General features: G+C 42.3%; 1 protein-coding gene across 5 annotated transcripts; it reads left to right on the top strand.

Annotated features, from left to right (window-relative positions):
- The first annotated feature begins 73,015 nt into the window (after window positions 1-73,015).
- LOC142491497 (transient receptor potential cation channel subfamily V member 1-like) lies at window positions 73,016-121,570 on the top strand. Of its 5 annotated transcripts, XM_075594158.1 has the most exons (18): window positions 73,016-73,620; window positions 80,006-80,093; window positions 83,082-83,145; window positions 84,183-84,470; window positions 87,810-87,952; window positions 94,088-94,240; window positions 97,281-97,421; window positions 98,305-98,603; window positions 103,206-103,382; window positions 104,452-104,610; window positions 106,221-106,316; window positions 107,625-107,695; window positions 108,518-108,683; window positions 110,674-110,740; window positions 112,117-112,418; window positions 114,262-114,389; window positions 116,772-116,878; window positions 119,798-121,570. In XM_075594158.1, exons 4-18 carry the CDS (start codon window positions 84,241-84,243, stop codon window positions 119,917-119,919), a joined length of 2,361 nt encoding a protein of 786 aa, XP_075450273.1. In that variant the 5' UTR covers window positions 73,016-73,620; window positions 80,006-80,093; window positions 83,082-83,145; window positions 84,183-84,240; the 3' UTR covers window positions 119,920-121,570. The 5 variants fall into 5 exon arrangements, with proteins under 5 accessions (XP_075450273.1, XP_075450275.1, XP_075450274.1 ...); XM_075594160.1 differs by lacking the exon at window positions 80,006-80,093; XM_075594159.1 differs by lacking the exon at window positions 83,082-83,145.
- The last annotated feature ends 2,650 nt before the right edge of the window (window positions 121,571-124,220 follow it).

Raw genomic sequence — 124,220 nt, 5'->3', positions numbered from 1 at the left:
CAGTAAGTCCACAGGTGTGTGTGTGTGTGTCTCTCTCCTTTGGCCCGTCACTCCGCCCTCAGGCCAACGAGAGGTGTGCGGGCGCAGGGCGGGCCAAGGGACCAATGAGATTTCCCCTAGGGACACAGGACATCCACACAGGCATACAGTGCTTTCACTAATATAGTATAAGATGGCTACTATAGCCATGGGTTTGCCAATGAATGTGATACATTATTGTATATCCATTTGTTTCTTTTTTTGCTACATTAATTGATACTTGTTCAACACTCACTGTCTGTAAAACAGTTTATCTGATTCACTTAGCTATATGCATGAATTCTTACTGGTTGATTATATTTCAATATATGTTATCATAAAATCTATTTGGCATTTCATCTTTATATGTATGAATGATTTAATTCTGCCGCCTATATTAGTTGGTTATGGATTTATACCAGTATCTTTTCAACTAGTATCTAAAACTGGATAGGATTCTTTGCACTTATGCGATATGTATCTCAAATACTCCTGTTCTGTCATCTATCTATAGCAATGATTTTTCATGATTGATTTGAGCTATAATTCCGTATGCTGGGTTTAGTCTATTTCAAACATTGTAAGATACTTTCTATGTGTTATATCCTCATTATATTATGATAATGTTTTAGTCACTTTGAACCAATGTGTCATAATCTGACACATTAGTCACTAGCTATTAATATTTGAAATCAATACATTATATATCACATTGGATATACATATTTAATGACTATTGGCACACTTTGATGTTTGATTATATGACAAACCCAGCGTTTTCAGTCCAGAATTCACTAGTCTCTTTAATTGTCCTTTTTCTTGCTGTCTTCTGTTTATTAATTGTGTTTTCTCTGTAATTTATATATTTTTGTCACATTGCATACTTTTTGTTTGTTTTTTTTCCCTTTTGTCTTCTGTTTTTTTCTTATGTATTTGCAATCATTTATTTATCAGTTGTCTTATATCACTGAAGGAGGTATAAATATGTTTCTCCTCCCCCAGCTGTATACTCCTTGGCAAAGCGCCACAGGGGCATGAAATGCGTAGGAGGAGGGTCTTCTGTTTTTGTTTGTGGTTTTTATGTAGTTTCATTAAATGGATTTTAGTTTATTTTTGCTGGTGAGTTTCCTGATTTTTTAATCGGAGCGGCAATACTTTTGATCTATTCATTCTCCTCTACATTTCCCTCTAGTATAGCAGCCGTGGAGCACATAGCCCGAATTCCGGGGCCAGGGATATCTTCCCACTCTCAGTCAGGTACTGGACTCAATCCAGGTCTTCTGGACAGACCGTCAGCTCCCACGTTCAGGGGTCCCGGCTTGTACTTTAGGGTGAAATTGTAGTTGGATAGCGCGACCAACCACCTGTGGCTGGTGCCATCCAATTTGACAGAGGACAGGATGTAGGTAAGCGGATTGTTGTCCCGCTCTTACCTCGAAGGATACCCCATAGAGGTAGTCGTGCAGCTTGTCTACAATGACCCACTTTAAGGCTAGAAACAACAAAAGAACAAAGTTCTGTAAATCGGTGCTTCCAAATCTTGGCTACATAAAAGCAACAGTACAAGGACTGGTAAGAAAAATCTATGCTTGCTTGAAGAAAGAACTATCAAGGCACCATAGAGTATGATAAATGATGAATGGTACAGGTGTAATGCTCACAGTAAGGGGAGGTGTGTATATAACATCCTTGTTGATAGTGCAGATGACTGCTGTTGATAAACAGCACTCTCCGGTTCTCTCACTATTGGACTACCTCCCTAGAGCTTATAACATCTGCAGTGTCCAGCAGTAATCCTCTCATGATAGAAGACCATAATATGGTAAGGAAATGGTGGTACTCACACTCAGATGCCGTCCCTTCTGTATTGGCGTGCCTCACGCTGTGTAGCTATGCAGGAAATCCGGTTGAAGAAAAATGGAGCGCAGCAGCAAAAAATGAAGGGGCTACAATATCGGTCCTAAATAAAATCAATTTGTTTATTGAGAGAGTATACTCTCTGACGAAGCGCTGAAATGAGTGTGAAACATGTTAGAGTACACTCACCTAGCTTTGCCATGTTGTCACTTCCATTAAATTGATTTTATTTAGTACCGATATTGTAGACCATTCATTTTTTGCTGCTGTGCTCTGTTTTTCTTCAACCGGATTAAGGCTAGACACTCCAGTTTTTGGACCGGATAATTCTTCTCGCTCAGAGTTAGACTGCGACTAACGTAGGCGACAGGCCAAAGTCCCGTAGGATACTTCTGATGGAGTACCGCTCTCAGTCCATCGAAGCTGGCATCTACGTGCAACACGTATGGTTGGTCCGGGTCGGCATAGGCCAAAACAGAAGCTTCGGTAAACCTTTTCTTCAGGTTCAAAAAGGCCTCCTCACAGGCTGGAGTCCATTTCTCGTTGAACAGTGTTCTTGGATTCACGGCTTTCTGAACGGAGGAATGGAGAGGATGGGGGGTGACATCTCTGGTCTATTTTATTCTATGCCCACAGCAGCAGGCAAAAGCAAGACATGTGGAGGAACCCTCCCCACCCCCTGTGTCTCCATGCTATACCCTAATGTTACAGAACATCCCAGATGAGGAGGAAATGTTGGCTAAGAGCCCCCCGATGGAGGGAGAGACCTGCAGGAAAGTGTCATCCCAGAGCAGTTAGCTGTGCCTGCTTTCCAAAGCACACTTGCAGCACCACAGAGACAAAGACCACAGAGGATTCATGGGAATAGGAATGCAGTAGGTGACATCTCGCTTTACGTTATACAAATGGAAACTCTCTCAAGATTTGTAACAAACTGCGGAGGACAGTCACATCGATTTGACCTGCGAATTTTCAAACACCACGTCAAATTTGAGCCATATTCCCAGTGGTGCAAAGAAGTAAACTTTGACGGCTTGAGGGGGAAGAGAGCGATTCCCATCAATTTGAGGTGAGACATTGTAGACGAAATGAAGAAGCAGCTTAAAATCAGCACGGCACAATTCAAGACCATCAAAGACCCCATCAATGCACTTTTGTGGCATCAGAGGACTTTGGGCTGGAGTCTTCAGAGTGAAGAAGATGAATTCGTGAACTTAATAAATAAAGTTCCACAGAATTGTTTTTTAATCTAAAACAGTGTCTACAGTTTTACAGATTAAAAAAAAATTAAGTACTTTATTGTAGTCATTGTTTAATTCTTGTTTTCACTGTGTTTGTGCAGGAAACACATCCTACGATACTGTCAGGTAATATACTGTACTGTAATTCATGCATCTGCGGTACAGTATTTTCTTCTCTAAATAACATTGTCACAATTATTTAACATTTAAACATGTAAATGAGACAGCAAGAAGAATGTCAGTTGTCAGTTGAAGAAGTTAGTATTATTTAAAAAAAAAAATCATATTGTAGTCATTGTATAATTCTTGTTTTCATTCATGTTTTGCAGGTTTGGCAGGCTGATGAGCATCAACACTGTGTTCGTGCACGAAACACATCCAGCAATACTGTATGGTAATGTTGCATGAATTACGTATCTATTTGTTTTGTCAATAGCTGCACCGCACATGTATTCAATACAGTTCCTCCATACTGTACACCTCCAGGATGTTTGTGGGGAGCGCAGATATATCTGTGGAAAGAAAAACACAGGCAAAATAGTGCAAATATGCCTTTCAAAAAACTGGATATTCAGTGAGTTCTTGGTAGAATCCAGAGAAATTTGTACTTACAAATTTCCCAAAGTGGTATCTTTTATCCCGAAACAGCAGCTTTCACCGAGATGTATGTATATAATATATATATATATATATATATATATATATATATATATATATATATATATATATATATATATATATATATATATACATATATATATATATATATATATACAGTGTTCGACAAACCTATACATTTGCACGCCCCGGGCGAGTGTATTTAACATCGTGGCGAGCTCTTATTGGCCCAAGCAGCACACGTGTGGTACTAGGTGGCGAGTAGATTTTTTTGTTCGGCGAGTAGATTTTTTGGTGATTTGTCGACCACTGTGTGTGTGTGTATATATATATATATATATATATATATATATATATAAACTCACCATGACTTAGCTCAGTATTATGGTTTAGCCTATCCCATAGCCTCTCTTGCATTCCCAGTAAAATCAACCCCACACTGATGAGACCCATCAAGGTCGAAACAGCTGTCTGTGGGTGGTTTTCTGGGTATGCACCTTAACCCTGGCTGTGCTCAAGGCTGTGACCATGCAGCTAGCTTAAGCCTATAGGGAACCATGTTAAAAATGGTTATTGAGGCAAAAGGTGACACTGTGTGCTCATTTTCATGTCATTTCCCAGAGTCCCTTGCTGCAGTGGAAGTGCTGTATGCTGGGTGATAATGGCGAAAGGCGGGGTTGCAGACCTGCCTAGGACATGCAGATGAGCATACAGTTATATTTGCACATATATATATATATATATATATATATATATATATATATATATATATATATTTTATATATATATATATATTGGGACCTTATCGGAATAGAACAGAAATACAGGACATAGCTCAGACTGTTTATATTTGCTGTAACCTCACTTATTTTCAAATTATGCACTTCCTTCCACCAGCCTCATCATGTCTCTAACTCTATTCATATTTCACCATCTCTCCTTACTTCACCACTTCTCAGTTCACATGAACTCCTCTCTTACCTGCGCCCTCTGTCACCATACAGCTATACCTCCTGTACAAAAACACACCCCTACAAATCATCCTCACACATCCTCTTTCTATCCATGCTTCTCCTCCTTGCTTCTGGGGATATCTCTCCCAATCCTGGTCCCTGCCTTATTTCTACTTGCTCTTATCCTCGCCTTCCACATGCAACTTCTACTCCTTCTGGTGTCAACCCCTCTAACCTCATACCCATCCCCTGCCACCCTCCCTCCTCTCTCCCTTTCTCCTGTGCCCTTTGGAATGCTCGCTCCCTCTCTAACAAGTTCCTCTCTGTGCATGACTTCTTTCTCTCTCACTCCCTGCTTCTCTTTGCTATAACTGAGACCTGGCTCACTCAGTCTGACTCTGCTCTGGAAGCTGCCCTCTCCTATGGTGGCCTTTCCTTCTCCCACACTCCGCACCCTGGTAGCAGGGGTGGAGGCGTGGGGCTCCTGCTCTCCTCTCTCTGCCGTTACCGAACAGTTTCTATTCCTCCCTCTCTTGCTTTTCCCCCCTTTGAGGTTCACACAGTCCAGATCTTCTCTCCTCTCCCGGTCCATGTGGCGGTCATCTATCGCCCACCTACCTCTACTCATCCCCCTTCTGCCTTTCTCTCTCACTTTGAATCCTGGCTCTCTTTCTTTCTCTCCTCAGACTCCCCTGTTCTTCTCCTTGGGGACTTCAATTGCCACATTGATGACCCCTCTCTCCCTTGGGCTTCCCGCTTTCTTTCTCTAACTTCTTCTTTTGGCCTTCAACAGTGGACTGAAGCCAGCACCCACAAGGATGGACACTACCTAGACCTGGTTTTCACTAAAAACTTCTCTCTCTCCGACTTCTCCATTTCCCCTTTTCCTCTCTCTGACCATCACCTCATCTCATTTTCTCTCTCTCGCTTCTCTCCATCTCCATCTCCATCTCGCCCTCGTTTTTGCAGAAACCTGCGCTCTATTAACCTACCAGCTCTTGATTCCACTTTACGCTCCTCCCTCTCCTCTCTCAGTTCTGCTTCAGACCCTGACAACCTGGTCAGGAACTACAACTCTGCCTTATCTTCCTCTCTTGATCTTCATGCCCCGCTTTCTCTCTGCCATCCTCGCCCTTCTAACCCCAGACCCTGGCTAAACTCCCACACACGCATGCTGCGTTCCTCCACTCGTTCCTCTGAACGCCTCTGGAGGAAATCTCATACGCTCGCAGACTTCATTCACTACAAATTTATGCTATCCTGTTTCAACTCTGCCCTCTTTCAGGCTAAACAAACCTACTTTTCATCACTAATCAACACACACAAGTCTAACCCACGCCGTCTCTTTTCTGTCTTTGACTCTCTACTCAGACCACCCTCAGCTGCCTCCTCTTCTTCCTCCATCTCACCTCAGGACTTTGCTGATTTTTTTAAGGAAAAGGTGGAGTCCATACGGCAGAACATCCCATCTGTTGCCTCCTCCCATCCCACAATGCTTCCCAACTCTCCTCCTGCCTTTCTTGACTCTTTTTCTGCTATCTTGGAGGAGGATGTATCACTGCTGATCTCCTCTTCTCCCTCTACCACTTGCCCTCTTGATCCCATTCCCTCCCATCTCCTAAAACCTCTTGCTCCTTCTATAATCCCTATGCTCACACAGATCTTTAACTCTTCCCTCTACTCTGGTACCTTTCCTTCATCCTTCAAGCATGCAACCGTTATACCATTACTCAAAAACAGCAAGCTTGACCCTACCTGTCCTTCTAACTATCGACCTGTCTCCCTCCTGCCTTTTGCCTCCAAACTCCTTGAACGTCTTGTATTCTCTCGATTGCTACACTTTCTCAACACCTATTCTGTCCTAGACCCTCTACAATCTGGCTTCCGCACTGCTCACTCTACTGAAACAGCCCTCACTAAAATAACTGACGACCTCCATGCTGCCAAAGACAGAGGTCATTACACTCTGATCATATTACTCGACCTCTCTGCAGCATTCAACACCGTGGACCACCCTCTTCTCCTTCACATTCTCCATACTCTTGGTATTCGGAACAAAGCTTTATCCTGGATCTCCTCTTACCTCTCCAATCGTACCTTCAGTGTCTCTTTTGCTAACACCTCCTCCTCCTCTATTGATCTCTCTGTGGGGGTACCCCAGGGCTCTGTCCTGGGACCCCTTCTCTTTTCTCTCTACACACTCTCTCTAGGTGACCTAATCACATCTTTTGGGTTTAAATATCACCTCTATGCTGACAACACACAAATTTACCTTTCAACCCCTGACCTTAAACCTGCTATACAGACCAAAGTTTCTGAATGCCTCTCTGGAATATCATCCTGGATGGCCATCCGCCGACTGAAACTTAACATGGCAAAAACAGAGCTCCTTATACTTCCTCCCAAACCTGGCCCTACTACCTCCTTCCACATTGCTATTGGAAATACGATCATTCACCCAGTAGCCCAAGCACGCTGCCTAGGGGTCACACTTGATTCCTCTCTCTCATTCTCCTCTCATATTCAAAACGTTTCTAAAATGTGTCCGCAATATCACAAAGATACGCCCTTTCCTCTGTTACTCAACTGCTAAAACTCTGACTCAGGCCCTCATTCTCTCACGTCTCGATTACTGCAACTTCCTGCTGTCCGGCCTTTCTACCTCTCACCTGTCTCCCCTACAATCTATCCTAAACGCTGCTGCCAGAATCACTCTACTCTTTCCTAAATCTGTCTCCGCATCTCCCCTCCTGAAATCCCTCTCCTGGCTTCCGATTAAATCACGTATCTCACACTCAATTCTCCTGCTCACTATTAAAGCTTTACATTCTTCTGCCCCTCCTTACATCTCAGCCCTAATTTCTCGCTATGCACCATCACAACTCTTGCGTTCTTCTCAAGGATGTCTTCTTTCTACCCCCTTTGTATCTAAAGCTCTCTCCCGCCTTAAACCTTTCTCACTTTCTGCCCCACACCTCTGGAATGCCCTTCCCCTCAATACCCGACTAGCCCCCTCGCTATCCACCTTTAAGACCCACCTTAAGACACATCTGCTTAAAGAAGCATATGAGTAGCACTGGATAATCATGGACACATGACACATATAGCTTGGCCCCCTGCAGACGCACTTACTAGTATTCCCTCCTACTGTCTCTGTACGTTCTCCCTACCTACCAATTAGATTTTAAGCTCCTCGGAGCAGGGACTCCTTCCTTAATGTTACTTTTACAGTATGTCTGAAGCACTTATTCGCATGATCTGTTATTTATATTATTTGTTATTTATATGACATGTATTAATACTGTGAAGCGCTATGTACATTTATGGCGCTATATAAATAAAGACATACAATACAATACAATACAATACAATACTGTTCAAATTTAATCTTCTTAAAATACAAAGTATAAAAATGCACTCACATTTTACAAAATATAATCACGCATTTAGGATATAATATCCGCACCAATAAAACTCTGCTTCCACAATCTGTATGGCGTGTGACGCCTGCTCTCATGTGTCTGGAAAGGAATCCCTCAGTCTGACTGGAGATCCAGCTGCAAGCAGACAGATGTCCTTGGATATGCCCACCTCTGACGTCACTCTAATCGTCACGTCTCCAGGAGGCGCCTTCCAACAGCATGGAGTCAGGAAAGGTAGTGCAGACCGGTCTCAGCTCATGTGTCCCTCTGCTCAACAATGCTGGATTACACTTTACGCGTTTCACCTATGCAGGTTTCACCAGGAGACTCCTGATGAAACCTGCAGCTTGATCTCCAATCAGCCTGAGGGATTCCTTTCCAGACACGTGAGAGCAGGCATCACACGCCATACAGATTGGGGAAGCAGAGTTCTGTTGGTGCGGATATTATATCCTAAATGAGTGATTATATTTTGTAAAATGTGAGTGCATTTTTATACTTTGTATTTTAAGAAGATAAAATTTGAACAGTCTGCGCTATGTCCTGTATTTCTGTTCTATTCTGATAAGGTCCCAGTATATATATACATACATCTCGGTGAAAGCTGCTGTTTCGGGATAAAAGATACCTTTATGTACGTGTGTACTTTGGGAAATTTGTAAGTACAAATTTCTCTGGATTCTACCAAGAACTCACTGAATATCCAGTTTTTTGAAAGGCATATTTGCACTATTTTGCTTGTGTTTTTCTTTTGTGCTCCCCACAAACATCCTGGATACCTGACACTTTTGGATTGAGGAAAAGCAATCTACATGAAGGGTTGAAGCTGCACCTTATTTTATATATTTATTCACTGTATCACATATTCACCTTAAGAGTTTGAATTTTCACTATTATTTAACCACTTATTATAAGTCACTTATTTACCATTTAGTAATAGATTTAAGTGCCAATAGATAACTTTTTTGTTTGTATACTGTACACCTCGCATGAGCAGAAATTCAATGACACGCATATGGATTTCAACAGTTTCCATAGAAATGTGCATGTGCAGATATTCAATGACACGCATTTGCATCTCAGCCAGGTTCCATATAAACTCGCATGCGCAGAAATGTAATGGCGCATATACATTTCAACCAGGTCCCATAGAAACTCACACATACCACACAATGTAATTCATGCACTACACTACTGTATTTCTTCTCGATTATTAATATATAACATTCTCATTTTACAGGTGAAAGTGTCCAAGAGCCAGCCCAAAGAAGATACCCGTTGAAGAAGATCGAAGAAACTTGTCGTTTTACAAAGTCATTTACTGTAATCTAATTAAAAAATGTTCATATTTTAAATTATGTTTAGGGGAATAAGTGATGGGTTACATTTAAATACATGGGATATCATATTGTGTCATACAAAATGAATGGGAATAAGGAACGGCTTACTTTGCATTTAGATTTAAAGACACACTAGCTTACTAGCCCCACCTATCATTTCTGCAGAGTATTGCAACCAAAGCTAAGACTCCATTTTCCCGGCCGCAACGCACTCGCAAGTCAGCTGCAAGCCGCTGAAAAAACATTGGGAGATCAAATGCAATCCGTGAGATCCCAGCTAAAGTAAATGACACTATCTGTATATCAGAATATTAGAGGATACATATAGCAGATGATACACCGCATCAGAGATTAGTCACACCTGCTGCACAGGCTAGTCCCAGAATATGCAAGAGAATACAATAGTCTAAAGGAAATGACAGTCAGCATAACGATTGCACTCAGTAATAAAGGTTACCTATTTGTCAGGGACGCTCATCATCTATATAGACATAAGTCCAATGTGCATAAAAAAGTATGCACCCTGTCAGGTAACCTAGGAGTCGACTACTAATTTTAAAAAGAAGATAAGATATCAAGAGATTAAATGTTACATTATAGGTAAATAGTTCATTGGTATAACACAAAAGAACAAAGTCCTGAAACACAGTGCAAGCCAAATCGTACGTTGGTCTGCAATTAAACTGTCATTGCATTAAAAATGTCAATAAATGCACTTTTTTCTCTTCTCCCCCAACTTCTCATCTGGAATATCCACCATTCTGTAAAAGAAGAAGTGAAACATAGGACCTAGCGCTTCTCCATCAACAACACTTCCCACACTCTGTGTGTTACTTGCCAAATAGAAGGGGTTTCATAACATTTCCATGCCGCTGCCACTGAGTATCTAATGGACATGAAAAATTTCATGAGCCAGTGTTTTTTCAGATTATATTTTCCTTCTATGGGCCTCCGTAGGACCAATGCCCATGGATCAAGGGGTAAGTTTGTACATGTAATGTTAGTAATTAATGCTATTATATTTTTCCAGATGAGTTGAATCTTTGAACATGATACCTTATATGACCTATACGACCCACCTGACCACAACCTCACTGTAATAGGGTACCTTCCCTGATGAAGTAGTTTTGCAGTAAAACCTGTGTGGAGAGTTTGCGCCCAGTACTAAGCAGGTTAATTCAGAGGAGACTGTTCTAATTAACCTGCTCAGCTGGTTCGTTAGCTCCTTTAAAAACCTGCAGCATTGACTCAATAGAATCTCTAGCACAGAAGAGTCTGTGCTGCTAGAGAGATCCCAGGGGAAGAGAGACTCTGTCCCAGGCACTATCCTTCTCTTTTATCCTGTTGCAGGTTTGTATTTTCCCTTTGTAAAAACAATTCTTTAAATTGGTCAGATTCCTCAATGTCCTCCAGATCGACCATCCCAATTCCCGCCTACCCAGAGAAAAATGAGGGTTTTTAAATATAGGGGTCACTGGGGATGTAACTGTTGAGAAATCTGCTTTTACAACCCGTAAATCCCATATATTTAAAGACAGTTTCACCATGGGATTAAATCCCTATAACCACCTTTGTGATTCATGCAGCCACATACACCAATATAGTGGACATCAAAAAAAGGAGTTTCTATTTTCCATCAATGTCCACCCCCTAGGTAAATGCCAATCAGCCATCTATCCCAGACACAAAGTCACCTAGTAATTTTTCTAAGCTGGGACAGTTAACACCCCTTCCTCTGTCGATCTGTATAAAATATTTTTAAAGACCCTTGACTTTCTCCCAGCCCAAACAAAATCTAGAGTACGTTGACAGTACAGTAAGTCATTTTTGCCATCTCTTCAAATGACCGCTGTAAATCCCTATGTGGAGTGTTTAAAATAGATATAGAAGCCTGTGCAATATGTTCATCTTCACACACATAGTTGAACATAGCCAGGATAGAGTATACTTCCTCCAATTATTTAAGTCCAAATCAATACTTTTAATTATTTGAGGGAAATTAGTCTGAAAGAGTTGCTCATATGTTTTAGTGCTATATACAGTATCTCTAAATATTTTATACTTCTTAGTTTCTATTTTAGGGCGAAGTTTATTTTAATACATTTTTCTGTATGATGGGGTATATGCAGACCCGTAACCTCAGACTTAGAGGTGTTTCATTTAAACCCCGATAAGTTCTCACATTCCTCTTATTCTCAAAGTAGATTTGGCAACAAAATCATTGGTTCAGTGAGAGTTAAGAAAACATCATCTGCATATAAATATGTTTTATATCAGATTCCAGAGATCTAAGTTTTGAGGATAAAGAAATTATCTCCCTATTTGTCTTTGCCATGCTCAATATCTTTACAATAAACCTTCTTATAGCCATTTTATGTGCATCCCATAATAGAGAATCCGAAATGCTAAAGATTGCATTTCTCAAACAATACTCCCTGAAAGTCTTAGGATGATCCAATAAACTCTTGTTAAGGCACCGTAAGGGATTTGGAGGAACAGCTGAGGAACCCCTTTAGGGAAACCAAAATAGGAACATGGTCAGACCACACAATTGGTCCAATGTCTGCAGTAACTATATCAGGACGCAATCTCAGGTCTAAGAAGATACTGTATAGTAAATTCTACAGTAATGAGAGGAAGGTGTTCTGATGATTGATATGAGGTGATGGTCATAAAGCAGAAAGGGGATGTAGAGAAATCAGAAAGGGAACAGTTTTGAGTAAAAACAAGTCCTAAATAGAGGGAATCCTTGTGGGTGCTGGAATTGGTCCATTGGCATAGGCCAAAAGGTTGAGGTGTGAGAGAGAAGGCGTGATACCCAAGAGACTGAGGATCATCAATACTGTATGACAGTTGAAGTCCACCAGTAAATGAATGAGATGGTGAGAAGAGAGAAAAACGAAAGCCAGGATTGAAACTCAGAGGGGTACAAATGTAGTTTTCTGATTTTTTTTTTTTTTTTATAAATTCAAAATATGTAAAATGGGAATAGAGGGAAAACTGGGAAGGAGGAGAGAATAGAATAGCTTGATATACCCCGGTGTTATAGAAGAGACATAAATGCAATGTTTGTTTAATTTAATTTAATCTTTGTCTTTTTTTGTTTTCTCTTCAATGTTTGTTTTAAATCTTCACTTTTATATTATTTTTTTATTGGTAATTTTCAACTGTACTCATTCTTCTTCTAAAAAAATTTTGTTCTGTATACAAAATGTCTTGGAATATTTCATTAAAAATGTTATAAAATATTATTTTAAATATGTAAGCACAATGAGATTTTAAGTTTCAATGTGAACCAGAAAGGACAGGAAAACATACTGTAGGTTCCCAAGAACTGACCCTCCTTTACTGTCTGACAACTGTATAGTTACATCTCTTTTTCATATGAATCCACCTGTTTGTGATAAATCTCAGCAACTATAGTATTTATTGTCTGACTTTATTAATATATATATTTTACTCAGTATGCCTCTCACTTTAAATCTTTTTTTGCAGCACTGAGATTTAGTTGTAATTCCACTAATCATATGACATTAGTGATGTAATTGCTATTGAGTAATGGATGCTTCACTTTAATGCTTTTTGCAGCACTAAGAATTACTGACTAATCCCAAACCAGAAAGAACATCACACAAATGACATAGGAATAGTATGTTGAAGACAGATTCTTTTGCAGTCAATTTTCTTCAAGACCTCAATAGTAATCATCCTAATCATATGGCATTAGGGGTGTAATTGCTGTTGAGTAATGGATAATATTGTCGTTCTTCCATTCACCCCAACCATTCTTGTGTATTTACATAAAACACGACATTGTTGTGGTTGAGATATAATGAGTGGAATCAACTCTGATATTGGGTTATTCTATATAAATAGGTAGAACAGCAACATTATATACATTGCTAAATTATTGCAGGGCCTCCACTTCTCTTGATGAGTTCCGCTGTGACTAAATAGCGATGTTATAGATCCTTAATCTATTGTTAATGTGCCATGCGATGCTTTACTAAACCACAAAGGTAATTAAGGGATAAACTCCTACTTCCTACATTAGAAACATTAAAAATGTCTTTAAAAACATTTTATTTTTCAAATGCTACAAGTATTTTCTCATAGTACAGAACTGTTTTATTAAAAAAAACACACATGTAGGATATTGCTTGAACTGCTGCTTTAAGTAAAAAACACATTACAATAAATAATAACATAATTATTTAATAATAAGCCATTAAATCCATTGATTGTCACTGTGGCTACCTAGGCCCTCAACGGGGGCTTAGATAGCCACATTGGAAATCAATGTACACCTTAAATAATTAAAAGTATTACTTACCCTTGCAGGGATAAAAGTCATCCTCTTCATTCTCAGAGGAACCCGAAGATACATCCAATAAAGGACCAATGCCCAACCATAAAAATAAAACCAAACAATAATCCCTGCACGATGGCCAATAAAAATAAAAACCAAAAACCATTTCAAATAATCCCATGCCTGATGGCACAAAAAAAGAAGTGATAATCAGGTAAAATAGATCCAGGCCCAATGGCCTTCTTTCAAGCCACTGCCATCCTGGGTGAAGGTTGATGCGAAGCAATGGATCCTCTGTTGATTGAAGAGCAGTTTCCAGTGTGTAGTTCTTCTGTTGATTTCTTCTTTCGTGTCTTCTTTCTTCTTCGAGATATTGTCTTCTTCCTGTTAAAGGAGGTGTGCCAAGCCTTATATAAGCCATTGATCAGCCATCAATCTTAGTTGAGAATGACTTGTCAACCAAAATTGAGCAAATCACTTGGTACATCAAGCAACCTGGTTGGTTGATATACCACTTTTTTTGTTAGGTAAGGTCCCCTTAAAGGGTAGGAATCACATGGTAAAAAAACAACCAATCATGTACCATGTGATTCCTTCCCTTTTTTAGGTGACCTCACAGCATCCCCAAACAGGGAAGGAATCACATGGTACATCAACCAATTAGGTTGCTTGATGTACAGTACTACGTGATTTGCTCAATTTTGGTTTAGAGGTAATTCACCTTGATAAAGGACTAGCGATAGTCTGAAACGCGTTGGTGTGATTTTTTTGTTTCTGATTCATTAAAATAAGCTTTTATTTATGGGAATGCATCCTTGAACTTTTTTCTGGCATTGCCAGGTTTGGATTTCGGGCTCCGTTTTTTTCTCTTCTGCTTTATCAACCAAAATTAATGGCTGATCACATGGCACATTCACCAATAGTATTGGTGAATGTACCATGTGACATCACAGGCCTTATATAAGGTCTTCACACAAAAACATTCCTAATCGGCACACTATCGTCTCTTATCTCTGTTCCTTTGAGATTGCCGGCCACACAGATCATTGCTGCAGTTTTTGCCATAGATTGAGAGTTACGTTTTACAAAGTTGGGAATATGTGAGCAGCATTACCTACTGACCCCTAAATCCCTTATATTTTGTGGGAACATATTACACTATTGTGTGCCTAATCTCTTTTATACTCGATGATAATCTGCGCTGCCCTGTCTTGGAGAAGAATCGAGACTTATATAAGGTAGACAGAAGTAGAGAAAGCACCCTATTATGTCGCACTAGAAGAACACCCCTATTCGGGCTTAAAATTAAATTTTATTAACACATTGAATTAAAATATATATGTAGTGGACTAAACACGAAACATGAACCAAAGTAAATAATTTAAAATAAATTAAAACGAGGAGAGACGTCAGTGTGCTACATCAGAACGCTAATATTTTGGGTTGAAAAACAGCTATTAACTCTTTGGATTGGGCACAATTATACTATTGAATTAATTGTGATAATGGCTGATTTTCTAAATACCTCAATGTGTCTGAACAAGAAATAATCCTAGATGCAACAAAAAAGCCCTACCATTTGGTAAGGGTTAATGTGTGATAATGTGTGAGAATAGCTTATTCTGAGATAGATTCTCTGATTACCTATACCTTGAGAAAGGTGGTGTGCCAGAGTATTGTCTCACACTCTTATCACCAGAAATACCGGCCCAGTGAACATGAACCTGTAGATCTGTTGTATATACTAGAATTATATATAACGGTAGGTTGCTTAGTATACTGCAGGTTCTAGACTTCTGTGATTCCTTGCTGAGATATAGCTCTATCTGAGGGACACAAAGTACCCAGACCCCTGCTCCTAAAATATCACCTGAGGAACAGGTGCAAGGATTTAGAGCCTGTAGATCTATTACGTGTACTTGTATTGTGTGCAGGTTGCTTAGTGTGCTAAGGACGTTAGACCTCTATGATCCTTTACTGAATTGTAGCTCTGCTTAAAGAATACACCATGCCCACACCTCTGCTCACATAAATATCACCAGAGAAACAAGTGCAGGGAGTTTGAACCTGTAGGTCTGTTTGGTGAGCTGATAACAACCAGTATCAAAGCAATCCTGTGAGTGGAGTCTCTAGTTAGTAGCCCTTAAAACTCCATGCTGTATAATATTAGTAGCACAAAATAATGTATATAATAATATATAATTAAGTATAACTGCAAATTGGATCAAATAGATTCAGAGTCAGAGCGTTGTGCTCTCTTGTCAAAGACTCCTTTGAAAAAGCGCTGTTGCAGCGCGAAACGCGTTAGAGGGGTGTCTTTGTACCTGCTCTATACCATGTGTCTACCCATTCTAATAAATCATTTTTAACTTGATTTTTGATTGTTGCTCCCACTTCATTTTTGATTGGATCCTGGCTGTGCTCCGTTGTTCCCTCATACGAATTTCTACCTTCATTTCTACTTCACCACGTGAGGCACGCAAGACAAGTGGAACTACAAACAGCATCAATTATGTGAATCACTTCCATTCTCATTACTGCATCACAATTGTACCCTGGCTGGATTACTATGCTCTACGGTGTTTATCCAAGTGTTTGTGGTATAGACAGGGCTGTTATTATTATGACCCTGGTCTTTTCATTCACTAAATAGGATTCAGTGTATTATACATATCACCCATCGATGAGCTGCACTGTGACTCTCACAGATGTGCTGTTTTTTGATTCTTGATTTTTTTCCACACAGGAACTTGCTCACTTTCATTATAATACAAATCCTCCTTTATTTTTTGATGCACTGTTTTTCTGGAGACCTTTGAGCCCTCATCACACAATTAATCAGTGTGTATGGCAGTGTCATGGATACAGGGTTTGTTTACATTGTATGTCTGATCGCGAGTACAGAGATCTGCACCTTACATATGTATATAGACTTTCTACCTAGGAAGTAGCTGCTAAATGATCATTGTTCAATGGGCAGTGTGGGTGTCATCATGTTCCATCTTATATGATTTTGAGATTATATTCATAAGAAGCAGTTTGTTTACCCAAGTCATGGAAAATATGTCACTATCAGTAACTTGCATTCATTGTGGTATGTCGTTTAGTGGCATTATTGTATGTCTTAAAATGCCTTTGTTATTGTCCTTATAGTTGGCAGGTATGCTTCTGAACTGCACAATTTTCCCATGAAATATAATGGTATTTACTGTACTGATTAATTGAGAGGATGAAAACTTCTATTGCTTACATATTAAAGACACCAGAGACAAAATAGATGTTCACTGATATTCCAAAGTATATTATAAGAAGGGGGTAAAAAGGAATCCTTCGTTTTAAACCACATGGGGTCAATGTGGATAACTGATAAATCCATCGGGATTCTTGTTGTAAAAGTTTGTTATCCCAGTCCCCCCTCTCATATCACGTCAGACTTTCAATTCCTTGGAACATTAGGACATTAATATATCTGTTGTGTTTTCCCCGTACATAGCAGGATACCGGGGTGTTTAGTTCATTTCTGATTGACCCTACGTGTTCTAGTATGCATCTCCGGAATTGTTGGCCCGTCTTACTCACATACTGGATCCCGCACTTGCAGGTGTAGCGCACTTTACTCCACCCTCTTGGAGAATGTGTGGCTACGGTGTGTGTGGTGCAATATCTGTGGCTCACAGGAGGTCTGAGCCTCTGCTGCAGGGAGCCTGGGGTGTAACTGGTACTGGTTCAGCACCTCCACCTGTGTGGAATTACCCGTTACAGGACCTATATACATATAATTATACAATAACCACACACAATGGGTAAACTAAAAGAACAACTTTACTATAGAATGATAATATGGCTACTGGTTACAGCCTAACCACCAGGCATCGCACGGCTGTAACCACCCACCCAGTGTCCCACACACTTGTTCACAGTCCCCACAGTACCTGATGGGACCGTCGGGCACCCTACAACTCTAGTGTCCCCAGGGATATAACCCTTCACCCTTATATGTGGTCAGCGCTGCCACTATAGTGTATATTGATGCACTTGTGCGTGGGGTACCTGCCGGGTGTGTCCGCACCCGGGCACGCTGCATCCTGCGATGGGATACACGGACCCAACGATGATCCGAGTGGGATGTCCACCTCAAGGACAGTCTCTTCCGTGGGGGTGGTTTGGTCCCAGACCACCAAGAGCCAGGATGCCGCTGTGTGCTGTCTGTGTCCCTCACTACAAGCTACAGGGGCAATTTCCCTATCTTCTGGGCCTACCCTGTAGCAGCCACAAACTAAGGGCAGTTGGGCCTAGCTGGGGCCTATCAGGGGTCTCTGGCCTATTGCAAATGCCACAGGCCCCTATACACTCTCACCCTACCCCTTCAGTATCCATCTTGGCAACATGTGAACTGCAGCCCCTGAAACTGTTGAAACTTGTAGTTCCCCAGCTATGCTATACTCCTATGGAAAGGTAAGGGGACAAACAGGGGACCAGGGGGACCAAGGCTATACAGGTAATAAGGTAAATTACCCTTGTTGATTTACAATTTATGAAGCTTTTTATTTAAAATGTTTTCATTTTGTTTGTGCTTCTGAAGGTCTTGCTTGAGTTGATGTATCTACAGACCTTGCAGGTGCCGCATTTGTACGTCCCTGTTGTTTTTGGGGGGAGCCACCTTTGAACTGTTTGATTACTCTGAAAATGGCTGTGAACCAAGGTGTCTTTAAGGTTTTTTGATCTTTCCGGTACCATTGTTGGAAATGGTTTCAAAACTTCGCATAAATCATTGTCTTCCAAAAGGATGTGCCAATATTTTTTATAGATTTTTTACATTTGGTCCCATTGAGCATTGTAGTTTCCTATGTATCTCACTATTTGTTTGGCATCTACTTTTTTCCTTTTGGTATGCAGTAGTGTCTCTCTATTTGCTTTAACTGCATTGCTGAAAGCTTTGGTTTATGTTTTTTTGACTATAACCTCTACTTGAATTTTTTTTTCATGATTTCCGCCTGAAGTTTGAAATCTGCCATATCAGAACAGTTCCTCCGAATTCGGAGGAACTGTCCTGTTGGGATACCTTTGATGGATGGTGGCTATCCGCCCCCAAATAACTATTTGTTGCTGTTTCTTTAGCGTGTGATGTTGTGCTGATTGTGCCTTCCTGATTGATAGTTATTTTTAGATCCAGGAATCCTATAATATACTTTGGAATATCAGTGAACATCTATTGTGTCTCTGGTGTCTTTAATATGTAAGCAATAGAAGTCTTCATCCTCTCAATTAATCAGTAAAGTAAATACCATTGTATTTCATGGGAAAAAATTGTGCAGTTCAGAAGCATACCTGCCACCTATAAGGGCAATTACAAAGGCATTTTAGGACACACAATAATGCCACTAAACGACATACCACAATGAATGCAAGTTACTGATAGTGACATATTTTCTATGACTTGGGTAAACAAACTGCTTCTTATGAATATAATCTCAAAATCATGTAAGATGGAACATGATGACACCCACACTGCCCATTGAACAATGATCATTTAGCAGCTACTTCCTAGGTAGAAAATCTATATACATATGTAAGGTGCAGATCTCTGTACTCACGATCAGACATACAATGTAAACAAACCCTGTATCCATGACACTGCTATACACACTTATTATACTGGTCTACCTCCGTTCTTGACGAATCAAAACACTCGCTGGCAACCACATGACGGCAACTAGCCAATAAGAATACACAACACAGCTGCAAGTGATGGCGACGCATCATCATGACGCAACGGCCGAATGGAACAATCAGACACTAGCATCACTCTGTATCCTTAGTGACCACAACACATAAAAACCCTGCGGAATCACTCACAACTTGCCCCTGATGAAGCCAAACAGGTGAAACGTTCGTACGGTACGTCCAGCGTCAATCTCTGGCGCGCAGGCTAATCAGAGAGGTCGGGTGCGATGTCCAGTCAGAGCGTTTCGGACCCTTCACCAGTGGGAAGCACAACGCTTTGACTCTGATTCTATTTGATCCTATTTTCAGTTATACTTAATTATATATTATTATATACATTATTTTGTGCTACTAATACTATACTGCATGGAGTTTTAAGGGCTACTAACTAGAGACTCCACTCACAGGATTGCTTTGATACTGGTTGTTATCAGCTCACCAAACAGACCTACAGGTTCAAACTCCCTGCACCCGCTTCTCTGGTGATATTTATGTGAGCAGAGGTGTGGGCATGGTGTATTCTGTGGCAGAGCTACAATTCAGTAAAGGATCATAGAGGTCTAACATCTTTAGCACACCAAGCAACCTGCACACAATACAAGTACATGTAATAGATCTACAGGCTCTAAATCCTAGCACCTGTTCCTCTGGTGATATTTTGGGAGCAGGGGTCTGGGTACTTTGTGTCCCTCAGATAGAGCTATATCTCAGCAAGGAATCACAGAAGTCTAGAACCTGCAGTATACTAAGCAACTGTTATGCTGTGCTCACCACAAACAAGATGAGATCCTGGTACTGAGATGGGAATAGGTAAACACCAGCCACAGACACGGGGGTCACGTCCGGAGTGTATTGTAGTCTTGGTAGCCGGGTCTGGGGTGGAGAGGTCAGGGTTGTTGTTATACTGCAGAGGTCAGAGTAGGAGAGGTCCGGATCGTAGAAGGAGCAATAGCCGAGGTCAGGTTTGGAGAGAGCAGGATGGTCGAGGTACAAAGCCGTGGTCAGGGTAGGAGAGTAGCGGAAGGTCGAGGATAGTCGAAATCAGTAGTCCAGAGAAGCAGTAGTCCAAAGGCAAGCCGGGTCGGTACACAGGTAATCACAATGCAAGGCAAGGCAGGAGTTGTAGAATACAGGAGAAGTAAGCATAGGGAACAAGAATGTATGCTCAGCCAAAGTGCCAGTGCCACCACTGAGCATATAAGGCAGAGGGAGCCAATCCCCAAGGGGGGTGGAGCGGAGGTGCGGCCTCCACGGAAACAGCGATACGCTGGAGATATCAGGCAGGTGAGGATGATGCAAACTAATTAAGCTCTGTTGATACGGAGCTTGGGAGCGTCGCGCACCGCGCGCTGATGACGCACGACGCGATCCAGAGGTGGAGTCTATTCCCGCAACGTACGGGGTGTGCGCATGTGTGTTGCGTGAGCAGAGGACGCCGTCCCAGCGGGGGAAGCCCCGCACGTGCGTGAGGTGGTGTGCGTGAGAGCACGGGAGTTCAGGAAGCCGGCAACGGGTGCTGGAGTAGAAGGTGAGTGTGCGCATGCGCAAGGGCCGTGCGGGGGCGCGTGAGTCCGCATGGATCCCGAGTCCTCACAGCAACCTATATATAATTCAAGTATATACAACAGATCTACAGGTTCATGTTCACTGGACCGGTATTTCTGGTGATAAGAGTGTGAGACAATACTCTGGCACACCACCTTTCTCAAGGTATAGGTAATCAGAGAATCTATCTCAGAATAAACTATTCTCACACATTAACCCTTACCATATGGTAGGGCTTTTTTGTTGCATCTAGGATAATTTCTTATTCAGACGCATTTGGGTATTTAGAAAATCAGCCATTATCACAATTAATGCAATAGTATAATTGTGACCAATCCAAAGAGTTAATAGCTGTGTTTCAACCCAAAATATTAGCGTTCTGATGTAGCACACCGACGTCTCTCCTCGTTTTAATTTATTTTAAATTATTTTACTTTGATTCATGTTTCGTGTTTACTCAACTACATATATATATTTTAATTCAATGTGTTAATAAAATTAAATTTTAAGCCCGAATAGGGGTGTTCTTCTAGTGCGACATAATAGGGCGCTTTCTCTACTTCTGTCTACCATATTACCCACTCCCAATCAGCACCCCCCCCCTTCATTACCATTTATAGTGGAGTCCTTATTACATCTGATGAAGATTATCAACAAACTGTTACGCCGGTACTGCCCGCAGACCAGACCCGTCCCCTGTGCTGAAGGGGGAAGTAGGAATACACGCACCCGCAGCAAAGGGAGCGTGTCCGGAGTGTGGTGTTAAGCGTTGCCAGGCCAGATGTATGTAAGGTAGACAATACTTGCCGGTACCGGGTGTAGGAGTAGAATAGTGGTTGCCTTGCCGAGGTCAGGGAGTGGAGAGATGAGGAGGGTCAATGTCCAAGCCGTGATCGTGGGATGCCAGAGAATACGTAGTCCGAGGAGAGCCAAGGTCGGGAGCCAAAGGGGGTAGTCGTACGAGCCGTGTCAGAACCTGTAGAATCACCAAGAGAACACCAAACAACTTCCATACAGAAACTATGTCGAGCGATGAGTGAGGGCTCAGAGATGCCTGATAAGGCAGGTCAAACCAATCGGCGATGGGGGCGGATCAGGAGGACTGCAGGGAGCCTTTCCGGATTGGTGCGGCTGACACATCCCAGGTGAGTACTGGTAGTATTCTGAGTACGCCCGCGCGGCGTACGGGGGCGGAGTCTTACAACAGGAGTGGAAGCTGAAGAGCAGATGCTGGGTACGTGCTCTGTAAGCTGCGTGTGCACGCGACCAGCGTTGGAGGACGACGCACATGTGCGCGCGGGACGGAGGGACCGCGCCTCCCACTGAGGAGGGGGAGCGGCGGGACCGCCGAGGGGAGCGAACCTGCGGCGACGGAGGAGCTGACGACCCGTGGAGGCAGGTAGGCGGAGGTTGCGCTGCGCACCCTGAGTCTCCCCCTGAGGGTTGTCTGAGCGTTGTGCAGACGGCGCTGAGAAATCAGATTCATAACACAAACCCTCCTTAGTGTCTGTACGGGGTACACACCCACCCCCTTGGTTGTACCCCCCCCCTTTTTGCTATAGAGATTTATATAAGGCCTGGCACATCTCATTTGACAGGAAGAAGACGGCACGTCAACATCGGGAAGAAGAAAGAAGACAAGAAAGAAGAAATCAACTAAAGAAAAACTACTCACTGGAGACTGCTCTTAATTCAATGGAGGATCCATTACTTCGGGTAAAGTTGAGGATCCATCAACCATAACCCAGGATTGCAGTGGATTGGAAGAAGGCTTTTCATTGGGCTTAGATCTATTTCACCTGATTACCACTTTTTTTGTTTATTTTTGTGCCAACGGGCATGGATATATTGTTCCTATTTTTTATTTATTATTTTTTGGGGGGCCATCGGGTAGGGATTTGTTTCCTGATTAATTTTATTATTATTATTATTATTATTATTTTTGTGCCATCAGTAATGGGATTATTTTAAATGTTTTTTTTAATTTATTTATTTTTATTGGCCATTGGACAGGGATTGTTTTCTGTTTTTTTTTTTTTTTTTTTTTTTTTTTTAAGATTTGGCATTGGCCCTTTATTGGATGTAATTCTGAGTTCCCATGAGGATGAGGAGGATGGCCTTTATCCTGATATGAGTAAGTAATACTTTTATTTAGGGTATAAATTGATTGCCAATATGGCTATCTAGGCCCCCAATTGAGGGCCTACCTAGCCACAGTGATAATTAATGGATTTAATGGCTTAGTTCTTATTATGTTATTAGTTATTGTAATTTTTTTTTTATTTAATATATTTTGGAATGCTTATCAATGGGCAAAAGTCCTATGGCTAATAGGACTATTGCCCATTATAGTAGGGGGGACTCTTGTTGGGGGTAGGGTGGTGGGTAATGGGGGTAGTTTCCCCGGAGTGGGTTGTTAGACCTCCTGGGAGTTAGTGGGAGAGGTTAACCCCATAATTACCTTAGCAGTTAGTAAAGCATTGCATAGTGATGCTTTACTAGGCACTAAAGTAATGAATGGCGTAAATAATGTATTTTAATATTGTATCATTTATCATTTTCTTTTTTAATTGGCCACCAGGACAACTGCTGCTGCTCACAGATGTCGCCACGGCCCTCCTCACCCTCCGCAGTGGTCTTCCTCACCCTGCAAGTAAGTGCCTTCCGGGTAACTGGGTACCCGTCCGGGTAAAATGATTCATTTTGCTTGGGTACCCGTTACCCGTTACCGGGGTGCGTCCCTTTAAAAAAATGTTGTCCCGGTTTGTCCCTTTAAAATATGGTCACCTTAAGTAATTAGCCCCGGTGGTGCCTGTGGTATAGTAGATATTACAGAAGCCTATGATAGAAATATTATCGCGATTTTGGTCCAAATATCGCACCCAGTAAATTATTACCACAATATTGATGAATACCAATTTAACATTTTTTGACCGGGTGCGATAATACTGTAACTTCACTTTAACGGAGTTTGATGTATCCTGCCTGTGTAGTATATTTAGTTGTGATTTTCAAAGATTTTCTATCCTAAACTGAAAAAGCTTTAAAAAAAAATATATATATATGTATATTTTTTTTTTTAAGTGACAGGATAGAATAAAAATACAACTGTCTGAAACTTGTGATGTTTTATAAAAGAGTCAGTGATGACGTGTATCTTTCAGCGTGGGAAATTGCAATCATGAGACACGTGTGTCTTACATCAGTATTTATATTTCCCAGCATATAAAGTTTCAATTGCCCAAATACTGTATAATGTTGTTTATTTAGGAATTACCTGCGCGGTCACACCTGCACTGCTAACACAAATAAAGAATTCTGGCCATAGAACATTACCTGTAACAAGAGAGGAAAAGAAAATTACAGCTTAGAATGTCACATGTAAGTCTACTCCATGCGGGAATTACTATACTGCATAAAGCATTCTTTTCCATCTCAGTCTGATTTTGATACTTTGCTTTGTGAGGCAGTGGGGTGTGATTTTATGAGAAAATCACAGGTTCTTCGCGGCAGCATGATATCCCAATTTATGCTACAACTTCTTTGTTATTTTTAACATTTGGAAAATAGTTTCAGGCTTTGGAATATTTTCTAAAAGATTTTCCAGACGTCTTGGTGCCTTATGTTCATGAGAGGAAAAACATTATTTTATACGTTGGTTATGAAAAGAAGCCACATCTCTGCTTAGGGATGCAGATCTTTTTTTTTTTTTTTTAAATCGATTTACAACCCATTTGTACCATTTATAGTGGATTAAATAGAAATAGCCGTGTTCGTCCAGTTGTGATAGTGTACAGTATATACTGTATATATGTATGTATGTATAATTTTACTTACATAGTGTCAACCATGTACGCAGCGCTTTACAACACTACAATAGGAGGTAAATTATGACCATTACCAACAATGGGAAATAGGTGCAACAGGTAAATGACAATATAAGGTTAATGTACCTACAAGAAGCGGGCGAAGCCCCGCTGCTAGCCCTCGCTACGTGTCCGGCCCTACAAGAGGCTTGCGGTAAAATTGCAACCGAAGAGGAGCATGGGATGCTATACAGTCAAGAGTGGGGACTGACCCAGATCCCGCCCGGGGAAGGGAGAATGATGATCGTGGCCTGCCACTACCCGGACAGACGTCTGGAAAACCAGCTCTTCTCCTTGGAGAGCACGACACGGGATGATCAGCGGCTTGGCTATGAACTATTAGCTTCCGTGAGAGAGTGGCCGGGGAAGATTCCGGACAGAACCTGGGTGTATGTGCAGAATATCTCCCCGTACCCCATGTGTATCGATCGTCGGCAGCCGCTGGGCAGAATATACCCGGTGGTACCTGAAGAGAAGGCTGTGGAAGGACGGCCGGCGGCCACCACTCATGCAGTGGCCCCCCTATTGCCCTTTGACTTCGGAGACTCGCCGCTAACGGCAGACTGGAAAAAGAGATTGCAGACCCAGCTAGGAGAATGACGAGGGGTGTTCTCCACGAGTGATATGGACGTGGGGAGCAGTCGCAGCGCCCGACATACCATCCGGATGAACGACACTGCACCGTTCCGGGAGCGCTCCCGCCGTCTAGCCTCCCGATATGTGGAAGAGGTGCGGAGGTTGATAGCCGAAATGGAGAAAGCTGGTGTTGTTCAAGGATCACACAGTCCCTATGCTTCTCCCATTGTGGTGGTCCATAAGAAGAATGGGGCGGTGCGTCTATGCGTAGATTACAGAACATTGAATAACCGCACGATACCCGACCAGTATACCCTACCGCGCATTGAGGACCTACTGAACGCCTTGACGGGAAGCAAATAGTTCAGTGTACTAGACCTATGGTCCGGATACTATCAAGTACCAATGGGTCTGGAAGACCAGGAGAAGATGGCCTTCATCTGTCCACTAGGGTTCTATCAGTTCACGTGCATGCCGCAAGGAATCTGCGGGGGCCCCAGCCACCTTTCAGAGGTTGATGGAACAGACCCTGGGAGACATGAACCCACAAGAATGACTAGTGTACTTGGATGACATTATAGTGTTCGGGAAAACCCTGGAGGAACACGAGGAGCGGTTACTGAAGGTATTGGATCGACTTCAGAAGGAGGGGCTCAAGCTGTCCCTGGACAAATGCAAATTTTGTCGTACGTCCGTGACATACGTGGGCCACATTGTCTCAGCTGAGGGGATTTCCACTGACCCAGGGAAGATCGAGGCCGTAGTGAATTGGCCCCGGCCCAGTAATGTCCAGGAGCTGCGATCCTTTCTGGGGTTTTGTGGCTATTACCGACGTTTCGTGGAGAACTACTCAAGTAAAGCCAAACTTCTGAATAACCTGTTAAAGATCTACCCTGAGGATGCTGGTCGGAAAAATGCCACAGCGCAAACTCCTTTCGGAGAGAGGTGGACCCCGGCTTGTGAACAAGCGTTCCTAAAACTGAAAGCCAGTCTAACACAGGCCCCGGTACTGGCCTATGCCGACCCTGATCGCGAGTATGTGCTACACGTGGATGCCAGTTTTAGTGAATTAGGAGCAGTGTTGCACCAGAAACACGAGACCGGGCTCCGCCCCGTGGCGTACGCGAGTCGAAGCTTGACCCCCAGCGAACAGAACTACCCTGTCCACAAGCTGGAATTCCTAGCCCTCAAATGGGCATTAGTGGACTAGTTACATGACTATCTGTATGGGGTACAGTTTGAAGTGCGGACCGACAATAATCCCATGACGTACATTAATACGTCCGCCAAACTAGATGCGACCGGTCACCGGTGGTTGGCGGCACTGGCCAACTACCGTTTCAACCTCAAGTATAAACCAGGGCCCACCAACGTGGGGGCCGATGCCTTGTCAAGAAGACCGGGGCTTCCATCTGTCCGAGATGAGGAGGTGTGGGAAGAGATTCCAGGGCCTGGTATATACTGCGCTATGCTCTACAGCCGCAGTAGTCGACAATCAGATCGCCTTTTCGGAACTAAGAGTAGCCGACTCATTGGGGTGCCAACCCCGGGCTGTCCCGCGGGCTTACCGAAGCGGGGACGGACTGAATATTACAGAAGACAAGATTATTCCCTGGAACAAGCTAGTGCAGTATCAAATTCAAGACCCCGTTGTAGAATTAGCCCGACAAGCTTTGCAGCAAGGGAACCCCTCTATTCTTAAGCAAGCCCCCAGAGAATTGGTGAAACTCCTGTTAAATGAGTTCGGGAAATTCGAACTGGACAATTGCCTCCTGTATCGGGTCATACCCTACCATAATCCTCCCGACCGACGACAGCTATTCCTGCCCAAGATTCTGCGGAATATGGTCCTTTGGGCCCTACACGATGATCATGGCCATCTAGGTGTCGACAAAACATTCGGGTTAATTCGGGACCGGTTCTACTGGCCAAAGATGAGAGACTCCGTAGAGGTTCACTGCCGACAGTGTACCCGTTGCATACAAAGGAAAACCTTACCCACTCGAGCTGCCCCCATGGCGCATCTGAAAAGCTCTGGCCCCATGGATTTGGTGTGTATGGACTTTTTATGCATCGAGCCAGACTCCAGGGGCATCAGTAATGTACTAGTGATCACGGACCATTACATCCGATATGCCCAAGCATTCCCCACCAAAGATCAGCGACCAGTGACTGTGGCTAGAGTATTATGGGAGAAATACTTCATGCACTATGGGTTACCGAATCGACTACACTCGGATCAAGGCAGAGACTTCGAGAGCACTCTCATTAGGGAACTGTTGAAGTTGTTAAATATAGCCAAGTCACATACGACTCTGTACCACCCTGAGGGGGATGCTATGCCTGAACGGTTCAACCGCACGCTACTTTACATGCTGGGGACACTAACTGGCTCTAAAAAGACAGAGTGGAGCAAGCATGTGGAGACACTGGTGCACGCATACAACTGTACCCGCCACGAGTCTACCGGGTACACCCCCTACTTTTTGATGTTCGGAAGGGAAGCGCGACTACCTGTGGATGTGCGACTGCGGATATCTACCGATGGGGTATCCAACAGAACGCATTTCCGATATGTACAGAGACTGCAAGACAGTCTACAGCAGGCGTATAAGTTAGCGGAAAAGACGGCGGCACAATTAAATGCGGGCAACAAGAGGCGCTATGACCACAAAGTGAGACATAAAGAGATTCGTCCAGGGGATGCTGTTCTTCTACGTAATTTAGGCATTCCGGGGAAACACAAGTTGGCTGATAGGTGGAGAGATGGGGTGTATGAAGTAGAATCACAGATGCCTGGCCTCCCGGTGTACCGCATCAAGGACTCAGAAGGCCGAATAAAAGTATGGCATAGGAATCATCTGCTCCACATACCTCAAGTAGGGGACAACGAATTGGAAGTGCCCACCATTTCAATAGATGGAGAAGATGGGAATACAGAGGATGGCCTAGAGACTGTAATAAATGCCACCTCTGAGAATCCGATGGAGGGAACCTCTCAAAGGGGCCTTCCGGCTGCGGGGGCATCTCCCGAAGGAGCTACGGGTAAAGAGCCCCTTGGTCCAACGACAGATACACTGACTCCAGTGAGCCAGCCGTTAGATCCACAGAGCCCGTGCTTTGTGCCACAAAGAGACTTTGTAGATTTGTTGAACCCCTCAAGGGCGGAATTGGGAATGCCCACTGAATCTTGCTCTTCTCCAGAGGAGGTAGCTGAAGAGCTACCTCGCCGAAGCCAAAGAACTGGTCAACCTCCAATGAGGATGGCGTACGACCAATTCGGGGCACCCCATTATGAGGCTCAGCAGTGGGCTCGCCACAGAGTACAGTCGGTAGTAGTAATGTTCACCGAACTGTGCAATTTAATCTAGAGTGTCAGTAATGTACTGTGAGTGTTAACCTGTGTATAAAGTTATGTAGATGTAGCCCAAGCGGGGACATTGGGTTCTGCGGGGTGGAGAGTGTAAGGGTGTGCTAAAACCCGTTGCGTGTGTATGGCAGGTTCCGCGACGGCACGGTATACAGGGTGCCGCCATGTTGTTGCGCAATATCGCTAGGACACTAACAAGGTCGTAAGGCCGCGCCTGCGTAAGGGGAGCGCGCGAACGCGGGGCCAATAAGGAAAGGCTCTGATATTGGACGGCAACTCCCGCGAGCTCTGGGGCAATCACCTGATGCTAGGAGCCATTGAGAGGGCGGGGATTGCGGAGACAGGAACAGGAAGCGTGGGGGCAGCGACCACGCTAGTCAGAAGAGCTCGGGATCGAGTGAGAGGAGGAGGGAGTGTGAGTGCAGGGGGTCCGTGACCCGCCTGCATAGGCCAACTATTACCCCCAGGCCCATAGGAGATTCCCCCTGAGTCACCGTAGGCTGCGGTACTGTAGGGACGCCCGATAGTGGAGAGTATTGTCACCTTAGATAGGGACAGGGCACGGAGTTGTGGACAGTCATAGTCATCTGGGATCAGACGGCTGGACACCTCGACGTCCGGAGGATCCAAGCGGGAGCAGGAACCCTTTGCGAAGAGGCGCCGGTCACCGCCGTGACCGGGAGGTACTATTGTAATTCACGTGCACCAACACCGGTCATCAGGCGCTGATCCCGCCTTAGAAATAACTCTAGTAGAACACTAGCAAGTGGCTAGCGGACTGAGTACATTAGCTAACCTCTTGCAAGGACAACACTCTATAGAGCGTGGCAGGGCCACAGTTGTACAGGACATATGCACTAGGAATGCGGCCGAGCCGCGTAGTACAAGGACTCCCACGTATAGAGCATATGTATAGTGTTATAAGATAAGTGTATGTATATTGGGTTATTGCCACGGTTCATATAGAGTATAAGTTTATGATTGCGCACAGTAAACTTGGTTGCACGCATTGTTGGTGTGTTTCTTGCCCAGGGCGATCTTACGTAACGGGGATCCTGGGTAAGTGGAGGCGCTGCACTAGAATCCTTACCCCAGGCTCCCAGCTAGCGGAGGCTCATATCTCCTGGAGCCGCAGGTTAAGTACAGCACTAGTAGTCCCTTAGGAAAGTGTTCAGAAAAAGGGCTACATAATAATAGTCTCGGTGCAGCGCCTCCACCTGAGAGGGATCCCAACGTAGTGGGAGGAGCCCCTCACAGGAGCCCATAATAATAATAAACACACAAAGTATAAAATAACAGCCTTTACTATCAACACTATAGCATAAACGTTTCTAATGATCACTAATATGGTACAGCTACCCGCCATGCCTCGCACGGCCGTAACCCCCCACCGTGTTCCCAAGACCGTGTCCTCAGAGTCCCACACCCATCCCAATGTCTGAGACAGCGCTGCCCCTTAGACTAAGTGTAAGGTTGGTGCACTTGGTGTAGTTAGGTACCTGCTGGGTGCTCCAGCACCCAGGAACGCCGACAACAGGACAGATGGGATCCGCTGATCCAGCGATTAATTCTTCCACGATGAGTCCACCTCCGCGTGGGGTGGTATCCGGTTGGAGTGTCCCACCTGGAAGATAGTCTCTTTGCTGCAGGTGTCTGGTCCCAGACCACCTGTGATCAGAATGCAGCCGTGTCCTGATTTGTCCCTCACTTTCAATGCTACAGGGCAGTGTCCCTATCTATGGGTCTGTCCCTGTAGTAACCACAAGCTGAGGTGAGTTGGGGCCTAGCTGTGGCCTACCGGGGGTAATCTGGCCTAGTACAGGTGTCACAGACCCTTGCACACATACACCCTAAAAAACACAGAACCCAAGCAAGCTCTTTGTGGGAACCCCTGAGCCCCCACAAAATATATATATATGTTATAAGTGTCAAAATGGAGTGCTATTGAGCGTGGCATATGTATACAACAGACGACAGAGAATCCCAAAGCTACATCCAACATGACAGAAATAAACAGTAAAATACTTATATATTCTGTTGAAATAGGGTCATTTAGTTTAACCCTTTGGCCAAAGCGTTGTAAGCTTGCGAGCCACGACAAGGCAGACACCTGTTCGCAAGGCCTAACACTACCAGATAAAATACTAATATACCTCTATTAGGATTAAAATTCTCATTTACCTCTATTAGGATGGAGAAAGACCACAGTGGGTCTATATCCAGCAGAATGAAAGGACCTGCAAACTAGGGAAGTGGGGAGGGGCGGGCTTAAAACCTGGGCATTACCTAATTTCAAGAGAATATATAAGTATTTTACTGTGCATTTCTGTCATGTCGGATGTAGCTTTGGGCTTCTCTGTCGTCTGTTGTACACATACACCCTACCCTGATGGCGTCCCAGCTCTGACTGGCGTGGTTCTAGACATGCCAAATGTATCTATCTGGCCGCAGGGGATTGCTGCAGCCCCATTGGCTGTGTGGGACCATGTGTTCTGCAGCCCCTGTAATCGCTGACTCAGCTCCTGTGCATGCGTCAGCTCTGCTATGGCTGCCGGGCTGTCTGTACCCTTCTGCGCATGCGCAACTATACTGCGCATGCGTGAGCCTCCCTAACATGGCGGCGCCCTGCAGCGCCGTTTGCCGCGGGTCTCCGGCGACCCGCTTGCCCGACATCAACCTCCCTGCACTGGAGGTAAAGGGGGAGGGGGAAAAGCAGAGGAACCAGGGGACCAGAAGGAACCTGGTTACATAGGCAAAAGCAATCTATTGAGAAATGTTATTGCAGCAGCAGCCGCTTGCATGAGTACATTAGCATAAAAAATTAAGACATGTCTAATTTACTGTAACATGAATGCACTGGACTATGAGCTCTAAGTAAACCCTCTTATACCAGAAAAAGGTGCAGGCATACATCGTTTTGCAATGTCCGCCCATATGACTTCATCAGGCATCATACTTTTCTTGCAGTTACTTGGTTATACATTTTGCAATATATTTTAGCAGATTAAGCAAAAAGAAAACTCGTATTTCTCTAGGCCAAAACCTGGTACATCTCTCTCTCTGACTCAACAAGGGGGGAAGGGGGTGTTAATAGATAAGACGAGGGACCCAGCTAAACAAAAAACTTCAGCATTAAAGAAAGTTTGAAGGAAACATTTGTTTTAGAGACACACACACACACACACACACACACACACACACACACACACACACACACACACACACACACACACACACACACACACACACACACACACACACACACACACACACACACACACACACACACACACACACACACACACACACACACACACACACACACACACAATTTCACTTAACCAATAATGCAATGAAACACAAAACATGGCTCTCCTTATAGCTATGAAAAACAAAAAACTGATTATAGCTATGCATAGAAATAATGTGAAAATATTATTCTTCCATAGTACCAAAGTCTTTGCTAAGCACAGGCCTGCTACGTTCAAGCACTAATTAAGATCTCCAATGGCGTGGCGGCACCTATACACAGGGTAAGGTGGTCACGGGGAGAGACACGGGTACACACCTGAGGTACCTGGGGTACAGTGTCAAATAGCATTATCATTTTGAGTTCAAATGTTTTCCGTTCTGGAGTGCTTCTAAACATTCCGTTGAGGATTTGATTTGTTAAATAATGTATGGAATGATCTGGCTGTGGGAAGTGGTGTCCCACTGGAGTGCAGTACCTTCCTTCTTCATGGTGTTATTGTGTGTCTGTGTAGGTTCATTCTGGTTTGAAGTCTTGGGCTGGTTTCCCCAATGTAGCATCCTTAGTCACACTTGCTGCATTGAATGATATGTGGCACATTCCTGAATTTGCAGCAGTTTCATCCTTTAACATCAAATGTTCTAGGTTCTCTATGTCAGGGATGCGCAAACTGGGGGGCGCGGGATTTTCTAGGGGGGGTGCGGCAGTCACAGAGTCCCCACGCTCTTCCCCAAGGCATTTAAATGAAATGCCAGGGGAGGCGTGAAGCCGCTGTAACTTCTCTTACCTGCTCTCAGCCGGCTCTTCAGCGACGGGTCGCCATCACAATTTGGCGTCAAATGGCATATGACCATAGTGGCACACATTTAAACATGCTGCAGGCCCTTTGTCACTGGATAGATTTAGATGGTATGGCATCATTATTATACAACTGTATTTATTTGTAACTAAGACGTCAACTCTTTCTGTATGGCAGTAAAATGTTGCTAAAACAGATTAGAATGAGGTTCTTTCGCTTCTTGAATTTGATGTCTAGCAAGGAACCCCTTCTTAATGATCCAATGGTTGAGACATCCTTATAGTTAAAATCCTTCAAGACTTTAACAACTTACAGTATATTCGTTTTCAAATGACGTTAACATTTTACATTTATAAATACAATGTTTTCATAACAAATGTTCATAAATGTATCTTTAAATTCCAATATTTCTTTTGGTTTAGATGTAATGCCAACTCTTTTGTTTTTCTGTGGGGGACAATGCAGGTTAATCTGATGCACCATTTGGTCACATGGAACCCTCTGCTTTAAAATGACTGGATTAGTACCTGGGATTCACTTTTTTCTTAATCTTCTCTTTCTTCCACTAATATGATTCGCCTAATTTGTTTTGTAAATTCGAAGTTAGGTCAGCCATTGCATTTTCTGGGTGTATGATACACATTTGAGCTATTTCTGTTCTACATGACATACTGTATAAACACACTTAGATCACATATACATGTTGTCCCATTTGCAAAAGTCTGTTTGCTTCCCAGTTGTAAAAAAAATTACAAGCCATGCAGTTTTTCTTCAATCAATATATCTCTTGTAAAATAGCTGAATTACCCGATTATAAGCACTGTATGCCTTAGCATAATCAAATTACAGCAGAAAAAAAAGCTGCATTAGAAAACGGAAATATTAGTTCCTACAGTCTTTGTGAAGCATACGTCCTCATACTGCGTTAGCGGGGTCCCGAGCTTCTCCTTTTACCAGCAACTCAATTTCCTGGAATATGCTTTTAGCCGCGGTGGAGCCCTTATATGGAAAGAGCAGGGGAAAAACAAATAGGAGAACTATAAAGACAGATGTTAAAATCCTTATCATTTAGAAAGTACAGTATGCGCTTTGCTTCAAAGTGATGTGTAGTGATTGTGCTTGTGTCTTACTCACATGGCTTGGACGTTTTTGATAACAGGCCCACCTGCTGCACCTGCTTCCTGAACTTCCTTACAGTGAAACCGAAACAGATAAACTCCATTAGAGCCGAAGAGAACCGTGGATTCTTACAGAGTGAGCATTCACATCAGTGGGCTTCACACGTTGCTCTTTTTTTGGAAAGTCTTCCAATGCTGTTGTTTTATTCATTAATGTAGTTTAGATTGATATGACTGCAAAGGTCTACAATATGTTTCCAGGGTGGCAAATGGCAAGAGACGTGAAACATTCACATGATAAATATTAATAGGAAAAAATATATATTAATAGGCCCCTGCGAAAGGATGCTGCAGGATGGTTAATTATGCCTAGTACAGTATTTCAACGCACTGCAGGTTTTCAGGCAGGGAAGAGGTTAGAATCTTGGGGTGAGTACCATTCTCCAAGTTCCAGGAACATGTCATACACAAAGTAACAGGCCCTTAGAAGGAAAAGGCACACCTGGAGTATGGGAAGTGATACAGGAGGCTGCCAGTGAATGCCTATACTGCTATTGTATGGTAGTTACAAGCCTCTACTTGAATCATCTTGTCGTTTGTAATACCTAACTTTGAGCCATTTAATACTATACCTGTTTAAAACACACCTAATTGTCGCTGAGAAACACCACATATTTGACAGATTTGTGTCAATGAGTGCATCACTTGTCAGCCTATAGTTTGAGATGCGCAGAGGTACTGATACTGCTTTGGGGCAAATGCAGCACTACCCATCTTTCTGGGCGTCCGTGAGAAAAGAGCTTGGACAAAAGATTCATGGGAGAGGTTTTGTCAACCTCCTGACTCTCCTCAATTACTAGCATTGAGAGGCATCCGGATATTTGCCAGTCCCACAGATGAAGAAAAATGTATTGTGCATGAGCTTTCTTGGTAACTTACTACATTGTGAAATCATTCTATAGTTGTCTGATTTTGAGAAATATTAATGTAAACAAAATGGCAACCCCCCCTCAAAAAGCTTTTTTTTTCTCAGTCAGAATTTATGCAGCTTTTTAATATTTGTGCTCTCTGCTTTCCTCAGTTGGTAAAGCTACCAACTGTCCCTATATATTCCCTACATTTTGGTTAAGCCTGTTTAGTATTTGCTGATTTCACAGTGAAAATAATGAAACGTTGGCAAAATTAGCCCTTTCAACGTAATACATTTTATAAAAACAACTAGACCAGATTATACAATCCAACCGAGGACAATCTTTGTCATGATAATATCAAGAGATGTTATGTTATTTAATCCATCTGGTGCTTCATGGGTTAATGAAGGTACAGTTTGGGTTTAAAAATACACTATACTGTATATGGGGTTTATGACAGGTCATGACTTTTCCTGGGTCTGTGCAGGACTTCAAAGAGTACTTAATTGGGGGGGCCAGTCACTGATGGCCCACTCAAGGTGACATATGTGTTGTATAAAAGGTCATCAATACTAACCAGAGATGATACTGTCAGCCTCAAAGAAATCTAAACGTTTGTTAATAATTACTGGTGCATCCCAAAGAGAGTTGACAAACAGGGTATGCTCTCGTTGAAGGACTTTATTAAAAATCAGAATATCATGTGACGTCATCTACTGTACATACTCACAATTACATGTATGCATTTGTGGCACATAGTGGCATGTACTGAGACCACACATTGCATGGGTAAAAGGTGCCAAGGACAGATATCCATTTGTCACTCAAATGTAGGATTAAGGCGGTCGTGATTAGTCTCGTTGCATCCATCATGACCGCCTGAATCTATTGATGTAGCTCACGTGTGTCTAAATATTAGAGAAGGGAAGTTATGAGTGCGGTTATATACTGAGGCACGATTTAAACGTTGTTTGTAGCAGGTTTATTTTCTCTGTCATAAACTGTCAATCGAAAAAGCTGATTTACGACAGGGGTGGGCTTATGTTATTTCAAAGTGGGAAAAATAGTACATAAATCTGAGCAAGGATTATGAAAATCATATTCCAACAGAGGTGTGTTTTGGACCAAACACATGATTTTTTATATTTACTATACTAGTGACCTCTCTGGGAGAAAACCTATGACACATGGTAACATACTGTATAGGGATTTATATTTTATGTTTTATCCTATTATTTTAAGAAACTGTCCTGATTTACTGTAATTGTATGTTCTTGTAAGCCTTTTTTTGTAATGTAAGCGCTGTATTTTTATATATATTAAAACATTTAATAAGTGATGCTTTGAGCTCTGTATGAACTTTTGCATGCTCTGGAGAGAGTATTATCATTTTCAGACACATTTTGCTATAACAGATTTTTGTACGTTAAATACATCGTTTTTTCTATTATAAACAGGGCCTGGGACCCTGGCAGATATTAATTTTACATCTTTTATTTGCATAATTTCTCTTGTTGTGACACCGTATGTATGTATGTATATCTTTATTCATATAGTGCCAAAGGATTACTCAGCGCTTCAGAGAGAATACAGTACAGGGAATTATAATAAAGTGGTAAAATGGGAAACTTACAGAGACAGTAGGTGAGGGAATAAGTGCTGTAGATAACAGTGCTTGGCCACAATGGTTGGTAGTAGTGACTGTGGGTGTGGGACAATAGCCATGAGTGCAGGCTATTGGGATGCTTGATTTGTGAGACGAGTTTTAAAGGTTAGTCAGTATTAAATCAAATAGATTAACACCATTAGCAGGGGAAGAGGTGGCAGGGAGGCATGGGTGAGAGCAGGTGTGCATATGGTTGGGTCCAGGATTAGGAGAGATATCTGCAGCAGCAGGAAGGAGTAGATAGAGAGAGGGTGTGAATAGAGGATTTGTGGGGATGCTTTTTATTGAGGGGTAAAGAAGTTGTTGGGAAAGAGGTGTATGAATAATGGTGCAGTGTATGGTCATAGGTCGAGCGGAGGAGAGTTGAAGAAATGGGGCTAGGAGGTCAGTGGGGAAGTTGGATGGAACAGAAACGTTTACAAAAGAGTGAGGAAACCTTAAGCAGAAAAAGCAACAGGGAGGGCATAGTGAGGATAGACTTCCCAGGTATTAGAAGATAAGAGTGCAAATTATCAGAGCATTTAGAAAGCCAAGTTCACACAGTTGTACAGTTGTTGTTGTAGTGTAGAGTCCAGATCTTCTTGTAGTCTTCACTTCCACCTCTAACTCCAGTATTAACGCCACAGACACTTTATATGTGACACTTCAGATGTTACACAGCATAAAGATATAATTGCAATTGAGTGAGGGGTTAATATTAACTCATTAAAAATACCTTGCGCAGGAGAAAGGTGAATTGGCTAGAGTAGCCCTGTGTATTAACCCTGGTCACATATCTAAGTCACATGCTCACTTGTGTGCTGTTCGTAACAGGTGGTACTGTATATGGGGACAGATTGAGGGGAGATATTGTTCATTTGAGGGACCTATGCGAAGGTGAAAAGTGGGACAGTTTGAGAGCTGTGTATTAACCCTTGTCCCATATGCAGGTCACGTGCTCACAGGTGTGCCGTACGTGGCAATCCCTGTTGAAGGTTTCTATCTCAGGCTATCTGTGACTGTAGAAAAAGCATATTGTTATTGTAATTAGTTTATAGAGTGCCAATGCTGTATGCATATATAGACTATGTAAAACAATACCAATTATTATGCAGCACAGAGCTATGAGGAGATTTTAAATTAAACTTTGGGAAAGGAACCAATGCCCTGAATGATAATATATAATCATATTGATTCCTAGGTCCTGTTTGATGAACACAGCAATTCATTAGCTTAAAGTTCATACAACTTGAAGAGCCATTACAAGTAGTATTACTCTGTCTGAATTTAGGAGCGTGAATTCTGTAGAACAATTAACCAAAACAGACCCAATTTTCAAAAGGTGTATTCTTTATTTTTGATATATGAACAAAAATAATATTTTTCATTAAAAAAAGAGTGTATAGTTGAAACTTAGGGGCAATTTCAATAAGTTCTGAATCAAGTCAATGGGAGTTTTCTGCGGTCAGCCACCAGGTATCTCTTGTATCACCACATGGAGTATGGGTTCATCTATTTGAAAGCCTATAAATCCTCTACAAATTGCTTGCTGTTTGGTGTAATTTTGCATTGGAAATATTAGAGTTTTATTAATATGCCTTAAAGCAGGGGTGTGAAAACTCTGGGGCAGAAGATTTTGTAGGGGAGGGGGGAGGGCGTGCGGCGTGAAGCAGGATGGGGATTGGGGCAGGCGGGGGGAGATGATGGCAGTGGGAAAACATTATGCAGTGGCGGGCCACCAGAGTGAAGCAGCTGGCAGAGGAGTTAGGAGTTGCACAGAGGCAGAGCAGGACGGCTGGGAAGGAGTGCGCCCCAGCGGTCCAACTCGGAAGCCTGCTCTGCCTCGGTGCAACTCCTAACTCCTCTCCTCTGCTGGCTGCTCCTCTGCTTAAATCTGGCAGCCAACCGCCGCCATCATCTCCCCTGGCTGCCTCTATCCCCAACCACAGGTAGGCATGGAGGATGGGGAGAAAGCTGGAGGAGAGGGAGAGAGCTGGAGGGGGAGAGAGCTGGAGGACGAGGAGGAGGAGTAGAGGGATATGGAGGAGGAGGGAGAGAGCTGATGAGGAGGAGGGGGACAGATGAGGAGGAAATGAGATGAGGAGGGGGGGAGATGTGGATGGGGAGAGAGGAGATGTGGAGGGGGACAGAGAGGATCATGGAGAGGACGGGGGAGAAGGAGAAAAAAAATTGCAGTCAGTATTATCTTATACTAATGTAGCCCTGGTAAGAAATTGGGCTATATGTCTTTCCTCCTTCTGGTATAAGCCCTGGTAAGGGCAGGCTGCCAGAAGTTATCATGGGTTTCCCCCACTTCAAGCACTGCTCTGAATGGTGGAGGTAGGTCACCTGACCCTGTGTCTAAGGCAAGAGACACGGGGGAGGGGCCTGCTGATATCATAAAGGGCAGGGCACTTCCTATTTAGTGAGAGAATGAAGTTAGTCTTAGAGTGTGAGTTTAGGAGTGTACAGTTGGGGAAGACAGCAGCCTATGAGTAGAGCTGATGGAAGTATAATCAAGGAGGTGGACCAATTCCTGTCACCCTGCTTAGGGGGTGAGAGAAGAGTTAGCCCCACCCTGGGTGCCCTCGGCCTGGGGTGGAGGCAGGGAAAGAGACCATCCTGAGGGAGAGCGGTCTGGAGGAGCTGACCACCTGTACTGGCCTGAACGCACTGTTGCTGTTATTGCTGCTACTGCTGCTGGTGAATAAAGACCTGCTGCTTTTAAGAAGGAGCTATCGTGTGAGACTGGAATCTCTCTTCCCTGTATGGGAATTCTCTGGAAGGGTTCCACCCCGCATCAAAGGGCTTACCAGAGATGGAGGCGCTGCACCACTAGCTGAAACGAAGGCATTCACCCCAGAAACCTGATCCTGTCATCCCCCATACCATCGCGGGAGACTCAGGCCCTCCTGTTGCCAACAGGTATGCACCACATACAGACATATAGCCAGGCCCTAGTACACCTTAGGAGGTCCAATCTGCGACCGGGTGGGGGTCTATGGGCTACAGTTGGAGGCACTGCTGAGATAAACAGGACAGGTTTTCAGCGAAGCAGGACTGAAAGTGTTAGGTACACCTTCAGCGCAAGTGCTACAGAGAGTAGGGCATGTTTGCATACTGGGGGTAGTCAGGAGAGCATGATCTCTCGCCCAGTACGCCCTGGGTGCCCTATGAGGGTGTTGTAAATGTGGGCGCATGGCTATAACTGTCCTAGTCCCTTGAGGCAGATAGTGTGAGACAACTGGGAGGGTTAGCCTGTTATCTTGTCCAGGGACCATGGCCCAGGGCCCGCACTATGAGTGGCCAAAAGTAGGAGACACCCAGAACTTAGGAGATGCCTAGTACCCTAGCCAGTACCCAGAGAACACACCACAGAGTGCTTGTGATGAACCGTCAGCGAGTGCGGTGTACTAAGATGGAGTTCTGCCTAGCCTGGGGTATGCCATACGTTATATTCGTGGGTTAGAGCATTCAGAGAGAATAGTAAGTGTCTAGGACTGTGTTGCACAGTAGACACTGAGAGTAGCGCTATCGTGGGCTTAGTGGGCTCATTAAAGATGGCGGCCAGAGATACATGTGCTCTGCGGGGCATGGAGGAGGCTAAAATGGCGACAGCAGCGTCATTCAATGCCACACGAGTTGCAGCCAATCCAAAATGGCGGTTCCCGCCGAGCCTAGATCACGCACGTGCTGCGTGCAAGCAGGCTGTGCAAAATATGTGGCGAGAGATGTGCAGGGATTTGGTGCCAAACCCAGAGCCCCAGCTGACAGAGCAGAGCGGCGCGAAGGCCGAAAGCACGCCCACCTGTGCAGTGACTGGCCGACAGATGAAGCCACATCACGCAGAGCGAGAGAGTGCCCCTCCTCTTGTTTCCACCAGAGGGAGGGGGCACACCAAGAACCAATCAGAGCAGTCCTCTCCAGAGAAAGGAGGGACAGGAAGTGAGAGCGAGGAACTTCACTTCTGCCTGACCATTGACGAAGAAGGTGCTAAGAGCGAGCTGAACTACTCAACCCCCGCGCAAAAGATGGCTGATCTGAGTGTGACCACCTATCAGTTTCCAGGAGGCTTCCTGGTTGTGGAGGTTGATGGGCAAGAGTATCTCCAGTGCCTGTGTGTACACTGCAGGACACCCGGAGCGGCACCGAGCACAACAGCACAATGCCCCCAGTGTGGCACATTCTACTTATGGCCCGTCGAGTCATGGCCTATGATTAAGACTCCGCGAGGTGCCTCTCCAGGAACCCTGGTTGAGGTGACGGAAGCGGAGGAGAAGACTGTCCTGGTCCCCTATACCACCCCTGAGGTAGGGACCGATGCCAAGCCAACCAGAGATGTCCCAGCGGAGGAGAGCGCGACTGCAGGGGAGGTACCAGAGCGGGCCCGTTTCGTACCACTATCCACTGGCGGTGCGGCAAGAGCTTAAGGTGACTCCCAAGCGGAGGAACCGTTGCGGTCCTCGTCGGCGGAAGGAGACGGCCTATCATCGTGGCGATGCGCCTACCGGCGAACCACCCCAGCTGTAATAAAGAGTCAGTTCCACTTACCTGTGCGAGGGAGCAGACGAGTCCGGAGACCCCCCGACGGCGAGCGATGGTGCGGCCTGAGCCGCGTAGCAGTCCCACGGCCGTCGCGACTCCCAGAGCGGTGGAGATGGGATCCGAGACGGCTCCGGAGGAACCCACAAGCATCAGCCGGCAGCGGAGCGGTTAGGAGACCACCCCCCCTTACTCCCGCCAGGCGAAGACGGAATCGGAGGAGAGAGAAAGGCTTGTGGCCTACCTGCCCGTCCACAATCCTGATGGTCCACCACCGCCCCTTCCGGTCCTCGACGCACTTCCGGTGCGAGACCACGGAGCGGATGGAGATTCCGCGGCCACCAGCGATGACGTCACTTCCTGGTCCGACTGGCGCAAAGGCCCGGAAGGCTTTGTTCTCTTCAATGAGGAGAGCGGGAATGGAAGCGGAATTTGAAGAATTCAAGGCCCAGGTAGCCAAGAGAGGAGCCCGTAGTGCGGCGGAAAGAGCAAGAAGGAAAGATGCCTACCGGTCGTGGCATTTACCGACTCAGAGACACTTTGCAGGACATTGCTGATCCCATGGTCACCACCCCTAGCGCCATTGCTCCGGCCACTGCCCCTGCCCCGTCACGTGTCATGCCACTGGGTCATAGTGGCAAAGACGCCCAAATATTTAACTGATTGGAGGGATTGGGAATTGAGTGATGAAGGGTCTTATGGGGAGATACCCTATTCCAGTGTTATACGTGTTGCATTTAATCCTGTGCCTAGAGGTAGGGCCCGAGGGTCCCAGACTACTGCTCAAGCGGGTCCTGTGAGTCCAGTAGTACATAAGATGAATCCCACGACCTACACCAATGTTATCCAAGGTAGATACAAAGGCTCACACTCTACTGAGGCCGCGACGTCAGGTGTGTCCTCACAAACAGAGTCAGATACAGGTATGGGTGTAGTATCATATGAGCATCAAGATAAGTGGTGGGCACCGCTGTTCACAGGTTACCATGAGGGTATGGACCGCACCAGGTTCGTGCTTATCAAAAACAGCATAGTAGATCATTGGTGGGCTGTAGACACCTTTTCTCCCAGGAGGTTGCCGATGAACTAGAAAATAGGTACCGAGAGATTGAGCAGAAGATAATTATTCCTCAAGGCTTATCTATTTTGTATGACGATATTGCCCCTGAGGAGCCACAGTTCTGGGTACTGCCAGGCAAGGCTGGGGACAGGAAGCTGACGAAGCTAAGTAGGGCAGACAGGGCCATAGTGGCAAGGTACCGGCAATCCCATGGCTATGAATTCCCGTATGTGCCGGAGCCCATTATGCAAGAAATAGAGGAGTAGAGAGATACCTGGCTCCGAGAAGCTGTCCTTGAGTACCTACGAACTAAGTTTGGTAGGGCCGCTTATTTGAGAGGAGAGAAAATCTGCAATATCATAAGAGCTTGGAGTACCGGTCGAAACATTTACATGAACAGTGTGGTGTATAGGCCGGAGTATGGGTCTGTACAACCCTATTACATAAAGGTTGTAGATCACAATGGGCGGGAAGTAAGGAAACCTGACCCTCACCATTATTATTAGTTTGGGTTCTCCATGTTGGGAGGTACCCAATGTTATTGATTCGCCATCTGGGTGGGACAGTCTGATGTGTACGCACTGATTAACTTGTGTTTGTAATCCACAGATTGTTCGCCTGCAGGATGGTACTGCAAATTTAGGTCCAAGTGGGGACCATTGGATTCCACCTGAGGGAGAGTGTAGCCTTGGTAAGAAATTGGGCTATATGTCTTTCCTCCTTCTGGTATAAGCCCTGGTAAGGGCAGGCTGACAGAAGTTATCATGGGTTTCCCCCACTTCAAGCACTGCTCTGAGTGGAGGAGGTAGGCCACCTGACCCTGTGTCTAAGGCAAGAGACACGGGGGAGGGGCCTGCTGATATCATAAAGGGCAGGGCACTTCCTATTTAGTGAGAGAATGAAGTTAGTCTTAGAGTGTGAGTTTAGGAGTGTACAGTTGGAGAAGCCAGCAGCCTATGAGTAGAGCTGATGGAAGTATAGTCAGGGAGGTGGACCAATTCCTCTCACCCTGTTTAGGGGGTGAGGGAAGAGTTAGCCCCACCCTTGGTGCCCTCGGCCTGGGGTGGTGGCAGGGAAAGAGACCATCCTGAGGGAGAGCGGTCTGGAGGAGCTGACCACCTGTACTGGCCTGAACGCACTGTTGCTGTTATTGCTGCTACTGCTGCTGGTGAATAAAGACCTGCTGCTTTTAAGAAGGAGCTATCGTGTGTGACTGGAATCTCTCTTCCCTGTGTGGGAATTCTCTGGAAGGGTTCCACCCCGCATCCCAGGGGCTTACCAGAGATTGAGGCGCTGCACCACTAGCTGAAACGAAGGCATTCACCCCAGAAACCTGATCGTGTCATCCCCCATACCATCGCGGGAGACTCAAGCCTTCCTGTTGTCAACAGGTATGCACACACAGACACGTAGACAGGCCCAAGTACGCCTTAGGGGGTCCAATCTGCGACCGGGTGGGGGTCTATGGGCTACACTACTATGCTGATTTATTTAAAAACAAACCTATAACATTTGTCATGTTTTACTGTTTTAAAAATGTTCTACTGATTAATATAAAAAAGTCATGTGATTTGGATCACATCAGGCAGGGGGACCCAAATAATATCAGAGATGAAAAGCGGGGCTCAGTGTAAAAAGTTTACTTACCCCAGCCATGAAGCAGCAGTTTCCCGCCCCCCCCCCCCTTTAATATGTGCATCAATACAATTCACACAATGATAAGTAATTAGCTAAATTGAAGATCGATCTGTTCTCCTGTGACCAATCGGCGAAGATTCGGCTCGGTGGTTCACTAAATGGCTGTCAGTGCAGCAGAAGAGGACCAAAGATGCAAAGTTCTGTGGCAAAGATCATGTGACCAGGCAGTCAGTATAAACAATTGGTGCATTGCTAAAGAGAGGGCAGGGCTCAAAAAGGGGTGTGCCAGGGCCTGTTTCAGAAGAGGAAGGGGATATGACTTTGTAAGTGGTTGCTATAGAGACAAAACATGATTATTACATTATAATACATTAAAAATGTCACTTAGAGTTGTTTAACAAATGCTACAAGTATTTTCTCATAGTACACAACTGATTTATTAAAAAATTAAAAAAAAAAAGACATGTAGGATATTGCTTGGTCTGCAACTTTAAAGCATCACTTTGCTCTATTGCCAATTCCCACAGTCTCTCTTGTGGTCATGGAGCATATAGCATGGAATGCCAATGCTGCTAATATGGACACTGATTAACAAATGAAGAGGTCTTCATATTTTAGTGCACCTGATGAAGGGGCTGCATCCCCTGAAACGTTGTGCTGAGCACGGTCATAATGATCTGCAATAAACAGAAATGAGAAAATAAGGAGCATCAACGTCTTTGTGCGTTTGTGTGCAGCAGAAGACCGCTTCATTTGTTAATCTTCCTCACAGAGACCTGGAGTCACAAAGCCGTGATGCCGGGTACTGCATCTCAATCCAGGGTTAACTGTTATTGACTTGAATGTTAATTAACACCGGATGAGGCGCTATTCCCAGTATCACGGCTTAATGAAACACAGCCAAATAAATGCCCATATTCAGTTGTTAAGCTGTCAATGCATGGTCAACAAAACAGCGACTTCCATTCAAGAGAATGGATGTTACCACATTTTGACTATGTAATAACAGCTTCTGACCACAATGAATAGTGTGGAAAGTATTGAATAGGGCGGTGTCAGTGTGTAAGATAATATTTCACGGATGTTGGAAAGCATTCTAAAGTAAAAGAGAGCCACTAAACAGATTCCTTTGTAGATCTAGTTACCGACGTCCATGCAAAAAAACAAAAACAAATGGCCCAATTTCATTTTCATGGAAAGTTTACAAAATAGAACAAAGAAATGAAAGAAAAACTGTGGGAATCAATGGAAGATGAATACAATACATTCGAATTTGTAAACTTTTAAAGGTACAATACATTGCAATAGTATACCAAAAAGAGGGATCATTCAATTGTGAATAGCTGTTTCCTAGCGCTTGGGTATTTTTAAGATTGGTTTGCTTTGAAAAAGTAGAAAAACGGATATTTCTGCACTTTTAGACTTGTAGAAAAGTTGTGTTTTTTGTACATTTGCAGCCTGAAGCGTTCCTCTTGGTTGATTTCTAAGGCTTGTTATATAGTAGGCGCTGGTGCGCATGCGGGCATATGCCTGGCGTTTTGCGTTTCGTTTATCAACGCGGTGGAGTGCGCGGCTAGGGGGCGTGGCTATAGACGTCACAGCGATAGCCGCGCTGTGATTGGCTTGGCAGCGTCGCGTGGCAGCAGCGCGAAAATATAAATTTTCATGTATTTCATGTGATCTGTCGCGCCACCGCTCACTGCCGTGTGTGCGCGCGGTTGAAGTATACAACGCCAGGCGTGGACAAAGCCAATTTTAATTGACGCGTGCGCGCACGGTAGCGCACACGCTCACTATATTACACGCCTAAGACGTTGAGATCGTTTTAGCACCAGCAAACGTAATAGAGAACACGAGGTACTGTAGGGGTCATAGTATAAATCCAATTTAGAATGGCCTGTTAAATATGAGAAACACAGCTAAATCAGCAGTGTACAGTATCTATCAAGTCGTGTGTGCATAGGCATGCGAAGAACATGTATGATTTGTGCAATCCCAAGCCCAAAAACAACCTTTTGTAAATAATTTAATTTGCTCACTTAAAATAATTGAACTGCTAAATGTAAGATTCTACTTCTTTTGTTTTTTCTGGAAATTAATTACAAATTGCATTTGTTAGGTGCCTCTGAATAGGCTGGGTTTGTCATTCAAATATTTTCTTTACTCTCACCAGACCATGTACTCCCCAGAGCCCAATAAAGGAAAGGGAAAGGGGAGAGATGTGTAAGCACACAGTGACATCAGGCGAAAGGGAGCGAAATTAATCCCCTCCAAAATCTCAGCTCACAATGTTTAGAAACTAACTTTAAAAAATGATTGTGGTGGAAAGGGGCCCAGGGACCAGTATAATTAAGGTTAAGCCCGGTCCCTGGCCCCACGTCCTTCCCTGTGGCTCATCTGGCCACCAGACCCCTGAGCTACCCTGTTTTTACATGTCCGGTAGCCCTTTGCATCCCATGTAAACTGTACTCTTTATTCCTGTGGGTCAAATATACTGAAAGTATAAAAAATGTGTTTGTGCCCACAATAAAGCATAGCCAAGGTAACTGGACATGCAGGGCCAAGAAACCCTTTGTGCATCCCGCATGTCCGGAGAAAATGGCTATTGCTGGGACTGGAGGGGAAGGTCAGGTGCAGGGACTAAGGAAAGACCGGGCTGGGGGGCCATCCATCCAAAAAGCGGAGCACTCGCTGCCTCCCCAGCCGTGTGGTGGATATCCTGCCAGCTGGGAGAAGCCATTGCCGAGCTCCCGCTTGTAGATGCTGCTTCTATTAGCCCATTTGCATTTCCCTCCAAAGCCCTTTAACTCTCTCAGACCCGTCCCAGCCCTGATTGGCCAATGCAGTCAAGGCCTTGCATCCTGATTGGTTCCTGAACAACACCTGGGCTGTGATTGGTCGACAGCCCTTCAACCATGATTTCCTATGGTAGCGGGGAATCTATGAAAGGAGAACCAGATCAGCGTTCAGGATCTGATTCTGATCCTGACGTGGAGGTGAACTAAGCTGTGTGCTCCAATACCGTACCGGAGACACCAGAAAACCAGTCTGGGAGCCGAACCATGGAAAATGTTAAAGTGCTTTTGTACTACAGACTGTGCCTTGCTAGGCAAGCGGAGAGCAGGACTTTTAAGCAGAATTTTTTAAAGGGCTCTGCCGCAAATCACACCAGAGAGGTCTATACGGTCCCTACCCTAACGATGTGTGAAAGCAAACCCTGAGTAAGCCTTCCATGTGGCGCTCAGCACCTAGCTAGCTAGGATTCCCCCTGTTTGCCCCTGTTTTACTGAGTATAGTTCTGATCTGTGTGTGTTTTTGTGTTGTGCTTGCCGGCTCTGGCTGGAATAAAAATTATTTATTGAACTGCTTTGTCCTGTCTGGTGCCTTGATTCCGATGATAAGTTCTGGTCACCTGTGACAACAATTACAGAAAATGTATCGGTGTCAGACTTTGTTAAAAAAAAAAAAAGGCATCAATCCCCTATATGTACAGGGTCATCGAGAGAAGGGGAACGCAGAGACATCTGTCCCAGCCCTGGTGGTCGAACCCGGACGTTAACTTCCATCATCAGCATACCTGCTCCACAGGTATGGATGGGGGGGGGGGAGTGAAGGACAGAGAGAGAGATGAGGAAGAGCGAAGAGGGAATTAATGTGAGAGAGAGGAGGGAAGAGTGGGATAGAAGGAGGGAAGAGTGAGAGAGAAGGGGAAGTGCGAGACAGAAGAAGGTAGAAATGTGAGAGAGAGAGAAGGGGGAAGAGAGAGATGAGAGGGAACATGAGAGAGAAACAAGGGGGAATGTGAGAGGAGAAGTGTGTGAGTGAAAGAGAGGAGAGAGTAAGAGAGAAAGGTAGAGTGAGAGAAAAAAAAGGAGAGAGGTGGAGCGGCAGAGAGGGGAGAATGTGATAGAGTGTAGAAAGGAGGGTAAGAGAAAAGGGAGAGACGGGGGATGTGAAAGAGGGGGAGAGAGAGGAAAGAGAGGAAAGAGAGAGAGGTGGAGAGTGGGATGGAAGGGGAAAAGAGAGAGAAAGTGAAGAAGGGAGAGTAAGATAGAGAAGTGTGAAGAGAGAGGGGGGGAGAGGGGGAAAGGGAGAGAGAGGGTAAGAGAAAAAGGGTGGAGGAGTGAGAGAGAAAGGGGGGAAGAGTGAGAGTGAGAGGATGGAGAAGAGTGAGAGAGATGAGGGGGAAGTGTGAGATAAGGGGGAAGAGGGATAGAGGGGAAGGGAAAGTGGGAGAGAGGAGAGAGAAAAGTGGGAGAGAGAAATGGCAGCTAGAGAGAGCATGGGGGAAATAGACAGAGAAGAGGGGAGAGTGAGATAGAAGGGAGGGTGAGGGGAAAGCATGAGTGAGGAAAGTGACAGAGGGGGAAGAGTGAGAGAAGAGTGAGAGAGAGGGGCGGGAGATAGAGAGAGAAGGGGAGAGCGAGACAGAGGGGAAGAAAGGGGAGAAGGGGAGAAAAGTGAGATGGAAGGGGTGGGGGAAGAGAGCGAGAAAAGTAGGGGAGAGAGAGGGTGAAGAGTAAGTGAGAGGTGGGGAGATTACAAGAGATGGGAGGACAGTGAGAGAGAGAGATGTGGCAGAGAGAGTGAGAGAAAGAGAAAGGAGGCAGAGTGAGAGAGATGAGGGGGAAAATGGGAGTGAAGTGGGGGAAAGTTGGAAAGAAGAGGGGGGAAATGGGAGAGCGGAAGGCGGAGAGAAAGGAGGGAGAGTGAGAAAGAGAATGAGAGAGCGAGAGACAGATAGAAGGGGATAGGTTCAGAGAACAGGGGAGAGAGAGGGGGGAGTGAGAGACAAGGGGGGAAGTGATAGAGGAAGACGGGGATGTGAAAGGGGACATGAGAGAGCGATGGGGGAGAGAAAGAGATAGAGAGGAAAGAGAGAGGGGGGAGATTGAAATGGAAGGGGATAAGAGAGAAAGAAAAGGAAGAAGGGAGAGGGGGATAAAGATAGAAAAGGGTGGAGAATGAGAAAGAGAGGGGGGAGAGGAAGAGACGGGAAGAGTAAGAGAAAAAGGGTGGTGAGAGAGAAAGGGGGGAAGAGTGAGAGAGAGGAGGGGGATGTGTGAGAGCGAGAGAGAGGGGGAAAGTGGGAGAGAGGAGGAGGGAAAGTGGGAAAGAGGAGGGGAAAAACTGGGAGAAAGAAGGGGGAGAGCAAGAGTGGGAAAGTGAGAGAGAGGGGAAGTAATGAGAAGAGAGGGTGAGTGAGAGAGAGGGGGAGAGATAGAGAGAGAAGGGGAGAGTGAGACGAGGGGGAGAATGAGGAGAGGGCAAGAGGGGGAAAAGAGGGAGAGAAGTGAGATGGAAATGGTGAAGAGAGAGAAAATAGGGGAGGGAGAGGAGTTGAGAGTAAATGAGAGGTGGGGAGCTTAAGAAAGACAGGAGGAGAGTGAGAGATAGGTGGGAGAGTGAGAGGAGGGAGGAAAGTGGGAGTGAGGGGAAAGTGGGATTAAGAGGGGAGAATGGTGGGTAAAGATTCAGACGCTGCTCTATGAGACAACGGGGATCCCTCTCCCCCTGGATCCACTGTACCTGGTGCTGAGTAAACCGTTCGACGACCTACCCCCTCCAATGAGTAGACTAGTCTCTGCAATATTGACGGCGGCCAGATGCTCAATAGCAGCAGCCTGGAAGCAGGTCAAAGCTCCTGCAAGAAACACGGTCATAAGACGGGTGGACAAGGTAATGTCAATGGAAAAACTAACTGCCATGTTACACAAAAAAATGCCGCAGTTCTGGAACACATGGGATCCATGGATAGGTCCCCAGGGCCTGAGATAACGGGATAAGGCGAAAAACCGGAACGAGGAGATGAACTAAGGGGGACCTCCCCCCCCCTTTTCATTTTGTCTACCCCCCCTGTCCCCCCCCCATCCCCCTCCACTCTACCCTTACTCTCAACTTCCAAAAACAGGAAAAAACTATGTTGGCCAGTATTCACTCAGTGTTATCAAAGTTAAAAAGTTATATGTTGTTGTCCATAATGTAACCATGCCTGTAAATGACAATGCCAATAAAAAAGATTGATACAAAATGAGGGGAGAATGGGAGAGAGGAGGGGGGAGAGTGAGAGGAAAAGGAGGGAGAGTGAGAAAGAGACTGAGTGACAGAGATAGAGGGGGATAGGGTCGGAGAGAGCAGGGGAGAGAGAGGAAGAGACAGAAAGGGGAGGGGAGTGAGGGAGGGGGTGGAGTTAGATGGAAGGGGGAAGAGGGAAAAATGGGGGAGGAAGATAGAGAGGGGTAGCGAGTGAGAGAGAGGTTGGGAGACTAAGAGAGAGGGGAGGAGGGTGATAAAAAAGGGGAAGAGTGAGAGAAAGTGTGCGAGACAAGAGGGGGAGGGACTCACAGGGCCACCGACAGGGTGGTGGGGCGGCAAACACTCAACAAACCGGGGCCCATGTGGAGACACTAGTCCTGGGCCCTGGGAAAGGAGTCGGCTGCCCTTCATTAACACCTTAAACATGTCAGTCATTACACCACTTTGCTCTTAAGATGGGTTGTCCCATTAGGTGCTGTGTGTACACTGCCCACTTTAATAAATACTTAATAGGGTAAGTTGTCTGCAGTCCTGTGGTTTAAGTTCTCATTTCTAGTCCTTCTGACGTACTGGAACAATTCAGGAAATTCTCCTTGTATTTCCATTTTTGTTTTTACATTAAGCTCTGAGTGCAATTTATCAAAAATACAGTATGGCTCCAACCTAGCTCAATACTGCTTCTGCGTGGTGTTTTTCTCCAGAACAAATCATTGCTATAATACCTGCTGTCCCTATTCCTGGTTGTTATGGGGCTTTGAGAACTATCTGATTTACCATGACAACATATTAAACATAAAATAAAGCATTGTGTACATTTCTGAGCAGAATGTTTCCATACTTGTGGACAGTGCAAAAGACTAAGAGATGAGTTTGCCAAGTCTCCCAGCTGCACTGATGAATATTGCAGCATAGAATTTTTTTTATTGGATTTCAAATAAAAAAATCCCTGTTAGCGTTTCAGAGACTTTTTTTCTTTGCTATTTCTAGTCCTGTTATTTACATCATTTTGCATCCTGAACACCTTGCTAATTAGACTCCATTATGTCCATCAATAGCAACATTTGTATATCACTTTACAGGATGAGATAACTTTAGTTATGTTTACATTTGGAGCCATGTTACCTAGCAGTGCTATGCCATAAAACACCTTACGACACCGTTATGGTCTATACACACTTATGTGCTATATGGTTTCTTATGGTTTAGCACCCACTAGTAATATTGCCCTTGGGGTTGTACCACTTTCACTTCCAGAAGCTGATCATGTGAAGCAGATGGGAGACACCCCTAACAGCTACGGGGCATTTTCCTGCAATTTTTGCTTCTTCGCTTAAATAATTGATTTAGATTTCTTTACATACAAACAACACTGAAAAGTGAATACAATAACATAAACGTTATTAACGGAATTTTAAATTATAGTAATCAATTATTGAAAAGCCTATTAAATATTAACACAACAATAATGTAAAAATATTGAAGCAATTAACTAATACTATGTGCTTAAACATGTATTACACAAATTGCAAAGAAAAACCAAGGCTAGAGAAGAAAATATGGTAAAGATGGTGGTGGGACCATTAAAGTAATTCAGGTAGTACCTTGATTGATAATGTATTTGTTCCATACCTGTCTCTTAGACCAGTTTTTCAACAGGGGTTCCTAGGAACTCTTGGGTTCCCCAAACATCCTGAAGAGTTCAAAACTGGGAAGGAGGAGCCACTCTCCAAATCAGCTAGGACCAGCTGAACAGAATTGCAAAACATACAGAGCCCCAATAAGCTCATATTGACCCCCCAAAATAACCACAATATATATATGCGTATAGGTGTCAAAGAGGAGTGCTACTGAGCATGGCAATATATATTTAAAACTGGAGACAGAACATGAAACACAGACAGAGCTCAGTGCTACATCCATTAACACAGATACACGGTACAGTGCCTATATATATATACAGTATTCGACAATCCTATACATTTACGCGCCCCGGGCGTGTGGATTTAACCCCCGGGCGAGTAAATATTGGCCCAAGCAGCACACGTGTTTTTTTTTTAATTTCCCTGCTCGCGCTGAAATTTTCCCTGCTCGCGCTAAAAAAAAAAAAAAAAAAAAAACTCCCCCTACCTGACAGCTGATTGGCGCGCACTCCCAGGCTTTGTGGGCGCGCGGCCAGGCTCTATATGAGCCCGCCCATAACGAGTGGCCATTCTTTCTGCCCGGACATCTGTTGGAGGGTTAGTACTTGCCATGCTGTGGCCCCTCTGCTCCTTCCCTGTGATCACCCTGGTCCCCACATGACTCCCTCCGCGGCAGCTCTCCTGTCCCCTGCTCCTGTCCCCTTCCCCTCCTCCTGTCCCTTTCCCCTCGATCCACCGATCGCTGCCCGGGGCGGGAGGTCCCCACTGCTGCAGCCCGGTTGGCATGCGGGGGGGGGGGGCCTTGGCCCTCACTCCTCACCTCGTGCCTCCCATGCGCCAGCTAGCTTCATGATGGCGCAGCCGCATGAGGTGGGGGGGATGTCGGCCTGTCCCTCCCCCCCACGAGCTTCATGCCGCTGCGGGCTGGGGGGAAGAAGCAGCCTGCGAAGCTGCTTGGCCGCGCACTGTGACTACATGCCGGCGAGGGGAGCAGGGCAGTGGCGGCCACGGCGGGGCTGACTGTCGCCTGGGGCACCCGCTGGGGGATACCTCGTCACGTTCCTCCCACGCACCCTGCTGATTGGAGGGGAGGATGTCGGCCTGCCCCCCCCCACGAGTGGGAGATGGGCGCGGGTGGTTGGGGAGGAACGTGGTGCTGGTCATGGCCTTTCCTCCCCTGTGTGTGTGTGGGAGAATGTGTATGTGTGTGTGGGAGAATGTTTGTGTGTGTGAATGAATGCGTATGTGTGTATGGGAGTATGTGTATGTGTGTGACACCAGAGGTACCCCCCCAATCAGTAACCTCCCCCCCAATCAGTAACCTCTCCCCCCCAAGCAGTAACCTCTCCCCCCCAATCAGTAACCTCTCCCCCCCAATCAGTAACCTCTCCCCCCCAATCAGTAACCTCTCCCCTCCAATCAGTAACCTCTCCCCCCCAATCAGTAACCCCCCCCCCAGTCAGTCACCTCCCCCCAGTCAGTCACCCCCCCAGTCAGTCATCCCACCCAAGTCAGTCACCCCCCCCAAGTCAGTTCACCCCCCCCAATCAGTCACCCCCCCAGTCAGTCACCCACCCCCCAGTCAGTCACCCCCCCCAGTCAGTCACCCACCCCCCAGTCAGTCACCCCCCCTCCCAGTCAGTCACCCGCCCCCCAGTCAGTCACCCCTCCCCCCAGTCAGTCAGCCCCCCCCCCCAGTCAGTCACCCCCCCAGTCAGTCACCCCCCGCAGTCAGTCACCCCCCCCAGTCAGTCATCCCCCCGTCAGTCACCCCCCCCCAGTCAGTCACCCCCCCCAGTCAGTCACCCCTCCCCCCAGTCAGTCAGCCCCCCCCAGTCAGTCACCCCCCCCAGTCAGTCACCCCCCACAGTCAGTCACCCCCCCCAGTCAGTCACCCCCCCCGTCAGTCACCCCCCCCAGTCAGTCACCCCCCCAGTCAGTCACCCACCCCCCAGTCAGTCACCCCCCCAGTCAGTCACCCACCCCCCAGTCAGTCCCCCCCCTCCCAGTCAGTCACCTGCCCCCCAGTCAGTAACCCCCCCCCAGTCGGTCACCCCCCCCAGTAAGTCACCCCCCCCCCAGTCAGTCACCCCCCCCCCACCATTTCTCCCCTCTGTGTCTCCCCCCCACACTCTCTCTCCCCCACACACTCTCTCTCTCCCCCACACTCTCTCTCTCTTCCCCACACACTCTCTTTCTCTCTCCCCCACACACTCTCTCTCTCTCTCTCCCCCACACACACTCTCTCTCTCCCCCACACACTCTCTCTCTCTCCCCCACACACTCTCTCTCTCTCTCTCCCCCACACTCTCTCTCTCTCTCCCCCACACACTCTCTCTCTCCCCCACACACTCTCTCTCTCCCCCACACACTCTCTCTCCCCCACACTCTCTCTCTCTCCCCCACACTCTCTCTCTCTCTCCCCCACACACTCTCTCTCTCTCCCACACACTCTCTCTCTCCCCCACACACTCTCTCTCTCCCCCCCACACTCTCTCTCTCTCCCCCACTCTCTCTCTCTCTCTCTCTCTCTCCCCCACACACTCTCTCTCTCTCCCCCACACTCTCTCTCCACCACACTCTCTCTCTCTCTCTCTCTCCCCCACACTCTCTCTCTCTCCCCCCCACACTCTCTCTCTCCCCCCCACTCACTCTCTCTTCCCTCCCATTCACTCTCTCTCTCTCTTTCTCCCCCACACTCTCTCTCTCTCCCCACACTCTCTCTTTCTCCCCCACACTCTGGATCTCTTATTTACCCTATATATCTTACGTGCCCTATACTTCACCGAAATATCCTATACTGCTCTGACTCAAGCTTCACACGGAAGACATTGGAACCCCTCTAACCCAGAAGAGAGGTAGGGAACACATCCCCTCCAATGTATAACATTGCGGGAATGAGGGTACCTGGACATTGAGGGACTGCGGATCAGGTAAGATCCCAGGCGGGATTGCTGCTTTAGATATTGTGAAGCGGGGATGTCCAGACACTAGTTAAGGGGTTCAGGAAACTAGTCATTCACACTGGGCTTTTATTTCTAGATCCGACATTTACGTAAACACACACACATAACAAGGACTAATTGTAGTATAATGTAATACAATAAATACATTTATGTCAAAAACGAATGTTGTTCTGACTAGGAATTTATTAAATGTATTTTATTTATATATTTTATTTTAAAGTGGGGTTGGGGGCGGGACTAGGGTTGGGGGCGGGACTAGGTGGCGAGTAGATTTTTGGGTGATTTGTCGAACACTGTATATATATATATATATATAATACACAAAAAGACTGAAACAATCCCCAAAATAGCACTCTAAATATACCACAGAATAACTAATCTAATATAAAGAAAAAAGACTTGGATTCTAAGTCAAAATAGATAAAGGAAATGATTTTAATCACGAACAATAAGACACACTAACATTAAAAACATAAACACACTGTAGGCAGCATAACAAAAATAAGAAAGCTGTGACTAGAAAAATAATGCATTTAATATCGCTGAAAGTAAAACCAAGAGCTTAAATGTATCACATAATATACCCTCTCAAAAATATGAGGTGATACAAATGAGCTAAAGGATTACAACACCCCCTAAGGATCCTAGCTACAAATAATATAACTAAACCCAAAAGAAAAAATAATTAATTATATACAATGAATAAACGTATATACACAATAGTGAACATAAGAAAAAATAATATATCTTAAACCAAGGGGGAGACACAGGGGAAAATAAGATGAAAAGTACTCAAACCCTATGCAGCAATAATCAAAAATAATAAAAATATCAAAAAACATGAGTGCAAAACATTCCTGTGGATTCTGACAAAAAGGCAAAACACATGGCTATATAGGATGAAAAATAAAGCCAGTACTGGATGCTCAATCAAACCAGCGTTTGCCTACATCCCACAAAGGGGAAAGGACTCAGAGCAGCAGAGAAAGTGATACTCAGCTGTCCATAATAGTGTATGAGTCAGTCCAAGGGAGAGTAATTCCAACATAGATTGCAGTCTCTCATATCGTCCATGGGAGTTGCATCATAAAGCAAAGGTCACGCTGTAGAAATCATGTATACTGCCGTCAGTGAACACTTTACGCGTTTCAGCCAAGGGGGCCTTCTTCCCGGAGTGGTATATATATATATACATATATATATATATATCTTTTTAATAAAATGGTCTTTTAATTTAACCCTTTGGCCAAAGTGTTGTAAGCCGTTGAGCCCCTCCAAGGCAGACCACATCTCAAGGGTCCTAACACTAAAATAAATTCTTAATAACCTGTACATTACCAGGAAGAATGATTTATAATAAATCTGTCAAAATTAGTTGCATAGTTCTAAGTCTGATTGAAGCTCTTATTAACCTGTACATTACCAGGAAAAGCACTCTGTATTAGATTTGTCACAATCAAACTGTATGCAGGTTCCCATGAGTGTGGAGGTGAAATGGAGTGAGCTTTTAATCATTTAAAAGTGGGAGGGGGTGAGCTTCAAAACTGGGAAGGAGGAGCCACCCTCCAAATCAGCTAGGACCAGCTGAACAGAATGGCAAATGCTCACTCCCTCCCACTTTTAAATGGTTAAAAGCTCACTCCATTTCACCTCCACACTCATGGGAACCTGCATACAGTTTGATTGTGACAAATCTAATACAGAGTGCTTTTCCTGGTAATGTACAGGTTAATAAGAGCTTCAATCAGACTTAGAACTATGCAACTAATTTTGACAGATTTATTTAAATCTTTACTGTCTGATACTTTAATTTCTTTCAGTTCAAATCCTCCATAATTGTATCTGGGGAAAGTTTCCTTTAGCTGTAACATAAACACATAGGTGGAACTCACACTGTGGTTTGATCGGTACATCTAGCATAACTCTATGTGACAGTTCAGGAAATGCCTACACTTTGCTGCAGCTGGGTAAAATCTTCATAGCAAAAACAAAGCTTGTAAGCTGCATACATAGTAATAGCAGGGTTCCTTCCTTAGTAGTGCAGTGGTGCTCAAGTTCAGCCCTTAAGAGCTACAGAACCCACAGGCCAAGATTTTGGGGGAGTATATACAGTACCATAGCAAGTTGTCTTAGTCATAATTAAGTTTAAGATAATTGGGTAATTATTGTATGGGTCAATTACAAAAATCTTGAAAACCTGACCTGTTGGTAGCCCTCAAGGACTGACCTTAAGCACCCTTGCCTTAATGTATCTGTATCATGATAGTGTAATCATGCAAAATGTATATTAGTTTTGCTAGTGTCATGATAAAACATTCCTGTGCATACAAGTTGTGGAATACGGATACAGACAGTACAGTCTCTCAGGGCTTCGCTGGACCCCTTATCTTTTCCTTGACCTAAGAGAACATAAGGGGTAAACTCATGCAAAAAAAGCAACGCTGAGTTTAATGTTGAGGTAACAATACATACTGGAGCAAACTAGTTCAGTCTATGACAATTCTTAGTTACTTTGCTTGCCTGCTTTGTTAACGAATATTGAATGCTCGCCTGAAATGTTAATCTGATCTTTTCTCAATACCTCTTTATTTTTTCCTTTTTATATTTGAATCTGATCTGATCAATAAGTCTTTTTGTAGCTTTTCTTCTCAACCTTGTGTAGCCATGCCACCTTTGGCTACTAACCTGCCCTACTCCTGGCTGTAAGTCCTGGTACAATCAGGCTGCCAGTAGTCAATATGGGTTTTCCCCACTCACTGGAGCTGCACTTGAGTGACAGTTGGAGGCGGTGACATCCGGCCTGAGCATGTCCAGTCATGGAACAGACCTGGTGCCCTCCTCCTAACTGTATTTAAGGGCAGCACCGCCCCAAATTTAGCAGTGCCTCTACCTACTTGAGAGAGGCAGGTCACACAGCCAAGAGCCTGACTGTTGGGTCTTCTCTGGTCCTCTTCCGCTCGGGGGAGAGTGTGTGTACCATACCTCTGCCCCTGCTAGAGGGCAGGGAAGAGCTGGGACTGCTGCGGGTCCCCTTGGCCTGTACTGAATGTCCAGGGACCATCCTTCAGTGAGTAGCTGACAGTTGCTGCATTGGGCAGAACCCTGCCATGTAGTGTGCTACACAAAGTGAGAGAATAAACCGTTCCTGTTGTTATACTTCCGCCTAGTGTGTGATCTTACTGGGGGGAGAGGTGATAGTTCTACTAAAAGAGATCATCTTCACCTATCTGCAGCCTACAGCAGATGGAGGTGCTGCACTGCTGGAGAGCCATGTGGGTAATGTACCCCTGGAACCTGATCCTGTGTCCCCACTACCACCAGCAGACAGCTCAGCCCTCCTGTTACCAGCAGGTATCATGCACCACACGACCAGTAATGGCAAAATCTCCCAGAGGGTGGGGGAAAGACTGTTACACTTGTGTAACCCGTACTATATGTGTTAAAGAAGGAGATACTAAGCACTTGCCCTTTAAATACATTGTCTGCCACTGACCATGCAGAAGCTTAGCTCTGCCCCTTTCTTTGCTCAGAGACAAGGGGGGGGGGGGTGACAAAAGGGAAGAGCAGGAGGAATCCTTGAACCAGATGCTAAGAGAAGAGAAAAAGTACGGATCTAAGTTGTGAGTAGTTAGGTTGGGATAGGAAATGTTGTTACAGTGAGACCCTAGTATAGGAGCTATAGAAGAGTAGGGAAGTATCCCTTATGGTGAGACCCTAGTATAGGAGCTATAGAAGAGCAGGGAAGTGTCCCTTACAGTGAGACCCTAGTATAGGAGCTATAGAAGAGCAGGGAAGTGTCCCTTACAGTGAGACCCTAGTATAGGAGCTATAGAAGAACAGGGAAGTGTCCCTTACAGTGAGACCCTAGTATAGGAGCTATAGAAGAGCAGGGAAGTGTCCCTTACAGTGAGACCCTAGTATAGGAGCTATAGAAGAGCAGGGAAGTGTCCCTTACAGTGAGACCCTAGTATAGGTGCTATAGAAGAGCAGGGAAGTGTCCCTTACAGTGAGGCCCTTAGTATAGGAGCTAAGAACAGGGAAGTGTGCCATTGTTTGTATAGGGGCTAAACAAGAGTATGTTGCTACAAGAGAGTTGCCTTGTCTATAACACCAGGTCTGAACTGAGGCCAGTACCCTCAGGGTTTATTGCACTGGTTAGTGCACTGTACTTTGGGCAGGATGCTAAAGTGATGGGGTACAGTACCAGTAAGAAGATCACTCACATATTACCCCAGTACCAGAGGACTAGGTGCAGAGTGAGTAGAGCAGGACTTAGTGACTCCGTAATCTTATCACAGTAAGAAAGGGAACACCAAGCTGGGACCCGGGAAGGAGAGGGATAGAGAAGGCTACCAAGAACCTGCTTATCTATGAACAGTTTTAAATGCAACTCAGTACAATACCAAAAGCATTTGTGCCTCCTCAAGACCGCGGGGATGCCACTGAGGAAGTGTTGTAACGTGTAGTGAATAAAGACTCCTGGCGCCCATCTGTATCATCTGCATATATGCCCAGCGTGCGCGGGCCATCACCCTGGATGAAAGTAATTCACCCTCAGTAGCCTACAGCACATACATCATTGTAAACTCCCTCACAGCCGGGCAGGGAGGGTTACACTTGTAACCTTTGAATCTCTTCCCTCTTTCTCCTTCCCACCCACATCCAACCCTGATTTATAACAAATCACATGCACCAAGCCGGAGTTAAAAGGGCCACAGCTTTTATTAACCATAACTGTACATTTAACATTGTACAACCAACTTCACCCTGCCAGAGCACCCAATCTGTTACACAGCCATCGGAACACCACAGTGGCCTCCATGACCTGGCCATGTACCATCCAGCACTGGCTCCACCCAAATTAACCAACCCAGTGGATACAGCACCCTTTCCCTAATTGCCAATCATAGCGCCAGCTTGTAACACCTCTTTACCACTGTCAATCTATAATGAGAGGGATAAAGGGGAGCATTGTACTTCTGTGGTGTCCCCCCCTCCCCTATGTATCAAGGCTGTCTTTCTTGCTTCACTATGGGATAGAATGACTATGTGCTGTTGTGGGCTATGTGCTGTTGTGGGGTATCCCCCCTCTGATGCAGCGTTAAATGGCATCCAAGCCAATGGCAGTTAACGCTGGATCGCAGTGATTCGCTGTGACATTTTGCCGTGCACAGTACTTTGTACAGTGTCAGTGAGGTGTTAGTAAAATTATCTGCTATCTCTCAACTGTTATTTCATTTCTGAAAAACCTCTATCTTTTCTTTGTGGGACATAAATGGTTAGAGAGAAGATCTTAGATATAGCCAGCACTCGACAATGGGACTGGTGAAAGGGTCATATGATGTTGCCGATCAGTCTCCTTACAGCCTCCTCCTGTGCTGTCGCGGAATAAGATACACCCAAGAGATATAAGGAGAATTGCACATATCTGCAAAAAGGTCTTACACGGGATGATAAGCAAGTGCAACATTTTGGGGGATAATTGCCTTCTTTAGGTCCTTACTACCTGAAACGTTGTGTTTGCTTATTGTCGCCAATGTCAGCAATAATTAGTCGTGTAAGACCTTCTTGCAGATGTACAGTATGCGATTCTCCTTCCATCCCTGCAGTGTCCCCGGACTTGTTTTGTATTTTCCCACAGTCACAGAGGCCTTCCAGAGGGTGGTTGTGCTGTCTGTAACGCTTGATCTATGCAGGAGAATTTCTCACAGAGCCTCCCACAGAAAGTGATTTCTAATGTTCTCTTTTATCAGCTGTGGCCTTGTAAAGAAGCCCTTTGGAACAAGAAGTTACTGCTGGAAGTAAAACACTAACATCTTTGTCAAAGCTCAACAATTCTCTCTGTTCACATGCATTTCCTCTCCCCGCTGCCTAGATGTGCAGTTGAGGTCAAGTTGTTGCCATGTAGACCAGTATATCAAGGCTTTCATGGGGAGGTTTAAAGGCCATTTTATTTATATCTCTTATCAGAATATAGTGTCTTTTCTAAGCGTTGCACTGATATTTCACAATATTACATGTGAAAACAGTGTTTACTGTTTATTGAATTACACAGTCAGCTATTTCTACTTTACATCATTTCAAACAGCGTTTGCATGAAAAGTTCACCATATATCACAATAAATGTAATGCTGTATATTTGATTTCAAAAGTAATTGTAATACGGATGTATGAGAAAAAGAATAGGTATTATTTGCTGTCCATGATTAAAGCAACAAAACATGTGAAATATTATATTCTATTTTTAATTAAATCATTTTTGTAGTATTAGATAATATTTTTTATTTTGTAATATTCAACTCTTAATGCCATTTTTAATGAGATTGTAAGCATCCTTTGATTTCTATAGCAGGATTTGGCCCACATCCCCAGCAGTGGAAGATCTTTGCAACACTTTCTTGTTTGTAATAATTTGTTGCCAATATTCCCAGCAGTTAGAGCTGTAAACTGTAACAATAGATAATGTTACATATTAATAAAAGGATACATTGTAGGTGCTGAGTTCCACTGACTGAAGCAGCCATTACGTTGATTTTTACAAATGTATAACAGGAGCACCAAACGATTGCCAGCTTAGGAAAGAATGTAGAGTTATACATTGTCACATGCTTTACATATACAAAAGAAAAGAAGAAAGGAAAAAAAGGAGGTGGGAATGTAGTATTGCAGCTTTAAAGCAGCAGTCCAAGCTGCCCCCCCCCCCTTCAATATGTGCATCAATACAATCCACACAATGATAAGTAATTAGCTAAGTTGCTGATCGATCTGTTCTCCTGTGATTGATTGGCAAAGATTTGGATCGGGGGTTCACTAAATGGCTGTCAGTGCAGCAGAAGAGGACCAAAGACGTAAAGTTCTGTGGGGGAAATCATGTGATCAGGCAGTCACTAGATGCAATTGGTGCACTGCTAGAGAGATTGCAGGGCTCAAAGGGGGGTGAGGGGATGTGATTTTGTAAATGGTTGCTATCGAAACAAAAAAAAGGCTTGTTACATTATAATACATACAAAATGTAATTCACAGTTGTTGTTTTTTAAATATTTTTTCTCATAGTACAGAACTGACTTATTTCAAAAAAATTAAAAAAACTCATGTAGGATATTGCTCAGTCTGCAGTTTTTAAGCATACTAAATCCTGTTAAACGCCCTAAGAATTTTTTTTATAGGCCAAACTTTATTTTTGTAGAGCACCTGAACAGCTATTTTGTATTACATTAGAATTGAATTGACGAGACATACGCTGGAGCCAGAAATGTCACATTATAAACGGAAGAGTGTGCATTTAATGTAGGAGTAGAACTTTTTCCATTCACCTTAATCTACTTCATGTATCAGAATTTGCCTGCACAGATGTCTAATGAAACACAGCTGTGCTGCAGCTCTGCTACGTGCCTTGTACTGTATGCCGGGCTCTCTCACAATCTTTGCTTGTCCACTTACAGAAGGAAGAACACTCTCACTCTTCCTTTTCCTTCTCACATGGGGGCGGATGCACTAAGCTACATGAAATCAGGGCAAATAACGTGACGTTACCTAAATTAACAGGCATCCTTTAAACCAATGATATGCAAAAACAAGGTCTGTGACCAAAATCATTGGCGTATGGATACATACAGAAGCGGGAATGTTAATAGTGCATAGACGTGATAACCAATACAATGCACACGTGCATTAGAAAAAACAAACTCGCGTTCAAATTAACATACTACCGCATTCCAACCGTGTAACGTGTGCTACCTAAACGTGGCGCCTATGCACACGTTAAAAATTGATCAGCAATGTATGTTTATTCACACAACCGATACCAAAAAAGTTATTACTGTATTTGAGTATATATTTTTTTCACTTTTCTCAAGGGCCATCGCACAGACAACCAACAGCTACATTGGAGAGCACTAGGGATGTTTCCTATGAAGATGAGCAGCAAGAAGAGGACACGGGGATCCTGGAACTCACTTTAGGAGTATCAAGCTCCTGCACCTCCTGCACCAGTTCCCGCTCCTGTTTCTGTTCCAGCTCCTACACCTCCTGCACTAGTTCCAGCTCCTGCACCGGCTCCAGCACCAGCTGCGCCTCCAGCAGCACCCGTAGGCCAATGTTCGGGAGCATTATATGATGAGGCTATTCTGAATTATCCACACCAGTTGCTGAGAAATCTGCGTTCTGCCTTTTCGTACCCTTAATAACAATTTTAGGCAGCCGATAACTCACAATAGCAGCCATTATTGGAGGCAGACTACAGGAACATTTATAATACCACTATATTTATACAGCAGTTAGGGAAAATACACGGGTACCTCATGATTTTCAACAGAGGGATCCTTAAATGCAGTCACATTACACAAGACCATAACACTACCCACTAGGCGCTGTGCAGGTGTATGTCAGTGTCTGCTACCTGTATCTCATGAGTCACATGCTGAGTGCACTTGGAGAGGAGTTTTGCAGGGGGCAGTGTGTGTGGATGCTGCATGCCTTTTACAGAGGGTTACAATATTATAAATGCTTGGTATGTAATTGTACACACATACTTTAGTTACTTCAACATATATTACCTATCATGCCAACTCTGGCAACCATATCCTGCATTCACCTTAATAAATATGCTGTTATTTTTGGTCTGACACATTCCTTTCTCTTAAAGTAGTTCTAAGTGCCAGACCAAAAGGATATATTATGGTACCATTTCTTGGTTTAACTTAAACATGTATTTTCCTTTGTAGCCAATTCTATGAAATAACATTAGCATAATCAGGGTTTGGATGCGAATAAAGACAAGCTTTGGTGTGACATTTAGCATAACGCTATTTCCCCGCGTTATCATTAACAGACTTTTGGGCAGCTAGGATATTAGGATAACGGATCATTAGCATATTGTTTATTTAGGAGTAACCCTAACGTACGTATACATTTATCCACACACTATTTCACTGATTAACTCCAGGTTAACGTTAGGTTATTCTCTTTAGTGGATAGGCATTAAGTTAATCATAACATTAATTTAGGTTACGTAGGTTACGTAAAATTGCCTAATGGAACTCAGTACATCTGGGCCATAGCATGCACCATAGAAACGTCTCCCTTCTCGTGCACATATTTAGAATGAGTAGGGCCAAACCAGTTACTTGTGCTTATGTTATAGTATCTAACTATAGACATGCACGAGAACTGGTCAGTGTTTCAATAAACACTGCAGCAATGTTTTATTCAGAGGATTTTGTTCTTGTAAGAGCTCCAATCTGTTGCAAATCACCATGCCAAAAATACATGGAATCTATCAGCTGATTTGACTATGAAGCTATCTACAAAGGGGTATTCGCATGCTATTTCACAAGATAAATATTACAGACAGCAGCCAAAAAAAGTTATTTCTCACACACATACATACAGTATCTACTGCTTAGGTTATGTGAGGTAACCTTTGGAAAGGCATCAGAAGCCTGAAAATCATTGCTTAAAGATGTGGCCAGTGACATAAGTGGCCATGTCATATTTTATTGCAAACTCAAATATTCATGGTTTTCAGAAAGAATTATACACTTATAAGTAAGGGATTTAAAACAATGTAAGGATTTTCATTGGATCCCAAGAATAATATATGATATATACTGTGAAAATACATTGGGGAGAACAATTGCAGAAGTCATATCCATAATATTTGCAACACTGCAAAAAAAGAAAGAAATACATTAAAAAAAGAAATGCCTTGCACCCAAGGTATACGGTATGGTTGATATTAGGGTCTTGTTAGGGTATGTGTCTCTCACATTCCCAGTGTTCCATATCAACATATACTGTATATTAATCCAGTTGTATGTGCTCCCATCTCCAGTGAAATAAATCCTGATGGTTTGTTATTGGGCTATAAAAAATACAAAAATATGGGCATACCAGATACAATACGTAGTTCAGAGCGAATGACAAAAGTATCCATAAATAGAAGCTGATCCTGTCATAAAGAGCTTACACAATCTAAATACTATCTTTTATTCTACGTGTTTATGTGATTGATTTGTCGATGCTTCACATATCTCATCCCCTGCAATGGACTTTTAATCCTAACCTTATCTTTTTTTTTTTTTTACCCATGTTACTGGTATTTTAGCAGGAACATAATAGCAGGAAATAAGATCATTCCAACTAATTTCTTGCAACTCTGGAAATCTTCAGCATTATTACCAGCGTATTCCTTGTAGATGTGGCCTTCTTCAGCTGCCGGAAGAGAGCATGCTATGTCTCCTAAGATACGAAGCATCTGGGAAAGAAAGATGCATTTTCCTCTATTTTCTGGCTTCCAGTCTCCTCTTCAGATTTAATTCATTAAAGCCAGATGCCTGTTTGCTGTGTATGTTCTCATGTCCCCAGGAATTGGCCAGTGAGACGTAGGAGGCCATGACTTGTTGTATGATGAAGGTTGGGATCATATATCAGGCCCCAAGCTCAAGAAACTCTGATGCTTATTTCACACAGTTTAAGTGCTCCGTTTGTATAATGACATCATTTCTCAGTCAGTCATCCAAAGTCTTTCATTCCCACGCTTCAATGCGCCTCCTCTTCTTCACTCTCTTTCCTTTTTTTTAGTGTTTCCTTTAGACAATATCCAAGAAGAACCTCTTACGCATTTTTCCACAGGCACTAAAAATGATCTGCTCACAGGTTCATAAAGAAAAGCTTTTTTTTTGTTTTTTTTGCTCCCCTTGGCTCTCTCACCATTTTGTTTTAGGGTTTCCACATTTATGCTTTTATAATGCGGACGCCGAAATCCAGTATGAAAGTGAAAGTCATAATTAGTTAATGACTATAACCTTCAAAATTGCTATGCAAACTATTATAATGGTGTTTCTGGACAAAAACAAAGCAATATATTAACAGACAATATAGCCACACTTTAATACTAGTCTATTTCCACTGATGAGTGATGAATGATTTGCAAATGCTCTGAGTTGAATGGCATTTCCAACTTTGGTTTTTAGCATCTCTGCTCTCAGTCGGTGGGGCGGGGGGCGGGGGGTGGGGGGGTAGGGAGGGGAATACAACTTCTTTAGGGGTGGGTGTCATAGTATTCTATTATGAGATGACCAGGCAGTGTCCTAACTTTATTATTTTAATAATTTAAGTTGACATCTCTTATGTTTTTATGACTGATTTCATTACAGTCATTTTAAGTTCAGGCATTTCACATCAATGCAATAAAATACGGGACAATTATGCGTCGAGACAGACCTTTCCTGGGACCATGGGACCTCAATGCAATAAGGGACAATCCCGTTAATACGGGACGTCTGGCAACCCTAGTAGAGCTGAATTATACTAGTATTTTAATTCACAATTCTAGTAACTTGGAGAAGTGAAGATTCACTGCAGCATTTGATAACTTTTTAGTGAGCCACCATGAGAGTCGATAGATGGCATTATAGTATATAAAGCTTTCAAAGCTACATTGGTATTGAAATCAATAATTATGTAGTAATATATGTTGGTGATTTTAATTTACAATCCAGGGCTGTTATAAGCTTTTGAAAGCATTTTAAAATTGAGAGTTACTTATTACACAATGCATTATGAAGCAATTTTAGGTGCTGAACTCAGCACTCCTGCTTCAATGAGGTAGGCATTTCAGAGAAAGTAATTCAGTGAGCAGAACTCCTAATCAAACTAGAAATGCATTCACACACAAATGGAGCGATACGCTTTCACTTTGATTAAGCAGAGTGCGGCCTGTCTGATTGCTTTCTTATGGGCATTTGGAAACTCACATGTCTACTGAAGCAATAATTAGGCAGGAGTTTCATTAAAGGCTTTTAGTTCCTGTGGTGTGAAATAATTGCTTTTGGATTTGAACTTTTCATTGGGAGATTACAGAAAACTAGCATTATTATTTTTTGGAATAGCTTGAGTGTAGATTTCATTATTCTTGTTAAAACAAACATTTAAATAAAATATTTAAACTGGCTGTGTTGGTATAACATTGCACACTTTCATTCAACTTAGATGACCAATTACACCTTACACCTAACATACACTAGTATGTTTCCAGCTTAAAGCAGCAATCCCCTTTAAAATGACATTTGTCATACCTTAAGATGTCCAGGGGGTACCCCAGTGCTTAACTACAGTGCTCCTAGCTCCCAGCCCCTGGCCCTTAGTTACTGGTATTACTAACTTTGAATGTTTTGTAGTTTCTTGCAAAGAAAAAGAAAGTTGCTATTGGTGAGCCTGGTGACTTTATTTGTAGTTTTTCGCAATTACAGACCTAGCAGCCATATTGACCGTCTGAACTATTTTTAGTGTCTGGGAGACCCAGGGGATAAATCAGCAGTTAGCAGGGTCCCTGGAAACAGGAGAAGTTTGATTGACCTCCACAGGACCCTTAAAGCCTCTAAGATAGGAACCACGCTTCAAAACAAACCACGCAACATGAATTGCTGCTTTAGGTATTTTGTCTTCCACCACTCTAAGCACCCATCACTGTCCATAGAAAAAATTGGGTGAAAAGAAACTTACAGGTCTGGCTCTTTGAATTGACTCCATAATGTCTCCCAAGGTGTGCAAATGATGGTACTCTATCTGTCCGCGAGTTGATAACCACTAGTATACATAGAAATAGTCCTCGGCATGTGGAATAACAATTTGATAATAACTCGTCTAGTACCTCAACCTGGTACTCCTGAGTCTCTCCTGAAGACCTCCTGTGTAGGATCTATGTATAATAATAAGTGAAGCATTGTTATAAATGTGAAAATCATGCTGCTCATACGTACTTGATTTATACCTACTGTATATGAAGATATGAAATTACTCATATTAAAGTCTCGAGTCAGAGGACTTTTTTTGTTTTTTTAAAGATTGTATTTTCTTCATTTAATAACTAGAAATATGTCTAGTTATTGTCTAGAAATATATGTATGCATTCTACTGCTTTTGGCCATACTTTTTTTTTTGCTGTCATGTACGACACCCATGTGAACACGTGACATGCATATGGGACAACGGTTAATACACAGCTCGCAAGCTGGCCCACTTTTTACCTTCGCAAAGGTCCCTCAAACAATATCTCCCCTCAATCCGTCCCAATATACCATCTGTCACGAATAGCACACAAGTGAGCACATGACTTACTGTATATATGCAACCAGGGTTAATAGACATGGCTACTCTAACCAACTCACCTTTCCCTGCGCAAGGTATTTTCAATGAATTAATACTAACCCCTAACTCTATTACAATCATATCTATCCACTGCCACCACCCAAGAAATATGCAAAAATATGTAATTAATATATATCTTCCAGGTACTCAGGCCCTTGTTTATTATTGAAAAACAATGCCCTTAATACACAAAAATCTGAGTAGCAAAATGTGTACGAAAATATAAATTACTCTTTACAGAGCGTACAAAAGTTCATTCAGAGCCCAAAGCATCACTTAAATGTTTTAATATATCTAAAAATATGGTGCTTTAGATTACAGAAAAAGATTACAAGAACATACAATTACAATAAAATCAAAAATAGTTTCTTAAAATAACAGGATAAAAACAAAACAGAAATCCCTATACAGCATGTTAGCATATATGTCGTAGGTTTTCCCCAGAGAGGTCACTGGCATAGCCTAGAAAGATGCAAATTCACGTTTTTAATCCCAAAACACACCTCTGTTGAATTATGCTTTCACAACTCCAGGGCAAGACCTATATACCATTCTCTTCAATTGAAACAACAGTTTTACGATTTAGAAAAAATATCCTCCCCTTTTTAACGTTTAAAAGGGTTCCTAGAAATATGAAAGACCTCATAACTTTGTGGCCTAGATACTTAGACACATTTGAGTCATATAAATAGGTTTAGGTGATTATGATGGATGTAAAAAAGACTAATTTGGACCAACTTGCTCATAATTTGAGTGACAAATGGATATCTGTCCCTTATCACGTGCTAGAAATGAAGGGGTTGGCCTTATTACATTCGTCGCTTTGCAACCATTACAAATCTCTAATTCTTACTGTTATGAATTACTGTCAGGCCCATAATTTCTTCATTTTAATAAAGTCCTCCAACTAAGTAGTGACCTGGCTGTCACCCCTCTCTGAGATGCACAGAGGTATCTCAGGATTGCTTTGGAAGTGCCTTTAAAGTGTCCTGTTTACATTAGTGTCAGGATAGCCAAAATGTACTCCCTTTTCCGGCAAAACAAATGCCCTTAAAATGATGGCTGGTCAGGGGTTTAACAGGCTGTAAAACATTTATTTGTATTTTTAAAATCAAACTGTAGCCACATTAACCCCTGAAGTACCAGATTGATTAGCATACTTAATATTCGCCACCATTTTTATTGCATTTGCCAATAGGCATTTCTTGTTGATCATATACCGAACAATGTCTGGCAAAGGCAAATGAGAAAGAAAATGAAGAAGGTGTTATAGGAAGAGATATAATGTAGATACATCTTTTTTTAGTTTGCCTAATGGGAAAATACTGCAGTGGTTTAGATTTCCTCCTGCTTTTATTACTGAATCATTTACTGTCCCCTATCAATACAAGAATTATTCTACCCTCTACACATTGAATTACCATACAATATTGTGTGGCTGTTGTTGTTGTTGTTGGTTTTTTTTTAAGCCCAATTACAATTGTTCCTGAAATTGTAACTACTATACGTATAAAATGACGATGTTTAACACAAAAAATCACTAGTGCATTGTTACGTTTAGCACAAACACTTGACAGTCCAGCAGACCGCATGCTATTGGCCCAATCCTCTTAATGCAACTTTAATTTTAAAAAAATTACAGGAGATCTCTTCATCTTCCATTCACTTTCATTGCTTGAGAAAATGTTTTTCAGGAAGAAAGCAGAAAAAGGATACTTCCTGAACTGATTCCAGTGGAAACTGCAAATACAGCACAACAGAGCTATAATTACCAAGCACTGGTAAACTAAAGCATTGGCTAGTGGTTGATGATGTGCTGACTGCATCTCAGAAGGATTATTCAAAACAGTAAATGGTCAAATAATGCTTTGACCAGACTGCTTTAAAAACAGCCCATTATGGGCTTCTGGGTTTAAATCATATCAACTCAGTGTCCCGGGGCCTGGTATTTAATGTCAGATTGGCCTAGAAGAGGTTCTAGTTTATGATAAATCAACCTCAGACATGGCAACTCTCTCTCTTTCAGTGTGACTCACGGATTTACTGAAAGCCTCAAATTATTTTTAGCATCTCACTATCCCCTAGACCGGGGTTAGTTAACGCCAGTCCTCAAGGGCTACCAACAGGTCAGGTTTTCAGGATATCCCTGCTTCAGCACAGGTGGCGCATTCCGTCTTCGACTGCACCACCTGTGCTGAAGCAGGTATATCCTGAAAACCGGACCTGTTGGTAGCCCTTTAGGACTGGAGTTAGCTACCCGTGCCCTAGAGTTAAATGAAGCATCACTTATAAAGATCAGGACTTTACCATTAAAATGTCATTTCTTTTAGTTCAGAGCACCCAGACCTCACTGATTGCAATACTCAGAGGCTGACGTCGCTGCATTTTAACTTTACAATTCGCAGATTAATGAGTCAAAGGTTAAGATAAGAAAAATAATCTCTCCAGGTTGTTTTGTTCCTGACTTTCATAATATCATAACAATAATTATGACCGTGTTGTTCTACAACATTCTGCCTTGTTGTCCCTCATGACATTCCTTAAATATATATATATATAAAATACATAGTTAACCCCTCAACTGAAGCATGTTGGGGTTAGCATTGCAAAACAATTAAACATGGTTAATTATGAATAAACCATTAAAATAACAGCGAATGTGTGTCACTGTGTTACATGGCAAAGTGTTTCCACTTAATTGCAAATGCAATATTTATTGCCGAGTTCAAACAGCACCTTTAGTCATTAAGGCCAGAAACGTATTACTTCCTGTGAGACGAAAACCACCATGCAAAACATTATCTGGAATGTACTAATAAACAAATGAGTATTACTGTTAATAGCATAGAAATATACATTTTTAACAGAATTTTGTGAAAAAAACAATGTATGGAATATAGGTTTACTGGATAGAGCCTAAAGTGTGGTATACTGCTAAGTAAATACAGTATGGCCCTTGTAGCTTTTGATTTTCTAAAATGGAGCCCTGCTCACTGCAGCTATGAAATTGATGTAACATCCTTCCCCTAACTTGCCCTCCATGAAAAAAGTGGGTACTGCACATCATTTTATTGTGCTCTTCACAGTCACCCTTACGGGTCTGAATTTGTAGAGCTGTTAAACACATGTTAAATTGACGCACCAGTTAAAATAATGGAGAAAATGTCACAAAGTTGAGTGATTTCATTGTTACAGCTCCAACATATTGCTAAGTGAGACTGTCCCTTTACATAGATAGCTGCTGCTTTGGTTTTATGTGTGAGTTGGCAAGTTGACTATTTAATCCGGTATAGAATGACAATAGCTAGCACCTCACAGATAATGCCAGCAGCTCCTGGAACAACATATGAGTTACGGTACAGGAAAGATCCGATAGACCATGACTATTCAGATGGCAGTTTTTGCTCCAGATGTGGACCCAGAGTTTACTTTGCCTTGGCCACAAAAGGCTCTCGAAGCAGTGTTCTACTTTTCTGTCTGTTGCACAACTCAGAACTTGCCAAGAGGTTAAGGGCCCAGCCAGGATCGGAACTGGTGGACTCTGGGCCCCCGTGCATGTTAAAAAAAACGGCCTCCCCTTCTCTCTTCCCCTGTACAGCGGTGCGTGCATGGCTAGGCAGCAGAGAGAGCCTACCCAGGCGGCCATTGTGAAAGTTGGGCCTGACTTCTGGTGGGGCCTAACTGCCATGTTAGGCCCACTGGGGCTGGCCCCTTCCAGCAGGGCACCAGCAGACATAGGTAGTGCCTAGAAGGGTTAGTGGAGGGGAAGAGAGAGAGAGGGGCCTGTAGAACTGCCGGCTCCTAAAATAAGTGTCGGAACAGCATTCCGGATGTGGGAGGATGTGGGAGGATGGGCCTCGAACAGTTGTAGGCCCTGGTGCAGCTGAACTGGCATCTACGGTATATCTAGCACTGGGCCCAGCATGTGTCCGGCTAAATTGACCCACTAGTTTATGAGGATGTATACAAAAAAAGGGGGCTTATTCTTTATATGGTGAAGCAGGCGTTTGGACCGTTTTTTGGCCAGAAATCCCCATTGAAGTTGAAGGGGAATATCATCCGAGAACAGCATGAACCTCCACTTTGGCACGTAGAATTACCCCCTGCATATGGAGTAGCCACGGCTGAGACTAATACAGTGTTGTGTTTGTCACTCTCCCCCTCCCTTTCACTGTTTTTTCCAGTCTCTGGGTTCACACATTAGTTCTGTTTGCAGAGACTCTTATTTGCACATCATTTCAATGCTGTACTTCCTCTTGTATCTGCTGTGCGACAGCTGCTGAATTCCCTGTATATTAACACCTTCCATGCTGGTGGAAGAAATTGGACAGAAATAACCTGCAATGATCAGTTGTCAAAGAGGTTTAAAGTAGTGGTACTGTGCCTGATTTAAAAAAAAGTTGACATTCATTAAACAAAGCTTCTTGGACTGTATTTTAGCTTTAAGCAGTATTATGCTTGAAGAATGGGAAGAGAGTCCATTTTTCTTTAAAAAGAAAGCAGAAATGGAAGTTTGTAAATAAAAGCAGGTGTACTCTGAGTGTAAAAATCCCACTTCAATCCACTGACAATAATTGAGTTTTGTCTATGACTGTCCCCCCCGCCCCCCAACAAAAGAAGCAAATATAAGGAGCACAAGTATACTGCGTAGCATAATTGTACTTCTGCACAGAACGAAGTGGAAAGAAAGCCAGATTGTATGTATTTTATTTAGGATGGTGTTTTAATATACATGTTCTCCATGAGATCACCAAAAAACAACTTGTAGTGTCATTTGTAAGGGTTCTGTGAATCCGGTTGTGTAAATGGAAGCTCGCAAAACACGAGTCAACCAGAGATAAAAAATTAGGTGTCACAGCAGCCTCTCATGTAGCTATTAAGATCATACTGTATTTGGGTGACAATAAACACAATGAAGTAATTGCAGGGGATGTTCAAATTAGGAATCATAAAAATACATGATTGTCCAAATAACTCCTTGATATGGCCATGTAAGTTTTAATATGTTCAGGTTATCTCTTCTGCTCATACAATACAGAAAATTGATTGGCTCAGTGAAGGCACAGTGCCCCACATACTGAGCCCTCCCATATCAAGGTAAAAGTCATAGTGCACAAAACTGAGCATTGTTGATGTACAGAATGTTTGGTGGTGCAATGCTGAGACTGCTCTGCAGTTCCTCATTGGGGTTGGGTCATGTGCAGTCTTATCTTAACATTCACTACTGTATGGGTGGTACAGTGACCAAAGAAGTCTATCTTTGCAGTCACATGGGTTTCTGTTTTAGGCAGATGTTTCCTTTAAACTGAAGATATTATGCAAAGTGGATCATTGGGCTGTGTGTGTTGATGTATATGCACTGTGGTTTTAATTTTCTGAGTCTAAGAGCCACAGACAGTGCAGAGAAGAGTATAAAGTGTGTTTGTGTGTGTGGCTGCAGAGTTGAAATACAGTAGGCATGCACACAGAAAAGGCTGAAAGAGTACAATTCAGCAGTGGACAGACAAGAAAGAGAGGGGGGGCTCTAAAAAATGGGCACTCAGAATCAAAAGATGGGAGGTATAAGAGGAGGAGGGGAATGAAAGAGCTTACAGAAGAGACTGGGTATTGTGTTGGGTGCCTGTAGTAGAGTGATACAGTGAAGTATAGGAGGACAGCTTTATGAAGGAGGGAAAGGGGATACAGTGAGAGAAACACCTTTACTCAAACATTTTAAAATGCTGCTTAAAGACAGTATCAATACATATTTCCAGTGCTTCTCATCAGCACAGAGGGTTAACCAAAACAACTCTTGTAACGTGACTTATAAAGACAGACAGTCCATCCAATGGCATGCAAAGGCTTGCAAATGAGGTTTTAGACAGTGGGATTTACTAGACTGCTTCACCACTACTGCTCTGCGTTGGTTCTTCATGCCTGACTCAACAGTGCCTTGAAGACTTGAACATTGTGTCACTTTGTGGCTTGTGTTGGTGCCTCTGTATCTTTTTTTTTTGGACTGTCTCTCAGCTCCTGTGTGCTTTATCAGTAAGTGAAGTTTTCTCTTATACTTATGCATCTCCTGTAATAAATGTGCTACCTGTTTGTCTGCAGATCAGTTATAGACTACTAGCATTTAAGAATAATACAAGTTTACAAATTAGCAACCATTTACTAGATACATGTAGTACAGAGAGTTTAGGGAGAAATACGTTGTTTCTAATAGTTTTTTTCTTTTCAAGGTATCAAATGCTTTGTTAGTACCTTGAGCTCATTGTAATTGTTTTTAGCACAGATATCTAAAAGAAAAGGAAATAATGGCGTGAGATGTATAATAGGCTTTGATGTGGTGAAAGTCAGGGCTGCAGAAATGGCAACATAATTCTGATGTTAATTTATGGTGGTTCTTTATTAAGGCACAATGGGTCCCACAATAACACAAAAACAACATTATTTGGTGCAGAATTAACCACTTGCCCTTGTTCCAAACAAAATCTGTGTTACATTGGTTTAAGACATCAATGTCCATCAACAAAGTAATTGTGGAGCAAATCCCTAACATTTGCTGGAAATGTGTTTGATAAATGGCTGCAGGGCTAAAATAGCACAAATAGTATAACTTTAGTGGATATTAAACTTGGATTGAAAAAAAAAAAAACCCTCTTAAATGTAAAAAGATCTATCTTCCAGAACCCCCCCCCCCCCCACACCCCCCACAGCAAAACTAGGGGACAAATAAAATATATTAATTCGTCTGCTATATATGTATCCTTTTTGCATCTTTTATATCTGTTTAAGTGTATGCCTGTCTAGTCTAAGTAACTATCACCCCTACTTTTTCAGATCCTATTCCTGCAATATTTCACTAACTCTTGTAGCTTTTTACTGTAGCTCCCTGTTTATAGCCTCCCTTATGTTATTATTTGCTGCCTTACATACACTAAAATGATCCAGACGTTTCACCTGTATCAATGGGGAATACCCACATTGCTTCAATGTCTAGGCTCAGTTTGTGGCACCATCACCAGCGGTGCCGTGTACAGTGCAATGTAAACTAGGGTGTGTCCATTTACTGCAGTCCTACATGCTATCAGTGACACCCTTCAGGATCTCTGAAGTTAGGCTTTTATAATACTGTTCCACCATCTTGTGTGATGCAGAAAACTTAGAATGTAGTTGAACCGAATCTATTAGAGGACTGAATATTGTGCCTTCCAACCCTTATCAGTCTAGTGTTACTACCCAGGAACGTATGGGGGATATGCATTGAAGTATCCCAACTGCAAAACCAAGGCAAAAAGGGAGAAGAGAAGCTGCTAGGTTTATCAAAGCAAACAAATCCAATTGACTTCAGTCTGCAGCAGTTTTTTTTTGCTCTACCTTTGCCTACGTGTTACAGACTTTGATACATATCCCCAAATTGTTTCAGCAGTATGGTAGAGATGTCAACGATATACTGTATGGTATTTTAATGGGAAGGTACTAATTTCTATCATTGAGACTCCATTGAAGTCTTTGAGACCTCTGAGGTTTAACATCAGTGAGATTGACTCCAAATCTGTGAGATTGACTGAATATGAGTCAGAGGTGACATGTCTGTAATGGCTGCCTGTGAAGGCTGGTCTGTTGAAACCTGCTAGAGAACATGAAAGTTTATGTTCCCCTTAGTTTACATTTCTGGTTATTTTGTTACATGCAGTTGAAACCTTACAGTATTTAGTAACAGTTTCCTTCAGCAATGCTGGGCTACTTGGAAGTCTACAGATGCTACATTAAAACAGACATACACTTTTCTATTAATCCCTTGAAAACCAATTTGTGATACATTTTTTTGTCAACTTTCTTGTATGACAAATGCTCCAATAACATCTTTATTGATTTTAATACGGGTAAAAGAGTGTTATCTGGAAAGCAAACCTTACAAACAAACATATATATATATATATATATATATATATATATATATATATATATATATATATATATATATATATATATATATATATATATATATATATATATATATATATATATAATTTTTTTTGTGTGCTGGGTGATAATGGTGAAAGGCAGGGTTGTCTAAGACATGCAAGAGATTATATACAGACAAATCCTTATCACGTTGAACCCTCTGATTCAGGGTTTCCCCAATGTCTTGTGGGACTAGCAGTGACAGTCCATCAGTGAGGGAAAGCTGTGCATCACAACAATGTTCCCCTCACTGACTGGCTCATTGCCAATGATGCAACCAGAGGCCATCTTGGTTTTCCTTCTCACCTGCCAGAATCATTACCTGCAGTTTTAACACTGCATGGTGCGAAGCAGGTTTTGGGGACCTGTGGAAGGCATGCAGGCACACTTTTGAGTTTCTTATCTGTGCTGTATCCTGTGTGCAAGGTCATTGTGTTTTTGTTTCTACAGACTTCAAGCTTATTTTGCAACAAGTGCCAGCTTCACAATCCAGAATCATAAACCAAACTCATGCCGAAAAATCCAAATGGATGAAAGAGATATTTGAGTGGGTTTACAATAAACATAATGACATATTTTTTAACAATATTTTTCAATATTAACCCCTTGGTAGCCTAGGTGTTTATGTACTGTATTTATCATCATCTTGTCCAGGCTGTCAAGTGTTATATTGACTGTATGTGGTGGTCATTATGTACAGTACATACAGTAGCCAAGATGACATCCTGGGGTAGGAAATACAAATCTGCAGTATTTCTTCGCAGTAGCTGGATATCGATGGAAATCTAAATTTAATGAACCGTGTGAATGAGTCATTTTGCTTGTCCTGTGCGTACGTAGGTAACAATTGGTAGAGTTAGGAACTTTATTACCATGACGTAGAATGTGTAGGGCTGGGAGTAAGAGGCCCTCACCAACCAGAAGGAAGTATGAAAAGGAGGAGGAAGGGAAGGGTGGATTCTGATTTTACAGCTAGCAATGGAGACTGGAAAGTTTCTGATATTTAAGGACATAGCACTGCAGTGATTAATTAATAACCCTGCTGCAGTCAGGGAGCCTGGACGCCAGGACCAGAGTTGCTATTCCCCCACACAACAGATAGAGGCATAGCCTTTCACGTGTGTGTGTGTGTGTGTGTGTGTGTGTGTGTGTGTGTGTGTGTGTGTGTGTGTGTGTGTGTGTGTGTGTGTGTGTGTGTGTGTGTAGGTAATGATTGGTAACAGTTGATTGTTTAGGAATTTTGGTTTTATTACCCAGATGTAGAAGATGTAGGGTTGACGGTAAGAGGCCAAAATGATTGATACATCCTCAGACTCACGAATAGTACATGACAGGACAGGAAAAACACCTAGTGGAGGAAACCTGTGAGGAACCATGGCTGCGGGGCTGCTCTTCCTGTGGGCATACTAAAGGATGCAACACTATGATTAGGGAATAGGAATGTAAGAGGCCCAAAAAGCACTTTATCTGGACAGTAATGTATGCCCATAGCAGTGAAAAGGTTCAAGAGCGAAGTTTGGGGGAGAAGGAGGGCCGGGGCGAATAGTTGGGGGAACGCAGCCGGACACGGACAGACTTAACCGGGAACAGGAGAGATGGGGCTGGACATGTGAACGTAGCTTACCCAGGGAGGTGAATGGCTGGAGGCATTGTTCCCAGAGCCAGGAGAGAGGATAATAATAATAATTATAGCATGTTCTTGTATAGCGCTGCTAGTTCTACGTAGCGCTTTACAGAGACATTTTGCCGGCACAAGTCCCTGCCCCGTGGAGTTTACAATCTATGTTGTTGGTGCCTGACACAGGGAGATAAAGTGACTTGCCCAAGGTCCCAAGGAGCCAACACTGGGAATTGAACCACGTTCCCCTGCTTCAAACTCAGTGCCCTGCTCAGTGCCAGTCAGTGTCTTTACTCATTGAGTCACTGCCCGGAAGCGTAACCGTCAACAAAAAAGAAAAACATTCTATGACAAATGGTAAAGTGACTAAGCATACAATCACAAATGAGTGAAAATAAAGGGAAAAAATATCAAAAATGGTACAACCCAAGAGAAGGAACTCCGCTGTTTCAAAAGACGTTTCCCAGCACCTGTACAGCAAATCGATGACAAGCCCAAAGCGCAACATTCTCAGGGTATATGTGAAGAAATACGCATACAGTAAAAATGCTATACTGTGGGGGAAAAAATTGTGAACGATAAAAATCCCACTCGCTCAGTGATGGCAAAAAATCAAACATCTTGTAAGCTGCAAACAGCATCAGGATGGCTGATCAGATGCATATAATCGGGAGGGGAAAGTAGTATAATAACGTTTTATATAACACATCTAAACTATCTTTTATTATATAAAAGGTTATTAGTCTATCTTTTCCCTCTTGATTGTAAGTATCTGGAGTTGAATCTAAGCAGCGATCCTGTTGCTGTTTGTAGCTTTACACATACCTGAGAAAACGCTTGATTTTTTCCCCCAACACCACGCGACTGGGATTGCTTACCGTTCACAATGTTTTTTTCTTCACAGCATAGCATTTTTTTTTGCAGTCGGTGTGTTTTGTTTATTTCTTCACATATACCCTGAGAATGTAAGCGCTATGGACTTGTCACGGAGGCGTAACATGCCTGGAGCCAGGGGAGTGGAGGATGGGAGGACTCAGGCGTGAAGCAATGTCTGGCAGCCCAGCAGAGGGCAGCATACTGAACCCAGTAAGTGTCAGGCAACACAGTCAGATAAAGCTCCAAGTAAACCAGGCCTGGGGCTGCATTCTGATATTACAGCTACTGTAGCAATGAAGGCTGGGCAGTATCTGATATTTAAGGCATAGCTCAGCTGGGATAAATTAATAACTCTGCTGCAGCCAGAGAGACTGAAAGCATTACTAATCCCCAATCCTGACCAACACAGGCACATCCTTTCGCATAAATGACTGATTTACATGCTGATTTGCATGTGGCACGATAATAATATCGCCAACATATCTCCACTGTAAATAGTCTCTTTTTTTTTGGCTTGGTCATATGCCTTTTGTGAACAGGTCCGTCAAAAATTAGCAACCTTTCCAAATATCAAAAAATTCCATCTTTATTGACTTAAGGTGTTGGTATGTATTTCATGGTCTATTATTAAATCGTTTTTAATGATATACAAAAAAGGTATGCGTTACATATGTCTGCATTTAATGCAGGACCAATAGCCTATAAGGGAAAACAACACAGTGTTGGATTTTCACCATAAGCCTACGGCCGCAGTCCTCCCTGCTGCACTGGTGCCTGGTGGCATGGCGGCGCGTGCAGAGACTACGGCCGCTAACGGCGGTCTGTAGGGGAGCTCTAGGGTAGAGCGGAGGGGTGGAACCATCAGGGGTGGGTGCGGCCGTGACAGAGTATATCTGCCCTGCCATTGGCTGTGCTCCGACCACGTGACCACGTGAGGTTCCTATTCTTGTCTTCCCTGCTAGCGTATGTGTCACAGCGCTTTGCGCAACCACATACACACAGCCACTGGGGCTGTGCAGTGGTGTGTGGCGTGCACACCATAGCACGCGCCGCCATGACTAAGCCTAAGAAATTACTCACACGCCACTGCTCTATAGTACAGTATTTATTTATAATAGACTATACAGGAAAGGTACATGGCACAGGTCTTTTATGTGTTTTAGTAAATCTAGAAAACAGTAATGTGAGCTGCATCTCCTAATGGACATAGGGAAAAGGCACGTAGGGTGTGGCTTTCTATTACTGTCTATTCCTGTAAGAAAGAAATACTTTCTTTGCATATTTATAATAAATATTTAAAGAATGAAAAAAAGTAAATATTGACTTAAATGCAAATTTTCGGATGATCGCACCAGAGCTTATTGAATAAACCTCTTAATCTCTAAACAGTTTGATAAAAACCTTCATTGTCGTCTCTATTGCAGGAGTGGCCAACTCGAGTCCTTCAAGGGGCACCAAAAGGTTAGGTTTTAAGGACATCCCTGCTTCAGCACAGGTGTCTTAGTCAATGACTGAGCCACTGATTAAGCCACCTGTGCTGAAGCAGGGATATCCTTAAAACCTGACCTTTTGGTGGCCCTTGAGGACTCGAGTTGGCCACTCCTACTCTATGGTGTGGAATGATACAATGGGTTTGATACCTCACATATAAGAACCTCTTGTGGGCTGGTATCCAATAGTGCACAAATGCTAAACATTGCTGAACGTATTTTGTTTGAGTTTCCCAGTGCGGGAAAACTGCCTACTGGTGCAGGAGATATTCAATTCCAATTTAACAGTGCTCAATTTGGTATAGAGTAAAATTAGCTATTTTTGTCGTTGTACATTATCTAGTTCAGTAGTTTGTAAAAGAGATTCCAGGTTTCAAAAGCTAAACCTGTCTGGCCTCACAGATTTGAAACTGATTGCTAGCATCAGCAGTGTCATTGGGGTGTATTCATTTGTAACCTTCCCTTCCCGTTTTCTTAGGGAGTTTACATCAGTCTGTATTATTGGCTACTCAGACGGCATTACAGTACCTTGTTCAGGGTGCAGGCTTCATGCATGCTGGGCGTTGGTAAGGAATGATGGGCGCCAGGAACTTTATTAATTCAAACAGCCATTTTATTACCTTTTAGACACAGTTTCACATTTATTATACATAGGGTATCTTGTACAGTATATCCAATTGAGTGTCCTTTGGCTATACTATTTTTATGGCTTCCCTAGCTGCCCCCATCTCAGCCCGCTAGGAAGGTGCTGTGGCTGTATAATTCTTATGTTACCTACAGAGTTCCTCTGCTCTTGGTGCTGATAGTGCTCCATACCCACTGGGCCCCTGATGGGCCTTGGTACTATTCCTTTTGTGATCAGCCTCCCCAACCACGGGCCCTTATGGATGAAAGTTACCTATGGAACCTGTGATGGGGCAGGTCCAACTATGCCCAGGGGCTGTGGCTTGGGAGCCTCCTTTGGACATAGGCTGTCTCTCTGCGAACCTTTAGAGTAATATGGTACCATGTCTGTGGGAAGCTATTTAAACAGGGTTCTCTCCCTAACTAAAAAAAAATAAAAGGGAATCCTTATCATATCCTAAACATATGAACTTATATACACTATAGACAGTGAGATCCCTCTTCTTCAACTCCTCCTGGGATCTGAGTTCCAGAAGCTTCCCCCTTACTATTTATAGCCTAGTCTGATGTTACTGTCTCCAGGCAGAAAGGGGTGGGACTTAACTTCTACTGAGTCAACCCAGCACCATGTGATGAGGTAGAGGCGTGACTCTGTGTGGGCCCACACAGTCATTCCCTTAAGGCCCTAGTTATCCAAAATGGGGGGTTACACATTAAAGTGCAATAGTGAAGATCGAGACTCCATTGCACAGAAACTCAAATTGACTTTAAAGGGAGTTTTTGTACGATAGCGCCATGTTGGTCAACCACTTCATCTTTCAAGAAAGCACCCACCAGAGTCTACCTTAGGGCAAGACGCCTTTGGGGTGCCCCACTCTCCCTCCTCTCCCTCCCCCTGTTAGCACTGGGATCCAAATTACGCCTGACAGGGGAGAGCTGGGGGAGGGAGCTGGGGAGTCCCCGAACCAGTGCAGGACCGCACCGCTGCTCACCCCAAAGTAGGGACGGTGGAGGTAGGAGAGGGTGGGGAGTATGTCTGTAGCTGGGGGAGGTGCGTATAGCTGGGGGAGGTAAGTTTGGACGCGAGCAGGCGGGTCTAACCTTATGCGGAGCGGCCTTCCTTCTGCAGCGTCACGTTGTCATGGCGACATGACGTCACGTTCCAGCTTCACACCATGACGCTTCAGGAGGAGGGGCCCCACTGCCAGCATGCCGCTTTGGGCCCTGTCAAAGGTAAGGCCACCCACCAACACACATTTGTGGTATTTAATGCAGCAGCATGTGACCATGTTGCCTCTGCTTTGACACACTGCCAGAAATATGTACCAATAGGCATTGCTGACCTTCACTAGGAACAGAATACAAAAAAATAGGTCCTGTACCTACTAAAAAGGTAGAGTTGCATGGTAAAAGATCTAAGTTAGGTCTAACTACTGTCTTCTTTTTCTTAAGTATCAACACCAGGGTATACTGCAGAGGTCCTACTCTTGGATATCCACTGTTTAAGAAAAGTGATTTATTAAGAACAGGGCAATTGCATTTTTTTAGATGGCCACCAGATAGTTTTCTCCCAAAGAGCAGGACCTCATGGTTCATATGTACTGACCGGCTCACTGGCAGCTTCGTGTTAGTTATATTAGTGACAGAGGGGGAAGCCGTATAGTGTTAATTTGAGAAGGACTATGCCAGAAAGGTGCAGCCACGAGCCCTATATGCAAGTGTGTTTATTGTTTTCCATATTTACAATGTGTCTGTATCTCTAAAAACTTGTGGAATAGGCATGTAGGGTGTGGCTTTTAATTATTGTCTATTTACAAAATACTATCAATATAAATATTGGATAAGTATTTGTCGTCTAAATTTAGCATAGGTTGAACTTGATGGGCATATGTCTTTTTTTATCTACTATATAACAATAAGGGTCGGCCTTAGGCTTTACGGGGCCCAATGCTGTACGCTGGCAGTTGGGTCCCCCCTGTAAAAAAAGTTAAGGAGAATTAACTTGACGAGCGGCCCTCCTCTGTCAGCGTCATGACGTCACAGCGGCATGTAACGTCACATCGGCATGGTAATGCGTCGTCATATGATGTCATGGCGACATTTGTCGTTGGTTACCATGGCAACATGACGCTACAGGAGGCGGCCAGCACCAGAAAAGTAAGACCCCTCTCACCAAAAAAAAACCACACACACATGCCTACGTCTCTCGGTGAGAAGTGGTCCTGCCAGTCCGGGGGCCAGCGCTCCTTTCTCCTGTCAGCGCCGGGATCCAACTTCCGCTTACCGCAGGGGGGAGCTGGAGATGGGGGGCCCCGTGCTCCCTCCTTCAGCTTCCCCCCCAGTCAGGTGGAAGTTGGATCCTGGCGCCGATGGGGAGGGAGAGGGAGCGCAGGCACAAGGCGGCCATCTTGCCCTAAGGCCTACTGTAAGAGATGTGTGCTGAGGTATATTTAATGGAGACCGATTAGGGTGAAATTAAATCCCGGCTTAATTGTGCCTGTTCCTTTAACAAGGCAAAACATTCAAAATAAACAAAATAAAGGCTTACTCTGCGTTGGAAACCTTTACTCCAGTCCTCTCTAACTGATAACTGGGTAGCTAAGCTGATTACCACCCCAAACACACACACACACACACACACACACACACACACACACACACACACACACACACACACACACACACACACACACACACACACACACACACACACACACACACACACACACACACACACACACAACTGTCCAACAAGAAAGTCACATCTGTTTCTGTTGTTGTAGCTGTAGGGGAAGTCCTCTCTGCTCTCCTGGGTCAGCAACCTTGTGTGCTATGGAAATGTCTGTGACCAGGTATAGAGGTCGTGTCCCCTTGTCTTGCTGTCAGCATACAGTCCTTCTGTGTGCATCAAGACATCATCTTTTCCTCAGGTCAGCCCAATTGTGGGTGAAGGAAAATCTCTGCAGTCCTCTTTTTCCTTATGTCAGCCCAAATGTGAGTAAAGAATCTCTCTCCTGTTTCTCACATCAAGCTTTTCTAAAAGTCCTAATCAGCCAGGTGGAGTCTGGTTGCTTACCTGTGTGTAATTAACCAGCACACTGCTGGATTTAGAGGCAGTTTCTTTGAAACAGTGATAAGTCCCTGTTACACCTACCATGTAGGGTATTTCCATAATAAAAAAAGGCCTTATTTACAATTTTAAAATATATATTTGAACAATTTGTGCCACATCTGTACAGTAGCTGCTCTTAATGACAGACCCTTTGCAGACAATGAGAGTAACAACGACTATTTTGGTTTTCCAGTTGACTGAATTCGCAAGTTAATTTCTCCTGTACTGGGTGCCTACCAATAATATAAAGCAGGGACTGTCGGGTTCAGGCATATAACAAACAATTGCAAACAGGGTAAGATGGAAAGATAACCTATCTTGGGGAATAGGATAGTGCTCTCTTTTTTTTATCTTGTAGAAAGTGAATAAGGCAGTTTATTGTTTATTGTATATCTTATTTCTTTCAACCTCAATATAATGTCATCCAAATTAGGCATATAGAGCTCTTTATAGACACATACATGGAGTATCTTCACCATTTCGGATTATCCCCAGCATGATATTATCTTCAGCACTGTAGGTCAGTCGGCATAAAAAGTGAGGGGCAGCATTTGTAATGGGTGGCTACAGACAATATTGTATTTTAGTTCTTTATTCTGTATACGGTATATGAAGCTTTTGAGTCTTATATACTCATAGTTATGGTTAACCATGTTTCATATTGCAGTATGTTTATATTCATGGGGAGGTTTTGGACAATAAACAATTCTTTAACACGCATACAGAACAGAAAACATTGCCTTGTTTTATGCTTATCATAACGATCATTTACAGTATATTTACCTGCATACACCCTATTGTTGCTGTTCCCTCTACGGCTGCCTTTGAGGTAGTATGCAAACAGAGAATATTTGTGTGTTATTCTGCCCTCCTGTTCTCTTACACAAACACACTGTCTCTATGCTCTAACCATCAGCAGATGTGGATTATTTCACCTGGATCCTTCTTGATGTACTGAGGAACTTTCGGCAGGAAACATGTCTAGTTCGGATTCAGAAGATTCAGAGCACCCAAAGGATGGATTCAGACTGGAAGTCCATGACAAGGACACACTTGCTGCATTAAAAAAGGGAGAGAATGCAAAAAATGGAGAAAGGGGGAAGAAGCCTCCCATGGACTCAGTACTCCAGGGAGAAAGCGATAACTTCCCCAGTAAAATTGGTATAAACCTCGATTTTTTGCAGGGAATATGTGGCACTGGAACCAAGTAAGTTTATTCATGAAATGCTTATTCTTAGTGTAATGGTTGTCACGTTGTCACTTTTATCCAGTGGGTATTTTAATATATTTCCCAGCCCTATTACAGTTGTTATGCATTCACTGTTTTATGCGTACAGTTTTTTCTTAATGTTTTATATTAACTGCTTTCCTTATGTAAACATGTACAGTATGTATGTATATCTTTTTTTATGTAGCGCCATTAATGGACATACTGTAGCTTTTCACAGCAGTAATGCACGTGACATAATAATATAAATTAATTCATTCATTCATTATAACAAATAATACAAATAACACATAATGGGAATAAGTGCTTCAGACATAAAAGTAACATTAGGAAAAGGAGTCCCTGCTCTGAAGAGCTTGCAATCTAATTATATAACATCTGTTACTTTGGTTCATTCTTCTTCGTGTCTCTCATCCTCCCTCAACCAGTTCCCTGCTTTTGTCTTCTCCCCTATAATCCAGTCCCCCTCCCCTCCCCCAGATCTATTCCCTATCCTCTCCTACTGTCACCGTTCCTATCTACTCATCATGTTGTCTCCCATAACGTCTAAATACACTCCAACTGTACCTACTTAGCTGGTACTGTACCAGTTTTATATCTTGTACCTATTAATTTCAGCTGTATCTTTTCGATCTATTTTTGCCAGCTGGTGAAGCTCGAAACCTTCAGCTAAGTAAAAAATATAAAAATACACACATTGTATCATCTTTGCCTGTAATAAATTGCATGTATTATAATGTCTCCTTTGGAGAGGACACTGGCTTGGAAGCTCGTCAAACGTGCACTGAGGTAGCCTATAAAGTGTCATTCTGTTCATGTTACAAATGTTGGAATGTTGGAGGATCTTCGTCTATTACCCAGTCTTTTGTTTTTCTTGAATAATACGTTATTATGTATTTTATAACAAAGGTTTATGTTGCACACCATACAATAAATTGAACTGCTGATACTTACAGTATACCAGTGCTCTCAACATCGGTGAAGACCAGCTGCTATCCACTACAGTGAATCCAGAAATGAAGGGGTATTGAGGCACTTCCGAACTGCCTCAATAATCCTTCGTCTCTGGATTATGTCTTTTAGCCATGGCCATCCTGGCCAACATGTGAAAAATATATTTTCAAGGAGACTTCAGATGATCATGCGTCTAAAACTCCCATTGATTTGCATTTGGATGAGGGAAATACTTTCACGAAGAAAGTAATAAAACAAGATGCATTTTTCAGCTACAAATCTGTCTTGCTCATTATTTGGGAGAGTTGGGCAGTATGCCAATGGTTTAAACAAATTGTGTCATGTTCTAGTCAGGAAATGGAATGTTCCCAATTCCCAAAACATAGTTACATCGAGTAAAATAGAATCATTTCATATACCTCAACACCATCCATTACATTATTAGTCCTAGAAAAAGACAGTTTATTTTCTCGTTGTGACATCTTTTTGAATTCCTTCTCCCTCATGGAACCAACAGAAATGTAGGGTGGACAATAAAGAGCTCTGTCTGGTCAGGTGGGCCTCCCACGGCATCCAATTGAATGTGGCATAAGCCTTATACATTCTTTTTATACCATTAGCACAGGATTAAGTTGCGATATATAAACCAAAGAATTATTTGACACAGCACGGGTATGTCATAATATAGGTTAACAAAATGTACTATTTTCACAGTATTGATGTTATCATTTATATTACATTATATTTAGAGTTTAAAATAAAAAATGCACATAAATCTGCTTAAATTAAAATTGTACCCATCGGGTATTCAACATGACCCAATGCATCAAAATTAATTTCAAACTATGCGTAATATGTATAATGTCACATAACGGCCTTCATACATAGAACACATATTTTATGAAAGTTTCAACTACTTTATAGCACTAAAATGTTGACACACAATAACAATTCAAATATGATCTTAGTACATAAGCCCCAGAGTCCGTTCCACAAAAATCCCAATGTATTACATATCATTCATTCTGAATTCGAATAGAGTACGAAACTGCAGTTTCACTTAAATCACTTAAATTAAGGAATATATTACGTGCTTCCTTTAAAGAGGCAATCAAGCAAGCAATTTTTTTTAGCAATTTTTTTCTATTTTTAACATACGATTGAAGCAGAAGGTCTCAGGAGCTGAACGCCATTAATTTCAGCTCCGCGGACCTCCTGTTTCCGGAGATACAGACCTCCCGTAGGGAGTGCCAGCAGTAGCCGCTCCGCTTAGCTAGCAGGGTTCAAGTAATGGCGGAGTTTCATCGCTCCTGCACCTTGTGGGCCAATAGAAAGCCGTGATGTCATCAGGTTCGTATTCCTATTGGCCTGTGTGAAGCGGGAGCTTTAAACTTTGCCAAGATGCCGGCACCGCCTATGGAGGTCTATATCTTGGGAAGCAGGATGTCCCCAGAGCTGAAATTAATAAGGGTTCAGCTCCGGAGACACTCTGATTCAAACCTATGTTAAAAAATTATAGATATAAAAAGTGGATGAATTTCTCCTTTAAGAAATAGTCTCTACGTGTTATGTTGACTGAGCACTCAAAATGTTCAGCTTCATGCAAGTTATTGTGTTCATATAGGCTTTTTGTCTCAACTTTGAGAAATGCTTAGAGTTTGCTCTTGGGGATGTGGTCACACAACAGCTTTCAGGATGTAAATATTGACGTACTAGAATGCTGCAAGAAAGGCCCCTGGGAGACATATTGAACTACCCTTTATTTTTTTTGTGCCCTTTTACACTAATTATTACCCTGTAATTGAAGTCTAGCTAAATACATCTGCATCGTGTGAGCCTGTTCCAATTTGCTTTGAATGTTTGTACACAACATTTTTAGCAAGGAATGTAAATGCATGAATAAATTAGTAAGTAAAATACATTTTACATTTATTTTAAATTACATGCATTTATGGTTTCTGGCAGTTTTCTGGTATAGGCATATGCTCTGGTCTGTCTGGTCCATCTGGTCTATCAGTTTTGTTTGTTTTTAAATCGGAGTTTGTGTTATGGATAACAAACTACATTTTTTCAGCTTTCTGCCAAATATTACAAAATCACCTACTGTAGCTGAATGTCTTCTAGTGAAAGCATTTTATTAGCAGAACTTGTGCATTATATATATATATATTAATATATATATATATATATATATATATATATATATATATATATATATATATATATATATATATATATGTATATATATATATATATATAATCAAAAATTCACCTGAACCGCATTTTTCCTTTGTACAAAATGAATGTTTAAAAAGTACTTAGAAGACTAACACAAGTCTAATATCTGTATTTATGTATTGATAGATCCTCTGACAAGGATTCTCCAGATGTCTATACAAGAGACAGAATATTCACTGCAGTGGCTAATGGTGATGCACAGGAATTGGCCGGTCTTCAGGACTATCTACACAGAACAATGAAGCTTCTCACTAACACTGAATTTACAGGTAAAGGTGCAGCTTTGCAGAGGCCCAAACAGCTTTCCTGGAGTCCAGGACTAGAGTCTGCACCTGGGCCCCGGATTGTTGAGGTGCTTACAAGTTATTCAAAGTGGCAGGGGTAGTGGAGAGGGGTCCATGTCCTGACTACTCACTGGGAACAGGGGGTCTGCTCACCCCTGTCAGCAGCCCTGTGAGTCGTCTCCTCCCCACCCTCACACACTCACTCTGCCCCTCTCTATTGATTCCCTCTTTGTCTCTCTCAACATTTCCCCCCCTCTCTCTGTCTCACTTTCCCCTCCCTTTTTGGACCAGTTGGAATTATATATTAGAGAATAACAGCATTGATTGGAAGTGCAGTTTTACTATTACTACTATATAGGAGTATTACAATATTGCACATAGTCACTTCTCTAATTTAGATAACTACCTTCTAAACCTTTAATTTATGTCAGCAAATTATTTTGGGCAGATTTGGATCTGCCTCGGATTGACCGGTTCCGTTCCGCGGAACAGTCTCAAAAAGGGCGACCCGCTTTTTTTCGGGGTTTCTTTTTTCTATTACTGACAATCCACATGGTGGATTATTAATCTCTGTTTGGATTTTTAACAATCCGAAAACGGATTGTGAATCAGTGTGGAGATTTTTAATAATTCAGCAACGGATAGTGGAATCCGCGGATAGAATTTTTAACAATCCACCTGAATTGTATTCAATGGCGGTTTGGATTAATCCATATAGATTGAAACGGGAACAATCTGTCCACGGATTTCACATTGCGGGACAGTTTTGAATGGAAATCCCGGAAAATTTCGTAAAACGGATTTTGACAGTTCCACCCAACCCTCTTGAGCAGCCTCTAAATTAGTGTGATGCATTCTCATTCATAAACATTAGCAATAAACATGAAACTGCTCTCTTAGTGTCACTTTATTGACAAAATAGCCATCTGCAATGCTTCATATGCATTACTCATATTCTCTACTGATGTCGTTTTTTTGTTTCTGGCTTCTTGATTTAAAGGGCATGCCAAAGTGTAACATTTCAGAGCCTTTGTAAAAAAATTGAGATCTTACTAACCACATACAGTAGCTTCTAAAATGCATGCTAAAATTGGCACACGTGCAATTTAACCAAAAAAAAAAAAAAACTTTCCCAGTTGTTCAGTTAATAGCCTTGTTAATCCAAGCGCCTCTTCCCTAAATCAAAATAGTCTGCTAGATATCCTATAATCAAAGAAACATGATACAAATTTGACCTTACTACTAGCTTCAGGTATAATAACAACAATGGAACAAATAAAATAGATGGAGCTAACGTTCCATAAGGCTGTAACATATATACACAAAAAGTTATTCTAATGGCATGGTAATGAGGTGTCTTACTTTAGGTATATCGTGGATAGAAGCACAAGGGAATAAAATGAAGTATGGGGTCTAGCGACGTCAGGACTCTTTGTAGTCGGAATGTTTTACATTCCCTGTTAGCTACAGGTGAGCGAGGAGCTTGGGAGAATGGGTGAAGTGCGTGGTCAACCTTTTCATTTTTGATCAAGTCACCTGTATCTAAAAGTTTTTCTTTTTCTCACCATATCATCCTGGCCAATATCAGCAACTCCCTCCTGATTCATGAATAAATATATAGTTTCTCCCTGAAAAAAAATTCTTTCAACCCACACAGAGTACAGTAGGTCAATAAAAATGGAAGACGTCTCTTGTATTTTCTTACTAAATCTCCTTAAAAGGAGCATTCAGATTTTGGTTAGTATGGCATATTTTTTTTATTAAACTTGACAGGGGAATTCAACTTATTCCAATTAAGAATAGGAAATGAAACTATTGATGATTAGTGATTAGTATACGCTGGCTATATATGAGAATGTTAACTGTGGAAATCACTAGAATTTATGTACAGAAGACTCATGTGGGCTTATGTAAAAATCGCAACCAGGAGTTTATTTTACCAGACCAATAATAATTTACAGAAATGTTTTAACACAGTGGAGTAATGTTTTTTTCTAACAGTTCATAGGTGGCGGGTATTTTTTTTTACAATTGAGAAGATAGTGAGGTGGAGGTGGTGGCAATTAAGCAAAGGAGATTTTATTGACTTTTTAATAGCTTACTGAGGAAAGATTGGGATCCTTGGGGTAATTCACTTAGGTCTTTGGGGGGAGAGGGGGGTAACACCATTGACTTGACTGGCAGTCAATGCCAGATCAGGTGCGCTAACCAGCAACAGACCTTAGTGAATCACCCCCATTGCTACTTGTGCTTTTTATTCCATGATGAAATATCAGACCAACTATTCAAATAATACCATGAGCGGAAACTTTTTTATATTAAAAATATGCATTTCACCCCTCTATAGTGTCTCAGGGGTAACTTAGGGGATAGGATAGTGTTCTGAGGGATATCGGTTGCATTTTCAGCAACAGAACATTAAAAAAGGAAATTCTAATAAAAGTAGGGGTTTTAGTAAAAACAAAAAAACACCAATCTGATTGGAACCCTTACAAAAAAGGATGACTCAGACATGTTCAGTTTTCTAAATGATCCTGTAAACACCACATATTAAATTAAACTGGCAAATTATAACATTATCGGTTTATAATATTGAATGAAAAGATCTATTGATGGATGTGATCAAGAATGAAATTGAGATTAAAATACGGTAATTGCTTGGCTGAATTATACCTTAATTTTTCATTGCTCAACAATGTTATAATGTTACATCCTTAGTGCCGGATTTAGCTTTGCTCAGCTCCACAATTCTATAAGGAGAATTGGTCGGAAGTTACAAAGAGGCTGGTACAGTAATTGGAAATAAGAGAGTGTTGGAAGAAGAGTAAATGGAGATCATATACTTTTGCGTGAGGCAATAGTTAAGACTCGAAAGGGAACTTAGAATATGGGTTCTTTTTTACTACATGGCGCTATTCCATGAAACACTTTGCAGCAGTAGAGGACATCGTATGGCCCATTTATGTGAATGTGTGATACTGTATAATGAGCCTTCTGGCACAGAAAAGTGTGTTGTGGTACAGCACACACCCACTTAGTAAATATGGCCCATAGTCAGCAGCAGCAGAAGCAGCAAATAAGCAAGTGAATCAGAAAACAAGATTTGTACGCAAAGAATCATTTCTCCACATCAAATTATAATATTTTGTTAAGTAATAAAACAAATCATTTCATTTCGTTTGAATACCACAAGAATAACATGCACTATTTATCATTGAATGAAACAGGAGCATTTTTCAATCCTGAAATTGGTTGGGTTTATTCAATTGGTTAGTTGATTATGTAATTCAATTTTGTCTTTTCATTGATTTGCCACACTTTAAGGAAGTACTTTAAGAGCTGTTATCAACTGTGGGCGTGTTATGCTTCCTGGCTGAGCACTTTGTCTGAGCATGTGACATACAGTGTATGTCACATGATGCTGCATCAACTGATCATCGCCCCATGTACCACACACAGTTTAGCTTTGGCCTTTCTACCACCATAGTACATATATTACTGTGTGTGGGGTCCCATATTAAGGATGGCAGAGTGCAGGAGGAGGTGCAGTGGATTATGGTTTCTGAACATTGCTAGCACCAGTCTGATGAGCACCTCAGATTTTTTAGGCACCTTGCTACAAATTTGTATGGCAAAACAAGTTTATTTCACATTTTTTCCTTTTTAAGCACTAGCAAACTTTTAGAGCATTTTCAAGCTTTATCCACGACTTTGTTAAAAAATAAAAAATGTTTCTGCGGAAATAGTGATATTTTGAAAATGCTGTCAAATTACTCACAAATTAACACGACTGAGAAACTGACTTTCTTCCCTTAAATGTGTCAGGGGAAGCTAGTTTCTGTTCCACTTAATTAGTCTGAGTTTTATGTTAACAGCAAAGATTTTATAATTAGACTGCCCTTGTCACTGCCCTTGTCACAGCCTCTTTGTATTTGGTGACAGAGGCCATTGTTCTAGAACTTGTGATAGCAGCGATCCTCCCCCATTAACTTCAATGAAGCTTTCTGTGAGCTAGCTCCGGATCGCCGCTATGACAGTTCATGAGGGCCAGAGAGTGCCAATGCATACTTATGTATTATTCACGTATGCCTTATTGTACTTTGTCATTGTATTATGTTTTCTATAATATCACTGTAAAGTGCTGCGTACAATTGAATACAATACAATATTTTAGTAGACTTGCTGCTTCAGCTGTCAGTCCAGTTTAATTTTTCTAAGTCAGCGTAAAGTTTTCACATTTTATTTACTGTTTAGATCCAAGAGCTTGTCATTTTAATCTAGTAATGAGTGCATATAGAACAGTGCTCTGTGTCCTAAATGTAGTGGTACGAGATGCCTGTAGCATCAGAGCAGATTAATTGAATTTTTTGTCTTTGAGGCTCACGAAACAGCAACAGTTTTGAGGAGAGTAGTAAAATTGTGCTGAAGATGCTGGCTTCTTACCAAGGTCCATCTCTGCTTAAATGTTCTCAACTTACCTTTTAATTAGACTACAATACCTTCTGGGTAGGTATTGATTTTAACCTTAGCGTGTAAGTACTACGGTAATAGACTTATCCTCTTATTTATGCCCTCATCAAAATCAGTAATTTTGTGTCGCCAAAAGTCCCCTTTCTTTTAGTATAAGTGCTTAGGATACACACGTTACAATATGACGACATGTACGGTATCCACATTGCAGCCGCCTTTGCTCTGTGGTGCAGGGGCTCTCTAGGTTGTAGGTTCTCTTGCCCGGTTGGTTTTGGTGACTGATCTCACACTGGATTACTCTAAAAATGTACCAATACAAAATGCTCTTGGTAGCTCTCTTATTGCTAACTCAGCAACTCTATTCCTATTAATAAGTGTTTTGCTCTAACTGTCTGTTTTGTTCCATGAGCAGCACAGGATATAGCTGATTGCAGAAATTACTTGGACTCCAGTCTGCTTTGTTGTGGACACTAATTCACTCCTAGACAGTTATCAGTTGACAAGACCTCTTCAGCTCCACAGTCATTCCTACATTGGGGACTAGGGCTCGTATTTACTAATGGGTGCTAACACATAAGGCACTCTATAGCCAATGCAATGAGGTGTGAGGTGCCTTACGGCTTAGCACTGCGTAGTAAACATGACCCAAATGTTCATTTGAGGAATATTATACATTTTTCTGAACTGGAAAGCAGCTGCACAGGAGCACTGGTAATATAATTGCAGGTAAGACATGCAGTATGTGCAAATAAATATGCACACATTCAGATATTTGGCACATTTTGCAAAAATGTCAACATTCATAAAATTGACAAACTCTGCAATGTCATTCAGTACATTGTAGCCTGGCATTCACACACCGTTCTCTTTCTTTCCACTATAATTAGGACACAGGCACAGAAATACAGCATTTGCCTCTCGGTATTTATTATTGTGATGAGTGGGAAACAAACTGGATACTTCTGTCAGCCAATGCTAGTGCACACATAAAAATACAGTCAACAAGTCACTGACTTAATAGCAAAATAAATGTGAAAACAGTCACAAAAACAAAGCATTCATCCCAAGGGCAGAACACATGACACAGGGTCATCCCCATAAGGGTGGAGGAAAAGAGATTTCATTAGCAATGAAGAAAAGGGTTTTTCACAGGAAGGGAAGTTAAAATATGGAACCCATTACCCATGGAGACTGTGATGGCAGATACAATAGATACGTTAAAAAAAAGGCTGGACATCTCTTTAGAAAGTAAAAGTATACAGTGATATACACAAATTAAGTAAATATGGGAAAGATGTTGATCCAGGGAGAAATCTGATTGCCATTATTGGAGTCAGGAAGGAATTTATTTTTTCCCCTTATGAAACATCATTGGATGCTTCACTGTGATTTTTCTTTGCTTTTCTCTGGACCAATGTACTGTAAATAGAAATATAGGATAAGTATCTGTCGAGTATATTTATCATAGGTTGAACTCGATGGACATACAGTATGTCTTTTTTCATCCTCATCTACTATGTAACTATGTAATAGTAATTAGTATAATTGGCTGCCACAGATGATGGTTTAATGAACTATATGCATGCAAGACTTCATGCAAGAATGAAGTAGCTACATGTGCATGTTTAAGTTTTGTCTTTCAATTCCCAGATCCAGAAACAGGGAAGACTTGTTTACTAAAGGCCATGTGGAATTTAAATAACGGAACAAATGAAACTATCCCCGTACTGCTGGAAGCCGCCCAAAAAACGAATAATCTGCATGAGTTGGTAAATGCAGCATACAAAAATGACTATTACAAAGGTAAGTGTATAAGCACGGATGTGTTAGAAACGTGCTTTTGGAATTGGTTTTGTGAAAACTCGTTTTGGTTTGGTAATTTCTACCAAATTATGTCAAAAACTCAAAATAAGTAGGAAAGCCAATTCCAAAAGCACGTTTCTATATATATACCAATCTAGTATACCCAACACTGGTAGCCTAACAGTGTTATCCAAGTGGAAATGTTTCACTGACATAGTAGTTACAGTTGTCAAATGCTAGTATCTATATGGCAACCTTGTATACCCAACACAAGTAAACTAACCGTGCTCTCCAGCTGAAAGGGATTCACTGGTACAGTATAGTAGGTATAGTTGTAGAGAGGTCAGATGCTGGTATCTGTATGCTAATATAGTTTACCCAACACAGGTAACCTAACGGATTAACCCAACTTGGACAGTAGAAGAGAGTGGTCAGATGCTGGTATCTGTATGCCAACCTGTTTCATTATAAACCCAACACATGTAACCTAACTGGAACTGATACATTATGGCATACTATGGGTCAGATGCTATTTTACTATATGCCAACCTATACCCAATAAAGCAACAAACAGGTGGCCTTGCAGTCTCTGCTTTCTACTTTCTGGTAATACGCCTTTTTTTATAGAAGTTAATATTAGAGTATTAGGGCTTGGCGTTAAAATATATGAAACTGGCAGATCCTAGGATTCAATGCAATATGTCAGGCCTGCACAACTCCGGTCCTCGAGGGCTGCAAACAGGCCAGATTTTCAGGATATCCTTACTTCAGCACAGCTGGCTCAATTAGTGTCTCAGTCATACTGAGGGATATCCTGAAAACCTGGCCTGTTTGCGGCCCTCGAGTACTGGAGCTGTGCAGACCTGCAATATGAGATACCCCTTTCTACAGTGAAGACCTTAAATAATCCATATACTATACCAGCAAAGGAGAATAATCCTTGAATGCTGTGTGCTGAACATTAAGTTTACCTCGCGTAGTTGTGCCGAGGGGGTTTGTAAACCCGCACCGGAATGCTGACCTCGCTGCCAGGGACAGCCATGGGAACATTGTCCTGCATGCTCTGGTCTTGGTGGCTGATTTTTTTCTGTTATGATCTTGCTGTTCGGTACATTTGCAGTATGATGAATCACAATGCATTCTGACACCTGCACTGGTCACTGAGGTGGTTTTAGTACCATCATCAGTTTTCCCTTCCCACACCATTACTCTGTTCCCCCTACTCCAATGCATTGCAGTGCCCCCTGGCAGCCAAGGGGTTAACTTCTCTCAGGGTCCAGGTGGAAGGAAAGAAGGGCAATGAGAAAATCAGGTGTGCAGTGTGCAGGTGGAGATGTGGCTGTGTGCAGGTGTGCAGGTGGAGATGTGGCTGTGTGCAGGTGTGCAGGTGAAGATGTGGCTGTGTGCAGGTGTGCAGGTGGAGATGTGGCTGTGTGCAGGTGTGCAGGTGGAGATGTGGCTGTGTGCAGGTGTGCAGGTGGAGATGTGGCTGTGTGCAGGTGTGCAGGTGGAGATGTGGCTGTGTGCAGGTGTGCAGGTGGAGATGTGGCTGTGTGCAGGTGTGCAGGTGGAGATGTGGCTGTGTGCAGGTGTGCAGGTGGAGATGTGGCTGTGTGCAGGTGTGCAGGTGGAGATGTGGCTGTGTGCAGGTGTGCAGGTGGAGATGTGGCTGTGTGCAGGTGTGCAGGTGGAGATGTGGCTGTGTGCAGGTGTGCAGGTGGAGATGTGGCTGTGTGCAGGTGTGCAGGTGAAGATGTGGCTGTGTGCAGGTGTGCAGGTGGAGATGTGGCTGTGTGCAGGTGTGCAGGTGGAGATGTGGCTGTGTGCAGGTGTGCAGGTGGAGATTTGGCTGTGTGCAGGTGTGCAGGTGGAGATGTGGCTGTGTGCAGGTGTGCAGGTGGAGATGTGGCTGTGTGCAGGTGTGCAGGTGGAGATGTGGCTGTGTGCAGGTGTGCAGGTGGAGATGTGGCTGTGTGCAGGTGTGCAGGTGGAGATGTGGCTGTGTGCAGGTGTGCAGGTGGAGATGTGGCTGTGTGCAGGTGTGCAGGTGGAGATTTGGCTGTGTGCAGGTGTGCAGGTGAAGATGTGGCTGTGTGCAGGTGTGCAGGTGGAGATGTGGCTGTGTGCAGGTGTGCAGGTGGAGATGTGGCTGTGTGCAGGTGTGCAGGTGGAGATGTGGCTGTGTGCAGGTGTGCAGGTGGAGATGTGGCTATGTGCCAGAGTTTGCATGATAACCTTCACTGTACCATCTATTATACTACTAAAATAAATACTTCCCAGTACCCAGGACTCCTGACTGGCATTATATTGTACATTTTCTTAACAACATATTATGCCGCATGACCTGAGCAAAGAGGCCTGTAAACATCATATCAATCTGATTCCTATATGTTTCTGATAAGTTCACAATTTGCATTACGGTTGTTATAAAGTTAAATTGGCTGCTTTGATTAGGTCTAAATCATAATATGATTCATATAAAAGTGATGGCTTAGTTTGTCGAGGCTTCACGTTTCAGTGTGGCCTCTCTAAGGGTGCACGCCATTACATGGGTCCCGGATACTCAACCAACAGAGCGAGTTTCTAGAAGTAATTAAGAATAATATCTGGCAAGACTCCTGCTGAGACAATGCCTGGCTTTAGGCCATGAGACTAATATTGCAGAACCCAACATCCATCCCCATTAAATACAAATCTTCAGCCTAATATCTATGAGATGTTTGTCAATATGTCTCCTTAAGTGTTGTCTTGGGAATCATATAGGGAATGGCTGCGTTTGTAATCTTTTTATTAATGTAAATATCAATTATTTATCAAAGCTAGAGTGCACATGATGGTAATATTGCTTACAGATAGTATGAAAAACCCCAAATCTGACTCAGAATATATTACCTGTCACAGAAGTCTATAAATACTCCGAAGATACCTCAGATTTTACATATTACTACTTCATCGAAAAGTATTTTTCATTGACAAATGGAGTTCACTTTTGAATAGATAAGTGTGTTTTCTGAAAGGTCTTTTCCACCTTTTTCTCTAGGACAGACCGCTCTTCATATAGCTATAGAGAGAAGACATTTGAATTTAGTTGATCTTCTATTGAAAAACAAAGCTGACATCCATGCCAAAGCTGATGGAACATTTTTCCAGAAGAAGAAAAAAGGTGTCGGATTTTATTTTGGTAGGTTGTCACAATTTTTACTTTAAAAAAATGTCCATTATATACAGTAGCTTCTTGCATATAATTATGTATTTTTTAGTCAATAGCCGATCACAGTATTCATACCCACCCACATTTTGCTAGTTTAGATTCAGGAAGCTCTGTACATGGTAGAATGTAACCAGGACCAAGTGATAAAAACATTGGCCATAGGTCTCTTCTTTCGCAATATTATAATAAGAGATGGCATGAGAAGAAGATATAATAAGCAACGAAGACATAAGTAGTTATACCAACGATTACTCAAAGCTAAATGATTACTGATTTCTTGGCTCATTAGAGAAGAAAGTGAATTAACGCTAGTGATGTCATGCGATTTCTATTGGACTAACTAAAATGTCTAAAGAAAAGCTTCTGGGAGAGAACTTTCTTTTCTTCGTGATGAAAAACTGGTGTTGCCTGAAAATTCTCAACATATGGAGTAATCACAGAGAAGACAAAAAACAAAGCGCCAACGCATGCGCGGAACGTGTCAGAGATCTACCTGCCTCTGTTTATCCAATTTGCTACATGTGCTGAATAAATGAACTTTTAACCTTATTATAGCACTCTAGCCCTTTCATTTTTGATTCTTGCTGTACACTGACGTTTTTTTTCTTTTTTTTTACCTTCAAAATATAGATTAGTTAGGTAAATCACACTTGAGTGGACTTGTCACAGCTATTGCATTAAACAGCACTATGTCGATATGTTATGCCTTTTTTATCCTCATGTAAGCTAGTGTTAAAACAACACAAGACATTACAATATCACATTTTATTGAAGTAAATCTTTTTTTTGTGACCGTAAAAGTTGAATAAGTGTTTCTCAATTTTATTTCTACAAATAAAATGCTTCTTTGCAGGAGAGCTCCCCCTCTCTTTGGCTGCCTGCACTAACCAGCCCAACATTGTTAATTATCTTCTACAAAACCCGCACCGGAATGCTGACCTCGCTGCCAGGGACAGCCATGGGAACACTGTCCTGCATGCTCTGGTCTTGGTGGCTGATAACACAGAGGAGAACACAAAAGTTATCGCCGATATGTATGATGATATCTTGAAAAAATCAGCGAAAATGAATCCACCAGTCTTACTGGAAGAACTTACCAATAGGGACGGTCTGACTCCTGTGAAATTGGCTGCAAAGGCTGGTAAAATTGAGGTTAGTATGTGTGTGAGTGTATGCGTGTTTGTGTGTGCATGTCATATATATATATAAATATAAATATATACTGTGTATATATATAAATATATATATATAAAAACAACAGGTATTACCAGATCTTCATCCGGAAAGAAGAGACAGCACACAGCCAAATTGAAATAACAATATATTAAGGTAACAAAGACTAAGGCACTACATCCGACGTTTCGGTCAGCTACACGTGACCTTCCTCAGGGATGTGCCTGAGGCACATCCCTGAGGAAGGTCACGTGTATCTGACCGAAAGTCGGATGTAGTGCCTTAGTTTTTGTTACCTTAATATATTGTTATCTCAACTTGGCTGTGTGCTGTCTCTTCTTTCCGGATGAAGATCTGGTAATACCTGTTGTTTCAATATCGCATATGGGATAAGCATCAGCATTTCATTGTTTACAGAGTGCCTGCTGCTTTGTTTCACCTATCTATATATCTATATCTATATATATATATATATATATATATATATATATATATATATATATATATAAAGCAGAAAATAGCTGTGTTAGTCCAGTTACTTACTAGAATTCCCTCCTACTGTCTCTATACGTTCCCCTACCTACCAATTAGATTGTAAGCTCCTCGGAGCAGGGACTCCTATTCCTTAATGTTACTCTTATGTCTGAAGCACTTATTCCCATGACCTGTTATTTATATTATTTGTTATTTATATGATTACAACATGTATTACTACTGTGAAGCGCTATGTATATTTATGGCACTATATAAATAAAGACATACAGGCATACCCCGCATTAACGTACGCAATGGGACCGGAGCATGTATGTAAAGGGAAAATGTACTTAAAGTGAAGCACTACCTTTTCCCCACTTATCGATGCATGTACTGTACTGCAATCTTCATATACGTGCATAACTGATGTAAATAACACATTTGTAACAGGCTCTATAGTCTCCCCGCTTGCACACAGCTTCAGTACAGGTAGGGAGCCGGTATTGCTGTTCAGGACGTGCTGACAGGCGCATGCGTGAGCTTCCGTTTTCCTATTGAGCGATATGTACTTACTCGCGAGTGTACTTAAAGTGAGTGTCCTTAAACCGGGGTATGCCTGTATAATACAATACAGTTGCAATAGTGCAGAATAAATGAGTTCTTCAGTATTATGTGATACCTTTTTTATTAGACTAACAATTTATGTCATAGGACAAGCTTTCGAGAGTTCTTCTCTCTTCCTCAGGTCAGTACTGGTTTACAAAGGAATCTATGGCTAAAACAGTGTTTTTCGTTCTACACTGTTTTAGCCATAGATTCCTTTGTAAATCAGTATTACCAACCTGAGGAAGAGAGGAGAACTCTCGAAAGCTTGTCCTATGACATAAATTGTTAGTCCAATAAAAAAGGTATCACCTAATACTGAAGAACATATATATATATATACATATATATATGTTCTTCAGTATTAGGTGATACCTTTTTTATATATAAATAATTGAAAACCACGCCAACTGTGATAAAAAAAATACTTAACTACAACTGTGCATTGAGTGAATCACATATAAATGGACGTATCTAGTGAAAGACCAGTGTAATAGACTATTGTATACCAAGTTGATGGATAGGAGGTTATGTGCATGTATTCTATGGCTCTAGATGTATAGATGATGAAAGGGAACAAACTAATAGCTCAAAAAGGAAAAAGTGGAAAACATTTGGATTTTGCAATATTGAAAAATAATTGTTAAACATTAAATAAAAAATTAAAAGGGAGAGATCCCGAAGAAGGTAAAATAGTTTGATCAAGAATAGATAGTAAAATATCAGCTAAACTCGTATGGCCGGCTTGATGGTGATGCCATCAGTGACTCTGCACCGAGGCCTGCGGTTATACAGGCCCCGTTCTCTCCCCCACAACAATTAAATTGATTGCGGGAGAGAGCGAGGTGCCTCTGTAACTCTCTTACATTCTCCGGTGGCATCTCCCAGCATCATCTACAGCAGGGCCCCATCACCATGACTTCGTGACGTCAAAAGACGTCGAGTTGTAATGACAATGTGACGTCACGTGACATCGCGATGCCATACGGCGTCACGTTGTCATGGCAACACGGCACCACAGGGCATCCCGTTGCCATGACAATGGCATCACACCACACGTTATCATGGCAATGCCAAACCATTTGACGTTGCAGACCCATGATGACAGGGTCCTGCAGGAGAGGATGCCGGGAGATGCCGCCAGAGAAGTTGAATCACCGCCATTTTTTTAAAACATTTTTTTAAACTTTTTTTTTTTTTTTTTTAAATTTATTTAATTAATTAACTGGCGCCCGGCCGGAGTCATCGCGGGCCGCACAGAGAGGCCAGGCGGGCCGTATGTTGTGCAGGCCTGCTTTATAGCCTTGGCCTGATTCAACTTATTGTATATTGTTTTACACTATGGAGCATGTGCTCTCCACATATATATATATATATATCAAAAAGCAGCAGCCAGCACTCCAAGCAACAAATGTAAAGTCAAGGTGCATGCTCCATAGAAATCAATATATAAACCCTGTCTTCCCATAAGAGAAGGCACAAAAGCAGCAACACTCAGATATAGCAAAAAGACATGTATTAGCAGTGACAAAACAGCACACTATAAACCCATAGTGTGCTGTTTTGTCACTGCTAATACATGTCATTTGGCTATATCTGAGTGTTGCTGCTTTTGTGCCTTCTCTTATGGGAAGACAGGGTTTATATATATATATATATATATATATATATATATATATATATATATATATATATATATAAACTGTAAATATTACTGTATGTTCATTTGCATGTACAGTAATATTTACAGTTGCTTTATGCTTTACTGTGGAGGGTTTTTCTCACTTTTTTTTACCCACCATCACCTTAACAGTAGTGGTATGTATATATATATATATATATATATATATATATATATATATATATATATATATATATATATATATATATATATATATATATATATATATATATATATATATATATATCTGTAAATATTACTGTATATTCATTTGCATGTCTTAGACAGGTCTGCAACCCTGTCTTTCACCATTATCACCCAGCACACAGCACTTCCACTGCAGCAAGGGATTCTGGGAAATGACATGCAAATGAGCACACAGTGCCACCTTTTATCTCAAGCTCACATTACGTGGACAACTCTTAGCCAATGTATGCTGCTTTAGACACAGCTTTTAAGCAAGGGCTTGGGAGATGCAAAGCCAGTAAACCCACTCACAGACATGTTTCAACCTTGATGGGTATCATCAGTGTGAGGTTGGCTTGCTGGCATTTGCTCAAATGCGATTAAGAGTTGGTAATCGCCACACTTATTAAGGTTATGGTGGGTAAAAAAAGTGACAAAAACCCTCCACAGTAAAGCATAAAGCAACTGTAAATATTACTGTATATTCATTTGCATGTCTTAGACAGGTCTGCAACCCTGTCTTTCACCATTATCGCCCAGCACACAGGACTTCCACTGCAGCAAGGGATTCTGGGAAATGACATGCAAATGAGCACACAGTGCCACCTTTTATCTCAAGCTCACATTACATGAACAACCCTTAGCCTTGCTTAAAAGCTGCGTCAAAAGCAGCATGCATTGGCTAAGGGTTGAAGAACTCATTTATTCTGCACTATCGCAACTGGACTAACACGTTTTCTGCTTTATATATATATATATAAATATATATATACAGTGGTTGACAAATCACCAAAAAATCTACTCGCCACACAAAAAAATCTACTCGCCACCTAGTACCAAACGTGTGCTGCTTGGGCCAATATTTACTCGCCCGGGGGTTAAATCCACTCGCCCGGGGCGAGCAAATGTATAGGTTTGTCGATAATATATATATATACACTGTGTGTGTGTATGTATACACACACACACACAGTATACCTCCTGGGTGTAAAGACTTAATGACTGAGGTCAAGGCAGTGAAAATCTGCCACATGATATTCTGAGTCAATGACATGAGGAAAGTCTCCTGTGAAATTCAGCTACGAACAACTTTTCCTTTTTAAAGTACTGTATGTGAAACAGAATTGATCAGATTAATAGCACACTTACCAGTAGTCTGAATAAAGATGACTTGTAGCAGGGAGAGGGTTCAGTATCCCTGATCAGTTAATTAAATAAGTAATAAAAGTAGCAATACTCCAAATAAAAAAAAGGGAGCTTTATTTAAATGATACAATACAAAATGCAACATTTTTGTCATACAATAGTACCATGGGAGCTAAACTTTAATCATGTACTGTAAATATAATTCATGGTTTTCTCCTTTAATTTAGTTAGTTATCACTTATTCAAAGTATAACAGAACCATTGTCCTTAAGTGTAAAATGAAGTTACCTGCTACTTTTGCAGTGCTAGAAGCTCCAAATACTACTAAGTAATAGGAAGAATAGTGCTTATCATGTACATATCATTTCAATATTGATGAAAGAGCTCAAATATACTAATTCTGGATACTATAGAGTGGTATTTGAACTTTTCTAGTGTCAAATTGCTATAATGTTCACTTGTGATGCATACAACATGCTAATTTCTTTCAGTTGTTTAAACACATCCTTCAGAGGGAAATCACTGAGCCGGGGTACAAGCACCTGTCTCGGAAGTTTACAGAGTGGACGTATGGCCCAGTGCATGCGTCTCTTTATGATATTTCATCTGTGGATACGTCCAGTAAGGATTCTGTTTTGGAAATTATTGTTTTCAAAAGTAATGCCAACGTGAGTACAAAATACCAACAGAATATGATATGATTACAGTACACTTAGCTAATATTACGAATGGGCAATCTTCTCAACACCATAGTCAAAGTTTAAAATCATCACTGATAACCCACTAAACACATTACAAATGACATATTCCTACAGCATGTTAAATCTATGTTATTACTTTTAGTTTATGCGACTCTTGACTCGTCCGTGACATAAAGGTGTGATTTTCTCCACCTGCATGTTCTACATCAGGTTTGCTGTCTTGTGTGCTGAGAGGCTAGCTCTGTCACTCTTATTTCAGCATTCTAAATCTCATTCTGAATGTTCCATAAGTGCTGTCTCATACATTCTTAACGAGCGGACAGTTTTGCATGTTCACACTGTATTGCAACAGATCTAATACAGAGTATTCTTCCTGGTATTGTCCAGGTAAATAAGAATTTCAATCAGATTTAGAACCATGCAGCTGATTATGACAGATCAATTATGATCATTCTTCCTAGTATTGTACAGGTTATTAAGAATTTTAATCAGTGTTAGGACATGTGAATTATGGTCATGCCTTGGAGGGACTCACAGGCTTACAATGCTTTGGCCAAAGTGTTAAACTAAATGACCCTTTTATTCAAGAGATACAGTATATAGGTATTTCACTGTATTTTTGCCATTGGATGTAGCACTGGGCTCTGTGTGTGTTTGTTTGTAGTATATATTGCCATGCCCAGTAGCACTCATTTTTGACATTTATATACATATATTTTGTGGTAACTTTTGGGGCTTAAATGAGCTTACTGGGTATCTGTGTGTTTGTATTTCATCATCCTCATGGAAAGACAAGCTTGCCCACATATTATTCCTTATATTATTATGACTGCTTGAACTAAGTACACTAAGCAGTGCTGATCTTTGTTCACACAATGGTTTGCAAACAACGCACATCGCTATATCATTGTTTTACATTATCCCTGCACACACAGCATTTCAATAAGCTCTGTCTGTACTTTCAATAGCACCTTGTACATGAGTAATACTGTGTATTGAAAGCATGGTCTCCTAACATTTCTTTTTGTGTCTGCAGAATCGACATAAAATGGTATTAGTGGAGCCGATCAATCAGATGCTGCAGGAAAAATGGGACACATATGCCAGCAAAGTATTTTATCTCAAGTTCCTGTTATACGTTGCTTACATGTGTATATTCACACTCACTGCTTATCACCGGCCACTTAGTGGGCAGGTAAGGATGGCCAAAGAGGGAGAAATGGGAGGAGGGCGAGGGTGTGAAACACAGAAAAAGAGAGGAAGAATGAATTTAAAAGAAAGCTACAGAATGTCCTGTTTTACCAGACAGTGCTAAGTGCTGGTTTACCAATGTCTGTAGAGATGCACACATTAGTAAAAAATTACTGTAAATTTTATATAACAGGGGCAAGCCTGTTAAAAACAGCTAGGACTGGTGGGTGTCAGCCAGTAAATAATGAGTCCCTGCCTAGAGGAAGCAGGAGGATTAATGAGCCCAGCTGGGTTTGTAAGGTTTAAAAGGCAGGCAGCGGGCAGCCCAGATTGTTACTGTTCCTGGACTGCAGAGGGACACTCGGGCTGATGGTTGTTACTATGCTGTATGATGTACAGCAGGGGTGCACAAAAAACAGGTAAGTAAGTTACAGAGGCCTCACGCATGCTCCCCGGCATTTAATTTAAATGCTTTGATGAAGATCGCGGGGTCTCTGTAAGCACCACCTCTCCCCCCACCCCCAGTTTGCGCACCCCTGATGTACCAGTATATAGACATTTGCTTGCTGGAGCTGTTTTTGAATTGCTGAACTTTGGCTGAATAAAAGCCTATGTTTACTTTTCCAACCCGCAAGTCTCCTGTCGTTACTTCTGCGTGCATCTACTACAATTACATAAAAAGCTTTTTATAAGCACAAAAACATTGTTTTCTTTTAAATAAAGAATCACAGATTACATTTTTAAAGCATCCCATTTCTCCAATATATTAGTTGTTCATGATAACCTGTCCTGATTAAGGTTTCCAGAAATGTGGTAGGTTTCATTAAAAAGAACAGAGAAAAATTGTCCCTGTCAAAGATTGTTTACCTTTCCAATCACCTTTGCCTAGACCAGTGGTTTCCAACCTTTTTTTGGTTAAGGAACTCTAAGTGAAATTCTGAGGAACCCCCAACCCTCTCTAATAGCAACTCTGTGATCAGCTGCATTATAAGTTCTTCTGTATGGGATACAGTTTTCAAATGACCAGAAAACTGCAGGGAACCCAATGGGGATGCCCGGGGAACCCAAGGGTTCCTAGGAACCCTGTTTGAAAAACACTGGCCTAAACAGCTGCTTTTGGAACAATCTGTGCATGATGTCCGTTTGAGCCTTTCACAAGCTTTTGATACCTTCAGCGCAGGAAAGGTCTGTGCAATTCACTATAGACCTCTCCAGCTGCTCTTTATTGCTGTAACAACAAGACACAAACCTAAATCCTGCAGGGAACCAACGCCGCAAACGTTTTAATAGTTAGCGGGTTTATAATCTATGTTCACTGACTGCAAACTAGACGTCACTTTTGCCTTGAACCTTGAAGCCTAGCAATGTATGACTAGCCCCTCAGGCAATGTAAATGGTAACCAAATAAATCTCATTTTAATTAGTAAAATCTAGACGCCTACTAGAACATTGGTGCTGCAGTTTGTTAGACTGGTGTCTGATGAGTGAAACTCCCATTACAAGCATGAGACTTAACAAGTGTGTTATTTCCATAAATCTCTGAGCTGATTGATGGCCCCAAAGATTCATAGACAGCTTTTCATTTGATGACAATTCAATTTTTTTTCTCTTTAGCCACCATTTCCTGTGGAAAATACAACAAAAGGCATTTTACGCCAGATTGGAGAAATCATTGTGATGCTTGGAGGAGTCTTTACCCTAATATGCCAGGTATGCAATAAAACGCCACTTTGTTTTTTTTATCACATCAATGATTTGTTTGCGACCAATGAGGTAATATCTGCATCGAAGAATGTAACCGTAGTTTAGCACACAGAATCAGATTGGCATAGATTTTATATACACAGTCTGAAAATCTATGCACTCTGTGAACAATTTGGGGCAATAAGAGTAAGCTAGTAATACTCATCTCCAGTGCCGCTTTATACATTAGGCCGACTAAGCACAGTGCCAAGGGCCTACGAACCTTTTAGGGCCTACAATATTTCACTTGAAAAAATACCTAAACAAAAAAAAAATCACAAAATAAGAGAAAAAAGCACATTTTTATTTAAAATGACGTCGAAGTATCGATACCTTTAAATATCGAAACAAAAGTATCAATGCCAAATATCGCTAGTATCGAAAGAAACAAGCAAACGATGAAATTAGCATAAAAATGAGTAATAATATTGTTCAGGCCTCTAGAAATAAAAGTGCCTAGGGCCTACAAAGGTCTTAAAACGGCCCTGCTTATCTCTCATAAACTTGAATACATTCCACTTTCCCAGTCTGCATCTATATAAATGTTGTCACGTCTGGTTTGGCAAAGAACATATGTCAGATTTTCATTTTGCTTTCCAGAGACAGGTTATAGGGGGTTAATAATGACAAAACCCCTTCATTGTACAAATTAAAGCAATTGCAAAATAAACATGACCATGTGTTCATGTCTTCCACAGGTCCTGGGTATTAAGTCTAAGAACAGGCACTCGCACGTTTCGCTTGAGAGAGTCTGTGCTGGGGCCGAAACGTCATTATTAGAATTATTTTACACTTTTATTTAAGTCCACTAGAGTTGCTTTTCTTGGAGTAAATAACTACGACTATAACCTTATAGGGATCACCTAACGGAGCACTCGTAGCAGCTATTCTAGTCTTCAGAGTGCTCTCTTCATTATCTTTGATGAACTCCATTTTATTACGTGGATTCCCTCGAGCTTCCTATCATGTAATAAAGTGGATAACAATCTGGCAGTGATATGCCCTCGTGTACTGTTCATTTGTACTGTATGTCACCAACAATAATCCTTGTCTGCAGCCTAATCACTGTATGACGTTATAATGCAGTGAATGAAACAGGATTGGGGGAATTGTGGGAGAGATGGGGTGAGTGAACCAGGTTTGGGGGAATTGTGGAAGAGATGCAATTACATTCATGGGCATTCTACTTTTGATGCGTATTTTGCGTTGTAGATGCTTTGGTGATTTTGTTAAAGTGTACCACACGGCGTTATTGTGTGTTTTTGTCCCCTGCAGGCTGTTTATTTCTGGAAGAGGCGGCCCACTTTACAAATTTTGATGATGGATGGCTATTTTGAGTTCCTCTTGTAAGTTGCAATAGATGTGTCTATTTCTAGTTATATTGCATTAATAATACATTGTAACACAGTAGCATACATAGGGCTACCCCACAAAAAGCCCCATTGACTTCAAAAGTGCGATCGTGCTGATCCGGCGCTGCCACTCTTTATAAAATGGGACCCATAGCAACATAGTAGATTATGTAGAAAAAACACATCTGTCCATCAAGTTCAACCTTCGTTATTGAATTTGTTTTCCGGCCAGAGATGGTTGGTTGCCAAGCAGGAGGAACGTACAAAAAACCCTACAAATACAGATGTAGCAAGACTTACTGTTTGTGTTGCCGTGGCTGCTTGCGACAACAGTGGCCTGGACGGAATAACGCTGTGGGGGGTACGATCTGGAAACATGGACCCTCCCCCCCCTAGCGTGAACACGGCAGACACTGTCCCCAGCACCGCGGCCGTTTGCCTTTTTGGGTTCATGGCGCTGGGGACAGTAAGTCTTGTTACATCTGTACCTATTTACTTCCTCACACAAACTAATAAGACGAGTTTGGCATGACATATTCCTCATGAATCCATGGTGAATATTACTAAGAATGTTATTATCCAAAAGGTTATCTTGAATATCATCTCTTAATAAACCTTTAAATAGCCCATATATTGTATGATCTAATGTTTTCATACTTGAAAAGCAAAGAAATAAAATTACACAAAACAGCAAATTATTCATGAAACTTTAGTGTTAAATTAAGTGTTCCCGCCATTTTCTTTTGGAAAAAGGTGGTTTCCTTCAGGAAGTGCAATTTCCATGATGTCTAGTAAGAACTTTCCTTATTTCCCTAGCTTGATCCAGGCGATCGTCCTGCTGTTCAGTGGGGTGGTTTACCTTGCAGGAAATGAAGGGTATGTACCCTTGATGGTTTTCGCCTTGGTGATTGGCTGGGTGAATATGTTGTACTATACCCGAGGCTTTCAGCAGACCGGAATCTACAGTGTCATGATACAGAAGGTAAGAGACACATAATGCTTGTTTCAATGATTAATGTCCAATATCTAACACAGGGGTGCACACACTTTTCAGTCTGCACCCCCTGCCTGCTCTCCCTCCCCTTCTCGCGCCCCCACCTTCCTTGTCTCCAACATCAAATGACGCTGCGGGGGTCACGTGACTCCTCTGCGTCATTTGACGCCACGTTGCCATGGCGACGCATCACCAAAGACAAGGTAAGGGAAGTTGCAAAGGCCTCACGCGATCCCCTGGAATTTAGTTTAAATGTCTTGAGGAAGAGTGCAGTGCCTCTGTAACTGCCACGCCCCCCTGGAAAATCTTGCACCCCCCCTGGTCTTAACACTTTAAAGAAGCACACCGAGTGACATTTTTTAAATAGGTTTGAAGCAGGGGGTCTCTGGTGCTAAACTATGTTAATTTCAGCTTTGGGGACCCACTACTTCCTGAGGTTCTTACCTCGGAAGGGGTTGCCAGTAACTGCCCAGGCGGGGCTATTTGGCTATCAAAATGGTAGCTTTAAAATGTTTTGTGTCCTGCTGGCTAAAGAAAGCCGTGATGTAATTTCTAGCAGCTTCCTATTGGCCCGCGGAACATTTAAACAGCAGAGAGATACCGCCACCCACTTCATGGGGGAGTATCTTGTGAAGTAGGGTGTCCCCTGAGCTGAAATTAACGTGGTTCAGCTTCGGAGACCCCCTGCTGCAAACGTATTAAAAATAAATAAATTGTCCCTGGGGGTGCCTCTTTATTTCCCCCGATATGCAGAACAAAACCGTGAAATAATTGTTTCTGCGTTACTTGTGATGTCACCACTAAGGACTTGATGCATCAGGAAACCTTGAAAACCTACAACTCAATTTCTATTTAACGACAAAAATACCTATTTAAAAATAATTCATTCCTTTCTGTTTCTGTAGCAAATATCTTTTGAAACTTGAATCCTATGAGTTCAATTCTTTTCTGCCAGACTGGCCTACAGTGTATTGATTGTGGCAGCAAATAGGTGAAAGATGCAGTCCCTGTCACTGGGTCCCAAAGGTTTCTCATTTTTACGAGTCTCTCCCAGAATAATTTGTTTATTTGTAATATTATATGATCATGGTATTTACAGCGACGGGGACCATTGCTCTTGCCTAAGTTAGTGAGGTTTTAATGTGCTGGTATTTTTTTTTTTTTTTAAACAAACAAACATGATTTCCGGGGCCACCAATAGAAAAATACAGCATTATCGCCCAATGATACTGCAGTTTTCTCTTGGCCTCTTAGTGAGGCTACTGTAAGCCCCTTATTGTTCTGCATCACAAGGATTCCTGTCTGGGAACTTAAACACTAATACTGTATGTCGGCAAGCAGACGGTTCTCAGAGCTGTACTGCACCGACACACTTTATTCGAGCAAATACCCAGTATGTACCTGGCAGATACCTGGAATGAGCCGCTCCTCACCTCTGACAAGCCCCGTTGCGTTTGCCTTCCCAGCCTGGGTTCATGCCTGGCTGACGGGCGGCTGATCTGTTAAATGATAATGATTAGGATTTAATAGGCTGCAATGCTTCGCGTGTCTACCAGATGGCATAAATTCATGAATTGTAATGCAGTATATATATACTGTGCAGTATTGCAGCCAGCGGGAATAAAATGCTTCAATCCCTGCCTGGAAAATACCTCAATGCACTCGGGCAGAAAACAGTCACAAACCTCAATACACCCGGGTATACCCGAATTCGTGGGACTTGCCGAGCTCGAATAAAGTGTGTCGCCAGTGTAAGTATTGCTGTTCAGCTCTGGGCGGACCTACTAAAATAAACAAAGCTCAATATAAAAAGAAAACTCAAACAGCAAACATTTGTGCTTTAATCATTTGCACTGTACAAATGGTGCCTTGTGTCTGTGAAAAAGACGCCATTTCCACTACTCATCTTTGCTCACCCTGTGGCTCATAGCATGTGATGTGCTTCTTAGTTACTATACTTGTCCCCTCTCTCTTTCAGACCATCCTCAGGGACATTCTCCGCTTCCTCTTTGTGTACTTAGTCTTCCTCTTTGGCTTTGCAGCAGGTAATATTTTTTTACTATAGTAAACACAGGGCTCTCACAGACAGGAAGGTTTATTATGATGAACTGTCATATAAGCCTTAAAAATGGAACCGCCTTTCAAATACTGTACATAACCACTTTTAGATTTACCCCTGAAAACTAACATGCAATCTCACCCTAAAGCCATTCACTGTGATAGATACTTTGTATAGGGTAAAAAAAAGCACTTGCTCTGCATTTCCTGTTAGTTTTCAGTAGAAGGAGTATCTGGTAGGTATTATTAGGTGGTTCTGGAAATCTTCATGGCGGGATCTCCCACGAACTGTCACTATATAAATCTTTATCCGAATAAGAGATAGGGGCGCTCATTCATATAGAAAGTGTCTTGAAACCATTTATTAAATATATAAGACTAATAAAGCACAATGTTTCGAGGTATTAACTCTTCCTCTCTTATTGGGATAAACCTGTACAGGGAAGGCTATTTATATGTGGATTTAATGATCACGAGTGTTGTGCATCTAACTACAGTAGTCATCAGATAATCAGTGTCCACTTATATGTATATTTTGAACCTGATGGTAACTCCACTCCTGGCACAGTATGCAACATTGGTTTAAACTACTATATAGCAAAGCACTACTACTCTACAAAGCTGCTTTCAGGTAAACAGAATAACAAAGACATTCTCTAGAGATAATCACTAGTCCTGCTGTTTTGGTTTTACCTCGAAAATGTGTTTATGCTTTGGTTTTACCTAAAGTGAGTGTTATTTGGTTCTGGTTTTGGATTATGGTGAAAATGTGAATTGGATTTTTAAAAAAAGAATGATCTTAAAATATGTCATTTGTAGCTATTTTTTTTTTGCTTCCTATATAAATATTTGTGTCATTTACAGTGTATTTATCAAAAATAATTATTACAATAAAAATAGGGTGGATTATTATAAAAAATAATAAGCAAACAAAAAATAATGCGGGTTATTATTGGTGACACTCTCCTGACTGAGTATATTATAGACACACATGTAGTGAGCCTGGTTAAATGATGTAATAATTCATCCTTTCCCACCTATCTGTACATCTGACAAGTCAGTGGTAGTGGTATATCTCTGTCCAACTTATAGGATATACAGTACTTTATGCCCCCAAGATAAACAAACAGTGATAATGCAACTGGAACTGACTGGGTATAGACACTGGCATTGAAACAAGTTGAATAGCATATGAATATATATTTATAACAAAGTGCCTTTACTCTATTACTTTGTTGTCTTGTTTTTTCCTTGGCCCTGGGTATGTGGGACCAAACCACAGTTCTGAAGGGCCCGGATGTTGCCTCACTAGTGTCACTGACCTCTTTATGGTATAACAAATTATATGTTTGTTCTGCTACAGCTTTGGTGACCCTTACTGTAGAAGCTCCCCAGGAGGCAGGAAATAGCACTAATGAAGAGCAAAGTGGATCAGGAACAGCGAACAGTGGACTTTATCTTACATCTTTGGAGCTATTCAAGTTTACTATTGGCATGGGGGACCTGGAATTCAATGAAAACCTGAAATTCAAGCACTTTTTCATGTTCCTGCTCATCCTATATGTGGTGCTCACCTACATCCTTCTTCTGAACATGCTCATTGCCTTGATGAATGAGACGGTCAACAAGGTCGCTAATGAGAGCAAGAGCATTTGGAAGCTGCAGGTGGGTTGACTGCAAAGATCAATGCTAATGTATGTACAGATAACATTGAGACTTCTGTTCTATGTCACCCATCTTCTTCCTCTCCCCCGTTCCTGTTTTGGAGTTTCCATTCTGACACATATATGGCTTATGTAAAAGAGTTGTCTCATGATTGATGACAGAAAACCATGCTGGGCTGCAAAACGGTGTAATTGTGTAATTTCACAAGCTGCACTGAGTGGAAACCACGCTCTTCACTTCAAATGTGTCTCCCTGAGCTGAGAAACCACAGAGAGAGGAAGGAAGCAGAGCTGAGGCAGACACAGCGACAGAGATGAGGCGGTGATGGGTTGTTGCAGTGCAACAGCCACAGAACACAAACACAAGCACATACAAGAAAAGATCATTTTTTAATGTCAAATGTCCTCAATACGTAGTGCTTGTGTATTCTGTGATCAAGGCTCTCACTAGTGATTATCCCCTGTAGGAATTCATTAAAAGTATTGTTAATTTATAAGGGAGAGGGTGTAGCCAGGTGATTAAATAGGTATTATTCTAATTGGGAAATCCCACTTTAAGATCTGTGGCTAGTTTTGTGTCTGTGCCTCAGGTAACAGTATTCAACATACTGTGAAGCTGCTTTTCTGTTTTTGACAATATTTTTGTCTCATTTATTTGAATGCAGCTAAACTCATCTTCAGCATTTAGAAGATGCTTCACGGTATTTTGAATTGGGGCCCTAGAAATAAAATCGGTTGGGATGATATTCATTTGATCTAGAAAGTCTGTTAAACAGAATATTCCAATTCTGTAAATACAGTGTACATTATCAGTACATAATCTTATTAGTACTAATACAGTACAGGCCGCAGTATAATGAGGGAAGGACTACAGTGGCATACAGTATACTGTATGTAGCATAAGCACCAAATACAATTTGTCATATGCAGATAGAAAGGGGCATCTCTGATTATACTGATACAGACGCTCAAGTCACTTTTTCCTGTAACACAAATTTTTAACATATTTCTGATGCAATTTATTTAAGTTCCATGTGGTTGTCTCACACTTCAGTTTTTATAAGAGCAGGTCACCAGAGCTCAAGTGTTTCACATTCACGCCTTGCCTATCTTAGCTGATATTAAAATGGAAACTATATAAGATAGATTTTCTTCTGAAAATAACCGATTACCCTTAATACAGTGGCATAGGACAATCACATGTAGGATGTTTTATTTTTCAAAGAATTCCCTGTATAAGTCTTTCTCTGACATTTTCATCATCATTACAGCATTGGTCAGTGTTGGGTATTTGAAGGCATTATGGTCCTTAGCAGATCACATTTGATACAGCGCCACAAATTATCCAACAGAATTCTATTTCATAATTATTTTACTTATATTAGTAACATGAATTGTGGAGAAGATCCTGCAATTAACAGATAGTGTCTATTCTCATGTTCATCTGGTAATCTATAGTTAAAGGTGGTGTTCAGCGCATTGAAACAAAAATTAGGGGGGAAAAACATGAGAGAAAAGTCTCTATGTAGAGCCAGCACAAAATAGTAAAAATGGTAATAAAACAGAATTTACCAATAGGAGATGCAAAATAGAGTTCGACTCATACAAATCTTAATGTAGTGTCTTCTTTTTATTGAAGGAACATTGGCGAGGGCAATGTTTCATGTCCCATACGGACCTTTCATCGGGTCAAGTGAATGGGCCTTAAGGCGTCTTTTGGCATATCACCACTTCATAAATAGGGCTCTTAATGTGTCTGTAGTGCGGGACTGCAAACTGCAAGCAAGGAGTAAAGCCTGTACATATTATGTTGGTAATCCCTTAATACGGTTCTTATTCGACAGAGAGCTGCCACAATCCTGGACATCGAGTGGTTTTTTCAAAGATTCCTTAGGAAGAAGTGGAAAACTGGGCACTTAGTCACTGTCGGGAAAACTCCTGACGGCAAACCTGATGAGCGATTGTGCTTCAGGTAAGAAAAGCTTATGGACCCTGACAAGCATAAAAAATGAGGAGCGACTTCAACCAATCAGCTGTGCACATTGGTTAATTGGGGTTAACAGACCGTTTTGATGGTACCATTGGGATCAGGTATTCAGTTTGGGTTCACAAAGATTATTGTCACTAATATATATATCACAAAAAGTAGTCTCAGAAGATCACAAAATGACGAGAAAATTAACCAGCTACAGTATATTGAGATACTTGCTATCACAGATAACATTATCTAACTCAGGGATTTTCATTGTGGCTTTTTTGTCCCCACTAACCTCTGTAATAATTAGAAATGGACGAATGTGTAAAAATTCTGTCAGCAAATTCTTCGCTGTATTTTTGACACAACTCGATTTGCGACGAATATTCAAATGTGAAGATGGTACGCAGATGTAGCCAGACTTACTGTCCCCAGCACCGCGGACCAACTTCAAGCCTATGTAAAAAAAAAAAAGCGCGTGAATTGGTCCTGTAAGAGCTGCTCAGGGGGACACAGAGAGACTGCTTCTCTCTTGGACTTCTGGAAAACAGCTCTTATAGGCCGGTAGCTGGATTGGTAGGATTAATGCTGTGGTGGTCCAACTCAGAAGCAGGAGCCCCCGCAGAGTTAATCCTCCTGGGCCACTTTCTGTTTTTGGGGGCGTGGTCGCACGCGGCCTCCTGCAGTCTGGCAGCGGCGTGAGAGTGCGGCAACGAGGAATGTAAGTCTGGCTACATCTGTACATTAAATTTGATCAAGTGTATGCAATTCCCCAGCAGCCACCATTTGCACATTTCATTTGACCTGAAATTCGATTCACCCAGAAGATCCAGACTCTAAAGTATGGGTTTTTCGGAAGAGTGTCCTATTTTTACTAGTGTGCCAAAATAGGACTCTCCCTCACCCACCCCATAATTCAGGGTGAGGAACTTCTGAACGAAGCAAATCATGGTGGCCAGAGGTATTGCATACATTCGAACGAAGGTAGGCAAATGTCCCTTTTTGAAACCAAGCTGCAAAGATTTGTGCGTGCGAATAAACGCCTCATTCGCAACCAAATCGAATGTCTGCTAATAATTCACCCATCTCTTCTAATAATCAAGAGCTGAGCTCCCCTAATGGATATTAAGGTAGAATAATCATAGTGCTGTTCTTTTACAGTGAGAATTATCCATTGCCATTGACATGATCTGCTGCTTTGATATTTTTAATACAGTGGTTTCCAACCTTTCTTTTAATTAAGGAAGCTAAGGGAAAATCTGAAGAACCCCCAACCCTCTCCAATAGCAACTTTGTGATCAGATGCATTGTAAATTCTTCTGTATTTGATAACATTTTCAAATGACCAGAAAATTGCAGGGAACACTCTGGGGATGCACGGGGAACGCAGAAAAACACTGCATTAATAGAACATTGGGTGTTAAAATGCGCATTGATATTGTGTTGATGCTTCTGCATATTTTGTTACACCCAAGCACTAGTCCTGTACATATTATGATGTCTGAAAGTATTTTTGTGTTTGGTGAGCTTGCCAAGAAGGATACATTGTACACATGCAGTCAGCTGTGGGATGAAATACTTCACTGCACTCTGGTCAAAGATAAAAGTTGAACCCATACATTTTGATTTCACAACCACAGCACCATTTTTCAGACCCTAAACAATAAATGTATACACCCGTAAACCCAATATTTGGTATACCAAATACATTTACGTATTTTTATAATCATGTTAATTGTCAATTACGGAATATGAATGGCAGTAATAAAACATACATTTTAATCTTCATTCCATAATTTTAAAAAAAGTGCACTTTCTGTAGTTACCAGGAATTACTGCAGTTCTAGGATCAGAAATTGTTAACTGGATCCTGGTGAACTAAACAATTTATTTTTGTTCCTGTTCTGCTCTTCTTCAACAGTGTGAATGGTTTAAAAAGCCAACAGTTCTTTAAGAAGTCCAAAAATCAACAATACACGGCTTGCGCAGAAAATAATCATTTTTTTCAATATTTGTTGTGAAACCTTTTCCTCTATATTTGTTGTGTGACCTATATTGTTGATTTTCGACTGTGTCTGGCCACACGGAGTAGATGTTTGCACCCTTGATGTACCTACTTTTACTGCTACTTTTTTGCAGTTCTTTTAGAAGGAAATGCCAGAAAAATGGAAGAGATAAACCTGATGAGAGAACCCATTTCATATTGTAAACTCTTTTTACAACATGGACGAGTAGTATAACTAAGGAACTTGATCAATATTTAATAGTACTCAAGTTAAGGATCAGTACTGTACCTTTTCAGACCTTTTAGTGTTCACTTAAAAAAACATACTTCAAACATACTAAATACAGTACCTGTTTCTTACTTCTGTGCCTTAGCGTAGAGGAAATGCTCTGGGGATCATGGAAGCAGAATCTATTCAACCTTAATGAGGAGCCAGGTGACATGAATGAAGCAAAACTCGCGATTGACAACAATTCCAAAGGTAAGACTCAGAACATTAAGACAGGATAGGTATAATTCCATTAGTGGACTTAAACTTTTTAATTACATACATTTTATGTTAGCTACTACTCTGTTAATCCTCTACTCATTGTTAAAGCTGCTAGTGCATAGTAACCATTATGGCTTTGATAGTTTCCCATGCATGCAGAGGATCTGTCCCGATCAGCTGCATGAAAGAACAATTCTTTCATGCAGCTGGTTGTGACAGATCCAATGCGATCATTCTTCCTCTAACTACAGAGGTAAATAAGAATTTTAATCAGTTAATGTTAGGATCTGCAATATTTGGTTATGCCTTGAAGTGGCTTGCAGGCTTAAAATGCTTTGGCCAAAGGGTTTAACTAAACTACACTTTTTTCAAGAGATATATAGCATTTTACTGTATATTTTTGTCATATTGGATGTAGCTTTGGGCTTCTTTGTTTTTTGTTATATGGATACACTAATTGTCAGTTTTCAAAGCTGCCTTTAATTAGTAATCTCCATAGAGCTTTATGGCAATATTTATTAATCAGTCTTCCAACATAAAAGATCTTCTGATGCTGGAAGAAACCTTGAGGCCCGTTCAATTCACGATCAGTCTGCTGCATTACCCGGCTTGTAAAGACAAACCCAGGTTATATAGAAACACCTTTGCAAAAATCAATTTAATGCCTTAGAAACAGGCTTGAGCTGTAAATCGTTCCCCAAAGAGAGACAGTGGGAGGTAGAAAAGGGTGATTCAAGTAACGTCTGACACTGTACCCACATGCTGCAAGTTGACAACTCGCAGTAGAAAGGGTAGAAGTCCGTAGCAATTCCGTATAAAGACAAGGGTGTGATTAGGGGAAAGCATTTTTTTTGGTTCTCTCTTATGCTAGTAGAAACAAATGGGGATGTAACTCCCACCCAGCTGGGGTAGGACACACTTTCAGCAAATCAGGATCCAGTCAAAGAGGACAAGATCTCTTCTCCCAGTTTTAAATGACTTTTCTGGTACATCTTGAAACAATATAGCGTGCCTTTAACCCATCGTAATGCAAGCCAAATGATAGTTTAGCTGACTGTGCCTAATGGTGCATCACGTGCACTTGGCCAGTGAGTAAGAAGCAGATATGGGCTTAGTTATTCATGAACATGTATAAAACTTGCCCTCTGCTTTTGGCAAAGAAGGTTGGGTAGCCGTGTTGTTCCTTTCTTCCATGTGGTAACAAAGGAGGGAGAAGTACCTTTTATTGGGCCAATAACATACAGTATCAACTACTTGTTAGTCCAATTAAAGGTATCATTCCACCTACTCCCTCTCCCTCTGCTTTTGGGTTTTCTCAAGCAAGCAGATTGAAGGAGGCACACGGGAATCAAAAGCAAAAAGCTTACACTGTTTATTAACGTAACGTGACACCATGTCTCCCTGTCACCTAGTACCTCAGTGCAGGTTTCACATGAGCGGCAAGCGTGCGTGACGTCACATGCTCGCACGCCGCCACTATAATCGTGGCCGTAAGTGGCTTTTGGTTTCTGAATTACGCTGAATGTGTACACTGCTCAACTTTGCCATGAGCTCCTGTGTGCTTTGCCTGTTCATGAGCCCACTGTGTGCTCTTCTGTGCCTCATTGCCTGTACTGTGAGTGTTGTAGCTCTGTTTCAGCAGTGAGGCCAGCTTTTTCTAGCCCTCATGGTATTGAGAACTTTTGGGCTTAGCTTTTTGGTGTTGACCATTTGCACCCTGTCCAGACATGCTGAGCCTTTGCTTGCTATTTTAGTGCTGAGCTCTCCCTTTGTCTCATCAAGTGTCTGGTCTCTGCTTTCGTCTTTGGCAGATCTTTACTAGGAAGGCCATAAGTCTCTGTAACATTTCTCTGCTTTAAGATGCTAAAGACGTTGAACTTCGAGTACGGTTGCTAAACCATAGTCTAGAATACCAAATCCCCAAATTATGCTTTGATCAGCATTTTTAGGTGACTTTTCCTTGAAGTTTTACTGTCACACATGCTGTTATTCATGTGGGTTTACTTCCACTTAGCTGGTTTGATAGACGACACAAGCCTTATCTCAACCTTTGGTTAGGAAGACACTGTATTTGTGGCTTTACAAAAAGTACACAGTGGCCTCAAATATTTGTCTGCTACGCTTCTTTAGTCCAGAATATTACTCTGCTATACTCCTAGGGTTATGTCCATAGCTTGGTCCATAGACAGGTGACTGGTATTAGAAGTATAATGCATTTTTTAGAGGCTGCTAAATCTTGATTCGCTGAAAGTTTGTCCTACCCCAGCTGGTTGGAGCTTAAACCCTCATTTGTTTGTACTGACATGGAAGGACTAGAGGGGGGGAAAAAAACATTTATTCCCGGAACCTGTCTGCAAAAAAAAGGGAAGTGTTCATATAATTAAGGAACACCATAGCATGCAAGCTGTTAGCAGTCAACCTCCATGATTTGTTTACCTGAGTTTTGGGCACTAATGTGAAATGATAGCCCTGGATCAGGGTCAGTCTAATAGCAGGAGATCCCTGGTCCAGGAGATATAAGAAGTCATTTCCAAACAACCCAGTGAAATAAAAATAACCATGGGCAATGTTATTGAATTAGGTAAAGGTCTATGTGACAGGTGGGATTCCCTTCAGTGATTGGGACTTGGCTGGTCTGTATCTGCTGACCCAGGGCATAGTGGGAATCTGTGAAACCCATGGCTCAAGTAAGTGGCAACATAAGGCAATTGTTTTTGATTTTTTTTTTCTTGAATAACACTGAGAGGTAATATTTATGGTAACCAACTTTCCGATTCACTGAGGGAAGGGGACTTAATATATTTCTTTTCAGTTGTCCTTAAGATATGTCCTTAGATAAAACATTTCAGAGGTGTTCTATCACTGTACAGATATATTTTTTGACACCTATACGTCTTATCTCATGTATAGGCTGGAGCCACTTGATTCGCCAAGTACAGGAAAAAGCAGCAAAAGAGGAGGAGCAAATGCCTTTGAATTCCGTATCTACCAGTCCGTCAGATGCCGGGCGAACACTTAACCAAATGGCATGAGCAGGAGAAATGCAGTATTTAGTGACAACGTGTCTACTCGTGTCAACCAACGATTTAAGAGATTCCAGAACCACCCTAAACTTACGTCTTTATAATTAAATTGATGTTGGGATTGTTGTGTTGCTTGTTAGTGGGTTTAAGCGATGTAAAATCCTCATTCAGTGATTATCGCTTTCTGGAAACCACATGAAGGTTTCTTTGTATTGTGACATCATGATCCTGCACTTCATTGGACCTATATTAACATATTCACTGCTGGTGAAGGAAGTTTAGCCATTGCCCATGCTAGCATGATGTGTTTTGACATTGTAAAATACTGTGCAATATCTTCATTGCCAAAAGAGCCTACACTTCATAAGCAGCAACCTCTTCCCCCTTTCTGGCCGCCAGTTTATTTAAATAACTGTAGGGGGGCCTCCCAGAGATTAACCCTGTTAAACCCAGCCTTATTTGGGAAACAAAAATTGCTGTTGGCAACCTCACTGCAGCAAAACAATGAGTAAGAGGAATTGTGTGGTCATGGCTGGAAGCTTCAAATGCTAGTACCAACTAAGGTACATTTTCAGTGAACTGGGGACTTCTGGTGGTATGACTGGGGCAGTCCTGTTTCAGAAGACTATGGTTTTTCAGTTAATATAACTTCCCAATGGGACTGAAAGCACTTCACAATTACAGTATAGTGCGCAGTATGCAGCACATAGGATTGTTACAGACACACAGTCCCTGCCCTGTAGAGCTTACAATCAATTGTTGTTGGTGCCTGAGGCACAGGGAGATATAGTCACTTGCCCAAGGTCACATGGAGCTGACACTGGGATTTAAACCAAGTGCCCTGATGCAAACTCAGTGTCATTTTTTCAAAGTTGGAGCCTTCACTCGCTGAGCCACTGCCTTTATTTAAAAAGCAAAAGCATTGGATGGGGAGGTTGCTGATTTAACATCTTTGCTGTCATGTAGGCCACTCTGGCAGCCAAAAATATAAATGTCACCATCTACAAATGTGTAAAATCAGTGCCATATTTCAATGCCATGTGTAAAATCTCAATACTACATCTGTAGCTTTGCCTTAAAAAGTTCTGTGTGCCTGTGTAGCCGTGACATTTATATGGACTCGGGTTTATTGTCATTCCAATGCTTTTTTTAAATCAGATTTTGGTTTAAATAAACTATGCAGTTGGATTACAAATTGTCTAAACGTTAGTAGATAAAAAATTGTGCCAGTTATGTTGATAAAACAGTTCTTTTTGAGACAACTTGCATAACCTTTTTCATATCACTTTAGGTCATATTTGCTAAGAAACACTAAGCTATATATACTAAGCTATATATACTAAGCACCTTGCAGTCTATTCTATTGAACGCATTATAATATGCTTTACGTAAAATACAGTCCTATATCCTTCACTTCATACACCTGTAAATACGAATATAGGATAAGTATCTGTCATCTAAATTTAGCATAAGTTGAACTTGATGGACATACAGTACTATATGTCTTTTTTTGAACCTCATCTACTATGTAACGGTGAATTAATGGAGAAGCTTTTTATTTTTTCTTATGATTTTTTTAAATGGGACTCTTTATTTGTTTGCTCGGACTATATTTCTTTATATATTGCTATGTACTATAATAAATATTATTGGTATATAATTATGATGTTGCCTTTTGAATAATTATATCTTTACTAAAATGGGTATGTCTGTGCAGCTGGGGAGCACAGAGATGAGCTTTGATTAGCTTATCAGATGTTTTCATGATCAGAGTCTTTACTCTTCAGGGATCATAATATAGAAACTAAAATGGCAAAGTTAATGTCCTATACTAATGTAGCAGGCCTATAGCAAATGTTATTTTAACTAAAGTGACCATCAAAGGGTTAACTCCAGATTTAGGGTTCTATTTTATATATAATACGGCCATTCGTGTAATGCATTACCCAATAGGGGCCCAATTAAAGGGTGGGGCCTGAGCTAGGTTATAAGACAAGTCCCCATGGATGTATCAAGGAACCAAGTGGAAGGAAGTTTGCCTGAAGTGGCTCAATTAGGTCACTGACAGGAAGGGATAGCCATTCTGGGGGCCCAACAGCAGCCATGAGAAGCTCACATCAAGGGAGAAACAGAGTCAACGGACCAGTGAACACAGTGGGGACCTGAAGGAGAGGCTACTGCTGCATTTTGTAGATGTTGAGGGTCCCCTCCAACAGTGCTCAAACTCCTGATCACGTCCTGACTGGAATCCGCTGCTCCCACTGCCACATGCACTCGTGCATACTCCGTGCACTCGTGCATACTCCGCAATCCTTGGAAGAACCAGAAAGCACCCAGATCTGATCTCATGATGCCCCCCCCCCCCTAAAGGCTCCTCTTAGCCCCACCTCTTCCACAACCTTTATCATTGGCTGATATTATGTCATTAATAGTCAAATATCCATAGTTTATTGAAGAGGAACCTGCCGGGGCAGTGCGAGTGTGTGGGTCTGATCACACAGTGGGTTACATATGTTAAATATCCCTGGCTGCAGTGGAATCACTGTATGCTAAAAGATAATGCGGAAAGACAGGTTTCAGACTTGTCTGAAACATGCAAATATACCTAAAAGTGGTATCTTTACTGTATGATGAAGGGTTTTTCTCACTTTTGGAGCTGTGCCCCCCTGCCTGCTCCCCCTTGCTCTCACGCCCCCCCTTACCTTGTTAGGCAGCATCAAATGATGCTCTGGGGTCACGTGCCATGGAGACGGATGTGTGACGTCACTCCGCATGACAGCGTGGCATCATTTGATGCTGCATTGCTATGGCGATGCATCACAGCAACGCTTCTGAATCCTGGTAAGTGAGTTGCAGAGGCCTCACACGATCCGGCATTTAATTTAAATGCCTCGGGGAAGAGCGTGGGGACTCTGCAACCGCCCACGTCCCCCCCAAAAAATCCAGCGCCCCCACTTTGCGCATAGCTGACGTACGGCATACCTGTGAGCACGTGATCTGCATACTTGACATGACTCGCAAGCTGTCCCACTGTTCACCTTCGCAAAGGTCCCTCAAATTAACAATATCCCCCCTCAATCCGTCCCCACATACCACCTGTCACAAACAGCACACAAAAGAGCATGCAATACACACGGGTACTCTAGCCAACTCATGTTTCTCCTCCGCAAGGAACTTTCAATTAGTTAATATTAACCCCTTACTAATTGCAGCCATCTCAATACACTTCCACCACCTGAGAAATTATGCAAATAAAAGATGTAAATTAATATATCTGGCAGGGTCTCAGGTCCCTGTTTATTATAGAAAAAACTATGAACTTAACACACAAAATCTGTTGTAGCAAAATGTGTCCGAAAATGTAAATACTCTCTCCAGAGTGTGCAAAAGTTCATTCAGAGCCCAAAGCATCACTTATCAAATGTTTTAATATACTATATATAAAAATATAGTGCTTAGATTTCAGAAAAAGGACAACAAGAACATACAATTACAGTAAATGCACGTCAGTTTCTTAAAATAACAGGATAAAACATAAAACAGAAATCCCTATAACATTACGTTACCATATGTCAGGATTTTCTCCAGGAGAGGTCACTGGCGCAGAAATTATCTTCATATGTTTGGTCCAAAACACACCTTGGTTAAAATCTGATTTTCAAAATACTGTACCTTGCTCAGAGTTATGTACTGTTTTTTCCCTATTGAAACAACATAAGCCCACCCCTGTCGTACATCAGCTGCGAGATTGACAGTTTTATGACTGCGTAAAGAAAAACTTCTTCCCAGTTTTGCCTCAGTATATAAACGCACACATAACTTTCCTTCTCTAATACTTAGACATGTAAGCTGCATCAATAGAGACAGCTGGTTATGACGGATGCAACAGGACTAAGTATGACCGTCTTAATCCTAAATTTGGATTACAAATAGATATCAGTCCTTGGCACCTTTTACTCATGCAATGTGTGGTCTTATTACATGCCACTCTGTGCCACGGACACACACATTTAACTCTTAGTATGTACAGTAGATGACGTTACATAATATTGTTATTTTTAATAAAGCCCTCCAACGAAAGCATACCCTGTGTCTCTCTGGAATGCACCTCTCTCTCTCACGAAAGCATACCCTGTGTCTCTCTGGAATACCTCTCTCTGGAATGCACCAGCAATTATTCACAAATGTTTGGTTTTCTTTGAGGCTGACAGCATCATCTCTGGTTAGTGTTTATGACCTTCTACCCAACACATGTATCACTTTTAGTGGGCCACTCGTGATAGCCCTCACCCCTATTAAGTCCTATTTGA

The sequence above is a fragment of the Ascaphus truei genome, chromosome 3 (genome assembly GCF_040206685.1).
Source record: "Ascaphus truei isolate aAscTru1 chromosome 3, aAscTru1.hap1, whole genome shotgun sequence".
NCBI classification, from domain to species: domain Eukaryota; kingdom Metazoa; phylum Chordata; class Amphibia; order Anura; family Ascaphidae; genus Ascaphus; species Ascaphus truei.
The sequence above is the reverse complement of the archived record's forward strand: the minus strand, read 5'-3'. Positions and strand labels throughout refer to the sequence as shown.

Excerpts from the sequence above, each read along its gene's own strand:
- LOC142491497 (XM_075594156.1), top strand. The coding sequence starts at position 84,241 with ATGTCTAGTTCGGATTCAGAAGATTCAGAGCACCCAAAGGATGGATTC. Across the intron at positions 108,684-110,673 it reads ACAGTGTCATGATACAGAAG|ACCATCCTCAGGGACATTCT; the intron begins GTAAGAGACACA and ends TCTCTCTTTCAG. Across the intron at positions 112,419-114,261 it reads AGAGCATTTGGAAGCTGCAG|AGAGCTGCCACAATCCTGGA; the intron begins GTGGGTTGACTG and ends CTTATTCGACAG.